The sequence below is a fragment of the Astatotilapia calliptera genome, chromosome 20 (genome assembly GCF_900246225.1).
Source record: "Astatotilapia calliptera chromosome 20, fAstCal1.2, whole genome shotgun sequence".
Classification (NCBI taxonomy): domain Eukaryota; kingdom Metazoa; phylum Chordata; class Actinopteri; order Cichliformes; family Cichlidae; genus Astatotilapia; species Astatotilapia calliptera.
Window position 1 is genome coordinate 12,965,384 of NC_039321.1, and position 121,631 is coordinate 13,087,014.

Below are 121,631 nucleotides of genomic sequence, written 5' to 3' on the forward strand. Positions count from 1 at the left end.
CCCATCTGTTGACAGATTTAATCCACAGATAAACTATTCTAAGTTCTCCAAGACACTCTGATAGTATTCATCTATGATGCATCATTAAAACTTCACATGCCCATGCCTAGCAGCGTGGATCAGTTTAGAAGTGCAATGCATGTGAAGAGGAATGCAAGAGAATGGAGTTTCTCCTTAAACAACTGAATACTGCTCTCAAATCCAAAAATGAATATTAGCTGACTGCTTTTAATTTGAAACTCAACTTTATGGAAGCACATCGAAGTCCATCCATCCATGTGTCCAAAAAAAAAAAAATCAGGATCATAAGTTCGGTTCTGAAATGCCATTCAAATGTTAACTGTTTTTTTTTTTAAACAAAAGAAAAAAAATGAAATAACCATTGGGCTATAACCATGCCCTGGAGTGAGGCCTGGGGAGGGTGATGTCTTGTTCACAGGCCAAAGCCCCTGGTGCCAGTCGAACCAGTCTATATGTATCTTGTCGACTTGGAGAAGACATTGTTTAACAAAAAAAAAAAGAAAGACAACAAGAAACAAACAAACAAAAAACGACTATTATAGAAAGTCCCTATTTGGTCACTGTTCAAACCACAGTGAGGACTTGGTTACAATGCTGGCAGTAAGTCTATTTCAAATTTTTATGCACAGGCTTCCATTGTGGTGGCTTCAGGATATTGTCTGTGCTTTTTTGCAGTTGATGTGGTTCTGTTGGCTTTATCATGTGGTGGCCTATAGTTCACACTGGAGCAGTTTAGACACCAAAAGGTACTAGCTTAAGTGGTTTGGGCATCTGACTAGGATACCTCCTGAGCAAGCCTTTTGGGTATGTTCTACTGGGAGGAGGCACTGAGATAAACCCAAGACACACTACAGACATTAGGTCTCTCAGCTGGGCTGTAAATGCCTTGGTTTTCCCCCAGAGGAGGTGGCTGGGGAGAGAGCAATTTGGTCTTGGCCCTAGTTGGTTGCACTGTCCTTACAGAGATATATTTTTAGACAACTGAAAAACACCCTACATTCTGATCTGAAATATATGAAATTATACCATAAGTTATGGGCTGCATTATCAAGTACTACTCAGTTTCTTAATGAGAAAACATCTGAATGACATACTAATTATGTGAATTTACTTTTGGGCAAGAATAATCATTTGTTTTCTCACAATAAGTGGATGTGAGTCTCCTAATTATGAAAGCAATAATTTGTGCATTTTATATATATCCAAGAAAGTTACACTGTAGGCGGTCAAGCTCAAGACATCATACACAGAGTTTAATGTTAAAGGCTAAACTTTGGTGTCAAATGTAATACATGCTATGCTTAATAAAGGGATATGTATCATCGGTTTTTATCAGCCAAGCCTGTTGAACACATAATTAACAAGATTTGTATTATTTTTCATATTCTGAAAATGACTTGAAAAGCACTCCTCTACACACGGCCTTTGTTAGGTTGCAAAACATAGAGACATTTGAATTGACATTTTAAAATTTCTAGATTTCAAAATCTGCAGGACATTTGAATGTTATTTTAAATCACTTTGATGATAGAATAATAATTGGTTATTGGTAGCACTTGCTGGGAAGCTATAACTCAAGTAATGTTGAGTCACTAAATACAGTGTTAGTAGTTCAGTTGCGACATCATTTAGAACTATCTTCTGGCAAGACACTAAATCCCAATTTGCTTCTGTTGGCAAGCCAGTGCCTATAGCTCTCAGTGGTATGTGAGAATAAGAAACATTGAAAAGCAATTTGTTTAACAGCTATGATTTAAAAGTGCCAAATGAAAGAGCAGTCTTTTTTTCTTAAAAGAAAAATATATACTGATATGTACAAGACAACAACTGGGTGTAAAAGGTATTTCTCTTGAACAATTTTCTATAAAACATGAAAACTTGTAAACCTTTAACCCCAAAACACATGTACAGAACCGAGAATCATATCTGCAAGTTTCGTATCACAGTTTCCGCAGTAAATGGGACAGTGAGATAAATGATATCTCTCTCTCTCTCTCTACACACACACACACACACACACACACACACATATACATACATATATATGTGTGTGTGTGTGTGTGTGTGTGTGTGTGTGTATATATATGTATGTATATGTGTGTGTGTGTGTGTGTGTGTGTGTGTGTGTGTGTGTGTAGAGAGAGAGAGAGAGAGAGATATACATGTATTTGGCACCTGTTGTTGCTGGTAGTAGAAGTGTGTTCATCTACATTGTAGCTGAATAATATAAGGGTCATAGTTAGCCAATGCTTCCTTATTCAAATTCACACCATACAATCTATGTAAATGTTCAGTTACCTGTACCAAAAACTGGGTTTGATCTGACAAAAAGTTCTGATTTGCAGCTTTACATAGTTAAGAAACTTTACATAGTTACGAAAAATGCCACAATTACTGTGGTACAGAGGTAGCAGTAAGGTGAAGGTGGCAGCTATAAATAAATATGCTCAACTTAACGTATAAGTTGTAATTTGCACCAGCCAGTTCATTGAGTCCTGCTATGCTGTTTTTAATATCATCGTTCACTGTGACAGCAGGTTCCTTGCATAAAATTCAAAATGCAAGGCCAATTTTAGGACATTAATTCTTAAGAATAACTTAAGTTGCTGGTAGTGGAGAGAGTGGAAGAGTGATGGAACATTAACAAGACACGTGACTGTACTTTAGTAATTTGACAGTTAGATGCCTGTGATTATGTCCAACAGCCCCCCAAAAAGACTGTTACCTGAATATACAGCAGCTTCAAGAAAACTACTCAACATCTGTGCTGTGCTGCATACTGATGGAAGCCTTTGGAGAGTGTTTGGAAGGAGGAAAAGTGAATCTGAGGTTCAACTGAAGTCACAGTGTGTGTGTTCCTCAATGCATGGTTACTGGCAGCTGGACTTCCTGTAGTGAACAGTCTTTGTGCTTCTGGTCTATGAGATCACACTTCCACAGAGGTGATCTGGTTCATCTGGGCCCTCATTGACTGGATGCTGTTCAGGATCTTCTTCTGGTGACCAGCCAATGTCACTCCCACTCGGAGGATATCCCTGAAGATAAATCATACGCCATCATTACACCCAGCTATACCACAGGAGTAACAGTTGACATTTCAGAAGGCATTCTGGCTTGTGGATACTGACAACCAAATCTAAATGACAACTTTTGTGTATATTATAAAATTGTACAAAGTTGGTTAAAAAAGTTCAGGCACTTAGTCCATAATCGATCATGAAATTTACCAGTCTTCCTTTAAATCTGCAACACTTTAAGCAACAGTTACTTTCACATTTCTCAGTGCAAGTCCACTTGCGCTTGTGTCTCTGTGACACACATTTGGTCTCCTCTAGCATGTAAAAAAACCTCTTCAACTTAATTTTTCATTTCGGGAACATGGATAACTAGTATGGTAACTAGTATGATAAGTAGTATGATAACTAGTATGGCAGCAGCCTCCCTACAGTAAGGGAGGCTGCTGGTGTGGCAAAAAAAACTCTGGGCTTTGAAAGCTCTTATGTGCTGTTGCACAATGGCACACACAGGTAGTTCAGGTAATCTCCTACCATAGACACCTCAGGACATTATAGTTGAACAGCAGAGCATTCTGACAATGGGTGACAAATTTAAAGCACACAAACGTGTAAATGTTCAAAGTAAATAAATAAAAAAATAAAAATACAGGCAGCTGCCCGTGCTACCCTTCAGCTTCATAGTAGAAATACCTGTTGTATAAATGAGAAAATCCTAGGTGATTTTCAGGAAAGTTGAACCCTGACTTAACCTTGAGGTCAATATCATTAAGATTCAGACTCATCTGATACACCTAAGGTATTACATCACCTCATTTTTGAGTTATTGTATTCACAAACTTGGGTATGTGGGGCAGGCAGGCAGGCAGCAGAGCAATGCTTTTACAATTGAGGGATACAAATAAAATAAAAAGATAAGTTCAGTCCTGCTCATGTTGCTGACCTGTGAGATCCAAGTCTTACCCCTGAAAGTTTGGACAGCCTAATAGACATGCTCATGTTTGATTTCTTTGGAAGTTTAAGGCCCATGGTCCATGAGGGGCGATTGTGGCTCAAGAGGGAGTTCGCCTTGTAATTGGAAGGTTGCCGGTTCGAGCCCTGGCTTGGACAGTCTCGGTCGTTGTGTCCTTGGGCAGTCCTTGGCGGTGGCGCCAGTGTCTGGCAGCCTCGCCTCTGTCAGTGCGCCCCAGGGTGGCTGTGGCTACAATGTAGCTTGCCATCACCTGTGTGTGAATGGGTGGATGACTGGATGTGTAAAGCGCTTTGGGGTCCTTAGGGACTAGTAAAACGCTATACAAAATACAGGCCATTTAACATGGTGGCAAATATTAAGTGCTTATTTTAATTTTTGTTGGCAAAGCCTCATAATTTTATTACCATATCTTTAATTATTATTATTATATATCAGTTTAGAATCCTCACTCTTACTTTTATGTCCTTATAAAGAGAGGCCTCCACTTATATCAACGAGCTTCTTCAGCCTTACTCTCCAAACCGTCATGTCATACCATTATGGGGATCCTTCGCGATCCCCATAATGGTATGACATTATAGAACAACTGCCTGAATACCTGCTTCTCCACAACATGGAAGCTCATCTCAACCAAGCTGAGTAGACACATGAGTCAATATGTAAGGACACCTGAGAAAGGTATTGGAAATAACACCACAGAGCCAAAGCGACAGCTCCTGGTTGGCAGAGCAGTACACAAGGATTCTTAGACCAGTACCAACATGAGCAGTGCCAAGTTTGACTACAAACACCATCAAGGCATGGAGACATCAGTAGGTCCCTGAATGCACGCTGTTGTATCTGGCACAAAGAGATTAGCAACAGATTCTTTAAGTCCCAACTTTTCTGAACCATTTTTCCTTTGCGGCAGGGCATATTTTCCCGCTGAAAGAGGCCATAGCCATTAGGGAATACTGTTTCCGTGAATACGTTTCTGTTTCTTTCAGATTACATTAAAGCAATTACTAACAGTTAAACACTGAAATGACAGGTGAGATACTATTTTTCAACTATTAATGAGTCCACAGTAACTTAACGAGTAACAACATTTATAATGTAGTTTCACTGGTCTGGCCCATTTAAGATCACTTAAGATCAAAGTAGGGTGTACAGTTTGTGTACATGGTCTGCAACAATGCTTAGGTAGGTAGTAGGTAGTAATATCCACATAGATGGCAAGGTCCAAGGTTTCCCTCACTCAAATCCTTACACTTCCCCATTGTTGCCGCATTCTAACTCATCAGCTAGTGTGTGCACGTGAGACCTCTGTTTTTGATATAAGAAAAGTATCTAACATACTCCATGGTCATTTGAGACACCACATCAAAGCTGGTGAAGCCTTCACTGGTGAAATTCTCCTTGTACTGGCCCATTTTTATGGCATCCAGCCACTCATCGATGGTGCTGAAAGAGGAGAAATCTGGAGTGCTGCGATCAAGCAGAGCTAAATGAACACTAAATGGTGGATAGAAAAAGACAAAAGAACTAGAAGTTAAAAAGATGATTGGGTGTCAGCAACTCTCAGTGTGAAATAATTGTTCTTCCTGTCATACCTTGATGACAATGGTGTCATGGCCTTCAGGCTGTTGGGATTGCGGATCATCTTATCCAGTGTGCTGACAATCTGGCTGAATTTGGGTCGGTTGTTGCGATCTTTCTGCCAGCAGTCAAGCATTAGCTGATGTAGTGCACTAGGACAATCCATAGGGGGTGGCAACCTGTAGTCCTGCTCTATGGCATTGATTACCTAAAACAATTTGCATGAAAACTCATGGTTAAAACAAAAGTCTTGGAATAAGGTGCAAAATGTAAATAAAAACTGAATGCATTCAGATCATAATTCTGATTGCAAAAAGCTGACAAACAGGACAGGATTTAAAAAGAAAAAAGAAATGACTTGCAAATCTGATAAACTGATATATTATTCTCATAGCAAATGTTTAAACTGAGAAAATGTACTATTTTAAGAAAAAGAGCCATTTGGAATCTCAAATAAGTTGGGACATGTTTAACACTGTGTAGTATGAGGTTGCCACGGAGGTCACCACCTTTATGGACAGAGTAAATCATTACAGACCTCCAAACTTCACGTGGCCTTCAGATTAGCTCAACAACAGTGCATAGAGAGCTTCATGGGTTTGAAAACAGCATCGGATCCAGAGGCCTACAGCACGCCACCACCAGACTCTAGAGTAGTGGAGATGTGTTTTCTGGAGTGACAAATCACGTGTCTCCATCTGGCAATCTGATGGATGCCTCTGGTTTGAGCAATTGCCATGAGAACAGTACTTATCTAACTGTATTGTGTCAAAGCTTAAAATTTGGTGGCGGAGCGATGGGGTTGTTTTTCAGGAGTAAGTAGTGTGCATCAAGGTTTATTTAGTTCGTTCACATTTCTCATTTCTCTGCGACGTGCTGATTTCAGGGTACAATTTCAGTCACAAAAGATTTTCTCTGACTGACTACAGAAGCAATAATGGGCCGTTATCACATTCTTTTGGCAGTAAATTGAAACTACTTAACTGAAACTGCTAAGCCCAAGGGAACAACTACCACTACCTGGCAGTTTATCATTGTTTATCTTAAACACAAATACCAGTAATTTTAAAGGGCTTTACTCACATCTTGATTACTCATGTCCCAGTAGGGCCTCTCTCCATATGACATCACCTCCCACATGACTATGCCATAGCTCCAGCAGTCACTTGAGGAGGTGAACTTCCTGTACTGAATGGCCTCTGGTGCTGTCCACCTGATGGGAATCTTTCCCCCCTAAGAAGAAGAAGAAGTTCATTTATGACAGAATTTATAATACAATTTGAAGTATTATAAATGAAATGTACTGAATGAAGGTCTCCATAGTCACTGATAAGGACTCACCAGAGCACTGGTGTAAGTGGGGTCTGAAGTATCCTCTTCAAGGAAACGTGACAGGCCAAAGTCAGACACTTTGCACACTAGGTTGCTGTTGACCAAGATGTTCCTCGCTGCCAGGTCTCGATGGACATAGTTCATGTCACACAAGTATTTCATTCCTGCTGCAATGCCGCGCAACATTCCCACCAGCTGTATCACTGTGAACTGGCCATCATTTTGCTTTCAAGAAAACAACATCAAATTAGTGTAAATTAATGTAAATTCACTCCACAAAAATCACATGTGCTGACTCTCCAAACATCACAGGTTGTTATAAAACTAATTGGAAAAAAACACTGGACTCTTTTGGATAAATGTCTGAGCATTATGTCTCAACCACTCTGCCTGCTTCCATGTGCAGCCTTTTTCAGATATTAAACTGTACAAATTCTCTTGAAAAAGAGAGTACCAGGGTACCAGGTTCTACAGGGAGTGCAGAATTATTAGGCAAGTTGTATTTTTGAGGAATAATTTTATTATTGAACAACAACCATGTTCTCAATGAACCCAAAAAAACTCATTAATATCAAAGCTGAATGTTTTTGGAAGTAGTTTTTAGTTTGTTTTTAGTTTTAGCTATTTTAGGGGGATATCTGTGTGTGCAGGTGACTATTACTGTGCATAATTATTAGGCAACTTAACAAAAAACAAATATATACCCATTTCAATTATTTATTTTTACCAGTGAAACCAATATAACATCTCCACATTCACAAATATACATTTCTGACATTCAAAAACAAAACAAAAACAAATCAGCGACCAATATAGCCACCTTTCTTTGCAAGGACACTCAAAAGCCTGCCATCCATGGATTCTGTCAGTGTTTTGATCTGTTCACCATCAACATTGCGTGCAGCAGCAACCACAGCCTCCCAGACACTGTTCAGAGAGGTGTACTGTTTTCCCTCCTTGTAAATCTTACATTTGATGATGGACCACAGGTTCTCAATGGGGTTCAGATCAGGTGAACAAGGTGGCCATGTCATTAGTTTTTCTTCTTTTATACCCTTTCTTGCCAGCCACGCTGTGGAGTACTTGGACGCGTGTGATGGAGCATTGTCCTGCATGAAAATCATGTTTTTCTTGAAGGATGCAGACTTCTTCCTGTACCACTGCTTGAAGAAGGTGTCTTCCAGAAACTGGCAGTAGGACTGGGAGTTGAGCTTGACTCCATCCTCAACCCGAAAAGGCCCCACAAGCTCATCTTTGATGATACCAGCCCGAACCAGTACTCCACCTCCACCTTGCTGGCGTCTGAGTCGGACTGGAGCTCTCGCCCTTTACCAATCCAGCCACGGGCCCATCCATCTGGCCCATCAAGACTCACTCTCATTTCATCAGTCCATAAAACCTTAGAAAAACCAGTCTTGAGATATTTCTTGGCCCAGTCTTGACGTTTCAGCTTGTGTGTCTTGTTCAGTGGTGGTCGTCTTTCAGCCTTTCTTTCCTTGGCCATGTCTCTGAGTATTGCACACCTTGTGCTTTTGGGCACTCCAGTGATGTTGCAGCTCTGAAATATGGCCAAACTGGTGGCAAGTGGCATCTTGGCAGCTGCACGCTTGACTTTTCTCAGTTCATGGGCAGTTATTTTGCGCCTTGGTTTTTCCACACGCTTCTTGCGACCCTGTTGACTATTTTGAATGAAACGCTTGATTGTTCGATGATCACGCTTCAGAAGCTTTGCAATTTTGAGACTGCTGCATCCCTCTGCAAGATATCTCACTATTTTTGACTTTTCTGAGCCTGTCAAGGCCTTCTTTTGACCCATTTTGCCAAAGGAAAGGAAGTTGCCTAATAATTATGCACACCTGATATAGGGTGTTGATGTCATTAGACCACACCCCTTCTCATTACAGAGATGCACATCACCTAATATGCTTAATTGGTAGTACAATCATGTTTTGACAGCCACGTAAAGTAACATGGCAAGGTCAGCTCTAGCACACACACACACACACACCACAAAACACACCTCATGGTCTCCATTATCAAATTCAAATTCAAATTTTATTTGTCACACACACACAACCATACACAGTATGACATGGGGGTGAAATGCTTGTAGCTGTACAATGCCCGACCATTAAATGACAGAAGAAAAGTTTTACAATATTTACAATTACAGTTTACTACAAAAATTTACAAATGAACTTAGGAATTTACAGTAAAGAATGTGCAAATTTCAGAAGAGATTATAAAGTTTATAAAGATTATAAATTATAGGAATTATAGGATTATAGGAAATGTGTGGTGGTGCGTGTGGTGATGTGTGTGAGAGTCCAGTCTTATAGTGACGTGTGTGGGAGAGTCCAGTCCTACACCTGGTTCAGGCCCCGAATAGCCTGGGGGAAGAAGCTCCTCCTCATTCTCTCTGTTTTGGCCTTAAGGGAGCGGAAGCGCTTCCCAGACCTCAACAGTGAGAAGAGTCCATTGTTGGGATGGGAGAGGTCCATCATAATCTTCCTAGCTTTGGACTTGCACCGCTTGGTGTAGATGGACAGCAGGTCAGGGAGCTCTGATTGAATGATGCGTTCGGCTGAACGCACCACTCTTTGCAGATCTCGTCTGTCCTGCTTGGTGCTGTTCCCAAACCAGGTGCAGATGTTTGCCGTCAGGACGCTCTCGATGGTGCAGGAGTAGAAGTTCTTGAGCACCTTCAGTGGCAGATGGAAGTCTCTAAGTCTTCTTTTTTTTTCTTTTTTCTAAGTCTTCTGAGGAAGAAGAGACACTGACGGGCTTTCTTAACCAGGGAGTTGATGTGGCAGGACCATGACAGGTCCTGAGTGATGTGGACACCCAGGTATCGGAAACTGTCCACTCTCTCCACTGGCGTGCCACTGATGATGAGGGGTTTGTAATTCCTCGTCTGCTTTGTAGTGAAGTCCACGATCAGCTCCTTAGTCTTGCTGATGTTTAGGAGGAGGTTATTCTCCTGGCACCAGGTCTCCAGGTTCCTAATCTCCTCCAGGTAGCCCGTCTCGATGTTGTCGGAGATCAGGCCCACAACAGCAGTGTCGTCAGCAAACTTGACAATGGAGGTGGTGTCTGATGTGGCTACACAGTCATAAGTGTACAGTGAGTACAGCAGGGGGCTTAAAACACAGCCCTGAGGCACTCTAGTGCTGAGTGAGATGGAGGGGGAGACTTGTTTTCCCACCCTCACTGATTGGGGTCTATCTGTGAGGAAGTTGAGGATCCACTGACACAGTGACGAGCTGAGTCCTAGATCCGTCAACTTGGTGAAAAGCTTAGAGGGAATTATTGTGTTGAATGCTGAACTGTAATCCACGAACAGCATCCTAACATAATTCCCTCTGCCAGTGTCCAGGTGACTCAGGGATGTGTGGAGCAGGTGAGATATGGCATCGTCTGTGGAACGATTAGTCCGGTAAGCAAACTGAAGTGAGTTGATGGTGGCAGGAAGTGAAGAAGTGATGTGATCTCTCACCAGTCTTTCAAAACACTTCATCACAATTGAAGTCAGTGCTACTGGACGGTAGTCATTGTGGCAAGCGGGCTGTTGTTTCTTTGGAACAGGAACAATAATGGACTGTTTGAAGCACGTGGGAACCACAGCTTGGGCCAGGGAGAGGTTGAAGATCTCCGTGAACACCGGTGCTAGCTGGTCAGCGCAGGCTCTAAGGACCCGGCCAGGGATTGCATCTGGTCCTGCTGCCTTCCTGGTGTTCACCCTCCTGAAGGTGTTCCTCACGGCATGCTCTGTGATGACAAATGCATTTTCTTCACTGGTGCACTCCGAGCGCGCACAGCCGTTTGTTGTTTTAATTGCTGCAGTGTCGAAGCGAGCATAAAACGTGTTCAGCTCATCAGCCAGTGAAGCATCGGCATTCATCATTGAAGAAGCTGGTCGTTTATAGTCCGTTATAGTCCGCAGTCCTTTCCACAGGCTCCTAGAGTCGCACTGTCGTAGTTGTGACTTTAGTTTTTCCCCGTAGCTCCGCTTTGCCTTTCTGACCGCGCTGCGTACGTTGTAGGACGCAGCCTTGTATAGGTCCATATTACCGGAGACGAGCCCTTCATTGTAGGCAGCGGTGCGTGATCTCAGAGCGTCACGGATGTTTTTATCCACCCACGGCTTCTGGTTGGGAAACGTTCGGATGATAGTTCTTTCTGCTGTGTCGTCTGCTAGCTTCCCGATAAATCCCACAACCGCTTGCTGATGTAAATATGTTGATGTCATCAGAGCTGCGCTGAAGCATGTCCCAGTCTGTGTCATCCAGTGTGTCCTGCAGCGCCACTGATTGGTCCGTCCAGCGAGCGACCTCCCTCCTGATTGGTGGTTGCTGCTTTAGCCTTTGTTTGTAAGCAGGCATGAGGAAGATGGCAGCATGGTCGGATTTTCCAAATGCCGGCAGGGGCTGAGCCTTGTAACAGTTCTTGAACGGGGTGTAGCAGTGGTCTAATGTCCTAGTGCCCCGGGTGGGGCAGTTGATGTGCTGGTGAAGGTTGAGAAATGTCCGTTTGAGATTCACTCTGTTAAAATCTCCCATAACAATGAGTGCGGCATCTTGGTGGAGTGTTTGTTGATGTGTGAGAGCCTCATGTAGCTCACATAAGGCAGTGTCCGAGTCCGCGTGAGGTGGAATGTAAACAGTGCAGGCAATGACCGTAGTGAATTCCCGAGGGAGATAGAAAGGGCGAAATTTAACGATCAAAAGCTCCAGATTGGGCGAGCAAGAGCGTGTGAGTGGGGAGATGTTTGTGCTGTCGCACCATCTGTTGTTCACCATCAAACACACTCCACCACCTCTTTTCTTCCCCGACTCCATTGTCCTGTCCATGTGGTAAACCGGAAAGAACCTCGTCGGCTGCACGGCGTGGTCTGGTATCGCTGGGTTCAGCCAAGTCTCGGTGAAGCAGAGGAGGTTGCAGTCCCGAATGTCTCTCTGGAACTTGATTCTGGCTCTGAGGTCATCAAGCTTGTTCTCGATGGATTGAACATTGGCTAGCAGGATACTGGGCATGGGTGCGCGGTGTGCGCGAGCCCGTAGCCTGTTCCTGATGCTGGCTCTTTTACCTCGAGGCCGTCGCTTAGGGTCGCGTCCTTTGTTCTCTCTCAGGATCTCCTTTGGCCAGGTTGGGTCCGGAGTTAAACATGGTGAAATGTTTGTGTATTGTAGACCAATAGAAACCAAAGTGTCTCTGCTGTAGCAAATTTGTGTGTTTTGCATGATGCCCATGCAAGATTATGGCAGATATAGCAAAAAGTGACGAAAAACTGCAAAAAGTGGAGAAGTTGGGGCAGAGCATCCAGCACGGCAGCCGACCTCACCGGCACCATTTTGTTCAAGCAGATAAGACAATTAGCAGATAAGAAGAAACAACATGCACCAGGAGATGCAGTGTAAATGGTATATGGACTGATTCTTATATAGACTTAGACTTAGAGACTTAGAGCTTTTTTTTGTCATTGTGCAATTTCTTGCACAGCAAAATTGGGTAGCAGGACCACAAAGGTGCAAAAGTAAGAAGAAGAGAAACCAATATACAACGAGGGGGAAAAATATACCGCTTTTCTACTCTCCCAGAGCACTCGGACTTGCCCAAGGTTATTTGGCATGACAGACTGGGGGAGCCAGAGATCAAACCACGAATCTTCTGATGAGCAGATGACCTGGTCGACCTCCTGAGCTACAGCCACCCAAAAGTGGATGGCAGTCTGATTCCTGCCTATCAAGGCTAGCTATTAAGACGTGAAACATCAAACCCTTCCTGGTGGGAAAGGAGGTTCAAGGTTCAAGAGGTTCAAGAGGTTGAGAGATACAGGTTGGGCTCACATTAAGGCAAGCATTGAGCTCTGGAACCAGCCTCCTGGGGATTGGACTCTGTTCCAGTCTAGAGTTGCTCTTGGTATTCTTTTCACTTTTGAGACACTTTGGTTCAGGGGATAGGTCCTGACTGTCATTTGCACTTATGTGCCAAACAACAGATATTATTATTCTTATAAATAGTATTGTTATTATTATAACCCAACCTTCTTACAGTCACTGACTGGGATGATTGAGGGTGCTCCATTTGGTGACTCTGTTGTCCTACTGAACTAGAGAACTGGAGGGAGCTGATCAAGAACAACGACCTGTCTGATTTGGACTTAAGTGGTGTTTCGTGTTTGGACTTCTGTGCAAATCACAGTTTGTCCATAACGTAGACCATGTTTAAACATAAGGATGTGTCTAGGTGCACGTGGCACCAAGACACCCTAGGCCAGAGATATATGTTCTGGATAATTGGCTAATAGACGGGAGCTGAGCTGCCATCTCATCACGACCTGGTAGTGAGCTGGATCAGGTAGTGGGGGAGAGGATTCTGGACCTAGTACACCCAAACATGTTGTGGTGGGAATGGGAATGCTGGGAATGCCTGGCAGAGACCCTGGTACAGCAGATCTTCAACTCCCACCTCCAGCAGAACTTGACATTGAGTCCAAATGAACCATATTCTGCACGTGTGTTGCTAAGGTTGCTGCAAGGAGCTGTGTGAAACAAGGTGGTTGGTGCCTGTCAGGGTTGTAATCCTCAAACCAGATAGTGGGCATTGGAGATGAAGGGAGCCATCAAGTTGTAGAAGGTTAGCCTGTGGGACTTCAGAGGCAACTGATGAGCACTGGTAGGAAAAAATGAAGCAAATACTCAGGTGTGGGAAGAGTTTGTGAGGCCATGGAACAACACTTTCTGTCTACCTTGAAGCTGAAGTGACCGTCAGATGACTCAGGCGGGTACTGTATTCACATTGTGTAGAGTGCGAGTGGGGTGCTTCTGACCTTAGGCATTGTTGGGGAGTAACGGAATACATGTACCGGCGTTACGTATTTAAATATACATGTACCGTCGTTATGTATTTAAAATACAAAATATGTATTCCATTACAGTTACCGTTTAAAAAGGAGGTATTTAGAATACAGTCACTTTGTTGAAATAAATGGATTACACGGCGGTACTTTCCTGTTTCATATTTTGGCGGGTCAGGACTGTTTGGGTTTTGTTTGACAGCTATGTTCTGTTGCTCCAGGCAGCAGCGTTACGGTTGCCATGGTTACAGGGTGATGCTCTCTCTCTGCGCCTTTTTGTTGTTGTTGTTGTGCTAAGCTAATAGGCAGAATGCTACAGGCATAGCTCTAAAGAATGTAGCATCATAGACAGTGTAGTTTGTGCTGCAGGGAGAATGGACTGCCATACACGTTATGTGTCTGTGAGCAAGAGGAGGGAGTTGTTATCGAGAGCTGGAGCTGGAAGCATGTAAATATAATAATAACCACTGCAGCCAAGAAGAGTGCCTGACGAGCCCAGTTGTAAGTACACTATTAAGACTCGACTGTACACCGTGTTCATGTTTTCCTCCGAAACAATAAGTTCAGTTGGAGCAGCCTTTCAATGCCTCTCTCTGTCTCTCGCCTCTCTCTGTCTCTCGCAAGCAAAGTTGACCCAGACAACAAAGTAAAGCTATTTTTCGACTACGAGCCCGACACGGAACCCGCCGTATTAGCCAGAAGTCTCTTTACTACGCTTCGGAGCAGCGGACCTTCAGTAATAGTAATAAATCACACAGCAATAGTACACATGTAGTTGTAGATGATCCAAGATGGCGCCGCGTATGGATGCCCTGGTGCTTCAGTGCGTTACTTCTGTTTTGTTTTTGTGCATAACTTCTGTGTCTGGGCACTCCTCTGGATATTCTTATACCAGAGAAGAGCTTCTTAACTACAGGACTACAACACCTGTGGATTTACTTCCAATATTTGTCGCATCTGCGGCAGATTTACTGCAGACTCTGATCAGGAAAGTGAGACGCCGAAAGAGAGGCAAGCGAGCCGGCGCACTCGTGCGTCTGAGGAGACGTGGACTGCGAACTGCTCTTCCTGGGATCTTCCTTTCCAATGTACGCTCACTCAGGAATAAAATAGACGAGCTGGCCCTGATGAGAAGCATGAACAGAGACTTTGCCTCCTCCTGTGTCTTATGTTTTACGGAGTCGTGGCTCTGTGAGGACATCCCGGACAGCGCGCTCAAGCTTGAGGGCTTTCATCTGCTGCGCGCGGACCGGCAGGCCTCTCTCTCTGGTAAGACCAAAGGTGGAGGTGTCTGCTTCTACATTAATAGTGGCTGGTGCACAGATGTAACAGTGATTGCTCAGCACTGCTCTTCCTCTCTGGAATACCTTTTTATTCACTGCAAACCGTTTTATTCTCCGCGGGAGTTTGCTTCATTCATCCTGGCCGCTGTTTACATCCCGCCAGATGCCGATGCGCAGGCAGCTCAGTGCGCACTCGCGGAGCAGATACTGCACATGGAGCGGACATTCCCGGACTCTCTCATCATTGCTCTTGGGGACTTTAACAAAGCCAATCTGAGCCATGAGCTTCCCAAATACAAGCAGTATATTAAATGCCCGACCAGAGAGGAGAGGACATTAGACCGCTGTTACAGCACGATCAGCGGGGCCTATCGTGCGGTGCCCCGCGCTTCACTCGGACTTTCTGACCACGTCATTGTAATGATAACAGCAAATCCTTATTTGCCTAGTATCATGTTTTATGTTGTTAATACTCCTAGACTGTAGGGGGAGCTAGAGAGCAACGGGAGTTACCTCGGAGTAGACTGTGATGGCGAAGCTTTGTTTACATGTGAACCACAGTTCGATAAAATACCTTCTCTTCAAGTAATGGTGTCATTCTTAAGAACCCATAACAACATAAAGAAGACATGGTGTCAGAAGATGGACTTGAAGAAAGGTAACGGACTACAATATAGCAGTACCGACGGATCAGCTTAGCAGTGAACGCAGTGAAAGCATGGACGGCTTACACCCACCACCGATTCTTCAGTTGACTGGAAATGTGGCTGAAAATTGGAGAAGATTTAAGCAACGTTTCACGTTGTACCTATCAGCAATTGGACTTGACGAGGCAAGTGATAAAAAGCAAGCGTCAGTGTTTTTGCATATAGTGGGTGATAAGGCACTGGAAGTCTATAATAACTTCACGTTTACTGATGGTGACGGAATGAAGCTGAATAAAATAATGGAGAAGTTTGAGGCTTACTGCATACCTAAGAGAAATGTGACATTTGAGAGGCACAGATTCTTCACATGTGTACAGAAGACAGGGGAGACAATAGATCAGTATGTCACAGAGCTGCAGAACAGGAGTAAAACATGTGAATTTGGAGGACTGACAGACTCTTTGATAAAAGACAGACTTGTGTGCGGGATTCCAGACAACGGTCTGAGAGAGAGGCTACTGAGAGAGGAAAATCTTGACCTGGAAAAAGCATTAACACTGTGCAGAGCAGCTGAAACAGTGAGGGCACAAGCTAAAGAACTGCTTAGTGACAGCTGCAGAGTGGATGCTGTGAATAAGAACACACACAGAGTCAAAAAGGAGAGTGCTGCCGCTGAAATGAAACTGCAATTGAAATCGCCAGCAAACAGGGACAGAAAAGAAAAGACTTGTGGTCGCTGCGGAATGCAACATCCTCCTAAAAAATGTCCAGCATATGGGAAAAGATGCAATACATGTAACAAAAATAACCATTATGCTAGGTGCTGCAAAGCTCAAACCCTGAAACAAAGTGCAGTCCATACTGTGGATGAAGAAGACACAGAGGAACTCTATGTAGCTGCAGTGACAGACAATAAGACAGGTGAAAAGGACTGGATAATGACACTGTGAATGACACACTCATGACAGTCAAGCTGGATACTGGAGCTCAAGTGAATGTCATATCAGAAGCAGAGTTCAAGAAAATCAGACCTAGACCTAAAATGCATGCAACGAAGGTGAAAGTGAGTGGATACTCAGGTGCAGAAATACCTGTGAAAGGAAAATGCATGGTTAAAGTGACACACAAAGACAAGGAGCACACGCTAACATTCATTGTGGTACCGAAGACTGTGCAGCCTATACTAGGGTTACATGCCTGTGAGAGTCTGAACCTAGTGAAAAGAGTGCTCGTTGTGGAAACTGATGATGACATGGACTATAATGAGTTGATGAAGGAATATGGTGACCTATTTCAGGGACTTGGTTGCCTTGCTGGAGAACACACAATCAGAGTCAATGATATCGCTGTGCCATTGAGAGCATCCTCACTGGATGCATCACCACCTGGTATGGCAACAGCACCGCCTACAACTGCAAAGCTCTCCAGCGAGTAGTGCGGTGCTCTGAACGGATAATTGGAGGTGAGCTTCCCTCCCTCCAAGACATCTACAGGAAGCGGTGCCTGAGGAAAGCGGGGAGGATCATCAAGGACTCCAGTCACCCCAGCCATAAACTGTTCAGACTGCTTCCATCAGGAAGGAGGTTCTGCAGCATCCGGTCCCGTACCAGCAGACTGAGAGACAGCTTTTTCCATCAGGCCATCAGACTGCTGAACACGTCATAGACACCTCAGCTTCACTACTGGAACTTCAACATTATGCACTCCACACTGTATATAAATGCCACTTGTTTTGCACATATTCAACTCTGTATATTTTATATATTTTATTATTATTATTATTATTTTATTTTATTTTTTTACTATTTAATTTGTAAAAATGTGTATACACACACACACACACACACACACACACACACACACACACACACACACACGTAGGAAAATATTTAGTATACACATCCAGAAATGCATACACTATTATATATTGTACATATATTTATTAGTTTCAGGTTGGCCATTCTTGTATTTTGCTCGTTTGTGTTGTTGTGTTTGCACATCTCTGTTGCTTGTGGGGCTCGCACACAAGAATTTCACTCGCATGTGCTGTGCCAGTGTGCCTGCACATGTGATGTGACAATAAAAAGTGATTTGATTTGATTTGAAAGTGTAACACCAGTCATTCATCCATGCCGCAAAGTACCTACAAAAGCCACTGAAAGCTGAGTTGGACAGGATGGAAAACCTGGAAGTGATTGAAAAGATCGATGAACCAACGGAGTGGGTGAGTTCTCTTGTTATTGTGGAGAAAAAGACTGGAAAGCTCAGAGTTTGCATGGATCCTAGAGATCTGAATAGAGCAATAAAGAGAGAACATTTCAAACTACCTACAAGAGAAGAGATAATGTCACAGTTTGCAAAAGCGAAGTACTTTAGCAAGCTAGATGCTTCATCAGGATTTTGGCAACTGAAGCTGGACGAAGCAAGTTCAAAACTGTGCACGTTCAACAGCCCATTTGGCAGGTACAGATTCCGGCGACTGCCGTTTGGCATTGCTTCAGCACCTGAGGTGTATCACAAAACAATACACATGATCTATGAACACCTGGAGGGAGTCGACACGTCAATGGATGACATCATTGTGTGGGGTAGCACAAAAGCTGAACATGACATGAGACTGAGAAATGTTCTTGAAGCAACCAGAAAAGCCAATCTGAAGCTGAACAAAGAGAAATGTCAGCTTGGGGCGAAGGAACTGACATTCGTTGGAGATATCCTGAGCAGTGAAGGCATCAGACCAGATCCTCAAAAGGTGTCTGCAATTGAAAACATGCCGAGGCCGCAATGCAAGAAAGATGTGCAGAGTGAAAAGAGAATCGAATGGGAGTGGAATCATGAACATGAGAAAGCATGGCGTGACTTGAAAGATCTGCTTACAAAGGAACCAGTTCTGAAGTTTTATGATCCAATGAGACCTATTAAGATCTCATCAGATGCATCACAGAGTGGGCTTGGAGCTGTTCTTCTGCAGAAGTATGATGAGTGGCAGCCTGTTGCATATGCATCGCGATCCATGACAGACGCAGAGACAAGATATGCACAGATTGAAAAAGAACTGCTCAGCATAACGTACGCCTGTGAGAGATTTCACCAGTTTGTGTCTGGGCAGGCCATCAGTGTTGAAACTGACCACAAGCCACTGATAGCATTGTTCCAAAAACCACTAAATGACTGTCCACTGAGAATCCAAAAAATGATGATCCGGCTGCAACGTTACATGCTTAACGTGATGTACACACCTGGCAAGTTGATGTACACAGCTGACACATTATCCCGAGCTGTTGATCCGAATGAGCCAGCGAACGCCAAGATGGATGATGATGTAAGAGCATATGTGAGCATGGTCACAAGTGCACTTCCTGTTGCAGAAGGGAAGATGGAGCTCATCAGAACGGAGACAAGCAAAGATGGAACGTTACAAGCACTGCGCAAAACCATCATAGATGGATGGCCCAGCTGTAAGCAAAACTGCTCACCTGTTATTCAAGAGTACTGGAACTGCAGAGCAGAACTGTCTGTAGTGCATGATGTGGTGTTCAAGGGAAGTAAAATTGTCATCCCAAAGAGGAGAGATGCTCAAAAAGATACACGCAGGGCATCTAGGCATGGAAAAATGTAAAAGGAGAGCACGTGAGGTGATGTACTGGCCACGGATTAATCAGGATGTGACAAATGAAGTGTCGAACTGTTCAACATGTCTGACATATCAAGCAAGCAATCCTGCCGAGCCACTAAAGCCGCACCCAGTGCCAGACCGACCATATCAGAAAGTGGGGGCTGACCTCTTTGTGTCTGGAGGAAAGGACTATATTGTGGTCACAGACTACTACTCTTTGTATCCGGAAGTATGTAGACTGCAAACAACAACAGCAGAGGCTGTAATCACCTCTATGAAAGCTGTATTTGCACGACATGGTGTGCCAAGTGAAGTGTTCACAGACAATGGACCACAATTCTCCAATATTAGGTTTGGACAGTTTGCCAAAGAATGGGACTTTGTTCACACAACATCAAGCCCGCACTACCCACAATCTAATGGACTAGTGGAAAAGTCCGTCCAAACAGTGAAGAGGCTGATGAGTAAGGCGAGAGACAGTGGTGCTGACTTCTACCAAAGCCTGCTAGTATACCGCACAACGCCACTTGAGTGTGGTATGTCACCAGCACAGCTTCTTATGGGACGACGCCTGAGATCAAACCTGCCCATTCAGGATAATCTGCTTAAAACAAAAGAGGGAAACAGCGTGAAGAAGTTTAAGGAGCAACAAAAAGCAAAGCAGAAGTTCTATTATGACAGAGGAACAAAACACCTACCTGAACTGCATGCTGGGGATCAAGTGAGATTCAAAGACAAATCCAACGCATGGGCACAGAAAGCGACTGTTCTAAGGAAAGATCAGCCACGATCATACATCATTCAGACAGAAGATGGAGCTATGCTGCGAAGAAATCGCCGAGATCTTATTAAGGGACCAGTAGTAGTGGAGCAGAGGTTGGAGGCTGCTGAACAACCCCAACACACACATGAGACACTATCACCTGAAACACCTAGACATACACAAGAACAAACACTGAGAAGATCTGTAAGACAAGTAAAGCCACCTATGAGACTGATCGAACAGATGTAATGTGTTGACATGTTGTTTGGAAGATGATGTCATAGTATCTATGCAAGTTTCACTATGTTTGGTTACTAGTGTTGAATGGACCATAATTGTTGAAAACTAGTTGTGTTGTTAACGTTACTTTGATAAAGCCTGGTTTAACAAGTAAAAAACAAATAGAGACTGTTTATGTTTGTGAAAGTAGGTATGTTATTTTATTGTTGAAAAAAAAGGAAGACGTAATGATAACAACAAATCCTTATTTGCCTAGTATCATGTTTTATGTTGTTAATACTCCTAGACTGTAGGGGGAGCTAGAGAGCAACGGGAGTTACCTCGGAGTAGACTGTGATTCTTAAAAACCCATAACAACATAAAGAAACAAGACAGTCATGATCCACCTAATCCCCGCGTACAGACAGAGGCTGAAGCTCTCCAAACCTGTCGTGAGGACCAAAAAACTGTGGAGCAACGAGGCTGTGGAGGAGCTTCACACGTGTTTGGAGTCTGCAGACTGGGACACAATGAAGGCTGCTTCTAACAGCTTGGATGAGTTTACGGACACTGTCCATCCATCCATCCATTCGCTTCCGCTTATCCTTTTTCAGGGTCGCGGGGGGCGCTGGAGCCTATCCCAGCTGTCATAGGGCGAGAGGCGGGGTACACCCTGGACAGGTCGCCAGTCTGTCGCAGGGCCAACACACAGGGACAGACAACCATTCGCACTCACTTTCATTCACACATTCACACCTAGTGACAATTTGGATTATTCAATTAACCTATCCCCACAAGCTGCATGTCTTTGGACGGTGGGAGGAAGCCAGAGTACCCAGAGAGAACCCATGCAAACACGGGGAGAACATGCAAACTCCACACAGAAAGGCCCCAGCCTGATGTTGGAATTGAACTCAGGACCTTCTTGCTGTGCGGCAACAGTGCTAACCACCGTGCCACCGTGCTGCCTGGTTTACGGACACTGTCACCTCCTATATCCACTTCTGTGAGGACAGCATTGTGCCATCACACACCATAGTGAGTTATAACAATGACAAACCCTGGTTTACTCTTAAACTCAAAAAGCTGTGGCTGGAAAAGAGAAAGGCGTTCAGAAGCGGAGACAGGGACTGCTACAGAGAGGCCAAGTACAGGTTCACTAAAGAAGTGGACGTTGCTAAACACCAGCACCAGAAGATGCAGCAGCAGATCTCAGAGAATGACTCGGGCTCTGTGTGGAAAGGTTTTAGGAATATCACCAACTACAAGCCTAAAACCCCCCACTCCACTGATGACTTGCTCTTGGCCAACACCCTCAACGACTTTTACTGCCGTTTTGACGAGCCATCAGGCAGCCTTCACACCTCCAACGGCCCCAACAATAGAGACACTTTGGACACTCATTCCCCCACCTCTCCCCCCTCCATAGAGCCATCACCACCTTCAAACACTTCACCTACAACACCCCCCTCCTCACCCCACACAAAAGAGGATTTCACACCACCTCCTCCCACCACAACTCTTTATATTCCTGAAGAAGGTGTGAGGAAGCAGTTTAAGAGTCTGAATGCTCGAAAAGCTCCCGGCCCAGACGGTGTGTCTCCTGCCACCCTCAGACACTGTGCAAACGAGCTGGCCCCAGTGTTTTCTGGCATTTTCAACTCCTCACTGCAGGCATGTCATGTGCCTGCCTGCTTCAAGTCCTCTACCATAATCCCTGTCCCCAAGAAACCTAGGATCACTGGACTAAATGACTACAGACCCGTGGCTCTGACATCTGTGGTCATGAAGTCTTTTGAGCGCCTGGTTCTCTCCTATCTCAAGACCCTCACGGCCCCCCTCCTGGACCCCCTGCAGTTTGCATACAGAGCCAACAGGTCTGTAGATGACGCCATCAACATGGCCCTACACTTCATCCTGCAGCATCTGGACTCCCCAGGAACCTACGCCAGGATCCTGTTTGTGGACTTCAGCTCTGCCTTCAATACCATCCTTCCAGACCATCTCCGAGGCAAGCTTTCCCAGATGAATGTGCCTGATTCCATCTGCCGGTGGATCACTGACTTCCTGACGGACAGGAAACAGCATGTGAGGCTGGGAAAGAATGTCTTGGACTCCCGGACCATCAGCACCGGCTCCCCTCAGGGCTGTGTTCTTTCTCCCCTGCTCTTCTCCCTGTATACTAACTGCTGCACCTCCACCCACCAGTCTGTCAAGCTAATCAAGTTTGCAGATGACACCACCGTTATTGGACTCATCTCGGACGGGGATGAGTCTGCCTACAGGAGGGAGGTTGAACGTCTGGTGTCTTGGTGCAGCCACAACAACCTGGTGCTGAATGCCCAGAAGACAGTGGAGATTATTGTGGACTTCAGGAAGCACACAGCCCCACTCCCCCCCATCATCCTGACTGACACCCCCATCACCTCTGTGGACTCATGCCGCTTCCTGGGTACCACCATCACCCAGGACCTGAAGTGGGTGCCCACCATCACCTTCGTCATTAAGAAAGCCCAGCAGAGGATGTACTTCCTGAGGCAGCTGAAGAAATTCAACCTGCCAACACGGACGATGATGCAATTCTACACTGCAATCATCGAGTCCATCCTCACCTCCTCCATCACCGTGTGGTACGCTGGAGCCACTATCAGGGACAAACAGAGACTGCAGCGTGTTGTGCGCTCTGCTGAGAAGGTGATTGGCTGCAGACTCCCATCTCTGCAGGACCTGTACACCTCCAGGACACTGGGGCGTGCAGCTCGGATCTCAGCTGACCCTTCTCACCCTGGACACAGTCTGTTTGACCTGCTCCCCTCAGGCAGGAGGCTCCGGTCCATTCGCACCAGAACCTCTTGCCATAAGAACAGTTTCTTCCCCTCTGCTGTTGAACACATGAACAATAACCGTATGACTGTTCCCACCACTAACACATGACCCTACGCTGTGTTCACTGCATCATTCCATGTTTGGCATTGATCACCACCTGCACTCATGTATATATCATGTATATATCTATCTATCTATCTACTTAGCACTTTTAATTCTTATTCTCATTTTTATTTTCATGTCTATTTAAGCTTAATTTATAACAGTATGTTTGCACTGAAGCACCGCAGCAATTTCCTAATGTTGTAAACCCGCTCAACATTTGGCAATAAAACCCTTTCTGATTCTGATTCTGATTCTGTAAAAAGCATGATGGTGTATTAAGTATTCCAAAGTATTCAGAATACGTTACTCTCATTGAGTAACGTAACGGAATACATTACAAAATACATTTTGGGACATGTATTCTGTAATCTGTAGTGGAATACATTTTAAAAGTAACCTTCCCAACACTGACCTTAGGTTGCACATACTAGTTTTAGAAATTACATTTCTCAGAAGGGTGGCTGTTCCTTAGAGATAGGATGAAGAGTTCAGTCATTGGAGAGGGGCTCAGAATAAAGCTGCTACTCCTCCACATTGAAAGGAGCCAGTTGAGGTGGTTTGAGCACCTGACGAGGATGCCTCCTGGGCGCTTCTGGTGTGAGTTCTTTCGAACCACCAGAAGGAGGCCGGCCCTGGGGCAGACCAAGGAGACTCTGGAGAGATTTATCTTTACTTGTGTTGCTTGGAAATGTGATGCCCCATACAAACAAAAGAAAATGGATGGACTTTAAAACCTCTTGACCAAAATTTAAAAGCTGAAATGTGTGAGAAGTGGACACCAAGCTGAAAATGGCAATCCACAGATATAATAAAAAATACATGGAAGAATTTAAGCTCGGTGACATCTGATGAGTAACCACCCTCATTTGCATATTATTGTTACTTTTTTTCCCTGTTTCCTTCTTTTTTTAGTACAGTAATGACACACACACACACACACACCTACACACACACACACACGTGCGTACTACTATACTTGTATTGAATTGTACAGTGTCTCTTTTACCCTGAGAAATGAGTCAAGGGATCCATTCTCCATGAATTCAGTGATGATCATTACAGGGCTGCTCTTGGTAACCACTCCCTCCAGATGGATGATGTTGGGATGATCAAACTGACCCATGATAGATGCTTCACTCAAAAAGTCCCTCCTCTGGCGTTCAGTGTACCCTGCCTTTAAAGTCTTGATGGCCACCAATATCTCCCTTTTCCCAGGCTGTCGGAGGTTTCCACTGCACACTTCTCCAAACTCTCCTATCAGGTTTACAGTAGGTAAATGACATGTAATGTATTATAATATATTCATTTTGTATCATCTTCTGTAACTATCAAAGTTTTTGTAAACTGCTGTAATCTAGGCAGACATGATAGAGAACAATTAGGCAGAAAAGCTATGTTTAAGTTGATTTTAGTTCCAAGCACTGTCACAACAGTACAGTGACTTCTTAATCTAACCTTTGATAAAGAAACCTTTAATATTACCTTCTTTGAATAGACAATTAATATACTAATAAAGGTCAAGACAGTCACATTCTGACGTACTAAGTATCATAAACCTCACCAATCACTGCCTGTCTTTACTTACACCTAATATCGTTTCCTTTCTAAGGCATCTCTTTGTTTTACCTGCTCCAATCACTTGTTCAATCTTTACACAGGAAATGTCAATTTCCTTAGCAAACTCTCTAACCGCTTCATTGGGATCTTCATATGTGAAGGGGTCAATGTAGATCTTCATTCCCGGTGACACTTCAACAGAAAAATAGAAGAAACAGCAACAGATATATATGCAAAAACTGAATCGTGAAGACACAGGGAAACTTGATTTCTTTCTGTCATTTTTTGCCACATCCAATCTTGAAAAAACATTAATTTCATAAAATACAGCACTAATGGCTATCAGTCTTAATGTCAACAACTTTCAGAAAAAGGTACATACTGTGACCACTGGTGTAATGTTGGAGTTTGTCTGTATATTCAGATTCTGGTCTGTCAGAATTTCTTTTGCTGGAAACAAATACAAAAAAGTCTGCATGTAGATCCATCAACTCGAAAACAAAAACTAAATCTACTAATAACATAAACTATTAAACAAAACAGAGCACAAGCTATACTATACTATATGGTGTACAATAAAGACTGATGCATGACAAAGACAACACAAAATATATGTTTACTAAGTATATAATCATGACCTGACATAGTCAAGTCTTGACTTTGAACTACTCCAGAAAAACAAACAAACCGTGTGTTTCTACCCTATTTAAAACTGTCCACTACAAAGAAGCCCATAATTGGCTTTCAATTAAATATGTCTGTGAAGGTTCTTAGTCAACCAGGTCATTGTAGTCTAAGGAGCTGGAAAGAAAATCCTGGGCCTTCTGAACCCAGGAAATCCTCAGAAAATCACATGATAGGGTGGGACTAGGTTTCACAATGAGTTCACCCGAAACCTTGGCTGATTGTGACCTACACCTGTTTTCACACCTCGGCTCGTGTGATCAGGTAGAGGATCATTAGGGGGTCCATGGTCCCTCTTGGGGGCACACTCCCATAGGGCTTAAATCTGGGACTCTCCACCATTTGACCCTAGAACTGAAGAAGCTTCTCAGATGAGAGGCGAAACGTCTTCAAGCAACTTAAAGAAGAACAGACGCTTCTTAATTAAATACATAATTTTACACTAAATTGCATGTTGCCACTAGGGATGGGTACCGGTATCCGGTGCCATTATAGCACCGGTTCTGACATAAACGGTAGTAACCAGACCGGAAAGCAGCGCACATTTCCGTGATTTATTTCAGTGCTTTTTTCCCCCTGAAATGTCATACACTTTGGATTCTAGCCAATCATTTTACCTTTCCAAGGATAGTAGGCGGGCCCAGGTATGTACGTTCTTTTAGAGCAGAGCTGCAGATTAAAAATGCCCAAGACGAAGCGGTCAACAGTCTGGCTGTACTTCACAGCAAAAGATGCAAACTCAGCAGCCTGCAAAAAGTGCTTTAAGGTGATACTGTGCAAAGGAGGTAACACCTCGAATCTGATGAAACACCTGGTGACGCATAGCGTTTTTTTAAAAGCCGAGAAATGCACCGTATTTGATAGCTTGCTGCAAGACCTCACACTGAGTGGTGCCTGTTATCGGACCCGGAGTTAGCAACATCCCCCAAGAACCCGAAGAGGAGAGTCCTGGCCCCTAGTCCTGCCAGGTGTAGCAGAAATGATGACGGATGATGATGGTAGCAGCAGCCGTTCTTCTCTGCGTGAGTAGCTTAACCTTCCTGCCTTCTTGGGACCTTTTTGTGCCACTGCTATGTGTTAAATGGCTGCCATTTCCACTGTGTTCAGTGGAATATAACCAAACTTGCCACAGGATAGTTTTTACCTGTCAATGTTAATATTCCAGTGTGAATTCCTTAAATCAGCCTAAAATGGCTGAGCAGCAGAAATCCCCACACCCATCACCCTGGGGACCATTTTCTCCCCAATGACTTCCATTATAAACGCTATTTTTCAACCCCAAATTATCATCATATGATTTTATTTTTTCTTCTTTTCTTGTATGTCAATGAAGACTCAGGGCCTTGAAGTTTTAATTTTTAAATTGCAAAAAAAATGCAAAAAAAATAATGGCAGGTCAAAATGTATGTTGGTGCCAATCTTTGGTCCATCTAAAGGCCTACTTATAATGACAATCACATATTACTTCAACTGGTTTTTTGTGGAAATATTTAGTTTCGTTTTTTGGTTTTTGGGGCTTATAACACAGGGCGCTCATGTAATAACACTGGGATTTGAAGGGTTAAAACAACGAAAATATAATTAAAACTTTACATGAATATTTCAGGGAGAAGTAGTTTTACAAGGTTGGCTAATTTAAAGTGGAATAAAATATGGATATATGGTCTTTTTATGGCGTGGCTGAGAATGGTCCCTAGGGTGATGGGTGTGAGTTTTTTAAAGGATGGCAGGAGGGTTAATGTTGTTCGTGTGTAATTTACATTGAGTAGGCTAACCACGTTATTACATTAATGCATGTAAGGTGAACTAGCAAACACCGTCATAGTTACAGTGGCTGTCTTCTTGTTTGATGGCAGATACTCCCTTCACCCTGGCCAAAAAGGCTAAAATGACCAAAGAAAAAGTGGAAAACAGCTAAACATGAGAGGTTTTTGGACAAAGTTTGTGTTTTTTCCATTGTTTAAGCACTGCTTCCAGCCAAGAGTGATACCATATATGCCCTATAGCTGCAGAAAAGGCTAACATTGTTATCTTTTTACAAAAAAACAGCTAAACGTAAGAGGTTTTTGGACCAATTTTGTGTTCTCCATTCTTTAAGCACCGGTTCGAGCACCGGTTCGAGCACCGTTTAAGCACCGGTACCGTTTCAAAAGTACCGGTTTGGCACCGGTATCGGATAAAACCTAAACGATACCCATCCCTAGTTGCCACCACATAATGCAGTTTTTGTAGGTCAAAGTCATTGAGTGTATTTCTGTAGGATCAAGTTGCAGTTTTATTCATAATCAGCACTTTTGATAAAGTGCTTTCTGTATCATTTCTGTGGCTTTGTAAAAAATTGGTCCAGATTTTTAGACCATAATGTGGTGAAGAGTGGAACATTTTCTGGGGGACAGAGTGGACACAGAGTGGCTCACCTGCGACAAACAATTATGACGACAGTGATGGCAATAATAAAGACAACCCCTGCAGCAGATGAACCAATGATGAGGGGGAGCTTCTCTTGAATAATGGAGTTATATTCTTCTACAGGTGAAAAGACAACAAACCACAAAAATGTCAGTAATTTTTATATTTAGACTTATATATTAGGCAGCACACAGGGTATGAAATAAGTCTGAATTTAGTTTGTCAGCAAATCTGATTCCTACCTTCAGTCATGGTTTGGAAGTACATTTTACCACTGAAGCGTCCAAATCCAGCGACAGTCCGAGCCCGGACCTGAAACACGTATATGGTTCCAGGCCTTAAACCTCGTATGACAGCAGTGTTGGTCTGACTCCTCGTTAGAGATGAGTTCCATTCTGCTTGGTTCTGAATAACACACACCAAAGACTTTAAATCAGGCAGATCTGTCTATAATTAAAACTGTAAGATTTTTGAGTACAATTTAAGAGTCAAAATGTTTCAGGTTCAGATGCCTTGAGGTGACTGCTTTTGCAAATTGGTGCTATATAAATAAAACTGAATTGAAATTAATTCAATCAGTTGGCACTGATGTACCTTCTCATAATACTGCAGTTCATAGTCCAGAATAACACCATTGGGCTGATCTGGCTGGGACCAGGACAGAGTGATGCTGTTAGGAGTTCTGCTAACCTGGTGGATGATGGACACTATTGATGGTGCTGAGAAAAAAACAAAGAGATCTGAAGGGTGTAGAAAACATGCTAACAGACATTCGAGCTACTAAAACAGAAGTTAATACTGAAATCACTGAAATATCACTAGAGTAACATCATCCCTCACCAGCCTGGTTGGTGGTGATGTTGACAGACGTGTACTGTGGTGAATAAGGACTCTGATCAGACACTCCATTGACAGCTTGTATTTCAAATGTGTACTGCGTGTGAGCCATGAGGTCGCTGATATGTACTCGGGTGTTGGTGAGTCCCAGCTGACGTGGGATAAACTGCACGTTGTCACCACAGCGGGTGCAGCCGCTGCGACCGCTGCCACAACTCTTACATATGATGTTGTAAACTACATCTTCTCGGCCACCACTCTCCTTTGGTGGACTCCACTCCAGTATCAGAGAAGTCTCATTTACTATGGAGATGACATTTTGTGGTGCAGATGGAACAGCTAGAAGACAAAGGGAAAACAGAAAATTATGCTAATAGTAATTACTGCCTGTTATAAGTTTTTTTTTTTTTTTTATTCTCAAGCTTGCACCTCACTAGCTAAGGATTGCAAGCTCTAGAGGTTTAGTACAGAGACTACATGTAAGAACATCAAGCAATAGAACATCTGTTTGTTCCGATAACCAGATTCCCACTTAGTGTATTTGCATTATCTGGAAAAAACAACAACCCAATTATCTACATGATGATAATGGAAACAAAGTATATTTTTTAAACGTATTACATGTCTTGTGACTGCAAAATAAATAAAAACTAAATACAATTAAAAATCTTCATTTTTGAATCTTCAATTCAAGGGGATCAATGTAGACTCTGGCAGAACATTCAATCAGTTATGCTCCTGCAGGTTGTTACAAAATTGATTGCAGTATCATTGGGTGGGGGGAGGGTCTACCCTTCCTATCTTGCCCAAATTCTGTTTGTGTTTGCCCTGGTCTATTGGATGGTGGCGTCAGTACTGCATCTTTTTCCGGAGGGTTTTTTGGGGGTGGGGTGTATTTATAGGTTATATAATTATAATATAATATTCATAACTTGTAATGACACAAAATTACACACAGGTGAACTCAATTATCAAATTAGGTGATTTCTGAAGCCAACTGATTGCATTGGATTTTATTTAGGGGCATCAGAGTACAGGGGGCTGAATACAAATGCATGCCATACTTTTCAATTTGCTTGAAATTTTGAAAACCACGTATCGTTTTAATACCACTTCACAATTATGTACTACTTTGTGTTGTCACAGAGAACCCCCATTTCAATTCAATTTTATTTTATTTATATAGCACCAAATCACAACACCAGTTGCCTCAAGGCGCTTTATATTGTAAGGTATAGAACTGCTTTGAAATTCATATGAGCTGTTCGCACTAAAGTAAAAAGCACCATCACTTCATGCGGATACCCTCTCGGCGCCAGCTGCGGTCGCAAGGCTGGAGCCGAACAAAAACACCCTGATAACGACTGTGTTTAGTCTGTTCCTTCCCATTCCATGGAAGGCCACCTGGGTTGGCTGGAAGACTGTTTACTTAGCCTAGCAGAGCGAAGGACACTGTCTCAGCTGAACTCTGGACACGCACACACATACATATACACTGATATCCACACACTCATCCCCCCCTTCCTTTCCAAACGCCTTCGATGCTTATTCTCTTCCGATGCTGACGGTGGATCAAGGAGACCAGCGCACAGGCTGCAGGCCCGGATGTACTGTCTAAATCGGCTGTCTCTCACCCTTTACCCACCCCTGTTGCTTGTCATGTGTTTCTTTGGTGTATTAAGAGTTTTTTCATGTGCTATGTGCAGAGGTGTTTTTTTCTGTTCACAAACTGATCTCCCTGTTGGAGCTCAGTTTGGGGGGAGTTATTTTTTTCTCCTTATCTTTCATGTGGTGCATTTTTCCATTGTTATACCTCTCTGACCTGTCTTCCCCATGTGATGTTTTGTGTAATGTATGTATGGTCGGAGGGTAAGATGGCGCCGCCATTGCGTGCAATAGGTCGGCAGCCTTATGAAATTTCCCCTTGTGGGACTAATAAAGGTATATCAAATCAAATCAAATCAAAGGTAGACCCTACAATAATACATACAGAGACAAACAGAAAAACAATCATATGAACCCCTTTGAGCAAGCACTTGGGCAACAGTGAGAAGAAAAAACTCCCTTTTAATAGGCAGAAACCTCCTTCAGAACCAGGCTCAGGGAGGGGCAGCCATCTGCCATGACCGTTTGGGATGAGAGAACATTGAACTGATGAAGTGATGGAACATTGACAATGCTCCATCAGATCAGATTATTGTAGAAAAAAAACTGCTCTTTGCACCTTTCATACTACCAGTATCACTGAAACGACTGACACAGAAATCCTAGAAGCACTTGGGTATAAGATTAAGGATCCAGGTAGAGAAAGCTTCTCCACAGAGAGGGCAGCTGGAAGCCAAAATCAGAGAAGCCCAGAAGGATATCAATCGATGCAAAAGGGTTTCATGAGATAGAGGTCCTGGATGAAAATAAGGTAAAATTGTGTTTTCAAAACCTAGGATTTAGAAACTGCCAAACAAAGGCTCACAGCTCTGGAAACTAAGCTGAAGAGATAAATCAGAGAAGAGAATGACCTGTTCTGCTAAGATGCATCCAGGGTGTACTCTCTACTACAAGGAAAAAATAGCACACGGGCAGACCCACCCACAACTGAAATTCACAAATAGCACAAATAACAGGGCTCCTCCTAGGTACTAATCCAAACCGGCTAACACAGGGCAGAACAATCCTGATCATAAAAAGAGCCCTACAAACTACTGGCCAAATACCTGTTTCTCCACAACATAGAAGCTCATCTCAGGCATCATAGCAACAGAGCTGAGTAGACACATCAGTCATTACATAAGGACAGCTCATAAAGGTATTGGAAATCACACTAGAGGACCAGAGTGTGGCCAAAAGGGCCGCACTCACCAGTAATGGTAGGGGTACTGGTGGGTGAAACTCATAAGCCAGGGGTGTCCAACTCCAGGCCTCAAGGGCCAGTCTCCTGCAGGTTTTAGATGTGGCCTTCATCCAACACAGCTGATTTAAATGACTAAATTAAACTCCTCGACATGTCCTGAAATTCTCCAGAGGCCTGGTAATGAACATTTGATTCAGGTGTGCTGACCCAGGGTGATATCTAAAACCTGCAGGACACCAGCCCTTGAACCCTGGAGTTGAACACCTCTGTCATAAGCATTCCACTCTTCAAGTCTTATGATCAATGGAAAAATTACAGTAATAACTCATACTTATTCTCTCCAAGTCATTATTTTGACAAAAAAATTAGATATGACGGTGATTAGACATGCCGTGAGAGTGAAAAATGTGAGTTCCATGTTGACACAGTTCCTTCTTCTGATATATGGTTGAAAAAGACAGCCTCTAACCAGACCCCACTAAAGTGCAGGCGGTGCTAGACTGGCCAGTGCCACCAAACTGCAAGCACTTCTATCATTGTTTCATTTGTGCTTTCAGTAAAATTGCCCTAACTTTAATCGAATTCCCTTCTCCAAAAGTCCAGTTATCATTTGATCTCTCTGAAGGACATTTCGCCACCACTTCTATCCTGTTGATGCCTGACCGCACCTGCCAGGTCATTGTCGAAGTCAATGGCTCTGACTCCAGTGTGTGAGCAGTCCTTTCTCACATGTGAGACGGTACACTGTATCTTTGCATATGCTCTTTCTAGGTGTCACTATGGATGATAAGGCAGCAGCATATACAGCTGCAGTATATGCCTTTGCCTACTGGTGGTGGTCAGAGGGCCCGGTGGCGCCAGTGTCTGGCAGCGTCGCCTCTGTCAGTGCGCCCCAGGGTGGCTGTGGCTACAATGTAGCTTGCCATCACCAGTGTGTGAATGGGTGGATGACTGGATGTGTAATGCGCTTTGGGGTCCTTAGGGACTAGTAAAGCGCTATACAAATACAGGCCATTTACCATGGAAGTGTGACAAATTGGTACAAACCATCCTGAGTAGAGAAGGCCATTTTCTATTTGGAATCTGGAGTCAAGGGAATCTGCCAGTAGCCCTTGGTCAAATCCAAGCAGTGCCTAATCGGTCTAGGAGCTCATCAACCCTGCATCATCACAAGTGAGGGAGGCCAAAATGGTGGAATTTGGCACCTCCAGGCCCAACTCATCTCTTTGGCAAGAATACCAGAGGTGCAAAACATCAGCTACTGGTAGACTGAGCAGTCAGCTGAGACTGCAAGACTAGGCTGACCAACCTGTGCACTGCTTGGATTGATTACAAGAAGACCTATGACTCGATGCCCCACACCTGGATTCTGGAATGCCTAGAACTATACAAGATCAACAGGACCCTAAGAGCCTTCATCAGAAACTCAATCAAGTGCGGGATCTACCAAGGGGATGCACTGCTCCCACTGCTATTTTGCATAGGCCTGAACCTCCTCAGTGAGATCACTCACAAGACTGGATATGGATAATGACTACAGAACGGAGCAATCATCAGGCACATCCTCTACATAGATGACATCAAACTATTTACCAAGAGTGCATGAGACATTGATTCACTGACCTGCACCACCAGGATATACAGCAAATACATTGGAATGTCGTATAGTCTGAAGAGGTGTAGTTGGATGATAACAAAATGAGGGAAGATAGTCAGAACTGAGGGGAACAACTACCAGAAGGCAACATTGTAGACAGTGAGGACAGCTGCAAGTATCTGGGGATCCCACAGTTAAATGGGAACCATGAAGGGGTCGCTAGAAAAGCTGCAACCACCAAATACCTGCAGAGGGTCAGGCAAGTCCTGAGGAGTCAGCTGAAGGGTAAGAACAAAATCCGGGCTATCAACACCTACGCCCTGCCTCTGATCAGGTAACCTGCTGGCCAAAGGAGGAGATAGAAGCCACTGACATCAAGACCAGGAAGCTCCTGACCATGCATGCTCAGTGAATACCTCAGGCAGCAGAAACCCAAGAAAGAGGAGGAACCATTATGGAAGGACAGGTCCCTGAATGGTATGTATCACCGGCAGATAGAGGAAGTGGCTGACATCCAGAAATCCCACCAGTGGCTGGACAAAGCTGGACTGAAAGACAGCATAGAGGCACTAATCATGGCAGCACAGGAACAGGCTCTGAGCACAAGATCCATTGAGGCTGGGGTCTATCACAACAGGCAAGACTCTAGGTGCAGGCTGTGTAAAGATGCCCCTGAGACAATCCAGCACATACACAGCAAATCCAGCATGTCCAAATTAACACTGTCAGATTTGATTTCAACACTATTAAAGTGTCTATATGGGTCCACACCAGAGAGTGTTAATTTAACTCTTTTTGGAGAGTTGGTATGTTAACTCTGATTTAGTGTTAAACACCAAATCTGTCTGGAGTTGATAATTTAACACTTACTAATGCTAACTAGGTGTTAAGAGTTTATATATATTAACTCTCAAAGAGTATTTTAGTTTAACTACGTAAGAGTTATCTTCTAATTAATTCTAAAAAGCGGGAATTTTACTGTTCTGAACTTCTAGAAATTTCTTTTGGAAATAAACATTTACTAAAAAGATGCAATTGTTTTTGAAAAACATTTATTCTGAACTGTGCACCACAATTTCAAAACATTTTCTGAAAAATGTAACAGTGTACATGTTCTCACTTTCATTAGAATTTTGTTTATCAAAAGGTCTGACATAGGTGAGCTGGTAAATGCAAATAACAGCATTATCATCACTTATATCTTCAACACAATATGCATGTCCTTCATTCATCACTTTGTGGAACTTCAGCACACTTCTGCTCTCCCCCATATTCCATCTTCACAAGCATATCCTATGTGGAGAATGAATAAAAATTAGTTGACACTAATTAATGGCACAAATAATCCAGTAATCAATTGCAGCACAGTAAAAAAAAGAAAGAATCCTTTTTGAGCCATTACTTGTGTAAAGTATTTTCCCAAAAGACAAGGACACCGGCAACAGGTAATACTGAACTAAATGTAAAACCTCAACCTTTTTCATTTTTACCTAAACCGTGTGCACAAAACTCTGGAGGGATCTAAATGATAACGTAGAACCCAGTCAGGATATCTGCTACTACTGTTTGCTAGTTTGTTTGTTTTTTTATGAGAGATCGTTTTCAGGCTTCAAGTAGCACCATTATACCAACATTTCACATTCTAGACATTGTTTTAGGTGTATTTGACCAAAAGTTTGACTGAAAATTCACATGCAAGCTTTTTTCAAGGCTGTAGTATTTGCCCGCAAACAATACCTTTCACACAGCTTTGTCTCAACTCCAAAGAGCCACAGAAGTAAAAGCTAATAATAATAATTGAAACAATCTTTGAAAAAATGACTTACCAAGCATGGCAAACAACTCAAATATGTAGAGCAAAATGTTCTGAAACGGCTTCACTTCAGCTTTGATTGGAGCCTATGGTGCTGGGGGCGGAGTCTGTGAATTTACTCTATTGGTGTCATAGCCCCTGTAGGAGTTCAGAGTTAAGAGGTCAAGAGTTAATGTTTCCATTGTAACACCTCCAGATTTGACATAGAAACCCTCATTTTTAACACTCGATTTTAACTACTATCATTTTACACCTCAGAGTTACATTAAAAGAATGCGACTCTACTTAGAGTAAAATTAACTCTACTTTTGCAAGAAGACTACTAACACCAAAACATTTAACACTTTTGAATTTGCTGTGTAACAGCAGGGTTCAAGATGCTAGCAGGGCATACATGGAATGCCATAACCAAGTGGCCAGCATAGTATACAGAAACATCTGTGCCAAGTATGGCCTGGAAGTCCCGAGGTCAAAATGGGAGACGCCCCCTATGGTGGTGGAGAATGACTGAGCTGAGATCCTGTGGGACTTACAGATACAGAACGACAAAATGGTGGTGGCTAACCAACCGGACATAGTAGTGGCAGTCAAGCAGAAGATGGACGTAGTGATAGATATAGCAATACTGAATGACAGCAACATCAGGAAGAAGGAACTGGAAGAAGTTGGAGTAGTACCAAGGGCTCAGAGAACAGCTTGAGAGGGTGGAGGGTGAAGGTAACAGTGGTCCCAGTGGTAATTGGAGAACTCAGTTCAGTGGCCGCCAAGCTAGCAGTAGCACTGCCAGGCTGTGCCAGGCACCTTTCTACCTTTAAAACCCGGAGAGCAGCCAAATGGCTGGTAGGCTTTTAGCTAAGCTTTAGCTTCAGCCAAGTGGAAGCTAAATTGGCTAGTCATTCATATGTAAATTAGGTTGTTACCTGGGAATTCTAGAGGGAGGGGAGTGGGGGTGTGTGATTGAGGGGGTGGGGGAGCTGCTAAAAACTGTGAACTTCCTTTTGTGTTTCATCTTGATGCATTCTCAATCATCCAGGGAAATAAATCTCCAAAAGTCACCAACTTGGAGTGTTTCAGTTTGCCATCTTAGGGAGAAATCAACACACTGCTGAGATTTATTGATAAAAACAGTACAAAAAACCAACCATTTGTACACATATTTACAAATAATAATAAAAAGTGAGTGAGTACATTTCAGCATTTTCAACATTATACCAGTGGTCTGATTGATGCCACAATGGAGCAAATCGAGCAAAGACTGATAAGTTCGCTGCAATTTCCAGTGTGTGGGGATCATTTGTCACCAACTGCATCACGTGCTACAACCCTGGTCTACATATCACCGTTGATGAACAGCTTTTCCCATCAAAGACTCGGTGCTGTTTCCTGCAGAATATTGCAAGTAAACCTGACAAGTTTGGGATCAAGTTTTGGGTGGCTTGCGACCTAAAATCCAAGTACCATCCAGTACTATCCATTTATCTTATTTCTTAGGTGTTTTCAACCTCTGCTGCCACGCTGACGGCGTATGTGGCCAAACGGAAGAAGACAGTCTATATTCTTAGCAGCATGCACAGCGTGGTTCAGACTGATAACACTATCAAAAGGAAGCCAAACACTGTCACCCTTTACACCCGGGAGTACACTGTCCGCAGAGGAACACGGCGCTGGCCAGTTGCCGTGTTCCTGAAAACACCTAAGAAATAAGATAAATTGTTATTTCCATAGCCCTTTTACACACAATGAAACACATAAACATAGAACCACAAAAGACCTGCAACATACCTGAGTGGTGAATTCATTGCGATCTGTCTGTCTAGTGGATTGAGGAATTTTCCTGCGAATCTTGTTGACTGTGCCAAGGATGGAAATTGCAGCGAACTTATCAGTCTTTGCTCGATTTGCTCCATTGTGGCATCAATCAGACCACTGGTATAATGTTGAAATGTACTCACTCACTTTTTATTATTATTTGTAAATATGTGTACAAATGGTTGGTTTTTTGTACTGTTTTTATCAATAAATCTCAGCAACAAAGGACATACACCCATGTGTGTTGATTTCTCCCTAAGATGGCAAACTGAAACACTCCAAGTTGGTGACTTTTGGAGATTTATTTCCCTGGATGATTGAGAATGCATCAAGACGAACACAAAAGGAAGTTTTTAGCAGCTCCCCCACCCCCTCATCCACACACCCCCACTCCCCTCCCTCCAGAATTCCCAGGTAACAACCTAATTTACATATGAATGACTAGCCAATTTAGCTTCCACTTCGCTGAAGCTAAAGCCTAGCTAAAAGCCATTTGGCTGCTCTCCGGGGGTTTAAGTCTAGGCGAGTGGCTCTAGCAGATCCCACGAACAACATCAGACATCTCTGTCCAGAAGAGCGCAGTCCTAGGAACAGCAAAGATACTGTGCAGTACCCTCAAGTTTCCAGGCTTATATGATAAAGACCCCCCACAGAGGAAATAGGGGAATTTTGGTTTTCACCCTTAATATAACCGGTATAGTATTTATTTCTCCAGTATGGATAAATGGGCCTGATATTTGTTTGATTTTATAAGTCTATTTGTTATTATAATTATTGTAATATTATATAATTATAATTAATAAATGGTAGATGAAATAAAAAATAACAAGTTCATTCCATACCATGTGAATACAGAACTATTATAAATACTTCTCAAGACAAACAAACACCCTATTCAGGATTCATTAAAGGCAGACATTCTTCAAATAATACACATTTCGACCTATTACATCTATCCCACCAAAGTAGCCATAATTCCGATTCAGTAAAAGGACTAGATGTTACAATCCCTGATAACGCATTGCTTTAAATGGAGAAAATCTTGAGGGATGGCTGTTATGAAGAAAGCACTTATAACAAACAACTTAATCTCAACAAATTTTACACTTCACAGAGGTACAAGACAAGGGTGCCCACTCTCACCCTCATTATTTGCACTTTTCTTTGAACCATTAGCAGCAGCAATCCGTCAGAACGTTAACATCATAGGCATTCACACCAATAATACACCAATAAACACATAAATATAAAAAAGTTTATATGCAGATGATGTACTCCGGTTCCTACAAAATCCCAATAAATCAGTTAAAGAACTAATCCAAATCACTAATACATACTCCCAAATCTCTGATTATACAATAAATTGGAATAAATCTACCACTTTAATAATAAATGGAGATACCCATTCTTATACATGACAGATCCCTCACCTACCACCTACTACTGGCATGATCACATACCTAGACATACAATTCTCCCCCAAACTGTCAGAGCTGTTCCACTGTTTCACTCCTCTATTGAAAACAATAAAAGATGACTTAAACCGATGGATGACAAAACCACTTTTAATTTTAGGATGTACTAACACCATAAAGATCAATTACGTATTCACAATGATCCCTATTCAACCCACAGCAACTTTTTTCACCACTTTGGACGCAATAATAATAACATCATTCTAATGGAAAAATTAAAAATTCCAGATACTGCCCACTGCAAACCTTGGCTTGGGACCCTCCAAAAATGGCCTGTATTTATATAGCGCCTTTACTAGTCCCTTAGGCCCCCAAAGCGCTTTACATATCCAGTCATCCACCCATTCACGCACACATTCACACAAAAGGTGTCTATACCTTTGGATTAAAAAAAAGAATACTCTGCATCTCGCTACAGTATTTTTAAGGTCAAAACAAAAGAAAAGAAAAAACAAACAAAATAAAAATGGTTTGCAGACAGATAAGAGACCCTAGACTATCATGCTTTTTGTCACATGTCAGAGGACCATTCAAACAGTTCTCCTATCCTCCAACACAATAACAACTTTCAAACCCCCAGCCCAAATATCACCAGTGTGATATGGGCCATACTTCATGCTGGTACTGGGACCTGGGCCAGCCTAGGCTCCACAGTGTGGGGCCCACATCTGTCCCATGGTACATTACATAATTGGTGTGGAGTAGTGTTGTTCAAAAATAAAATTAGGTTCCCAATGAAGGTTTTCAGTGGGAAAGAACACTGTGGCTTGCCCACAAAAAGCCCACAAAGAGACTCAAAAGGCAAAATTGCTCTAGGCCTGACATGAGCTATCTCACATGAGGTCTACATTTTCTGTGGTAATGTTTGCTGGAAGATAGCTGCTGCACGGTTGTAGCTAATGGGAATCCTCCTATGCACTTCTTGACTTACTATCCATTACAAATATGTAATTAATTAATTTCTATTAATCTACTACTTGTACATTACATTCCTAATTCTAATGACATATTTTAAAGGTATAGTGTGTAAAATCTCACCACTGGATGTGAGTAGATTGCAGATTGTAGTCAATTGAATTCAGTTTTCTTACTCCTCCCAATTCAAGTGCAAAATCCTAGCTATTGTGGCTGGTGCAGGAAAAACACATTTATGATCACATTTAGTGGCCAGCTGCTTTGCATTTCCCCATAATAGTCACAGCCAGTTGGCATGTCTCTACTACTCTTTGTGTATAAAAACATTTCTGTACACACTATATATTAACATGATTGAAGAATATTTGGCCAAAGATCTGAAATAAGAAATTATTTGATTTTTTTTTCATTTTGTCTTCGTACCCTCATCCCTAACTGTTCATAGTAGATGGCTGCCCACACACACAAATATCAAATGGTCATATATAGTTTCAGAGAGTTATTTGTGATCTTCATATTAAAAACAACGTATGTGGCTGATCTCTAGCTACATACATATGGACTATTTCCATCTTAACCACTATATTCAAGATAGCAGGGCAACATGTCAGCTTCTAAAATCAGGCATCCCTTCCTCTTTTTTAATAATTAATTACTTCTAAATTAATGAGAAGATGTAATTACACACAACTCAATGTATACATAGAGCAGCTTTAATTTGTCAAATAATCTAGTGTAGGTTATGAATAATCATTTTTTCGCAACTTTGTTCACATGGAACAGCTTCATTTCATTTTTCCTCTTCTGTTTCCTCTCATCCCCAGCTGGAGTCAGTCTCAGTTGTCACACGGCTCGAGGCCGGGTACACCCTGGCCAAAACTGATATCAAAGTCGGGGCTGTATCAAGACACGAGGACTAAACCCCAATTCAACCAGACCCAGAACTGATCCTGAATTAAAACAGGACTACAACAGTTCAAAATCAGGACTACTGAGGAATTAACCAAGACAGAACCAGAATCAGAACTAGATGATAGTAGCACTAAAAATCATCATATACCTGCACTACACTTGTTTTTTTAATTCTACCAAAGTCCACTATTTAGATTGAGAAAAGTGTATATAATTATTTAGCAAACAAGCCTGCATAAATGTAGAATTTGAAAAATAGCAAACCAAAAAGAAACACAAGGTACAAGCAGTGTTGGGGAGTAACGGAATACATGTACCGCCGTTACGTATTTAAAATACAAAATATGAGTAACTGTATTCCGTTACAGGTACCGTTTAAAAAGGTGGTATTTAGAATACAGTTACTTTGTTGAAATAAATGGATTACACGGCGGTACTTTCCTGTTTCATATTGTGACGGGTCAGGACTGTTTCGGTTTTGTTTGACAGTAGTTCCAGGCGGCAGCGTTGCAGTTGCCATGGTTACAGGGTGACGCTCTCGCTCTGCGTGTTTCCTGGGTGAGAGAGCGCCTTTTTGTTGTTGTTGTTGTTGTGCTAAGCTAATAAGCATAATGCAGAATGTAGCATCATGGGCAGTGTAGCCCGTGCTGCAGGGAGAATGGACTGCCATACTCGTTATGTGTCTGTGAGTGCGAGGTGGGAGAAAACGGGAACTGGAAGCATGTAAATATAATAATAACCACTGCAGCCAAGAAGAGTGCCTGACGAGCCTAGTTGTAAGTACGCTATTAAAACTCTGTACGCTTTGTTTGTGTTTTCCGAAACAATAAGTTCCGTTGGAGCAGCCTGTCAACGCCTCTCTCTGTCTCTCGCAAGCAGAGTTGACCCACACAACAAAGTAAAGCTATTTTTCGCCTAGGAGCCCGACACGAACCCGTATTATTCAGAGGTCCCTTTACTACGGTTCGGAGCCGCGGACCTTCAGTAACAGTAATAAATCACACAGCAATAGTACATTCACGTAGTTGTGAAATGCATGATAATATGTTAAGTAATCCAAAGTATTCAGAATACGTTACTCTCATTGAGTAATGTAACGGAATACGTTACAGAATACATTTTAGGGCATGTATTCTATATTCTGTAATGGAATACATTTTAAAAGTAACCTTCCCAACACTGGGTACAAGATACATGAGCACCTATGATACGGTGATACTTTTGGTAAACAAGAGTAAAGAGAGAAACTATCTGTATTTCTTAATTGCAAATGGCACCAAATTGTATTCAAACTGAGCCACACTTATGGAGCTCCACGATTCTCTTCCTGGTGTTTTGGTTGACATCTTGATGTTCCCATGTCACAGAAACAGGCTCTGTGTTTTGCCTTATATGCATCCACAGGTGTGCCACCAATTTACTCACATGGGCTCTACTAACCTATCAGAAGCTTCTTCAGTTCAGAATGGAATCGTCTGGAGTTTTCTTATTAATTAACAATAAACTTAGTGTACATGTACTCCTAATTTTGATCAAAGTGATAAAAAATAGACAGCTCTGTCTCTCTTTATTCTGACATTTAACTAATTCAAAAGATGTTTCAATATTTATCTAAAACAAAGTTTACTTTAAATTGATGTTGTACAGTAAAAATGTTTTCTCCTTAAAGTGTATGTAAATATCTGGTTACAAATGTGAATATCCTGCTGTGTACTGAAATCCCTCTTGGTTTGCATAGAAATATACTGAACAACATACAAAGCACAATATATAAAATAACATTTACCTGAGTTTTTTCTTTGAAAGAAGCCTCTAATGTCCATTCTTATATTTCAGTACATAACTGAAACCGATTTAGTCGGGGAGGGTAAGAACTGAAAATATGAAATAAACACACGTAAGCTAAGACTCTCTAAAAAAATAGCATTTGTTCGGCTTTTCATTTCACCATTTGTTGATTCACTTGAACAGCAAGTAACGTAATATTGGTCAAGTGATCAGTTTGATATCAATCTTTCGTGATACACCGTCATATTTACATTATTTGTACGGTACGAATGATTTGCTTTGGTACCTGGTCAAACTTAAGCTCTCCTTAGTATGGCTGGCTCCGTTTCTCCAACAGCACACTCACAGGTAGCAGCTGCCCCGCCCTCTCGCTCAGTCTTAGTGCCTGAGCTCGGATCATACCAATATCAGGGGGGATTCACGCACAGTCGTAAATTCCCACAGTGTGCACTATGCGCTTCGAATATTGCTTGCACTTTTTGTTTTATACAAATTATACTCCAAAAGACCCCGGGCTTCTGACAAAAAGACCCGGGCTTAAGCCCCAGTAAGCCACCCCCACGCTCCGCCCCTGGTATACATACTGGTACAAGGCATCTGTGGAGGGTCAGATTCAGTGCGATAGTAGCCATTGCGACAGACACAGTTAGTTGCTCCCTCGCTGGTGGTCCGGCTGTTAATGGGACACTGTAAACATTTGTGGTCTCCCTGAGCAGCCTTGAAGAAGCCTGTAACACATGCTGTGAGGGGAAACACATAGTGGTTAAATACATTTAAAAATGTGCAGAGAAAGGAAAGAAGAAACAATTAGGAACAAAATGAATACCATACAAGTACAGTATAATTTCTTATGAGCCACAACTACAGATTAAGATAGTTTGTCTGAGCTATTTCCAACGACTTTGCTCAGAAAGTAAATGTTTTATCATTATAGCCCGCATGGTGGCATCTAATAAATGGACTGAAATGACTATAGACTCCACCACTGTAATAAAAAGGAAAACATTTTAAGCCTGAAAAGCAAATTCTCTTTCATTTGAGAAAAAAAAGTAAGCTAAGAATTTCTTACCCATAAAAAAGTTATCCAAAAATGAACGACTATTTATATGTGCGAAACTGTTAATCACATTCCGATTTTATCTAGCACACAATCTCAGTCTCGGTTTTCCTCCACAAAGGAGGAAAACATACCAGCATGCTTAGTTGTATGCATCAACTGTTACAACATGTTACAATCAATAAAAAAAGAAGAGAAAAATACAAAGACTGGAAGTAAAACAAAATATGAAAACAAGAGAAAGGCTCTTAGAAAATAAACTAAAAGGAGAGTAATGGAAAACTACTAAAGACAAAGAGAAGGGGGGCTTGTGTCATGGTAGGTATTTTTGGTTGATTTCTCCAGACATTTAAGATTGTATTTTTTAGCCTCTGTGTTTCCTCCAGCCCCTTAAACTTATGGACAAAGGATGTAAGCAAAATGAATATACAGTGAACCCTTGAACACTGAATAAAACAAAAATGCTGCATAAAAGCAATAAACACAAGCTTCAACAAGAATCACAAAAATATATTCAAAGAATATGTCAAATAACCCAAACCCCTGACTTACAAGAAACCTTTCCAACTCAGGAAATCTAAACTCCACTTTAAGTTTTCAGTGTTCAATTTTACATCTCATTCTTCACAGATATAAACAAATCAGTTTGTTTTACTGTCACGGGCAAGCCATATGTGAATTATTAAGGACCCAAGATGCGGCAGCTCTGGTGCAAGTGAGTTTATTAATCAAATGTAGATACAAACAGAGATGGCAAGGGTGAGCATGAAACTAAGAAAACCTAAACTGGGAAAAACTAACAGAAAACTAACCAGAAACAGAGATGCAGGTAGTCACAGGGAAATACACAGAATGATGGAGCGGAATAACGCAGACGAACCAGCAACCTAACAGAGGTAGGACATGAGGTTTAAATACACAGAAGGATAACAAGGGAATGAGACACAAAAGGAGTGCACAGCTGGGAGTAATCAGACATGATGAGACAGGGGGAAAGTAAACTGAACACACTGAGATCAGACACGGACCTTCAAAGTAAGACAGGAAACACATACACACGCAAGGACACAGACTCAGAGACGCGGGCGAACACAGAGACTAGGGATGGCTATCGTTTAGGCTTTATCTGATACCCAGTACCAAACCGGTACTTTTGAAACGGTGCCGGTACTTAAACGGTGCTCGAACCGGTGCTTAAAGAATCAAGAACACAAACTTTGTCCAAAAACCTCTCATGTTCAGCTGTTTTTTGTAAAAAGGGTTATCCCCTGCAGCCTATAGGGCATATATGGTATCACTCTTGGCTGGAAGCAGTGCTTAAACAATGGAAAAAAACACCAACTTTGTCCAAAAACCTCTCATGTTTAACTGTTTTCCACTTTTTTCTTTGGTCATTTTAGCCTTTTTGGCCAGGGAGAAGGGAGTATCTGCCCATTAAACAAGAAGACAGCCGCATGTAGCTATGATGATATTTGCTTAGTTCACTTTACATGCATTAATGTAATAACGTGGTTAGCCTACTCAACGTAAATTACACACGAACAACATTAAGCTACTCACACAGGAGAAGAACGGCTGCTGCTGCCATCATCATCCGTCATCATTTCTGCTACACTGGCAGGGCTAGGGGCCAGGACTCTCCTCTTCGGGTTCTTGGGGATGATGCTAACTCTGGGTCCGATAACAGGCAACCCACCCGCAGTCAGATGTGCTCGGTGTGAGGTCTCGCAGCAAGCTATCAAATACGGTGCATTTCTCGGCTTTTAAAAAAACCGCTAGGCGTCGCCAGGTGTTTCATCAGATTCGAGGTGTTACCTCCTTTGCACAGTATCACCTTAAAGCACTTGTTGCAGGCTGCTGAGTTTGCATCTTTTGCTGTGAAGTACAGCCAGACTTTGACCGCTTCGCTTTGGGCATTTTTAATCTGTAGCTCTGCTCTAAAAGAACGTACGTACCTGGGCCCGCCTATACTCGCAAAGGTAAAATGATTGGCTAGAATCCAAAGTGTATGGCATCTCAGGAAAAAAAAGCACCGAAATGAAGCACCGAAATGTTTGCTGCTTTTCGATCTGGTTACTACCGTTTATGTCATACCGGTACCCATCCCTAACAGAGACCTTACTACACAAAAGGGGATACACAGGCAAGGATGACATCAAACAGAGGGAACACAACTAAACCCAGGGAAACCAAAACACAACAGTCATAATACATAAAACTATCAAAAGTAAAAGTACAAAAACCAAAAACACTGGGTCACCGACTCAGGACCATGACAGTTATAGCAGTCCTATTTCCTGGCAATCGAGTCAACAAAATAGGTTTACCTCAAACTCAAAGATCAAGAGGGGTCTTGGGTGTGTTCCTGCTTTTTAGTCTGGCTTTTTATTGCGTCTTTAGCTTCACCATAACCGTTCAGTAGCCTTCTGACAGGGAGTGCAGAATGTATTGGTCAAGGTTGTGATTTGTTGAGGAACAATTTTATGTAGTTGAACAACCAACCGATGTTCTGCAATTGAAACCCAAAAAACTCGAGTTAATATTCGAAAGCTGACCTGTTTGTCCAAGAACCCGAAGAGGAGAGTCCTGGCCCCTAGTCCTGCCAGGTGTAGCAGAAATGATGACGGATGATGATGGTAGCAGCAGCCGTTCTTCTCTGCGTGAGTAGCTTAACCTTCCTGCCTTCTTGGGACCTTTTTGTGCCACTGCTATGTGTTAAATGGCTGCCATTTCCACTGTGTTCAGTGGAATATAACCAAACTTGCCACAGGATAGTTTTTACCTGTCAATGTTAATATTCCAGTGTGAATTCCTTAAATCAGCCTAAAATGGCTGAGCAGCAGAAATCCCCACACCCATCACCCTGGGGACCATTTTCTCCCCAATGACTTCCATTATAACGCTATTTTTCAACCCCAAATTATCATCATATGATTTATTTTTTCTTTTTCTTGTATGTCAATGAAGACTCAGGGCCTTGAAGTTTTAATTTTTAAATTGCAAAAAAAATGCAAAAAAAAATAATGGCAGGTCAAAATGTATGTTGGTGCCAATCTTTGTCCATCTAAAGGCCTACTTATAATGACAATCACATATTACTTCAACTGGTTTTTTGTGGAAATATTTAGTTCGTTTTTGGTTTTTGGGCTTATAACACAGGGCGCTCATGTAATAACACTGGATTTGAAGGGTTAAAACAACGAAAATATAATTAAAACTTTACATGAATATTTCAGGGAGAAGTAGTTTTACAAGTTGGCTAATTTAAAGTGGAATAAATATGGATATATGGTCTTTTATGGCGTGGCTGAGAATGTCCCTAGGGTGATGGGTGTGAGTTTTTAAAGGATGGCAGGAGGGTTAATGTTGTTCGTGTTAATTTACATTGAGTAGGCTAACACGTTATTACATTAATGCATGTAAGGTGAACTAGCAAACACCGTCATAGTTACAGTGGCTGTCTTCTTGTTTGATGGCAGATACTCCCTTCACCCTGGCCAAAAGGCTAAAATGACCAAAGAAAAAGTGGAAAACAGCTAAACATGAGAGGTTTTTGGACAAGTTGTGTTTTTTCCATTGTTTAAGCATGCTTCCAGCCAAGAGTGATACCATATAGCCCTATAGCTGCAGAAAAGGCTAACATTGTTATCTTTTTACAAAAACAGCTAAACGTAAGAGGTTTTTGGACCAATTTTGTGTTCTCCATTCTTTAAGCACCGGTTCGAGCACCGGTTCGAGCACCGTTTAAGCACCGTACCGTTTCAAAAGTACCGGTTTGGCACCGGTATCGGATAAAACCTAAACGATACCATCCCTAGTTGCCACCACATAATGCAGTTTTTGTAGGTCAAAGTCATTGAGTGTATTTCTGTAGGATCAAGTTGCAGTTTTATTCATAATCAGCACTTTTGATAAAGTGCTTTCTGTATCATTTCTGTGGCTTTGTAAAAAATTGGTCCAGATTTTTAGACCATAATGTGGTGAAGAGTGGAACATTTTCTGGGGGACAGAGTGGACACAGAGTGGCTCACCTGCGACAAACAATTATGACGACAGTGATGGCAATAATAAAGCAACCCCTGCAGCAGATGAACCAATGATGAGGGGGAGCTTCTCTTGAATAATGGAGTTATATTCTTCTACAGGTGAAAAGACAACAAACCACAAAAATGTCAGTAATTTTTATATTTAGACTTATATATTAGGCAGCACACAGGGTATGAAATAAGTCTGAATTTAGTTTGTCAGCAAATCTGATTCCTACCTTCAGTCATGGTTTGGAAGTACATTTTACCACTGAAGCGTCCAAATCCAGCGACAGTCCGAGCCCGGACCTGAAACACGTATATGGTTCCAGGCCTTAAACCTCGTATGACAGCAGTGTTGGTCTGACTCCTCGTTAGAGATGAGTTCCATTCTGCTTGGTCTGAATAACACACACCAAAGACTTTAAATCAGGCAGATCTGTCTATAATTAAAACTGTAAGATTTTTGAGTACAATTTAAGAGTCAAAATGTTTCAGGTTCAGATGCCTTGAGGTGACTGCTTTTGCAAATTGGTGCTATATAAATAAAACTGAATTGAAATTAATTCAATCAGTTGGCACTGATGTACCTTCTCATAATACTGCAGTTCATAGTCCAGAATAACACCATTGGGCTGATCTGGCTGGGACCAGGACAGAGTGATGCTGTTAGGAGTTCTGCTAACCTGGTGGATGATGGACACTATTGATGGTGCTGAGAAAAAAAACAAAGAGATCTGAAGGGTGTAGAAAACATGCTAACAGACATTCGAGCTACTAAAACAGAAGTTAATACTGAAATCACTGAAATATCACTAGAGTAACATCATCCCTCACCAGCCTGGTTGGTGGTGATGTTGACAGACGTGTACTGTGGTGAATAAGGACTCTGATCAGACACTCCATTGACAGCTTGTATTTCAAATGTGTACTGGTGTGAGCCATGAGGTCGGCTGATAATGGTACTCGGGTGTTGGTGAGTCCCCCCCCACCCCCAGCTGAACGTGGGATAAACTGCACGTTGTCACCACATTGCGGGTGCAGCCCTGCCGACCGCTGCCACAACTCTTACATATGGATGTTGTAAACTACAATCTTTCGGCCACCACTCTCCTTGGTGGACTCCACTCCAGTATCAGAGAAGTCTCATTTACTATGGAGATGACATTTTGTGGTGGGCAGATGGAACAGCTAGAAGACAAAGGGAAAACAGAAAATATGCTAAATAGTAATTACTGGCCTGTTATAAGTTTTTTTTTTTTTTTATTCTCAGCTTGCACCTCACGGAGCTAAGGACTTGGCAGCTCTAGAGGTTTAGTACAGAGACTACATGTAAGTAACATCAAGCTAATAGAACATCTGTTTGTTTCCGATAACCAGATTCCCACTTAGTGTATTTTGCATTTCTGGAAAAAACAACAACCCAAATATCTACATGATGATAATGGAAACAAAGTATATTTTTAAACGTATTACATGTCTTGTGACTGCAAAATAAATAAAAACTAAATACAATTAAAATCTTCATTTTTGAATCTTCAATTCAAGGGGATCATGTAGACTCTGCAGAACATTCAATCAGTTATGCTCCTGCAGGTTGTTAACAAAATTGATTGCAGTATCATTGGGTGGGGGGAGGGTCTACCCTTCCTATCTTGCCCAAATTCTGTTTGTGTTTGCCCTGGTCTATTGGATGGTGGCGTCAGTAACTGCATCTTTTTCCGGAGGGTTTTTTGGGGGTGGGGTGTATTTATAGGTTATATAATTAATATATAATATTCATAACTTGTAATGACACAAAATTACACACAGGTGAACTCAATTATCAAATTAGGTGATTTCTGAAGCCAACTGATGCATTGGATTTTATTTAGGGCATCAGAGTACAGGGGCTGAATACAAATGCATGCCATACTTTCAATTGCTTGAAATTTTGAAAACCACGTATCGTTTTAATACCACTTCACAATTATGTACTACTTTGTGTTGTCACAGAGAACCCCCATTTCAATTCAATTTTATTTTATTTATATAGCACCAAATCACAACACCAGTTGCCTCAAGGCGCTTTATATTGTAAGTATAGAACTGCTTTGAAATTCATATGAGCTGTTCGCACTAAAGTAAAAGCACCATCACTTCATGCGGATACCCTCTCGGCGCCAGCTGCGGTCGCAAGGCTGGAGCCGAACAAAAACACCCTGATAACGACTGTGTTTAGTCTGTTCCTTCCCATTCCATGGGAAGGCCACCTGGGTTGGCTGGAAGACTGTTTACTTAGCCTAGCAGAGCGAAGGACACTGTCTCAGCTGAACTCTGGACACGCACACACATACATATACACTGATATCCACACACTCATCCCCCCCTTCCTTTCCAAACGCCTTCGATGCTTATTCTCTTCCGATGCTGACGGTGGATCAAGGAGACCAGCGCACAGGCTGCAGGCCCGGATGTACTGTCTAAATCGGCTGTCTCTCACCCTTTACCCACCCCTGTTGCTTGTCATGTGTTTCTTTGGTGTATTAAGAGTTTTTTCATGTGCTATGTGCAGAGGTGTTTTTTTCTGTTCACAAACTGATCTCCCTGTTGGAGCTCAGTTTGGGGGAGTTATTTTTTTCTCCTTATCTTTCATGTGGTGCATTTTTCCATTGTTATACCTCTCTGACCTGTCTTCCCCATGTGATGTTTTTGTGTAATGTATGTATGGTCGGAGGGTAAGATGGCGCCGCCATTGCGTGCAATAGGTCGGCAGCCTTATGAAATTTCCCCTTGTGGGACTAATAAAGGTATATCAAATCAAATCAAATCAAAGGTAGACCCTACAATAATACATACAGAGACAAACAGAAAAACAATCATATGAACCCCTTTGAGCAAGCACTTGGGCAACAGTGAGAAGAAAAAACTCCCTTTAATAGGCAGAAACCTCCTTCAGAACCAGGCTCAGGGAGGGGCAGCCATCTGCCATGACCGTTTGGGATGAGAGAACATTGAACTGATGAAGTGATGGAACATTGACAATGCTCCATCAGATCAGATTATTGTAGAAAAAAAACTGCTCTTTGCACCTTTCATACTACCAGTATCACTGAAAACGACTGACACAGAAATCCTAGAAGCACTTGGGTATAAGATTAAGGATCCAGGTAGAGAAAGCTTCTCCACAGAGAGGGCAGCTGGAAGCCAAAATCAGAGAAGCCCAGAAGGATATCAATCGATGCAAAAGGGTTTCATGAGATAGAGGTCCTGGATGAAAATAAGGTAAAATTGTGTTTTCAAAACCTAGGATTTAGAAACTGCCAAACAAAGGCTCACAGCTCTGGAAACTAAGCTGAAGAGATAAATCAGAGAAGAGAATGACCTGTTCTGCTAAGATGCATCCAGGGTGTACTCTCTACTACAAGGAAAAAATAGCACACGGGCAGACCCACCCACAACTGAAATTCACAAATAGCACAAATAACAGGGCTCCTCCTAGGTACTAATCCAAACCGGCTAACACAGGGCAGAACAATCCTGATCATAAAAAGAGCCCTACAAACTACTGGCCAAATACCTGTTTCTCCACAACATAGAAGCTCATCTCAGGCATCATAGCAACAGAGCTGAGTAGACACATCAGTCATTACATAAGGACAGCTCATAAAGGTATTGGAAATCACACTAGAGGACCAGAGTGTGGCCAAAAGGGCCGCACTCACCAGTAATGGTAGGGGTACTGGTGGGTGAAACTCATAAGCCAGGGGTGTCCAACTCCAGGCCTCAAGGGCCAGTCTCCTGCAGGTTTTAGATGTGGCCTTCATCCAACACAGCTGATTTAAATGACTAAATTAAACTCCTCGACATGTCCTGAAATTCTCCAGAGGCCTGGTAATGAACATTTGATTCAGGTGTGCTGACCCAGGGTGATATCTAAAACCTGCAGGACACCAGCCCTTGAACCCTGGAGTTGAACACCTCTGTCATAAGCATTCCACTCTTCAAGTCTTATGATCAATGGAAAATTACAGTAATAACTCATACTTATTCTCTCCAAGTCATTATTTTGACAAAAAAATTAGATATGACGGTGATTAGACATGCCGTGAGAGTGAAAAATGTGAGTTCCATGTTGACACAGTTCCTTCTTCTGATATATGGTTGAAAAAGACAGCCTCTAACCAGACCCCACTAAAGTGCAGGCGGTGCTAGACTGGCCAGTGCCACCAAACTGCAAGCACTTCTATCATTGTTTCATTTGTGCTTTCAGTAAAATTGCCCTAACTTTAATCGAATTCCCTTCTCCAAAAGTCCAGTTATCATTTGATCTCTCTGAAGGACATTTCGCCACCACTTCTATCCTGTTGATGCCTGACCGCACCTGCCAGGTCATTGTCGAAGTCAATGGCTCTGACTCCAGTGTGTGAGCAGTCCTTTCTCACATGTGAGACGGTACACTGTATCTTTGCATATGCTCTTTCTAGGTGTCACTATGGATGATAAGGCAGCAGCATATACAGCTGCAGTATATGCCTTTGCCTACTGGTGGTGGTCAGAGGGCCCGGTGGCGCCAGTGTCTGGCAGCGTCGCCTCTGTCAGTGCGCCCCAGGGTGGCTGTGGCTACAATGTAGCTTGCCATCACCAGTGTGTGAATGGGTGGATGACTGGATGTGTAATGCGCTTTGGGGTCCTTAGGGACTAGTAAAGCGCTATACAAATACAGGCCATTTACCATGGAAGTGTGACAAATTGGTACAAACCATCCTGAGTAGAGAAGGCCATTTTCTATTTGGAATCTGGAGTCAAGGGAATCTGCCAGTAGCCCTTGGTCAAATCCAAGCAGTGCCTAATCGGTCTAGGAGCTCATCAACCCTGCATCATCACAAGTGAGGGAGGCCAAAATGGTGGAATTTGGCACCTCCAGGCCCAACTCATCTCTTTGGCAAGAATACCAGAGGTGCAAAACATCAGCTACTGGTAGACTGAGCAGTCAGCTGAGACTGCAAGACTAGGCTGACCAACCTGTGCACTGCTTGGATTGATTACAAGAAGACCTATGACTCGATGCCCCACACCTGGATTCTGGAATGCCTAGAACTATACAAGATCAACAGGACCCTAAGAGCCTTCATCAGAAACTCAATCAAGTGCGGGATCTACCAAGGGGATGCACTGCTCCCACTGCTATTTTGCATAGGCCTGAACCTCCTCAGTGAGATCACTCACAAGACTGGATATGGATAATGACTACAGAACGGAGCAATCATCAGGCACATCCTCTACATAGATGACATCAAACTATTTACCAAGAGTGCATGAGACATTGATTCACTGACCTGCACCACCAGGATATACAGCAAATACATTGGAATGTCGTATAGTCTGAAGAGGTGTAGTTGGATGATAACAAAATGAGGGAAGATAGTCAGAACTGAGGGGAACAACTACCAGAAGGCAACATTGTAGACAGTGAGGACAGCTGCAAGTATCTGGGGATCCCACAGTTAAATGGGAACCATGAAGGGGTCGCTAGAAAAGCTGCAACCACCAAATACCTGCAGAGGGTCAGGCAAGTCCTGAGGAGTCAGCTGAAGGGTAAGAACAAAATCCGGGCTATCAACACCTACGCCCTGCCTCTGATCAGGTAACCTGCTGGCCAAAGGAGGAGATAGAAGCCACTGACATCAAGACCAGGAAGCTCCTGACCATGCATGCTCAGTGAATACCTCAGGCAGCAGAAACCCAAGAAAGAGGAGGAACCATTATGGAAGGACAGGTCCCTGAATGGTATGTATCACCGGCAGATAGAGGAAGTGGCTGACATCCAGAAATCCCACCAGTGGCTGGACAAAGCTGGACTGAAAGACAGCATAGAGGCACTAATCATGGCAGCACAGGAACAGGCTCTGAGCACAAGATCCATTGAGGCTGGGGTCTATCACAACAGGCAAGACTCTAGGTGCAGGCTGTGTAAAGATGCCCCTGAGACAATCCAGCACATACACAGCAAATCCAGCATGTCCAAATTAACACTGTCAGATTTGATTTCAACACTATTAAAGTGTCTATATGGGTCCACACCAGAGAGTGTTAATTTAACTCTTTTTGGAGAGTTGGTATGTTAACTCTGATTTAGTGTTAAACACCAAATCTGTCTGGAGTTGATAATTTAACACTTACTAATGCTAACTAGGTGTTAAGAGTTTATATATATTAACTCTCAAAGAGTATTTTAGTTTAACTACGTAAGAGTTATCTTCTAATTAATTCTAAAAAGCGGGAATTTTACTGTTCTGAACTTCTAGAAATTTCTTTTGGAAATAAACATTTACTAAAAAGATGCAATTGTTTTTGAAAAACATTTATTCTGAACTGTGCACCACAATTTCAAAACATTTTCTGAAAAATGTAACAGTGTACATGTTCTCACTTTCATTAGAATTTTGTTTATCAAAAGGTCTGACATAGGTGAGCTGGTAAATGCAAATAACAGCATTATCATCACTTATATCTTCAACACAATATGCATGTCCTTCATTCATCACTTTGTGGAACTTCAGCACACTTCTGCTCTCCCCCATATTCCATCTTCACAAGCATATCCTATGTGGAGAATGAATAAAAATTAGTTGACACTAATTAATGGCACAAATAATCCAGTAATCAATTGCAGCACAGTAAAAAAAAGAAAGAATCCTTTTTGAGCCATTACTTGTGTAAAGTATTTTCCCAAAAGACAAGGACACCGGCAACAGGTAATACTGAACTAAATGTAAAACCTCAACCTTTTTCATTTTTACCTAAACCGTGTGCACAAAACTCTGGAGGGATCTAAATGATAACGTAGAACCCAGTCAGGATATCTGCTACTACTGTTTGCTAGTTTGTTTGTTTTTTTATGAGAGATCGTTTTCAGGCTTCAAGTAGCACCATTATACCAACATTTCACATTCTAGACATTGTTTTAGGTGTATTTGACCAAAAGTTTGACTGAAAATTCACATGCAAGCTTTTTTCAAGGCTGTAGTATTTGCCCGCAAACAATACCTTTCACACAGCTTTGTCTCAACTCCAAAGAGCCACAGAAGTAAAAGCTAATAATAATAATTGAAACAATCTTTGAAAAAATGACTTACCAAGCATGGCAAACAACTCAAATATGTAGAGCAAAATGTTCTGAAACGGCTTCACTTCAGCTTTGATTGGAGCCTATGGTGCTGGGGGCGGAGTCTGTGAATTTACTCTATTGGTGTCATAGCCCCTGTAGGAGTTCAGAGTTAAGAGGTCAAGAGTTAATGTTTCCATTGTAACACCTCCAGATTTGACATAGAAACCCTCATTTTTAACACTCGATTTTAACTACTATCATTTTACACCTCAGAGTTACATTAAAAGAATGCGACTCTACTTAGAGTAAAATTAACTCTACTTTTGCAAGAAGACTACTAACACCAAAACATTTAACACTTTTGAATTTGCTGTGTAACAGCAGGGTTCAAGATGCTAGCAGGGCATACATGGAATGCCATAACCAAGTGGCCAGCATAGTATACAGAAACATCTGTGCCAAGTATGGCCTGGAAGTCCCGAGGTCAAAATGGGAGACGCCCCCTATGGTGGTGGAGAATGACTGAGCTGAGATCCTGTGGGACTTACAGATACAGAACGACAAAATGGTGGTGGCTAACCAACCGGACATAGTAGTGGCAGTCAAGCAGAAGATGGACGTAGTGATAGATATAGCAATACTGAATGACAGCAACATCAGGAAGAAGGAACTGGAAGAAGTTGGAGTAGTACCAAGGGCTCAGAGAACAGCTTGAGAGGGTGGAGGGTGAAGGTAACAGTGGTCCCAGTGGTAATTGGAGAACTCAGTTCAGTGGCCGCCAAGCTAGCAGTAGCACTGCCAGGCTGTGCCAGGCACCTTTCTACCTTTAAAACCCGGAGAGCAGCCAAATGGCTGGTAGGCTTTTAGCTAAGCTTTAGCTTCAGCCAAGTGGAAGCTAAATTGGCTAGTCATTCATATGTAAATTAGGTTGTTACCTGGGAATTCTAGAGGGAGGGGAGTGGGGGTGTGTGATTGAGGGGGTGGGGGAGCTGCTAAAAACTGTGAACTTCCTTTTGTGTTTCATCTTGATGCATTCTCAATCATCCAGGGAAATAAATCTCCAAAAGTCACCAACTTGGAGTGTTTCAGTTTGCCATCTTAGGGAGAAATCAACACACTGCTGAGATTTATTGATAAAAACAGTACAAAAAACCAACCATTTGTACACATATTTACAAATAATAATAAAAAGTGAGTGAGTACATTTCAGCATTTTCAACATTATACCAGTGGTCTGATTGATGCCACAATGGAGCAAATCGAGCAAAGACTGATAAGTTCGCTGCAATTTCCAGTGTGTGGGGATCATTTGTCACCAACTGCATCACGTGCTACAACCCTGGTCTACATATCACCGTTGATGAACAGCTTTTCCCATCAAAGACTCGGTGCTGTTTCCTGCAGAATATTGCAAGTAAACCTGACAAGTTTGGGATCAAGTTTTGGGTGGCTTGCGACCTAAAATCCAAGTACCATCCAGTACTATCCATTTATCTTATTTCTTAGGTGTTTTCAACCTCTGCTGCCACGCTGACGGCGTATGTGGCCAAACGGAAGAAGACAGTCTATATTCTTAGCAGCATGCACAGCGTGGTTCAGACTGATAACACTATCAAAAGGAAGCCAAACACTGTCACCCTTTACACCCGGGAGTACACTGTCCGCAGAGGAACACGGCGCTGGCCAGTTGCCGTGTTCCTGAAAACACCTAAGAAATAAGATAAATTGTTATTTCCATAGCCCTTTTACACACAATGAAACACATAAACATAGAACCACAAAAGACCTGCAACATACCTGAGTGGTGAATTCATTGCGATCTGTCTGTCTAGTGGATTGAGGAATTTTCCTGCGAATCTTGTTGACTGTGCCAAGGATGGAAATTGCAGCGAACTTATCAGTCTTTGCTCGATTTGCTCCATTGTGGCATCAATCAGACCACTGGTATAATGTTGAAATGTACTCACTCACTTTTTATTATTATTTGTAAATATGTGTACAAATGGTTGGTTTTTTGTACTGTTTTTATCAATAAATCTCAGCAACAAAGGACATACACCCATGTGTGTTGATTTCTCCCTAAGATGGCAAACTGAAACACTCCAAGTTGGTGACTTTTGGAGATTTATTTCCCTGGATGATTGAGAATGCATCAAGACGAACACAAAAGGAAGTTTTTAGCAGCTCCCCCACCCCCTCATCCACACACCCCCACTCCCCTCCCTCCAGAATTCCCAGGTAACAACCTAATTTACATATGAATGACTAGCCAATTTAGCTTCCACTTCGCTGAAGCTAAAGCCTAGCTAAAAGCCATTTGGCTGCTCTCCGGGGGTTTAAGTCTAGGCGAGTGGCTCTAGCAGATCCCACGAACAACATCAGACATCTCTGTCCAGAAGAGCGCAGTCCTAGGAACAGCAAAGATACTGTGCAGTACCCTCAAGTTTCCAGGCTTATATGATAAAGACCCCCCACAGAGGAAATAGGGGAATTTTGGTTTTCACCCTTAATATAACCGGTATAGTATTTATTTCTCCAGTATGGATAAATGGGCCTGATATTTGTTTGATTTTATAAGTCTATTTGTTATTATAATTATTGTAATATTATATAATTATAATTAATAAATGGTAGATGAAATAAAAAATAACAAGTTCATTCCATACCATGTGAATACAGAACTATTATAAATACTTCTCAAGACAAACAAACACCCTATTCAGGATTCATTAAAGGCAGACATTCTTCAAATAATACACATTTCGACCTATTACATCTATCCCACCAAAGTAGCCATAATTCCGATTCAGTAAAAGGACTAGATGTTACAATCCCTGATAACGCATTGCTTTAAATGGAGAAAATCTTGAGGGATGGCTGTTATGAAGAAAGCACTTATAACAAACAACTTAATCTCAACAAATTTTACACTTCACAGAGGTACAAGACAAGGGTGCCCACTCTCACCCTCATTATTTGCACTTTTCTTTGAACCATTAGCAGCAGCAATCCGTCAGAACGTTAACATCATAGGCATTCACACCAATAATACACCAATAAACACATAAATATAAAAAAGTTTATATGCAGATGATGTACTCCGGTTCCTACAAAATCCCAATAAATCAGTTAAAGAACTAATCCAAATCACTAATACATACTCCCAAATCTCTGATTATACAATAAATTGGAATAAATCTACCACTTTAATAATAAATGGAGATACCCATTCTTATACATGACAGATCCCTCACCTACCACCTACTACTGGCATGATCACATACCTAGACATACAATTCTCCCCCAAACTGTCAGAGCTGTTCCACTGTTTCACTCCTCTATTGAAAACAATAAAAGATGACTTAAACCGATGGATGACAAAACCACTTTTAATTTTAGGATGTACTAACACCATAAAGATCAATTACGTATTCACAATGATCCCTATTCAACCCACAGCAACTTTTTTCACCACTTTGGACGCAATAATAATAACATCATTCTAATGGAAAAATTAAAAATTCCAGATACTGCCCACTGCAAACCTTGGCTTGGGACCCTCCAAAAATGGCCTGTATTTATATAGCGCCTTTACTAGTCCCTTAGGACCCCAAAGCGCTTTACATATCCAGTCATCCACCCATTCACGCACACATTCACACAAAAAGGTGTCTATACCTTTGGATTAAAAAAAAGAATACTCTGCATCTCGCTACAGTATTTTTAAGGTCAAAACAAAAGAAAAGAAAAAACAAACAAAATAAAAATGGTTTGCAGACAGATAAGAGACCCTAGACTATCATGCTTTTTGTCACATGTCAGAGGACCATTCAAACAGTTCTCCTATCCTCCAACACAATAACAACTTTCAAACCCCCAGCCCAAATATCACCAGTGTGATATGGGCCATACTTCATGCTGGTACTGGGACCTGGGCCAGCCTAGGCTCCACAGTGTGGGGCCCACATCTGTCCCATGGTACATTACATAATTGGTGTGGAGTAGTGTTGTTCAAAAATAAAATTAGGTTCCCAATGAAGGTTTTCAGTGGGAAAGAACACTGTGGCTTGCCCACAAAAAGCCCACAAAGAGACTCAAAAGGCAAAATTGCTCTAGGCCTGACATGAGCTATCTCACATGAGGTCTACATTTTCTGTGGTAATGTTTGCTGGAAGATAGCTGCTGCACGGTTGTAGCTAATGGGAATCCTCCTATGCACTTCTTGACTTACTATCCATTACAAATATGTAATTAATTAATTTCTATTAATCTACTACTTGTACATTACATTCCTAATTCTAATGACATATTTTAAAGGTATAGTGTGTAAAATCTCACCACTGGATGTGAGTAGATTGCAGATTGTAGTCAATTGAATTCAGTTTTCTTACTCCTCCCAATTCAAGTGCAAAATCCTAGCTATTGTGGCTGGTGCAGGAAAAACACATTTATGATCACATTTAGTGGCCAGCTGCTTTGCATTTCCCCATAATAGTCACAGCCAGTTGGCATGTCTCTACTACTCTTTGTGTATAAAAACATTTCTGTACACACTATATATTAACATGATTGAAGAATATTTGGCCAAAGATCTGAAATAAGAAATTATTTGATTTTTTTTTTCATTTTGTCTTCGTACCCTCATCCCTAACTGTTCATAGTAGATGGCTGCCCACACACACAAATATCAAATGGTCATATATAGTTTCAGAGAGTTATTTGTGATCTTCATATTAAAAACAACGTATGTGGCTGATCTCTAGCTACATACATATGGACTATTTCCATCTTAACCACTATATTCAAGATAGCAGGGCAACATGTCAGCTTCTAAAATCAGGCATCCCTTCCTCTTTTTTAATAATTAATTACTTCTAAATTAATGAGAAGATGTAATTACACACAACTCAATGTATACATAGAGCAGCTTTAATTTGTCAAATAATCTAGTGTAGGTTATGAATAATCATTTTTTCGCAACTTTGTTCACATGGAACAGCTTCATTTCATTTTTCCTCTTCTGTTTCCTCTCATCCCAGCTGGAGTCAGTCTCAGTTGTCACACGGCTCGAGGCCGGGTACACCCTGGCCAAAACTGATATCAAAGTCGGGGCTGTATCAAGACACGAGGACTAAACCCCAATTCAACCAGACCCAGAACTGATCCTGAATTAAAACAGGACTACAACAGTTCAAAATCAGGACTACTGAGGAATTAACCAAGACAGAACCAGAATCAGAACTAGATGATAGTAGCACTAAAAATCATCATATACCTGCACTACACTTGTTTTTTTAATTCTACCAAAGTCCACTATTTAGATTGAGAAAAGTGTATATAATTATTTAGCAAACAAGCCTGCATAAATGTAGAATTTGAAAAATAGCAAACCAAAAAAGAAACACAAGGTACAAGCAGTGTTGGGGAGTAACGGAATACATGTACCGCCGTTACGTATTTAAAATACAAAATATGAGTAACTGTATTCCGTTACAGGTACCGTTTAAAAAGGTGGTATTTAGAATACAGTTACTTTGTTGAAATAAATGGATTACACGGCGGTACTTTCCTGTTTCATATTGTGACGGGTCAGGACTGTTTCGGTTTTGTTTGACAGTAGTTCCAGGCGGCAGCGTTGCAGTTGCCATGGTTACAGGGTGACGCTCTCGCTCTGCGTGTTTCCTGGGTGAGAGAGCGCCTTTTTGTTGTTGTTGTTGTTGTGCTAAGCTAATAAGCATAATGCAGAATGTAGCATCATGGGCAGTGTAGCCCGTGCTGCAGGGAGAATGGACTGCCATACTCGTTATGTGTCTGTGAGTGCGAGGTGGGAGAAAACGGGAACTGGAAGCATGTAAATATAATAATAACCACTGCAGCCAAGAAGAGTGCCTGACGAGCCTAGTTGTAAGTACGCTATTAAAACTCTGTACGCTTTGTTTGTGTTTTCCGAAACAATAAGTTCCGTTGGAGCAGCCTGTCAACGCCTCTCTCTGTCTCTCGCAAGCAGAGTTGACCCACACAACAAAGTAAAGCTATTTTTCGCCTAGGAGCCCGACACGAACCCGTATTATTCAGAGGTCCCTTTACTACGGTTCGGAGCCGCGGACCTTCAGTAACAGTAATAAATCACACAGCAATAGTACATTCACGTAGTTGTGAAATGCATGATAATATGTTAAGTAATCCAAAGTATTCAGAATACGTTACTCTCATTGAGTAATGTAACGGAATACGTTACAGAATACATTTTAGGGCATGTATTCTATATTCTGTAATGGAATACATTTTAAAAGTAACCTTCCCAACACTGGGTACAAGATACATGAGCACCTATGATACGGTGATACTTTTGGTAAACAAGAGTAAAGAGAGAAACTATCTGTATTTCTTAATTGCAAATGGCACCAAATTGTATTCAAACTGAGCCACACTTATGGAGCTCCACGATTCTCTTCCTGGTGTTTTGGTTGACATCTTGATGTTCCCATGTCACAGAAACAGGCTCTGTGTTTTGCCTTATATGCATCCACAGGTGTGCCACCAATTTACTCACATGGGCTCTACTAACCTATCAGAAGCTTCTTCAGTTCAGAATGGAATCGTCTGGAGTTTTCTTATTAATTAACAATAAACTTAGTGTACATGTACTCCTAATTTTGATCAAAGTGATAAAAAATAGACAGCTCTGTCTCTCTTTATTCTGACATTTAACTAATTCAAAAGATGTTTCAATATTTATCTAAAACAAAAGTTTACTTTAAATTGATGTTGTACAGTAAAAATGTTTTCTCCTTAAAGTGTATGTAAATATCTGGTTACAAATGTGAATATCCTGCTGTGTACTGAAATCCCTCTTGGTTTGCATAGAAATATACTGAACAACATACAAAGCACAATATATAAAATAACATTTACCTGAGTTTTTTCTTTGAAAGAAGCCTCTAATGTCCATTCTTATATTTCAGTACATAACTGAAACCGATTTAGTCGGGGAGGGTAAGAACTGAAAATATGAAATAAACACACGTAAGCTAAGACTCTCTAAAAAAATAGCATTTGTTCGGCTTTTCATTTCACCATTTGTTGATTCACTTGAACAGCAAGTAACGTAATATTGGTCAAGTGATCAGTTTGATATCAATCTTTCGTGATACACCGTCATATTTACATTATTTGTACGGTACGAATGATTTGCTTTGGTACCTGGTCAAACTTAAGCTCTCCTTAGTATGGCTGGCTCCGTTTCTCCAACAGCACACTCACAGGTAGCAGCTGCCCCGCCCTCTCGCTCAGTCTTAGTGCCTGAGCTCGGATCATACCAATATCAGGGGGGATTCACGCACAGTCGTAAATTCCCACAGTGTGCACTATGCGCTTCGAATATTGCTTGCACTTTTTGTTTTATACAAATTATACTCCAAAAGACCCCGGGCTTCTGACAAAAAGACCCGGGCTTAAGCCCAGTAAGCCACCCCCACGCTCCGCCCCTGGTATACATACTGGTACAAGGCATCTGTGGAGGGTCAGATTCAGTGCGATAGTAGCCATTGCGACAGACACAGTTAGTTGCTCCCTCGCTGGTGGTCCGGCTGTTAATGGGACACTGTAAACATTTGTGGTCTCCCTGAGCAGCCTTGAAGAAGCCTGTAACACATGCTGTGAGGGGAAACACATAGTGGTTAAATACATTTAAAAATGTGCAGAGAAAGGAAAGAAGAAACAATTAGGAACAAAATGAATACCATACAAGTACAGTATAATTTCTTATGAGCCACAACTACAGATTAAGATAGTTTGTCTGAGCTATTTCCAACGACTTTGCTCAGAAAGTAAATGTTTTATCATTATAGCCCGCATGGTGGCATCTAATAAATGGACTGAAATGACTATAGACTCCACCACTGTAATAAAAAGGAAAACATTTTAAGCCTGAAAAGCAAATTCTCTTTCATTTGAGAAAAAAAAGTAAGCTAAGAATTTCTTACCCATAAAAAAGTTATCCAAAAATGAACGACTATTTATATGTGCGAAACTGTTAATCACATTCGATTTTATCTAGCACACAATCTCAGTCTCGGTTTTCCTCCACAAAGGAGGAAAACATACCAGCATGCTTAGTTGTATGCATCAACTGTTACAACATGTTACAATCAATAAAAAAAGAAGAGAAAAATACAAAGACTGGAAGTAAAACAAAATATGAAAACAAGAGAAAGGCTCTTAGAAAATAAACTAAAAGGAGAGTAATGGAAAACTACTAAAGACAAAGAGAAGGGGGGCTTGTGTCATGGTAGGTATTTTTGGTTGATTTTCTCCAGACATTTAAGATTGTATTTTTTAGCCTCTGTGTTTCCTCCAGCCCCTTAAACTTATGGACAAAGGATGTAAGCAAAATGAATATACAGTGAACCCTTGAACACTGAATAAAACAAAAATGCTGCATAAAAGCAATAAACACAAGCTTCAACAAGAATCACAAAAATATATTCAAAGAATATGTCAAATAACCCAAACCCCTGACTTACAAGAACCTTTCCAACTCAGGAAATCTAAACTCCACTTTAAGTTTTCAGTGTTCAATTTTACATCTCATTCTTCACAGATATAAACAAATCAGTTTGTTTTACTGTCACGGGCAAGCCATATGTGAATTATTAAGGACCCAAGATGCGGCAGCTCTGGTGCAAGTGAGTTTATTAATCAAATGTAGATACAAACAGAGATGGCAAGGGTGAGCATGAAACTAAGAAAACCTAAACTGGGAAAAACTAACAGAAACTAACCAGAAACAGAGATGCAGGTAGTCACAGGGAAATACACAGAATGATGGAGCGGAATAACGCAGACGAACCAGCAACTAACAGAGGTAGACATGAGGTTTAAATACACAGAAGGATAACAAGGGAATGAGACACAAAAGGAGTGCACAGCTGGGAGTAATCAGACATGATGAGACAGGGGGAAAGTAAACTGAACACACTGAGATCAGACACGGACCTTCAAAGTAAGACAGGAAACACATACACACGCAAGGACACAGACTCAGAGACGCGGGCGAACACAGAGACTAGGGATGGCTATCGTTTAGGCTTTATCTGATACCAGTACCAAACCGGTACTTTTGAAACGGTGCCGGTACTTAAACGGTGCTCGAACCGGTGCTTAAAGAATCAAGAACACAAACTTTGTCCAAAAACCTCTCATGTTCAGCTGTTTTTTGTAAAAAGGGTTATCCCCTGCAGCTATAGGGCATATATGGTATCACTCTTGGCTGGAAGCAGTGCTTAAACAATGGAAAAAAACACCAACTTTGTCCAAAAACCTCTCATGTTTAACTGTTTTCCACTTTTTCTTTGGTCATTTTAGCCTTTTTGGCCAGGGAGAAGGGAGTATCTGCCATTAAACAAGAAGACAGCCGCATGTAGCTATGATGATATTTGCTAGTTCACTTTACATGCATTAATGTAATAACGTGGTTAGCCTACTCAACGTAAATTACACACGAACAACATTAAGCTACTCACACAGAGAAGAACGGCTGCTGCTGCCATCATCATCCGTCATCATTTCTGCTACACTGGCAGGGCTAGGGGCCAGGACTCTCCTCTTCGGGTTCTTGGGGGATGATGCTAACTCTGGGTCCGATAACAGGCAACCCACCCGCAGTAGATGTGCTCGGTGTGAGGTCTCGCAGCAAGCTATCAAATACGGTGCATTTCTCGGCTTTTAAAAAAACGCTATGCGTCGCCAGGTGTTTCATCAGATTCGAGGTGTTACCTCCTTTGCACAGTATCACCTTAAAGCACTTGTTGCAGGCTGCTGAGTTTGCATCTTTTGCTGTGAAGTACAGCCAGACTTTGACCGCTTCGCTTTGGGCATTTTTAATCTGTAGCTCTGCTCTAAAAGAACGTACGTACCTGGGCCCGCCTATACTCGCAAAGGTAAAATGATTGGCTAGAATCCAAAGTGTATGGCATCTCAGGAAAAAAAAGCACCGAAATGAAGCACCGAAATGTTTGCTGCTTTTCGATCTGGTTACTACCGTTTATGTCATACCGGTACCCATCCCTAACAGAGACCTTACTACACAAAAGGGGATACACAGGCAAGGATGACATCAAACAGAGGGAACACAACTAAACCCAGGGAAACCAAAACACAACAGTCATAATACATAAAACTATCAAAAGTAAAAGTACAAAAACCAAAAACACTGGGTCACCGACTCAGGACCATGACAGTTATAGCAGTCCTTTTCCTGCAATCGAGTCAACAAAATAGGTTTACCTCAAACTCAAAAGATCAAGAGGGTCTTTGTTTTCCTCTTTTAGTTGGCTTTTTTATTGGTCTTTACTCACAAGACCGTCAGTCCTTCTACAGGGAGTGCAGAATTATTGGGCAAGTTGTATTTTTGAGGAACAATTTTATTATTGAACAACAACCATGTTCTCAATGAACCCAAAAAACTCATTAATATCAAAGCTGAATGTTTTTGGAATAGACTAGAATAGAATAGAATGCCTTTATTGTCACTATACAGTTGTACAATGAGATACAGAGCATCTCCTACTCAGTGTAAACATGCTGGGGGGGGGGTACAGTTCTGCAGCGCTATGTACATATGGACAGTATTAACATATATATATATATAATGTACAATATACAAGACGTAAGTAATATGTAATAAATAGTGTTATGTATATACAGTTGAGTTATTGCACATAGAATTGGTATTGCACAGTGGTGGTCCATAGAGGAAGTGGGAAGTGGGGGGGGCTGTGTTATCTGTGCATGTGTCAATTCAGGGTGGTTATCGCTTTGGGGAAGAAACTGTTTTTGAGTCTGTGGGTTTTTTGTGTTGATGCACCTGTAGCGCTTCCCTGAGGGAAGCAGGCTGAACATGTTGAAGCCAGGGTGGGAGCTGTCCTTGATAATGTTTGCTGCTCTGGTGAGGCAGCGGGAGGAATAAATGTCCATCAGGGAGGGGAGAGGGCAGCCGATGATCTTTTGTGCTGTCTTGACCACACTCTGAAGCCTCACTCTATCTGCTTTGGTGCAGCTGCCGTACCATACAGTGATGCAGTAGGTTAGCAGGCTCTCAATGGACGAGCGGTAGAAGGTCAGCAGCAGGTTGGAGTTCAGCTTGTACTTCCTGAGGACTCTCAGGAAGTGCAGCCGCTGTTGGGCCTTCTTGATGACCGCTGAGATGTTTCCTGTCCAGGAGATGTCAGCAGAGATGAGGACACCAAGGAACCGGAAAGTGTGGACCCTCTCCACACACTCCCCGTTGATGTAGAGGGGGGCCAAGTCGGTGCTGTGTCTCCTGAAGTCAACAATGAGCTCTTTGGTTTTCTTAGTGTTCAGTGCCAGGTTGTTTTCTGAACACCAGGCTGCCAGCTTCAGGACTTCCTCTCTGTACTCTGCCTCGTCTCCCTTCGAGATGAGTCCGACTACCGTGGTGTCATCAGCAAACTTGATGATGAGAGTGTTGTTGTGGGTCGAACTGCAGTCGTGGGTGTAGAGAGAATACAAGAGGGGGCTCAGCACACAGCCCTGTGGGGAGCCAGTGCTCAGTGTGCGAGTGGAAGAGAGATGACGGCCGAGTCTTACAGTCTGGGGCCGGTTTGTGAGGAAATCCTTTTTCCGGGCACATGTGAGAGGAGGGAGGCCAAGAGTGACCAGTTTGGTGATGAGGATGTCCGGGATTATTGTATTAAAGGCTGAGCTGTAGTCCACAAAGAGCATTCGGACGTAGCTTTGCCGCTGCTCTAGGTGACTCAGCACAGCGTGGAGGGCTGTGGCGATGACGTCTTCTGTGGATCTGTTTGCACGGTATGCAAACTGGTGGGGGTCGAATTCTGGGGAGAGGTAATCCTTGATGTGCTGAAGGACTAGTCTCTCAAAGCATTTCATGATTACCGGTGTGAGGGCCACAGGGCGGTAATCATTCAGGCTGGAGATGTGAGACTTCTTCGGCACTGGGATGATTGTGGCTGATTTTAGACAGGATGGGATGGCTGCCTGATCCAGTGAGAGGTTGAAGAGTCTGGTGAAGATGAGGGTGAGCTGGTGTGCGCATGCTCTTAGTACCTTGCCAGGTACTCCATCTGGACCGGCCGCCTTCCTGGGGTTCACTGCTAGGAGGACACGTCTGACCTCGTGCTCTGTTACAGTGAGTGGAGCGGTGCAGGAACCAGGTGAGGATGAGGATGGGAGCAGGGCTGAAGCAGATGAGTGTTGCTGTTGTGGTGTTTCAAAGCGGGCGAAGAAGCTGTTTATTTCCTCTGCCAGTTGCCCACTCGGGTTTTCTGTTTTTGCAGTGCTGCCTCTGTGGTTGATGATGTCTTACATTCCCTGCCACACCTCTTGTGTGTTGTTGCTGGACAGGTGGGACTCGATGTTCCTTTTGTGGTCTGACTTGGCTTTTTTAATCCCCCTTTTCAGGTCAGCTCGAGCAGCCCTGTACAGAGCTCTGTCACCTGACCTGAAGGCGGCATCACGGGCTTTGAGGAGTGAGCGGACCTCGCTGGTCATCCAGGGTTTTTGATTTGGGAAAACCCGAATGCTTTTGTCCACTGTCACATTTGCAGTACAGAACTTGATGTAGTCCAGTACTGATCCTGTGAATGTTTCTAGGTCCTGGTGTTCAAATATGTCCCAGTCTGTCTCTGTGAAGCAGTCCTGTAGTTTGGAGAGAGCATTTTCCGGCCAGGTTGTAACAGTCTTTGTGGTGGGTTGTAATTCCAGGTCATCCGTTTTTTGCACGAGGGATCTGGCGTTGGAGAGATAGAGGCTCGGCAGGGGTGGCTTGTGTGGTTTGTTTTTTAGCCTTAGCATAATGCCGGACCTACGGCCCCGCTTTTGCTTCCTCTCCCTCCGTCTGCGCCTCCGCCTAGTCCCGATAACAATCCACGGGGAGCCTGGTGGTCTCGCTATGTGATCTGGGATGTTGTGCGTGTGAAGAAAGTCCAGTGAAACGGATGTTTGATGCTGGTCACCGATGTCTATGAGGCTCTGGCGGATGTAGCAAACTTTGAAAGTAGAGCCGATAATGCAGAAAAAAATAAGAAAGACATACAAACTAAGCAAACTAAACAAAAAAAAGGAGTACTGAGACGGAGAGCCGTAAGCCGCTGCAACAGTGTGTGCCGCCATATTGCCAAAGTAGTTTTTAGTTTGTTTTTAGTTTTAGCTATTTTAGGGGGATATCTGTGTGTTCAGGTGACTATTACTGTGCATAATTATTAGGCAACTTAACAAAAAACAAATATATACCCATTTCAATTATTTATTTTTACCAGTGAAACCAATATAACATCTCCACATTCACAAATATACATTTCTGACATTCAAAAACAAAACAAAAACAAATCAGCGACCAATATAGCCACCTTTCTTTGCAAGGACACTCAAAAGCCTGCCATCCATGGATTCTGTCAGTGTTTTGATCTGTTCACCATCAACATTGCGTGCAGCAGCAACCACAGCCTCCCAGACACTGTTCAGAGAGGTGTACTGTTTTCCCTCCTTGTAAATCTCACATTTGATGATGGACCGCAGGTTCTCAATGGGGTTCAGATCAGGTGAACAAGGTGGCCATGTCATTAGTTTTTCTTCTTTTATACCCTTTCTTGCCAGCCACGCTGTGGAGTACTTGGACGCGTGTGATGGAGCATTGTCCTGCATGAAAATCATGTTTTTCTTGAAGGATGCAGACTTCTTCCTGTATCACTGCTTGAAGAAGGTGTCTTCCAGAAACTGGCAGTAGGACTGGGAGTTGAGCTTGACTCCATCCTCAACCCAAAAAGGCCCCACAAGCTCATCTTTGATGATACCAGCCCAAACCAGTACTCCATCTCCACCTTGCTGGCGTCTGAGTCGGACTGGAGCTCTCTGCCCTTTACCAATCCAGCCACGGGCCCATCCATCTGGCCCATCAAGACTCACTCTCATTTCATCAGTCCATAAAACCTTAGAAAAACCAGTCTTGAGATATTTCTTGGCCCAGTCTTGACGTTTCAGCTTGTGTGTCTTGTTCAGTGGTGGTCGTCTTTCAGCCTTTCTTACCTTGGCCATGTCTCTGAGTATTGCACACCTTGTGCTTTTGGGCACTCCAGTGATGTTGCAGCTCTGAAATATGGCCAAACTGGTGGCAAGTGGCATCTTGGCAGCTGCACGCTTGACTTTTCTCAGTTCATGGGCAGTTATTTTGCGCCTTGGTTTTTCCACACGCTTCTTGCGACCCTGTTGACTATTTTGAATGAAACGCTTGATTGTTCGATGATCACGCTTCAGAAGCATTGCAATTTTGAGACTGCTGCATCCCTCTGCAAGATATCTCACTATTTTTGACTTTTCTGAGCCTGTCAAGTCCTTCTTTTGACCCATTTTGCCAAAGGAAAGGACGTTGCCTAATAATTATGCACACCTGATATAGGGTGTTGATGTCATTAGACCACACCCCTTCTCATTACAGAGATGCACATCACCTAATATGCTTAATTGGTGGTAGGCTTTCGAGCCTATACAGCTTGGAGTAAGACAACATGCATGAAGAGGATGATGTGGACAAAATACTCATTTGCCTAATAATTCTGAACTCTCACTCCCGTCACTCCAGTGAATTTCCAGAATCTCCAGCTGGTACTGCCGGTTCCATAAACAAGTAAAGGAAGATGACAGTAGGAGTACTGAGATTCCAGAGTGTTGGACGAAGTCAGTTGCAAGAGCAATAGTAATGCCACCATCTGTTTCCTGCAAAGGGTTTGAACAACCTCTTTGCCATTTCTGATACACAACTCGCACATCTTCTAGGTTGCTGGCTTTAAAAAAAGGTTTTATGAGTGTTTCTTGATGTGTGTGTGTGTGTGTGTGTGTGTGTGTGTGTGTGTGTGTGTGTGTGTGTGTGTGTGTGTGTGTGTGTGTGTGTGTGTCTGTCTGTCTTTTCAGGGCATGCCTAAATGTGGAACACTCCAGCTGTCACATGTGGGAAAGCCAGACCCTATCAGACCCAAGAAAAACTGAAACCTAAGGACGACATGACATCAACGAACTGAGTAAATTAATATTTATGGTCGTGGTCCACATTACCATACAGTATGCCTCAAAGCCAAACTAATGGATTCTGAAATAGTAATTCCTTCATCCAGGTCTGAATATTTTCAGACTAATTATTTATTTGAAAAATATTTCTGCATTTGAAATAAAGTTACTGCTGCATAAATATTTTACTCGAGGACAAGATTTATTTATCTCAAAAAGGAATTAAATAATTCTCCAAACCATTTCTCATGATGCTGGATTTTACTGGAGGTATTTTTGTAGAACACAGACACTGTAAAGGAAAACTCATAAGATGAAAAATATATGTACAGTATACAAATCGAATCATTTACAGTGATACATTTCAAGCCTGTGAAGTCAACTTTAGTCAGCTCTGAATTCACTAAACTCCAACGTACTCCTCCTTAAACTAACTAAATTCAAAAGATTTTTCTTGCATTTCTGTTTGTGTACTACAAATGTAACCTTTTCCTCAAATTGTCAAACGAATGTCTAAACTAGAGACAGCCCAACAGATTGAGCTAAGTGGAAAGTACAAAACGTGCTGAAATGTGTGTGTGTATGGTTGGGAGAACCAGTAAAAAAGGATAGTTGTCACTTTAATTCTGAATGAAAAAAGCTGGATTATGTATTGTATTGTTTCCCATACTTGTGCTCAGGTGTTTATTCCATAGTAGGAGGGAAGGTTTGTTTACCAGTTTCCATCGTCCTTTTATTGCAGAAATAGGGAGAGACGACAATAGATTTGCCATTTAGAGACATTTCTAACAGTCTGCTAAATGGTAAGTTGAGAGGTACTTTTCTACTCAATTTTGAGCACTCAAAATGCTTTCTCACCACAAGTCTCACTCATCCAATCACACTGTGATGATTCGCTCAGGTGTTTGCTCTCTGTCAGCTACGTCTCTCTTCTGATATGAAAGGGTTTTTTGTCAGTCCCTTCCCCTGAAAGACATTCATACAGATCTTTGATCTATATGCAAGCACGTCTATCTAACATTCACATCGAGAGCAACTGAGGATACTTTGACACAAGGACAACGGATCGATTCACCAGCCTTCCAGTTGGTAGACATCCATCCCTTTTTTATGACTGTAACATCTGTAACATTTCTATAATAATTAAAACTGAAGGCTACGACCAAGCAAATAGTAAGCAAATCTAAAGGTTTTTCAATCACAGAGTGTTCTTAGTTTTTAACACATTGCTTCTGCATTTTGGCTTAGGTTTTGTTAAATAAATAATGATACTCTGAAATCACACTTTTGACCTAAACAGACCCCCCCCCCCCCCCACACACACACACACACACACTTATACACAGCATAATACAGCTGTACTTACACCTAACCTGTAAAATAGCAATTCTGTACATTAATATTAGCCTGTAAATTTGCAATTTTTATACATATATCAACATATACACCTTTATATTGCATACTCTGCATATATTATCACTGTGATAGTGTTGCAAGTTTACACCCACATATAAGCTACAAGATCTACAAAGCACTGTTTTACTATTTTATTTATTATTACTTTCTTTTAGTCGTGTGAAGGGAACCTGCAAAGTAAGAATTTAATTGTGCTGTGTAACCACTTGTGTTTTGCGGTGTACATGACAATAAACTTCTTGAATCTTCAATCAATACATTGTGGCTGCAGCTCTGAGGCAACATGTTTACTTTTGTTGGATCCCAACCGGGCCTTCCCAATATATAAAGGTTCTTTTCTGTTTAAAAAGTACTAATCTCTGATTAGGCTATGCAGAGCTTGGATGGAGCCATGGAGGAGACTTGCCTAGCTCCAACTGCTACTCCACCTTGCAGATGTTGATCCTGCTTCCTCTGAAGGCGTGCTTGTCAGAATGGCATTCTGCTCAAATCTCCTCTCAGTCACACCCATTATTACCAGCTCTCCTCTAAATCTTTATTAACTGGGTAAAATTTAGTGGTCTGAAAAAGTGGGCCCAAGGATCCGTTCATTTTAAGGTTAGAGTAACCTGTAAGGATTCTTTGAGTGATATGCATGTCTTTACCATTACTGTTTCATAAACAGTAATGGTAAAAGCAAAAGCAAAGCAAATAATATTGATCACAAAATCAAATCGATTGAATTCTACTTATCTCTTTGACCTGCGTTGAGTTAATGCTGATTTTAATAATGATCTTGAGAGGAGAGAGACTAATGAAAGAAAAGGCACACCCTGGCCTGAAGATGCACTTATCTCTGTGTTCTGTGTTGATATACTCCAACAAGCATCCCCTGGAAATTCAAATCCTCTTGAATCTAATGAGCAGAGAAAAAGTCCACAGTTTGGCAGTGGTTGATCCTTCTGGTATCTCTGCTTAAACTTCCAACTGTAAAATCTTAGATCCAATTATCTGTAGTGCTCGTCTCGCAGGAGACAAAGCAATGAACAACTTATCTCTTCTGCACAAAACTTTTATACTTGGTATACCTGGTCCTCATCTTTCCCCTCCCTCATCACATCTTCTTGTCTTTGTTGTACATAATTTCACTACATATGAACATTAAATCAAATATGAATATACTTTCTGTCATGTCTTTAGTTTAGTTTATGCTATTTTACTTCAACAGGATTTATCGTTGTCTCAATCACATGAATATCCACTCTAATATGATTTCTTTTCAACTCGGTTACACACAAATATTTTTTCTCGCTTTTTCTCTTTACAGAAATAAAAGACTGACAAACACAACTCTGTGTTTGTCAGTCCTGGTATTCTCAATTTTCCTTCTTACACACTCTCACAGCCTCCAAGGCCATCTTTGCACAAATAAGTCACTCCATATGGAATCTCAGTGAGAGACGTGTTAGTAGAATCATTTCATAGTTTTTATTTTCTTATTTGTTATATTGGTTAAACTTATACCTGATTACATTCTGATTGTTATTAAGAATTAAAAAAGATTAACTATTAGCAAAATCACTTATAAATTATGATTCTGTGTTTAACAATTACAACATACTTAATACCACTTCTCTCATATAGGTAAACTCTATTTTTAGCACTCTGTATCACTTTTAACATATAAGACTCGATATTAAACCCTTTTACGCTTTTACTTTCTCTCTGATGTAATGAGAGGTAAACCAGGGGAACTTTAATCTCTTTTAGTCCCACCTCTCTTGACACCCCCTCCTCTGTCCTATTCAGCTCGGCAGGGCACTGTCTGCATTGCACACAATGAACGTTGTAGAAAAGAGCAGAACACAAGACGTACACCCTAGATGTCTTCTTCGGCGTCAATGATGTTGTTAACCCATTAACGCTTATAACCAGTTCCCACCAACAGGTTTTTGCTTATTTTTAAACTGCCATAACTCTTGAACAGTTTGCACAATCTGAAGAATTCTAAATTTCCGAAAACAGCAACTCTGCTCTCTTCAGTGATATTAAAGTTATTATTGGAGTCAGTCATCTCAAGCACCGTGTCACAGCAGTGAAGGCAACGGTTGAGAGCAAGTGAGTAAGTACGACAGAGTTATGCTAAAATGGCAATGTTTTCATGTGTTTTGCCATGCTTTTTCTATATTTTTATTGTCATGGTCACGTCAGTCAGACCAGTGACTAACTCAACAAGTCAAGACACTGGCTCGGATTGTGGCCTAACTGGTGGCAATCATGTGTCAGGAGCAGGCAATGGTGCATCACTGACAGTTGGACTAGCTGCAGGACCAGTCCAAGCACCAGACAAGGATGTTGAAGAGTCTGGTTGCTAGGGCTGGTTTCTCACTGGCATTACTGCCAGGATCGGAGGGAGCAGTGGAAGATGTCGGTCTGATGAGGAGGTGTGTGCATGGGGACATACACAAATATCCCACAGTACTGCTAAAGATTAAATACAGGTGCACACAGAGTCAAGATGGTGGTTAGGTCACATCTGACGCATCCCTTCATTCTGGGAACAGATTGGCTGGAATGTGCAGATGTGTTCACAACCCACAGGAAGGTGGAGTGTTTGTACTACAGTCAGGTAACGTGAGGTTGTCTGAAGCTGACTCTGGGGAGGAGGAGACAGCATCTTCTCGGGAGGCCCCGCCTACTCCAATAATTTACTCCACATAGCGCTGACCAACCTGCATTTTGTGTTGATTAGAGGCAGACTGTATCGAGTGAGTTGTGAAACTTGCATGGAAGAGAAATGCAGCCAGCTGTTGGTCACAAAGAGCTGCAGAGAAATTATTTTCAAGATAGCTTATCATAACCTCATGGCAGGGAAATATGACAAAACTCTGGAACAGCTCATGGCCCATTTTTATTGGCCAGGCATCAGGGAGAATGTGGGAACCAGGCGGCTATCCCAGAAGTGCCTTTGGAAAATACCTTGCATGGAGGTCTCATCTGAGCATATTGGCATTGGATTTCATTGAGCCACTTCACCGGAATGCACGAGAATATCAATTCAATTCAATTCAATTTTATTTATATCACTTTGTATTAGTGGTGAATTATGCAGTGTAATATCCTGAAGCAGTGCCACTGTGCACCATTTCCACAAAGACTGACCAGGGCACTTTGTCCTAGTCTGAGGCAACATAGGCAGCTTCTAATGATTTAATGGACTTGTAATTTTTTCTTCCAATTCTAATAAAGGTATTCTTTCTTTATTTTTCTTATGTGAACAGCAATATATTATTTTCTGCCACATTACTACATTTCCTGCTTCCTAAAGAGGCCACTATTTTTTAAGTAAATTGCCTACTCCCTTTAGAAAATAATAATGAAATCTTATTCTTTACATAAGGATTTATTTAACTTCCCATTCCTAATTAGTGGTGTCACTTTCTTTGTCAGAGAGAAAGACACTGGTGCATGACCACTGATACTAATAGAATGAATCTGTGATGAATGTCTGACGGTCTGGGATATCGATCATAATGGGGCTACAAACTAAAAGTCTACGCAAGAATAGTAGTGTACAGGTGAAAAAAAGTTTTAATCCTTACGAGTGGGGTGATGTGAACACTAAGCATTGGATAAACGAAAATCCTTCATGTACTGTTTAAGAATTTCTGTAGAAGTAGTGTAGTGTAAATATTCTAATCTCAGATTATTGGGCAGTTCAAGCACATTCAGAGTTCAGGTGGGGAACTGTGTAGTTTACATTATCTTACACAGTGTTGCCCTGGTGACAATCTGTTGTACAGCTAAAATAAAGTACCTTTTGTCTGTATATATACATTTGATTACAGAATGAATGAAAAACGTTGCACTTAAGTTACTTTAAGCCGGTTCATTTCAAGATGCACTAACATCATCACTATGCATATAAAACTATTTGTTTATTCTTGCTGCTCTTCATCTGTGAACAGAGCCAGGGTGGGCATGATGGGCTCAACATTATATCACAATATTTCAAGAAAAATTGTGATAGTGACTTCAGTTTGTTTCGTTATTTTCTTCTTCTTTTTTGTTATATTTGTTGCTCCTCCTGACATTATGGAGCACAACTAGCAAGTTCGACCAAGTTGAGCCATTGGTTTACGTTTGGGTTGCAGATCAGCATCTCGTCCTTCGTAGCTGGAGGAGATGCAACTGCATTTTTTATCTCATGTGTGTGAAACACTCATCTTTCCACCTTTAGCAAGAACAGTTTTCATATTTTGCAAAGTATTGTGATTTGCTGGAGCTGTTTGAAGTAGCTAAATTTTAGATGCTAAAAACACAACGATGTAGTAATTTGACATTTGATGTAAAATTTACATTGGTGTTACTGCAAGCGATATGATAGGGCACAGCCATAGAACAGTCTAGTGAGGCACATCTCATAAGAACTCATTCACACATTCCTTCTTACCTTTGCAGACTGTACCATTCGCCACAGCCTCGTATCCAGCTTTACACATACAGCGACCAATAGGTACCATCCACTCCCCATCCCCATTACAGTACAGCTTGATGGGTACATCCACCTCCTCCCCATTAGGAACACACACTCCTCTGGCTGCCACAAGAGAGGTGCTCTCTGCTCCTGACAGTGTCTCAGGGAAAACCGCTCCATTCTGGATTATATGGGGACATTTCCTGTAGAAGACTCGGACAGCAATGAGTGACATGCAGGCACCGTAATCCTGGAAAGCAAGATAGAAGCCATTGTGGGAAACAGGTCCAAAGCTTCGAACTTCACTGTTGATCTTCATGATGCGGCCACCGAGATCGACCTGAGAGAAGCTCTCGTCAGCTGCAATAGTGTCCACTTTCACCCATGGGTTTTCCATCCAGGGTGGGTATAATTTAGTGGCCTTATCCAAGTCAGATTCAAAAAAATAGAGGTTGAAGGTCTCCTTGCAGGAGCCAGGGACATTGGGTATGGAACTACAGTCCCGTACTGAAAATTTCATCTGGACATGGATACGCTGAGCACCACGGCGACGGATGTATTTGGTCCGGACCCAGTTGTTTTGGCTGCTATTAAAGATATTGCACACCTGGTATGTTCGGATGGTGTTCATATTTTCATCGTATCCACTAACTTCTTCCCACTAGAAGAGAGCCAAGAAACAGAGCTACTGATAAAGTGACAAACATGGAAACACTAAAACATTGAAGGCAACTTGGAACAATCCAAAAGCAGAAGAAGCTAGTGGAGTCAGCCAGTACTGCTGATACCAACACAGATACTTTTAACCCACAAAGGCAGCTTATAGAGGGGAGAGCAGTCACTTACAAGTCACTCATCAGAAGTTTGCAACCCATGTTAATCACCACTAAATCCCTGTGATTTTTATTTTCCATAATAAGTAGTTAATAGAGTAAAACACACTTTTGTGCTTTTCGTATATTTTGAAACTGGGATTTTTGGAGATCTGGAAATCAAATGCCCCATCTCTATGGCACATTGGGTCAACTTCTATTGTTTAAGTTTGGTTAAATAACATAGATGTGACAGTCAGCAGATAAAGGTTCAGATATTTTTCACAGGGCATGTTTGAGATATATTTTTTCATTTGCAGAAAAAAATTAATTATTAAACGCAATTGAGTATCAGCTACATACTGAGTTTGGAGGACAGAAACAAAGTATTGATCCAGCCATGTTAGCATTGATCCGATACCAATACCAGCATGCTATCAATATTTGGATGTAGCAAGCAAGGTGACGTAAATTAACTTAAATTATTGACTTAAAAAACTGACTTAAATTCTACAACTTTTAAAGCTTGGTTTGGAATTTTTTGGACAGTGAAACAGTATTCCCCCCCTTCCTGATCTCATACTTTTCATATTCTTCACACTTAAAACTTTCATGTCATCAAACATCAAATATATTTAATAAAGATGCAGTTTTAAAGATTGTGCAGTAATGATGGTATCACTGGATACCAGCACAAGAATATTAATCTACTTTACTGATAAACATGAAGTATTACTTCTACACAGTGTGCTGAACTTGATTCTTCAGAAAGCTGATTCTGGACCAATGGCATATGTTTGACCTCCAGTTTAAAGTATAAAATTAAAAAAAGGTTAGACCCACGTAAGTGGGCTACCATGTGCATATTTTCCAGGTGCTGTCATTTAATGGTGTTTTTTGTTTATTTTCATGACTGTTTACATTGTAGATTCTCACAGAAGGCATCAAAACTATGAATGAACACAAAACTATGAATAAACATATGAAATTATTTAGTAAACAAAAAAGTGTGAAACAACTCAAAACATGTGTTATATTTTAGATTCTTCCAAACAGCCCCTTTGGCTTTGATTCCTGCTTTGCACACTCTTGGCATTTTCTCCATGAGCTTCATGAGGTTGTCACCTGAAGTGGTTTTCCAACAGTCTTGAAGGAGTTCCCAGAGATGCTGAGCACTTGTTGGTCCTTTTGTCTTGACCATAAAGGCCTGATTCACACAATCTGCTCTGAACAGCTGATGTAGAGATGTGTCTGCTACTGGAATCTGAGGTGCTGTGAACTTGTGATTTCTGAGGCTGGTGACTCGGATGAATGTATCCTCAGCAGCAGAGGTGACTCTTGGTCTTCCTTTCCTGGGGTGGTCCTCATGTAAGACAGTTTCGGTGTAGCACTTCTAGTGAGAAGAAATGCAGTTTTTGCGACAGCACTTGGGGACACAATCAAAGTTTTAGCAGTTTTCTGGACTGACTGACCTTCAGTTCTTGAAGTAATGATGGACTGGTGTTTCTCTTTAGCAGTGTTGGGGAGTAATGGAATACATGTACCGCCGTTACGTATTTAAAATACAAAATATGAGTAACTGTATTCCGTTACAGTTACCGTTTAAAAAGGTGGTATTTAGAATACAGTTACTTTGTTGAAATAAATGGATTACACTGCGGTACTTTCCTGTTTCATATTGTGGCGGGTCAGGACTGTTTGGGTTTTGTTTGACAGCTACGTTCTGTTGTTCCAGGCGGCAGCGTTACGGTTGCCATGGTTACAGGGCGACGCTCTCTCTCTCTCTCTCTGCGACTGTGTGCTTCCTGGGTGAGAGAGCGCCTTTTCGTTGTTGTTGTTGTTGTGCTAAGCTAACAGGCAGAATGCTACAAGCATAGCTCTAAAGAATGTAGCATCATGGGCAGTGTAGTCCGTGCTGCAGGGAGAATGGACTGCCATACACGTTATGGGTCTGTGAGCGCGAGGAGGGAGAAAAAGGGCAGTGGAAAGGTACGAGTTGTCATCGAGGAAAAACGGGAGCTGGAAGCATGTAAATATAATAATAACCACTTCAGCCAAGAAGAGTGCCTGACGAGCCCAGTTGTAAGTAAGCTATTAAAACTTGACTGTACACCGTGTTCGTGTTTTCCTCCGAAACAATAAGTTCCGTTGGAGCAGCCTTTCAACGCCTCTCTCTGTCTCTCGCAATAAAAGTTGACCCACACAACAAAGTAAAGCTATTTTTCGGCTAGGAGCCGACAGGGACCCCGCCGTATTAGTCAGAGGTCCCTTTACTACAGTTCGGAGTCGCGGACCTTCAGTAATAGTAATAAATCACAGCAATAGTACATTCACGTTGTTGTAAAAAGCATGATAATATAGTGAGTAATCCAAAGTATTCAGAATACGTTACTGTCATTGAGTAACGTAACGGAATACGTTACAGAATAAATTTTGGGGCATGTATTCTGTATTCTGTAATGGAATACATTTTAAAAGTAACCTTCCCAACACTGCTCTTTAGTTAGCTGATTGGTTCTTGCCATAATATGAATTCTAACAGTTGTCAAATAGGGCTGTCAGCTGTGTACCAATCTGACTGCTGCACAACACAACTGATGGTCCCAACCCCATTAAGAAGGCAATAAATGAACCCTGACAGGCACACCTGTGAAGTGAAACCATTCAGGTGACTACAGCATGAAGCTCACTGAGAGAAGGCCGAGGGTATGCAGTGCTGTCAACAAAGCAAAGGGCGGCTACTTTGAGGAATCTGTGATATAAAACACATTTAGAGTTATTTACCAGTTTTTCTTTGCTACATAATTTTATATATCTTGCTTCATATATTTGATGTCTTCAGTTTGCCTCCACATTGTAGAAAGTAGTAAAAATAAAGAAAAACCATTAAATGACAAGGTGTGTCCAAACTTTTGACTGCTTATCTACACTGTGTACATTGTTCCTAGTGTGTTGATTTTTCTACTCACCCCTTGAGATGGGTAGGTGGTCCAGCCCAGTTCTGCTGTTGCTGTTGTTGAATCCATTAGTACCTCTGGAGATAATCAAAAACCAAAAAGCCTGGCGTTAGAATTAGAATTAAGTTACACTGCAATAAAATACTGTGTGTGTTGAGCTCTGTTCACACTGGAAATGATTTGCAGTGATGTAGTGAGCAACATTCAGTGACTTCAAATGACAAACAGTAAAATAACTGAAGTGGATGGCCTACGAGATAAAGAACCACCAGTGAGACACAGAGCACTAATGACTGATATATATTCTGGTAGTTAATACATCAGAGGTTTAAACCAGAGCCTGGAATGTCACCTAGTGATCAGACGTTAGCTTTAGACCAGTGTGAAACAACCAAAGTACTTCCAAAGTACTTTCCCTGTGTTCCACATTACTCATTTTGTTCCTCTTGTCTCCGTGTTCCATGTATCCGCTCTGTCTCCCAAGTCAGTCATGCCCCCATGTCAGTTTCTCCCACAATCTCAGTATTAAGCTCGTGTGTCTTCGTCCTCCGTATTTGTCTTGCTTACTGTTTCATTTTTATCATCCCGTGTCCTGTGTTAGTGTTACAGTTTTGCTTCCTCCCTGTCTTGTTATGTCAGATTAGGTCCAGTTGTGTTTCTCTCCTGTCCTCCCTCGTTACTGTTTGTGTATATATTGTATTAGTTTCCCTTTGTTTGTTGTTGGATCATCTGTTTGTCATACGTCAAGCTCAGTTATCCCACATTTAACTGTCTTTGTCCATATTTATGTTTTATGTCTCAGCTCATCACGTTTTCAGGTTTTAGTTGTTTTACCATTTTTTTAGGTTAGTCTTTATTTCCCTTTTGTTTTCTTTTCTTTGCACTGTGTTTAGCCGTCAATAATGTAATAAGGAGCATTATAATAAAATGCCAGAGGATCGAAAGAATAACACAAAAGGTACATGGACTATTATAAACAAACAAACCAAAGCTAATTACCCAGACTTTTTCAGAGAAAAAATATGGTTATTACAAATAGGAATGAAGTGGTTAACAGATAATGATAACAGGTAATGATTTCGTTGTCAGTGTGGGTCCAAAACTGGCAAAGGAAATTAAAAAAATACCCTGCTTGAGGAGAACAGTGTGGGTGAGGACTGTGACCAGAAAATCCTAATTCAATCCAACTGGAAGTTGTAGAAGAAAGTTAATAATTATTTATTATTAACTAGAAATAGTTAATAAATGTAAAAACAAATTTCAACAGATAGCGATGACCAGTGTTGGGCAAGTTACTTTGAAAAAGTAATTAATTATAGTTACTAGTTACTTCTTCAAAAAAGTAACTGAGTAAGTAACTGAGTTACACGATTCCAAAAGTAATTAATTACTTGAAAAGTAACTGTTGCATTACTTTAAAAAAATATTTAACCCTCTGGGGGTCCAGGGTATAATTGTCTATAGACAGATGTATGTGTATGTGTTTGTATGCATGACCATTTTGGTTACAAAATTGTAGTTAAATTTAGGGACAGGACCCGATAAGCCACTGCTTCTTCCTTTGATACACCTTCTGTTTTTGCTTCATGGATCCATTTGCTGGAAATTTCTTATGCTTTCCATTTCCTGTGTTTGTTTTGTTGAAATTTTAATTGTTCGAAAGAAAAGAAAAAGAAAGAAAAGAAGAATAAGTCTTGTATTTGTCCAGCGTCAGATTAAAATGTAAGCACCCAGTGTTGCATTCAAATGTCCCATTTTCTGGCTGCTCGCTTTCTATTAGTATCAATAGTGATTAATGAGGAGTTGGGAAGAAGCGGCAAGCCAGGTGTCACAGCCGCCGCTAAATAGGAAGAATAGACGCCATGAGCGCTGACCTGCAACCAATTCCCACAGACTCAGCCAAGAAGGGTGGAGAAGAGTAAAAGCCCCTTTTCCGTTAGTAGAGCATCGGATCGACTCGCCACAACTCAACTCAGATCAACAGGTTTTCCATTATAATGGAGTACGACCTAATATGTGTGGTCGTCTTTATAGCAAAGTGACGAGCATCCTGTTACGTAATTAGTATGTGACTAGGGATGGGTACCGGTACCCGGTGCCATTATGGCATAAACGGTAGTAACCAGACCGAAAAGCAGCACACATTTCAGTGCTTTATTTCTGTGCTTTTTTTCCTGAGATGTCATACACTTTGGATTCCAGCCAATCATTTTACCTTTGCGAGCATAGTAGGCGGGTCCAGGTACGTACGTTCTTTTAGAGCAGAGCTACAGATTAAAAATGCCCAAAGCGAAGGGGTCAAAGTCTGGCTGTACTTCACAGCAAAAGATGCAAACTCAGCAGCCTGCAACAAGTGCTTTAAGGTGATACTGTGCTATACACCTGGTGACGTATAGCATTTTGTCAAAAGCTGAGAAATGCGCTGTATTTGATAGCTTGATGTGAGACCTCACACCGGGCAAATCTACTGCGGGTGGGTTGCCTGTTATCTGAGGCGTTAGCATCATTCCCCAAAAACCCAAAGAGTAGAGTCCTGGCCCCTAGCCCTGCCAGTGTAGCAGAAATGATGACGGATGATGATGGCAGCAGCAGCCGTTCTTCTCTGTGTGAGTAGCTTAATGTTGTTCGTGTGTAATTTACGTTGAGTAGGCTAACCACGTTATTACATTAATGCATGTAAAGTGAACTAGCAAATATCATCATAGCTACATGCGGCTGTCTTCTTGTTTAATGGCAGATACTCCCTTCTCCCTGGCCAAAAAGGCTAAAATGACCAAAGAAAAAGTGGAAAACAGTTAAACATGAGAGGTTTTTGGACAAAGTTGGTGTTTTTTTCCATTGTTTAAGCACTGCTTCCAGCCAAGAGTGATACCATATATGCCCTATAGCTGCAGGGGATAACCCTTTTTACAAAAAACAGCTGAACATGAGAGGTTTTTGGACAAAGTTTGTGTTCTTGATTCTTTAAGCACCGGTTCGAGCACCGTTTAAGTACCGGCACCGTTTCAAAAGTACCGGTTTGGTACTGGTATCAGATAAAGCCTAAACGATAGCCATCCCTAGTCTCTGTGTTCGCCCGCGTCTCTGAGTCTGTGTCCTTGCGTGTGTATGTGTTTCCTGTCTTACTTTGAAGGTCCGTGTCTGATCTCAGTGTGTTCAGTTTACTTTCCCCCTGTCTCATCATGTCTGATTACTCCCAGCTGTGCACTCCTTTTGTGTCTCATTCCCTTGTTATCCTTCTGTGTATTTAAACCTCATGTCTACCTCTGTTAGTTGCTGGTTCGTCTGCGTTATTCCGCTCCATCATTCTGTGTATTTCCCTGTGACTACCTGCATCTCTGTTTCTGGTTAGTTTCTGTTAGTTTTTCCCAGTTTAGGTTTTCTTAGTTTCATGCTCACCCTTGCCATCTCTGTTTGTATCTACATTTGATTAATAAACTCACTTGCACCAGAGCTGCCGCATCTTGGGTCCTTAATAATTCACATATGGCTTGCCCGTGACAGTAAAACAAACTGATTTGTTTATATCTGTGAAGAATGAGATGTAAAATTGAACACTGAAAACTTAAAGTGGAGTTTAGATTTCCTGAGTTGGAAAGGTTCTTGTAAGTCAGGGGTTTGGGTTATTTGACATATTCTTTGAATATATTTTTGTGATTCTTGTTGAAGCTTGTGTTTATTGCTTTTATGCAGCATTTTTGTTTTATTCAGTGTTCAAGGGTTCACTGTATATTCATTTTGCTTACATCCTTTGTCCATAAGTTTAAGGGGCTGGAGGAAACACAGAGGCTAAAAAATACAATCTTAAATGTCTGGAGAAAATCAACCAAAAATACCTACCATGACACAAGCCCCCCTTCTCTTTGTCTTTAGTAGTTTTCCATTACTCTCCTTTTAGTTTATTTTCTAAGAGCCTTTCTCTTGTTTTCATATTTTGTTTTACTTCCAGTCTTTGTATTTTTCTCTTCTTTTTTTATTGATTGTAACATGTTGTAACAGTTGATGCATACAACTAAGCATGCTGGTATGTTTTCCTCCTTTGTGGAGGAAAACCGAGACTGAGATTGTGTGCTAGATAAAATCGAATGTGATTAACAGTTTCGCACATATAAATAGTCGTTCATTTTTGGATAACTTTTTTATGGGTAAGAAATTCTTAGCTTACTTTTTTTTCTCAAATGAAAGAGAATTTGCTTTTCAGGCTTAAAATGTTTTCCTTTTTATTACAGTGGTGGAGTCTATAGTCATTTCAGTCCATTTATTAGATGCCACCATGCGGGCTATAATGATAAAACATTTACTTTCTGAGCAAAGTCGTTGGAAATAGCTCAGACAAACTATCTTAATCTGTAGTTGTGGCTCATAAGAAATTATACTGTACTTGTATGGTATTCATTTTGTTCCTAATTGTTTCTTCTTTCCTTTCTCTGCACATTTTTAAATGTATTTAACCACTATGTGTTTCCCCTCACAGCATGTGTTACAGGCTTCTTCAAGGCTGCTCAGGGAGACCACAAATGTTTACAGTGTCCCATTAACAGCCGGACCACCAGCGAGGGAGCAACTAACTGTGTCTGTCGCAATGGCTACTATCGCACTGAATCTGACCCTCCACAGATGCCTTGTACCAGTATGTATACCAGGGGCGGAGCGTGGGGGTGGCTTACTGGGCTTAAGCCCGGGTCTTTTTGTCAGAAGCCCGGGGTCTTTTGGAGTATAATTTGTATAAAACAAAAAGTGCAAGCAATATTCGAAGCGCATAGTGCACACTGTGGGAATTTACGACTGTGCGTGAATCCCCCCTGATATTGGTATGATCCGAGCTCAGGCACTAAGACTGAGCGAGAGGGCGGGGCAGCTGCTACCTGTGAGTGTGCTGTTGGAGAAACGGAGCCAGCCATACTAAGGAGAGCTTAAGTTTGACCAGGTACCAAAGCAAATCATTCGTACCGTACAAATAATGTAAATATGACGGTGTATCACGAAAGATTGATATCAAACTGATCACTTGACCAATATTACGTTACTTGCTGTTCAAGTGAATCAACAAATGGTGAAATGAAAAGCCGAACAAATGCTATTTTTTTAGAGAGTCTTAGCTTACGTGTGTTTATTTCATATTTTCAGTTCTTACCCTCCCCGACTAAATCGGTTTCAGTTATGTACTGAAATATAAGAATGGACATTAGAGGCTTCTTTCAAAGAAAAAACTCAGGTAAATGTTATTTTATATATTGTGCTTTGTATGTTGTTCAGTATATTTCTATGCAAACCAAGAGGGATTTCAGTACACAGCAGGATATTCACATTTGTAACCAGATATTTACATACACTTTAAGGAGAAAACATTTTTACTGTACAACATCAATTTAAAGTAAACTTTTGTTTTAGATAAATATTGAAACATCTTTTGAATTAGTTAAATGTCAGAATAAAGAGAGACAGAGCTGTCTATTTTTTATCACTTTGATCAAAATTAGGAGTACATGTACACTAAGTTTATTGTTAATTAATAAGAAAACTCCAGACGATTCCATTCTGAACTGAAGAAGCTTCTGATAGGTTAGTAGAGCCCATGTGAGTAAATTGGTGGCACACCTGTGGATGCATATAAGGCAAAACACAGAGCCTGTTTCTGTGACATGGGAACATCAAGATGTCAACCAAAACACCAGGAAGAGAATCGTGGAGCTCCATAAGTGTGGCTCAGTTTGAATACAATTTGGTGCCATTTGCAATTAAGAAATACAGATAGTTTCTCTCTTTACTCTTGTTTACCAAAAGTATCACCGTATCATAGGTGCTCATGTATCTTGTACCCAGTGTTGGGAAGGTTACTTTTAAAATGTATTCCATTACAGAATATAGAATACATGCCCTAAAATGTATTCTGTAACGTATTCCGTTACATTACTCAATGAGAGTAACGTATTCTGAATACTTTGGATTACTTAACATATTATCATGCATTTCACAACTACGTGAATGTACTATTGCTGTGTGATTTATTACTGTTACTGAAGGTCCGCGGCTCCGAACCGTAGTAAAGGGACCTCTGAATAATACGGGTTCGTGTCGGGCTCCTAGGCGAAAAATAGCTTTACTTTGTTGTGTGGGTCAACTCTGCTTGCGAGAGACAGAGAGAGGCGTTGACAGGCTGCTCCAACGGAACTTATTGTTTCGGAAAACACAAACAAAGCGTACAGAGTTTTAATAGCGTACTTACAACTAGGCTCGTCAGGCACTCTTCTTGGCTGCAGTGGTTATTATTATATTTACATGCTTCCAGTTCCCGTTTTCTCCCACCTCGCACTCACAGACACATAACGAGTATGGCAGTCCATTCTCCCTGCAGCACGGGCTACACTGCCCATGATGCTACATTCTGCATTATGCTTATTAGCTTAGCACAACAACAACAACAACAAAAAGGCGCTCTCTCACCCAGGAAACACGCAGAGCGAGAGCGTCACCCTGTAACCATGGCAACTGCAACGCTGCCGCCTGGAACTACTGTCAAACAAAACCGACTACATCCATAGTGGCTCTTTGAATTTGCCATTGTATCTCCTGCTTGAATCAAATTGTCTCAGTCTGACAGCCTCTTTTATAACTTGCAAACCTTCTTTCAAAATTAGAGAGAAAGAAGTCACAATTTAACATGTCTGTTAATTGTGAAGAGCAGTGCTGCAATAGAGCATTTAAATACAGGCTAGCATGGGCTGGAGCTACTGATGGGAGATGGAGATAGACAGGGGAAATGGGGACATCATGGGCTTGTGAGGGTGGGGGTGCATTAGTATATGTTGCCCTCATTTCGTGACTAGACACTCACTATGGCAGCTCAGTCTCAGCAGCTTGAATGCAACTAAGTGACTACAATATGCTGGAACTACTGCATATTCAATCTAGTTACATCCTGTTTAAATTAGAACGAATTGTTTTCTCTGAGATGTATAATCTCTGTGAATTACTCTTATTAATGGCAAATTTTTGTTTTACTAAACCCTTGTTTTGATGCACCTTCTTAACATTTATTGTAGAAGGCACTGTCTTTCTGTACAATAATGGCTCTCTGCCTTTCCACTGTCTCCATCTGTCATTGCAATCCTGCAATACATATATAGAGAGATCTCTTGTTCTGCCTCTGCTTCATGAATCAGTGAAAAGTAGGGCAAAGAGGAGGAGAGAGTGGGCCAACTAAGGCCAGCAAAAATAATCCTTGTAGGCTTCACAACGCTCTACATGTCATGCTGGATTAAACCCACAGGGATACCTCAATAAAATTCACTAAAATTCACTTTGCTCCCAGCACTGCCTGCCATGCTGCTTACCAGCTTTCATACTCATCTGTCCTCATATCCAAATTCCTAATTTCTGGGAAATATATATATATATATATATATATATATATATATATATATATATATATATATATATTAGGGGTGCAACGATATTCGTATCGATATTGAACCGTTCGATACAGTGCTTTCGGTTCGGTACGCATATGTATCCAACAATACAAAATTTGTAATTTATTTAATCAACTTTCCTTCTGACGATGCTGTCTGTGTTGAGCGCTCAGTGAATCTGCGTTCGACTACTCCGCCTAGGTTACACTGTCGAGCGCTAGTGATGTGCGGATCGATCCTGAAATATTGATTCCTCCGATACCAGTCATTTATGTTCTAGAATCGATTCTCACATTAAAATATCGATATTTTTAGTAATTTAGGGTAGTTTATCATTAACAGCAACACAGTGGAAAGAAACTATAACATTCGGATTGTCTACATTCAAAGGAACTACTTCCTCTTCCGCCTTTCATAGTCATGTGCGAAATACGGCTGTATAAATGTCTCACAGCCCCTTGGCGCGCACACTCACAACAATGGCTGAGCGTAATTGTGCGGACGTATTTTACCTCCACTAACAGCTGAGACGTGGTTTGCGATACATGTGGCAAAAAAGTGCTCCAACAGTGAGGTGTTGTGGCCGTACTTTCCCAACCTTGAGACCTCAGAATTAGGGAGACATTCAAAAGGGCTGTTTGGGGGGGGGGGGGGGGGGGGGTGATAAATACATTTTACAGTGTTTATTTATCGGATAAAATACGTTAAATGTCACCGTTATTATTAGCCGGCCCGGAAACAGCGGGGGTGTCCAAATTCAGAGGCTGCTTCCACCTGAGGACCCGGTCTAAAGAAAGCCGGGTATACGTCACAGGCTCCCTCGGTGGAGTGAAACTCAGCCGTCTGCTCCTTGCTATCTAAAATATAACCGGGCGCTGGCGTAAACTCTCGACCGTCTCACACTTTCTTTAATTAGTTTTCTGTTTGACGTTTACTCAGCTGTGTGAAAACCCCGGAGGAACCCACCCGAGGGATTAATAAAGTTAAATTTAATTTGATCTAATCTAATAACTTTAATCTCAGCCAAACCGATTTCCTCACGAACAAATAAAACACTGAAAAAGACAAACAATAACATTTTTAAGTTATCAAAGTGACTTATATATCATGTTTAACCCGAGTAGTGAAAGCCTGCGGGGGTTTGAAAACGATGTGTCGATTGGCTCAGATATTTGAAGTTTACACAGCTACTTTCTCACCTGAAAACATGTTAAAAGTTGTTTTTTTTTTTGCGACCCAGAAAGAGAAATAAGAGTAATATTAAAACTAAGCAGCTGCCGCCATTGTTGGAAACTGGAATTGGCTGGGCCGCGCTATGAATTCTGCGATATGGTTTTTCAATTTTGTTGTCCAGGTGGAAATTCGGGAGAATGGTGGCTCCGGGATTCTCCCGGAAAAATCGCGAGGGTTGGCATGTTTGGTTGTGGCAACATCACTAACCTTGTCAAACACCTCAGAGTAAATCATATCACAGAATATGACGAGCATATGTTGAGGCAAACTGAAGAGGAGGACAGGGACAGATGCTGCTAGGGCGAGACAGACGTCTCTCACGGAGTCCTTTAGTGCTGCAGGCAGGCAAGGTGTTCAAATAGCGCACAACTTCAGTTTTTTTATTTCTATATGATGAACTCTGCATTATTAAGTGATAAGAACAAGTAATCTGATGTTCTGTAATCATTATGACGCTATAATTTGAGATACAATAAATAAAATACGTTTTTTTTGTATAAAGTATCGTATCGGATCAGTATCGTTGATACCACCCTGAAAATTACTTGGTATCGGATCGGAAAGGAAATCAGTGGTATCGCACATCACTATCGAGCGCAGATCCACTGAGCGCTCAACAAAGACAGCATCGTCAGAAGGAAGAGCGCAGGGCAAGCTAGCGAGACAGAAGTTAAGCTCTCCTTGCAACATGGCAAATTGAACCTCCCCCACCCTCATTCAGATCTGGCGTTTGGAATTATTTTGGTTTTCATGTGATGTATGACCCTGAAGGTAAGCGCGTCATGGACTAAAGTAAAACAGTATGTTGGATGTGCCACGCAATGCTCAATTACATGGGTGGGAGCTAGTGTGTTAGCGCAGTTAGCTCGTTAACGTGTTGGCCGTCTAGCCCCATGCACGGGACGATCAGGGGTAGCTCGTTAACGGAGATTTGCCGTGTTGTGGCGTTAAGGTCATTTCAACGAGATTAACCTGAAAGCACTAGTGGGAACACAACGAATATGACTGCACATTTATATCATCCTAGTGCAAAAACAACAAGCATGCATGCTACAAACTTTAGCCGAGTCATTTAGACAGCCATTAGCACATGATTCTCCTTATGGGGACCTGATATGTTTAATATGCTGCTGAGAATATAGGCCAGAAGAAGCGTATAGTATAGCTTTTATTTTGGAAAGAGCCATTTCTCTGTAATAAACTCTCTTTTCCAAAGATGCATGATTCCTCAATCAGATACAGGGCTCGCAATATCGCTAGCCCGACGTCCAGGGGCTAGCGATTTTCCAGTCGGGCTACCAAAATCTATCTCTGCCCTGCCCGTCGGGCTATTGTAAGAAGGAAAAATATATGTCAATGCTTTTGCATTCTTTCAGAAATGTAGCTGGGTAATTATGTCATTGGCATCGGTGAGCCACTGTCAATATGTGACATATTGAAATCTCATTTGAATTTGCGCTTGTTTTTTTGCTTTCACTTTGCAATCGCTCGGACAGCACTGATTGGTGAGTGATGATAATTTGCGCACCAATTCCTCTGACATCGTCTTATTAATCGTTAGCTTACTACACAAACATGACAAGTTAAATCTCCCGCAGCAAGCTTAAATATGTGAGAGAATCGCTGAGCGTTATGTGAGTGCGTGTGTAAAAGCAGCAGGATATATATTTTAGTTCTGCTGAGCCAAATAAGACAGGTCAGGGTGAAGAAGTGACACCCAAAGAAAAGCTTACCACAAAACGGAGAAGTTATGACAAATCAGACTATAAGGCAAAAAGAAAGTGCAGCTTTATGGTCTGATTTGTCATAACTTCTCCGTTTTGTGGTAAGCTTTTCTTTGGCTGTCACTTCTTCACCCTGACCTGTCTTATTTGGCTCAGCAGAACTGAAATGCTTTTACACACGCACTCACATAAGCTCAGCGATTCTCTGCGCGATCAACCTCTCACATGTTTAAGCTTGCTGCGTCATGTTTGCATAGTAAGCTAACGATTAATAAGACGATGTCAGAGGAATTGGTGCACAAATTATCATCACTCACAGATCAGTGCTGTCGCTCTCTATACACAGTTCGCACGATTGCAAAGTGAAAGCAAAAAACAAGCGCAAATTCAAACGCGACTTCAATATGTCACATATTGACAGTGGCTCACCGATGCCAATGACATAATTACCCAGCTACATTTCCGAAAGAATGCAAAAGCATTGACATATATTTTTCCTACAATAGCCCGACGGGCAGGGCAGAGATAGATTTTGGTAGCCCGACTGAAAAAATCGCTAGCTCCGGGACATCGGGCTAGCGATATTGCAAGCCCTGTATCTGATTGAGGAATCACTCATCTTTGGAAAAGAGAGTTTATTACAGAGAAATGTCTCTTTCCAAAATAAAAGCTATACTATCCGCTTCTTCTGGGCTATATTCTCAGCAGCATAAGGAGAATCATGTGCTAACAGCTGTCTAAATGACTCGGCTAAAGTTAGTAGCATGCTTGCTTGTTGTTTTTGCACTAGGATGATATAAATGTGCAGTCATATTCGTTGTGTTCCCGCTAGTGCTTTCAGGTTAATCTCGTTGAAATGACCTTAACGCCACAACACGGCAAATCTCCATTAACGAGCTACCGCCGATCACTCCGTGCATGGGGCTAGACGGCCAACACGTTAACGAGCTAACTGCGCTAATACACTAGTTCACACCAATGTAATTGAGCATTGCATGGCACATTCAACATACTGTTTTACTTTAGTCCATGACTCGCTTACCTTCAGGGTCATACGTCACATGAAAACCAAAATAATTCCAAACGCCAGATCTGAATGACGTTCAATTTGCCTGTTGCAAGGAGAGCTTAACTTCTGTCTCGCTAGCTTGCCCTGCGCTCTTCCTTCTGACTATGCTGTCTGTGTTGAGCGCTCAGTGGATCTGCGCTCGACAGTGCAGCCTAGGCGGAGTAGTCGAACACAGATTCACTGAGCGCTCAACACAGACAGCATCGTCAGAAGGAAAATTGATGAAATAAATTACAAATGTTGTATCGTTCGATACATATGCGCACCGAACCGAAAGCACTGTATCGAACGGTTCAATATCGATACGAATATCGTTGCACCCCTAATATGTATATATATATATATATATATATATATATATATATATATATATATATACACATGAGGGTGGTATCACAGTGGCAGATATCCAAAAAAAGGGTCTCCAGTATGAAGAGTTGGGCAGCACCAGGCCCTGACATGATTCACGCTTACTGGCTGAAAAAGCTGACTGCACTCCACAAACATCTGGCAGTACAAATCAACCAGCTGCTAGGTGATGAGACACACCCAGAATAGCTACCAAGGAGATGCTCTGTCCTCACTGCTGTTCTGCATAGGCCTGAACCTCCTCAGTGAGACCATTGACTGACAAGACTGGCTACGGATACCAATTATGGAATGGAGCAATGTAGAGGACATGGATCCCGATGACATCAAGCTGTATACCAAGAGTGAACGAGACATTGATTCACTGATCCACACCACCAGGATATACAGCAATGACATCGGAATGTCGTTCAGACTGGAGAAGTGTAGTTGGATGATAACAAAGAGAGAGAAAGTAGTCAGAACTAATAATAATAATAATGGATTGGATTTATATAGCGCTTTTCAAGGCACCCAAAGCGCTTTACAATGCCATTATTCATTCACTCTCACACACTGGTGGAGGCAAGCTATGGTTGTAGCTACAGCTGCCCTGGAGCTGACTGACAGAAGCGAGGCTGCCATTTCGCGCCATCGGCCCCTCTGGCCAACACCAGTAGGCGGTAGGGTAAAGTGCCTTGCCCAAGGACACAACGACCAGGACAGAGAGCCCAGGGATCAAACTGGCGACCTTCCGGTTACAGATACGCTTCCCAACTCCCTGAGCCACGGTCACCCCAGAAGGCAAAACTGCGGACATAGAGGACAGCTACAAGTACCTGGGGATCCCACAGGCAAATGGGAACCATGAAGAGGCCGCTAGAAAAGCTGCAACCACCAAGTACCTGCAGAGGGTCAGGTAAGTCCTGAGGAGTCAGCTGAAGGGTAAGAACAAGATCCGCGCTATCAACACCTACGCCCTGCCCGTGATCAGGTACCCTGCTGGGATAATAAGCTGGCCGAAGAGGAGATAGAAGCAACCGACATCAACACAAGGAAACCCTAAGGCTGTATGCTAAGTGGAAGGAAGGAGGCCAGGGACTAGTGAGCATCAGTAGCACAGTCCAGGATGAGACAACAAACATCCACGAATACATCATGAAGATGAATATATGAATGAATACCTCAGGCAGCAGAAACCCAAGAAAGTGGAGGAACCAACATGAACGGCCAGACCACTCCATGGTATGTACCAGCGACAAGGCACAATATAAAGTGCCTTGAGGCAACTGGTGTTGTGATTTGGCGCTATATAAATAAAATTGAATTGAACTGAAAAATTGAATTGCAAGATGCTAGCAGGCATGACATACATGGAACGCCATGACCAAGTGGCTGGCATAGTATACAGAAACATCTGTGCCGAGTATGGCCTGGAAATCCCAAGGTCAAAATGAGGTGGTGGAGAATGACAGAGCTAAGATTCTGTGGGACTTACAGGTACAGACTGAGAAAATGGTGGTGGCTAACCAACCAGACATAGTGGTGGTAGACAAGCAGAAGAAGACAGCCATAGTAATAGAAGTAGCAATACTGAATGACAGCAACATTAAGGAAAAAAAGAAGCATCATGGGCTCAGAGAAGAACTCGAGAGGATGTGGAGGGTGAACGTAATAGTGGTCCCAGTGGTAATCAGAGAACTAGGTGTGTGGCTCCAGCAGATCCCAGCAACAACATTTAAGATCTCTGTCCAGAAGAGCACAGTCCTTTTTTTTTTTTTTTTTTGCCTGTCCCATTTGGTTCTTTAGCCATCAGAATTGTTGTCTGAAGACCAACAAGGATACCCAATGGATTTACTTTGCCAAATGGATCATCGTGGCACACAATCACACTCCCCAAACATACTCTATACCCCGGGTCCAGGTATCCTCGCCCCCAGAGGGGGAAACAGAACCCAGACCCAAGAGATGTTACCCTTCCCCCCGGGGTGGAGGCAAGCAGACCGTCCCAGGCTCCGCAGCAGCAGGGAGGCCAATCAGACAGCCAACATCTCCTCCCAGCCCCCCCGCAAGGCCCTATATATATGTGTGTGTTATGAGAGTGTAAGTAATGTGGATGTCTAAGTTGTGAGATAAAATTGAGGCACAGGTGGCCAGAAGGGGACAGGGGGGGGGGGGGGGGGGAATGTCTCCCCTGCACCCTTGTGACACACCCGCACCCCAAGGCCCTACCTGTGTGGGTGAGTGTGGTGGAGCGGGAAGAGGGAGGTAGCCGGGGATGGGGAGGAAAAGGAGGGAGGGGAGGATGCCCCTCCCTAGGACCAGCTCCCCTGCTGACCCCAGTAGGCACCCCCGTCCTCTGGTACCCACCAAGGCAAGGGAGCCCAGGTCCATCCAGACCGGGGCCTACGGTAGCACTGCCAAGCCCCACAGGACCCGGGGTAGCCCACCCTACCCCACCGCAGAGGAAACTGTACCCACCCCAACATTCAATCGTCTCCCAGACTACACAAGACAACAACCTCCAGGTTAAGTTTATTCTCCACCTCTCCTATGTCTCTCCCCCACCTGCAGAGTGGACTCCTGCAAGGATGGAACAACCTCCCCGCCAGTTGCAGAGCCCCCCAGTTAGGCCGATGCACAAGAGGCCCCCTGCGCCAGGGCTGAGCACCCGTGCACCCACCCGCTCACAACCTCGGTGACACACCGACGAGGACCGAAGCCCAGTGGAAATCAGAGAACTAGGTGTGTGGCTCCAGCAGATCACAGCAACAACATTTTAGATCTCTGTCCAGAAGAGCACAGTCCTAAAATATTGCACAGGACCCTCAAGCTCCCAGGTCTCTGGTAGAGGACCCAAGCTTGAAAGAAAGACCGCCCGCAGGGGCGAGAGATTTTTTATTTGTTTTAGTAGAAGACTTTGGTATTGGTATAAGAGAGAGGCAAAAATTGTGTCCATAGGACAGTTCTAAAACTGCTGACCAAAAACAACACTCATCTCATCCCGACTCATCCCAACAACAAGACTCATCTCACATTAGCCCAAAAAAAAAAAAAAAATCTTGATGATCCCCAAGAATACTCTATGGATGGCTGTGACAAAAGCATAAATTTTTGAAGGTTTGAGTCCTGTTACATCTGGTGTAAAACTAACACAGCATTTCATAAAAAGAATGTCATACCAACAGTCAAACATGGCAGTGTTAGTGTGATCATCTGGGCTGCTTTGCTGCTTCAGGAACTGAATGACTTTCCATAATTGATGGAACCATGACATCTGCTCTCTACCCGAACATTCTCAAGCAGAATTTCCAGCCATCAGTTCATGCCCTGAAGCTCAGGTGTGCTTGAATTGTGCAGCAGGATAGTGATCTTAAAAATACCAGCAGGTTCACCTCTTAATGTCTTAGAAAATCAAATAAAATCCCCAAACTTTTTGGAGTCCAGTTGAAATGCTTTGGCACGAAGTTAAAGAGAGTGTTCATGTTTGAAAACCCTCCAGTGCGGCTGAATTAAAAATAATTCTGCAGTGTGCAACCATTGGCGTTCAAGATGGTATTGCATTGTGGATCACAATCTGATGGTACTTTTCTATGTTAATAATTAGTTCATTAGTTATTAGTTTTGAAAAGATCCCCCAAACCACTGGCTGAAATACCGCCTCCACTGTGTTTTCCTGATGGCTGTAGACATTCACTGTTGTGCTTCTTGCCTGACCTCCTCCTCCAATGATTTGAACAACAAATTTGAAATCTGGATTTATCACTCCATTAGACGAGATGCCACTGACTTTCAGTCTTGTGCAAATTGTCAAAACTCATACTTTTTTCCTTGTTCCCGTTCTTTGTTAATGGCTTCTTCACAGCCACTCTTTCACTGAGACCATTTTTTATAAGGCAAACAGTAGATGGAGGTGCCAGATGCATCTCTCAGGTCCAGTGTCAGGTCTTTGACAGAGCATGTGACTTTCAGATACCATTCATCTATTGCAGATAGTTTTTAAGCCTTTCACTTCTTCTTCTTTTCTCCACTTGGCCAGTTTCCACAATTCTTTTTAAGAACACAGCGTACACATGACAAGATATGACCAATTTTGGCAATGGCTTTGTTGGCCAACAGAGTTCTGACTCTTTGTCAGCCCAGACAAGAAATCTGGGCTTATTGCTGTTTTCATAGATCAGTGACAGAATTGTCGGAACTTGGAGGGCTTTTTCTAAAAAATATAAACTAGCTACTTTGCCAGAGTCCGGAGGTCTTCTACATGAGTGAAATGCAATTTTCTCTCCAGCTTACATGCTTTTTATACTTAATTTGTTTTTTGTCTTTTTTTTTTGGGGGGGGGGGGGGGGTTGTTCTGGTTTGTTTATTTCAGGTCTGAGAGCAGAACCAATCTCTATGGCAAAGGGGTTTTTGGGGATGACAGGAGGAGACAGCAACAGTAAGAGACTGGCATACACGATTCCTGGTTTCAACTCAAGATAGTCACAAATTCTTCCAGATTTCTAGAAATGAGAGGTTCCATCTAAAGTGGGATGGATATCAACGCTCCTAACAAAGACAGGTTTTCCGCAGAAAGTTTTCTAATTATCTATCACGCCCACAATTTTGGACAACAATCAGACAGCCAGTGGTTTAACCCATTAAAACCAGTTTAAGTTTAAACTTTTAGGTAAAACAACCTTGACCCATTGGTGCAATCAACATGTCCACTGGCTTCTAAAAGCATCAAGTCTACGCTTTTTCGGTGATATTAGGATCATTACGGTAATCCCAGGTAGGGCACCACATCCAATTCTCTGCAAATAACACAGAAAACATGAAAAAAAAACCCACACAGTAAAAAGAACCCCAATGCCTGATCAAATTTTTGTTTACTGCTCCCTCACACCTACTCACTTTCTCTACTCCCAGCCAACTATTGTCCTTGCATTGCTGCAGTGATACCATTTCTGGGATTACCATAATGACCACAATATCACTGAAACACACAAAGTTGCATCTTTCAGGAACAAGCTCTCTCTGTCTGTCTTTGGAGGGTTAGGATAACGTCCATCTTCAGTGGCGGTCCTAGCCTGTTTGGTGCCCTGGGCGAAACACTCCCTCTGCCCCCCCCCCCCCCCCCCCCCCCCGACACACACCCACACACACACACACGCACACACACACACACACACACACACACACACACAAAACCTATTAAGGATTGTACATTAAAATAAAACTGTTGTCAGAACCATACTGAATTTCACCAGAGAAACACACACACACACACACACACACACACACACACACACACACATATGAAGAGAGTATGCATAGTATGCAAACGGCTACCTGCCATTGACGTCTATAGCCGTCAATGGCAGTGAATGAGTCAATGGGTTTAACTCATTCACTGCCAATGGCTGGCAGTGAATGAGTTAATATTACAATCTGTAGCATAATGTATTGTTTGGAGTTTAGTCTGTTACTGTTACTATTTTTACCATTTCTTCTTGGAGCAACTGTAACCCACATAATTTCCTTGGGGATTAGTAAAGTATTCTGATTCTGATTGTTTCAGGATGACCTGCCATGATCCAATGACACATCTGCTTACCTGTATCTTTTGCTCGTTTCTCCTCCTCCTCTTTTCTCTTTTTTCTAAACTGAGGACCTGATGGCGTTGAACTTTTCTTGTCCATCTTGGTTTTAATTTTGCACTCCAGTATGAACACCCATCCCCCAATCCGAGAATCATAACCTAATAGACCTACACCTTATTTCACAGATTCGCTTTGTCTAGGGTTTATGTCTGGGATTTTGCACAACCCAGGATTCAAATCATGAATACATAATGGGCTTGGATTTACAACATTATGAATGAAATGTGCTCTATTTGGAAGCAGCAGGTCTCCCTCCCCTTTCGACAGGCTGTGTGTGAGACTTTAAATCAACAAACTGTAAATTTTGTCGGCATGATGTTGGGGCAGCATGAGTACCACCAATTTTTATTTAATTTTTTTGCCGATGCCCGTGATGCCGCCCCCCACCACGATGCCGCCCCGAGCAACTGCCCGTGTCGCCCGTATCAAAAACCGCTACTGTCCAGCTTGATAAGTCACTACTGGTCCAACTTGAGATGTGATAAGAGAAACATAAGTCCAACATTTTTTAGCAGAATTACGTACCAACTCAATATTAATTTTAGTGACTTCCAATTGATGCAACCAGGTGCCATTATTTCTGACGTGACCTATGATCTTACCAAATCTACCCATACTCTTAGCCAGCAGTTTCCAATTCTGTGTGCCTGCCCCTGGAATACAATCAACTATCGTTGCTAGAGTCTGTAGGTTCCTGTTTTTAAGAACAGTCCCTAATAACCATTTTTTTCCTTGGATGGTGGTGTATTGGGGGGGGGGGGGGGGGGGGGGGTCTGTTTAGGCCAACACCTCCTAACAGTCAGTCACCCAGATGAGCTGATGTCCCAGCGGCTTGGCAGAACCTGCTGGGGCCATCTAACCAGAGCTAAGCTACTTTGGCCCACACCAAGGGGTGTGGTCCTGGGTTTTTTTGAACCAGTGTCTGGTATTTTGTATTATGTGTTTTGGCATTGTTGAGACTTATTGATTCTTTAGGAATTATGTGATTCTAATATTCAGTTTTGATAGCGTATGAGTTTGGTGACTTGTGATTCTAGTTCTTAGTCCTTTCCCTTTCCCTTATTTCACTCTGTTTTAGTCTCACCTCTGTGTGTTCTCCCCAGCATCCCCTGTGTTGTCATGTCTGGTTACGAATGTCAAGTTTCTGTCTCGTCTCCATCTCGCTCCCGCTCTCTTTATCCCTTGCTCTCGCTCAAGTGTGTGTGTCTTAAGGCCGGGTTTTGTTTCTGTGTTTCCTGTCTTATTTTGATAGTCCTTGTCTCATGCAAGGTTATTATCGTTAACAAAAACTAACGAAATAACGAAAACTAGAAGTGAAAAAACATTTTCGTTAATGGAAATAAAAATAAAAACAAAAAAAGGAAAACTAACTAAAACTGTAATGAGTGTTCACAAAACTAACTAAAATTAACTGAATTATAGCACAAATGTGTTTAGTTTTCATTGACTTGTATGTGTCATACAATAGTCAAGGGTGAAAATGAAGTTTAGTTTCCAGATTTTTTTCTTGCTGTCTCATTATGCCAGCAGGTGGCAAATACGTTAGTCGAGTCGTCTGTGTTGCTGCTCCGTCCACGCGCAGAATCATGTCAAGAAAAGTCGGGAGAAAGCGCCAGAGTCCAATTTGGGATTACTTTGAATATGACTGTGTTTTGGATAAAGCAAGTGTCTTGTAGTGGAAAGAGACAAATTATGAGGGACATTTCTAAAGGGAAAAAATCCCACAAACCTTAAAGTTCACTTGAAAAGCTCACACAAGAAGGCTAACCTAGCTTACCTTGAGAAGGTAAGGGAGCACACTCAACCCTCATCCCCAGAAAACAGAAGCTAACCCCAGGCAAGGCAGCGTGATGCATCCCGAGACAACAGGACGGGGATAGCTACATAACTGTGTGAGTCAATTGCCCTCAAAAAGTTTATCAATTCACTTGAACCAAAAATTACGAACACCCGGTGCTGCAAGAGTTAATAGTCTCAGTGGGGCCAAGATATACATTTTATAGTTGCCTGGTATCAATGGTTGTTCATCTGCCTTAATTTATTTATTTATTTATTTATTTATTTATTTATTTAAAGAACCCATAGGTGGGAATGTGAGTTGTCTGTCTCTGCGTGTTAGCCCTGCGACAGACAGGCGACCTGTCCAGGGTGCAGGGTATGGTAGCTGGAATAGCAACATACCCAAGGATAAGCAGAAGAGAATGACTGATATGATGAAACTGGGATTTTGTTACATTTAATTATTGCAAACACATTAAAACTGATATAAAATTGAAAATCTGAAGTCAAAATTAAATAAAAATAAAAACTAATGAAAATTGCAAAACTATTAAAACCCTGGTCTCATGCGCATTGTTTTCCGTTTCATTTCCACTGTCTCATTATGTCTTTGTTCTCATGTGTCTCCTCTTCTCCTAATCACTTTTCTATATATATACATAGTCTCAGTCTCGCCTTGTCTTTTGCCGAAATGTCAGTTCTTCCCCTTGCTCATGTTCTATGTGCTAGTGGTTTCCCAGTTTAGTTTTCTGTTAGTGAAAGTTGCCTTTTGTTTTGTATTTTTGTATGCTAAATGGCTTGCTTTTGTTAAGATTTGTCACGGCCAGGCGGATCAGCTGCACGCTGATCAGCCCTCTCTGTTTCTCTTCCTCTTCTCTCTCGCCGGGGCGGAACTCACTGTGGGTTCACGCCCTCGGCTCACACCCTCGGGAGATGAGACCCAGGTGTCTCATTAAGGGGAGCAGCATTTAAGCCAGGAGGTGACTGCTGTTCATCGCTGGATCGTTGTCTACCACGCGTTAGTGAAGTCAAGCTACAGCAAGTTTAGTTAAGAGTGTTTTCCTCTGTGCGTCGTTCTTAACCCTGTCTCCCTGTCTACAGAGCTTCCTGGATTTTTTCCCCGTGTGATTCCCGTGTGGCAGTGTCGGAGTGTGAGCCTGTGATCGTGTGAGTGGATATTCTGAAGAACGCGTGCTTTCCCTTGGACTTCCCTGGAGACCCCTTCTCCCCCCACTCAGCTGTATATAACCCCCCCAGGGTTTTAATAGTTTTGCAATTTTCATTAGTTTTTATTTTTATTTAATTTTGACTTCAGATTTTCAATTTTATATCAGTTTTAATTCGTTTTTACCAAGTTTAGTTTAGTTTTTATTTTTTTGAAAATCCTTAGTTTCAGTTTAGTTTTGATTAGTTTCAGTTATAGTTTTAGTTGTGTTTGCAATAATTAAATGTAACAAAATCCCAGTTTCATCATATCAGTCATTCTCTTCTGCTTATCCTTGGGTATGTTGCTATTCCAGCTACCATACCCTGCACCCTGGACAGGTCGCCTGTCTGTCGCAGGGCTAACACGCAGAGACAGACAACTCACATTCCCACCTATGGGTTCTTTAATTAAATAAATAAATAAATAAATGAAGGCAGATGAACAACCATTGATACCAGGCAACTATAAAATGTATATCTTGGCCCCACTGAGACTATTAACTCTTGCAGCACCGGGTGTTCGTAATTTTGGTTCAAGTGAATTGATAAACTTTTTGAAGGCAATTGACTCACACAGTTATGTAGATATCCCAGTCCTGTTGTCTCGGGATGCATCACGCTGCCTTGCCTGGGGTTAGCTTCTGTTTTCTGGGGATGAGGGTTGAGTGTGCTCCCTTCTCAAGGTAAGCTAGGTTAGCCTTCTTGTGTGAGCTTTTCAAGTGCACTTTAAGGTTTGTGGGATTTTTTCCCTTTAGAAATGTCCCTCATAATTTGTCTCTTTCCACTACAAGACACTTGCTTTATCCAAAACACAGTCATATTCAAAGTAATCCCAAATTGGACTCTGGCGCTTTCTCCCGACTTTTCTTGACATGATTCTGCGCGTGGACGGAGCAGCAACACAGACGACTCGACTAACGTATTTGCCACCTGCTGGCATAATGAGACAGCAAGAAAAAAATCTGGAAACTAAACTTCATTTTCACCCTTGACTATTGTATGACACACACAAATCAATGAAAACTAAACACATTTTTGCTATAATTCAGTTAATTTTAGTTAGTTTTGTGAACACTCATTACAGTTTTAGTTAGTTTTCCTTTTTTTGTTTTTATTTTTATTTCCATTAACGAAAATGTTTTTTCACTTCTAGTTTTCGTTATTTCGTTAATTTTTGTTAACGATAATAACCTTGCCTCTGAAGAATTGGTTTTCCCTTCATCGGGAGCAGCGCTGGGCTCTTCAAATCACGAACAAACAGTAGCCCACATTCTTGATTTTTAGTCACAAACACTTGTTGTAATGACTAACTACTCCTGACATTTTGGAGATGTTAGCTCTTTATACAGTAAAGTTACAGTGGGATACAAATAATATCAGGCTGATCCTGCCACGATTTGTTCCCCCTGTACAAATCACGGACAACCCATTTTGCAGAGGAATTGAAAAATGTATTGATAGCAATATTGAATATTATTACACAGGGAAAAAAACAACTACACCAAAAATAATCACATCGTTACACCTCTGCTTTTGTAAATGGAGGGACAGTAACTGCGTGTGTATATGTAAGTGTGTAAAACCTGAAGATAGTCAGATTAACAGTATTTTGTCTCTATCTGCTATTCTGCAATTCATCTCATGTAAACAATAACGTGGCGCACAGCGTGACGTGAAAAATGGCGCATACCTTTGACGGTGCGTGACAAACTCTGTATTCCTCTCCCCACTTAAACGCAGAAAAGGAGTTTTAAAAAATCTCAGTTTTCAGTGATTCCAAACACCGTTTCCGTGTGGACGAAACAGCTGCGTTTTCAAAAATACCCATGTAGGTGCGGACGTAGCATAAAATAGTTAGTAGTTTATTTTCTTACTACCTGTAATTTATTGCAGATTACTTGTATTTCCTTAATTGTTTACTAAATGTTTGAGGTGTGAAATAAACCGCAATGGAGCAAAATATGGGTGTGTGTGGTTGGAGGATGTGTTCGTGTGTGTTCGTGCACGCGCGGGGGGGGGGGGGGGGGGGGGGGCGCAAACATTTTTCTTGTAAAACAAAGGGGGGCCCAGCAAAAAAAGTTTGGGAACCACTGGTATAAACCAATCAGAGATAGTCAGGGGCGGGACCTCTCTGATTGGCCGTGGTCCAGATATTCCTGTAGTCCTATGCGTGTGTACGTTTGAAAGTGCAGAGAGAGGTGAGTAGCTTGAATAAAGCGATATCGATTAATTAAATCCTGAGTAGACATTTAAATATAAATGTATTTTGCCAGAAATGCCAGAATCTCAGGTTACAGCTCACAAAACTATTTCAACAACCACCAAACAGCTAAAACAGTAAATGAGAGCAGGTAAACGGATTCTGCACAAAGACGTAAACACAGACCCGACGCATCAGAATCAGTGAGCTGTCGGCTTTCTCACCCAGCCGTCGGGGCTGAAAGCTCACACAGATTCTGATGCGTCGGGTCCGCACTTTGTGTTTACTTCTTTTTTGTGCTAGATTCCGATGCTGCAGATTTTGTGTCTCTCCAACCAAAATTCACTGAACCAGCAGCAAAAGAAGAACATCGTCATGAATTCCCTCTTACTTTTGCTGTTTTGCTTCCACCAAGATAAAAATCACAGAGAGGGAGAGCGCTACATGAAGTAGAGCTCTCCCTCTCTCTCTCTCTCAGTGTACTTCAAGAGCAGTTTCCTCAAATCTCTGTTTTCTGCATTATTCGTTCGCTTATTACGCACAAGTCATGTACGGTGCTTTCTATATATTTTTGTTGTTGTGGTTTTTTTCCCCCAAAAATGACCTCGACGAGAAGGCCTCATTTCTGCTGTTTAATAGCGCAGAAATGTAAACTTTTTAAAATTATGCCAAATTGTAAAATGCTTGGCTGTGTCTTTAATCAAACCCCTGTAACTTTGCTCTGCTTCAGTTCAGCATCGAGCTTCATGGTTTTCTTCCATTTTTTTTCTACTGCAGAATGTTTTTAAGGCTGCTATAAAAAGCCAGGCCAGGAAAATCTCCCTCATGTTTTTCTGTATTTTATCCTCAGTTACTTTGACACAAAGGCATCTGCTGAGACGATCACACCTCTGATGAAGTCTCACAGTGTCAGTACTGATAAATGATCAGAATTATAATATTTCTGACTGTCTGAGTCAAAATTGAAGCGAAATTAATCGAAATGGGAGTTTGTTAATCGGAATCAAATGGATTATAGAAATCAGTGATGATACCCAGCCCTAGTGAGAAGCCTAGGCCTGACAGAAGTGGATGTAGCTGTGGGTAATGAGAAAAGATGTCCCCTATCCCCACTGCCTTTCAGCAGCAGGCAGCAGCAAACAGGTCATCAGAGGAGGCCAAGATGAAGGTTATGTTTAACATTGTCTACAATATCACCAAAGAGTGCCAACGCATTTTAAGCACAAGCACTTTTTCAGTAACTTATCTTTATTGTAGAAATGTGCTTCAAATAAAGAACTTTGTGTTGACAAGATTGTTAATTAATCATTTACAAATCAAATTGCCTGTATGGACAGCGGTTAAAAAAATGTGAACATGTAAAACAGTGGGGTTAAGCGATGTGGTTGAATTGAAAATTTGGGCGCACCTAACTTTTGTGCTGGTGCACCTAAGAAAAAAAGTAAGGCGCACCATTGCAACCGTGGCAAAAAGTTAGTCTAGTCCCTGAAGTTCATCTCAGTTTTGCCAGAAAACATGATCCCCAAGACTTTGACACTTTGGCAACAGTAGAAAGGAAAAATTCCCTGTCTTATTGAATACTGAGCAAAATGAGCCAACTCCAGGTAGCCACCCAACCAAGAGCATGACTCCCACAGCTCACTAACACAGTTCCATCAGAGGAGATACTTGCAGATGTGAGCACTGCTCTGTGCACCATCTCTACTACTGTATGATTAAAACTGATCAACTCATATATGCTATTGTTAGAGCACAGTAACAGGCACACACCCTGTGAGTATAAAATGCTAAAAGGACTCCATAATCACTTTTGAGACATAATCAGATATATGTTAAATGAGGTTAAAAACAAAGACTTTGCTGATTATTACAAAAAGTGATCACACAAGATAGGACCCATATAGTGTCTCATTTAGGTTTGTCGTCAGCTTCAAATCTCATAGAGGGCATAGTACATAAACTGCACTGATTCCATTGGCTGCTTCGCTCTGTCAATCACATGACTGTTCGTGAGAGGGGCAGATGCAGCAGGCATTCCTGTTTGGTTTAAACCAATGGACTGAGGTTATATGCAAGTGAAAAAGTAGGTCATGAGCTGTTTTAATGCTCAGTGTTTTTCTGTCACTTCTCCCAGAGGCGAAAGAGCACTGTGCTGCTGAATATTGATTGACTTAGATAAGTCTCTCTAAAATGTCAGCAAAGAGCACTGTGGCCAAGCTAGCTTATTACAAGAAAAAAAGAAAAAGGGAAGCCCCTGAACAAATGACGACAAATTAAGTTGTATAAATTCAAATAAAATATGCATTGCCATTTGTTGGAATTTAGAAACAAAAAGCATTTCAAATAAAAATAATTGGAAGGGGGTCCCTACTCTTTCTCCTCCACTACCCACCCTTCAGGCCAGCACACCTATGATTAACTCACCTAGTGATAATCCTGTGATCAGACTGGCTACTACTTAAAGCAGGATGGGGGAACTCCAGGCCTCAAGGGCTGGTGTCCGGCAGGTTTTAGATGTGTCCTTGATCCAACACAGCTGATTTAAATGGCTAAATGACCTCCTCAACATGTCTTGAAGTTCTCCAGAGGCCTGGTAATGAATTAATCATTTGATTCAGGGGTGTTGACCCAAGGTGAAAGCTAAAACGTGCAGCAGAGCGGCCCTTGAGGCCTGGAGTTCCCTACCCATGACTTAAGGAGAAGGAAGACCTTCACTTGATGCTGGATTGTTATGCAGGAAACAATGTTGTTGGCCTGCCTGACTCCTCATGGTGTTTGTTTATGCTTCTGCCTCACCTCTTTGTTTTCATGTGTGCAGGATTCCTGGATCTCTTTCTGATGTGACTTACTGAGAGAGATAGAGAGACTATTTTCTAGTGGAGAGATACTTTGTAGAATTTCCTTGAGCCTTGAGAACAACTGACTGCTATTCCATCACTTACATTTAGCATTGAACTTTCACTGTAAATGAATGCATGAACTTTACATTTTGAGTCTACCAGATCTCTTTAACTATAATAATAGACTGTATAGACCTAAGGTGAGTTTATAAAGACAACACAAAGATTCATATGCAGAGGTTGTGAATTAAGAGTTAATATTTACTGAGTGTCAGTTTAGGGAGCCAGCATATGATTGAGGGCTGCACATGAAAGACTGCACACATCAAAGAAAATCCCAAACCAATCACACTCTCTCCTGGGTTGTGTTAATTTTATAACCTTGATGAGGTGACTGATATATTTTAACATCTAATGTAGCTATTAGGGCTGTCAACGTTAACGCGCATTAATCCGTCGATTAATGTGATGAAAACTTTTAATGTAATTAACCCATCTAGGGCGCAGAATGACTCAAAATGCCGGAAATGTCACTGTCATCGCATTTCAGCCAGTTTGTACAAAGTTTGTCCATTCTGCGCTCTAGATGGGTTAATTGCGTTAAAGGTTCTCATTGCATTAATCGTGATGACGCATTAACGCGCGTTCAGCCTGTGAAGTAGTCTGACTCGAACGTCAAGGAAGGTGGTAGGAAGCAGACTCAGCAGACATTTAGGCTTCCGAGAGATGAGACATTTATTTACAGTGAACTTCATATGTGAAACTTAAACACCCCCCCCAATGTAACTCAGTTAATGAATTCAAAAGTACATGAATTCAGTAACAAAGGTCACCCTCATCTTAATCAAGCAGAGACTGACTATATATAGGGCTATAAATTTCCCTTGAATGAGTCCAGCCAGTACCACTAACTTGCGCTGAGGAATCTAAAACTCTACATAGATGACTGAAAATTACAAAAAGCTCCTCACACTTCTGATTAGCACATGTAACAACTAAACGGCTCTATATACGAAAAAAAAAAAAGATTCAACAAATCCCTTTATATCTTGAAACATACAAAAGGAAGCATTCCTATAGTAGAAGAAACCCCTCATCTTGGTTACCCTGCTGATGTCACATCTGACATTATCAGTACTTTAAAATCAGGAAATGTCAGGCAGGCCTTTCCCCACACCTGACCTACATGAAAATTGAAAACAAAGAACCAAGTAAGTATGCACAAATGACTTAATCTGCAACATAACAAAATATAAAGCAACATGTAACTAAATATTTGCTTTAATTTGCTGAATGTTTGTTTTGCTGGCAACAGAACCCTGAGTTTGTTTGTAAATTAGTAACAAATTCAGGTGTGAAAATTAGTACACACCTGTGAAGTACCTGTGTACTCACTCATTGCCAACGAGTCACATGACAGCAGGACAACTACACACAGGAAAGTAGGGAGCTGAGCAAAGTGTGCCTTTATGAGAAAAGGGGTGTTTGCACAGACATGTCTGCTATATTGATGAGTGGAACAACACACTTACCTTAAGAGAAGACAAACTAAAGCACTGATTCTATTATGGATCCGATACTGCTGCCAGAATTATTGATACTATGGATATTTAGATAAATCTACAGATCCCTATGAAAAATATTGACAAATCACTGATTTGCATGTGAAACATCTGTCAGTGTTTTTTACACACATATTCGTGCATACGAACTGTAAAGCAGGCATGAACTAAAGCAACATAATGAAGAATAGGCTAAAGTTCCTCGACAATGTGAGAGACTGATGAAGTCATAGAGCAGGGGTGTCAAACTCCAGACCTCAAGGTGGTCTGCGGTGCCGTGCGGACGCACCTGCACGGCATCCGCAATCACGCCCGCCGTGTTAAAACACGGGACTCAGGGGTTGGTGTGGGGTTGTGGTGGTGTGATGCAAATGTTAAATAAAGATGGCTCAAAACATGGATCTGTGGTCCCATCGTGCCTTAATTCTACCACAAGGCCCAACAATAATACCGTGGAAACAGAGAAAACCCCAACAATTATATAACCTCCTATGTAAGTCATCACATACAAACTAATTTCTTAACACCAACAAACCGGAGAATCTTTTTCATGAATGCTTGTCATTACAGTGAGTTTCTCATCTTGACCTGACTTCAATCTCCCAAGAATACCATGACCTGGATTGCAGAGTACCTACACAGACATAGTTAAGATTAAAGGAATACTTGGCTCAACAGAGCTCCAACTCTTTGTCAGATTGGCTGCTGAGGTGAAAAGCAATCTGTGTTATCCTTGAGCAGTGACAAATAGCAAGATGTCCTAGTTTTACGGATGGCTTTTTTTAAGAGTCACAGACTATTTTTTCAGACCAAATGAAGATCTTCTAAAGAAGTGCAAGGCCATTTCCTCTCCACTCCTGTTATTAGGGCTGCCACGATTAGTCGACTACTCAGGTTAAATATATATAAGTCACTTAGATAACTTCAAAATGTTATTGTTTGGCTTTTTTAATATTTTATTTGTTCCTGAGTAAATCGGTTTGGCTGAGATTAAAGTTATAGTTTTTACACAGCTGAATAAACAACTGATTATCAGAAGTGTGAGATGCTCGAGAATATACTCCGGTGTCCCGTTATATTTTAGATAGCAAGGAGTTTATTAAACTTCACCGAAAGAATCTGCAAATTTCATTAAAATTTAATAAACTATCATCTTGTCTTTATTTTTAGTTAGCACATACCATAAACACTTAAAGCTGTAAGCTAATGATAGTTATATATGAGCAGATGCTGCTGGTGCAATAAGCTGTACGTTTTACGTCCAATGGATGATGATCTGATTAGTCGACTAATCGCAAAAATAATCGGTGACTAGTCGACTATCAAAATAATCGTTTGTGGCAGCCCTACCTGTTATCTGCTTTAAGGTACGTGTTTTTGCGTTATGCCAGGGGGTCAAACATTTTTCATTTTTTTGCTTTCATTTTCAAAGAAAGTATCCAGTATTCAGGGTTGTACAGAATGTGACACTGTTAGCAAGACACCGAATAAGTAAAGTTTAGGTAGCTGCTCTTTGTGTTTTGTTTTGTATTTTGTATTGTCTGTGCCTGTTCCCAGTCATCCTGGCCATGGTAGTCTTAAGAGCTTGAAAAAAAGAAGGGGACTGGATTTCTTTAGCCCTTTCATTCAATAGGCTTCTTCAGTTTTAATAACAAAAGGTGGAGCATCTCAAGGGTTACTAAACTAACACAACCTAAAGCGGAGCAACCTGCCCTGCCCAGTGCAAAAGTTCCTCCATCCAACCTCAACATTCAGGTAAGGTGTTCACATCCTGAGTGAAAACCACAGCATCAACCTACTAGCAGCTGACAAGGGAAGGTGTACTGTTGTTCTTAACTCAGCTGGTTATCACAACAAAATTGCCACAGTCCTCAGTGACAGTAATACTTAAAGTCTTAACGAAAGCCTATCTGCAAACACTCGAAAGGGAAAAAGCCACTGACCACCCTAAAAACTAACTTTACTTTGGGGAGCCTATACCCTGCACATATTAACTTCTGAAGAGCCACAAAGAAGGAGTCCCTGGAAGACCTATTGTTAGCAGTATAAACTCAGCCACTTACAACATTTCCAAACACCTCATCACCATCTTCGCTCATCTGAATGAGACACTTCATTAACAAGCTCAACCAACTGTGCCGAATGAGGACGATGGCAGCTCCAACACTGACATTATCCCAAAAAAGTTTATACACTTTGTACTGTGAAATGCTTTAAAACCTGACTGAAATATTGAATGTTTATGTTTGAGAGTTAGACATTGTCTCTAATTTTAATATTACACTTAGCGTTATCCTTTTTGATAAAGCTCATAGTTAGAGCTGGATCAGAGTAATAGTAATAGTGTTATAGGATCAGGCAGCTGGAAGTCCCATGATGTTCTTCGCGTGGGGAATAAAATTATCACAATAATTATAATTATTATATTATTTAAATCCTTCCGTATTATTTAGGTTTGCTCACTTACAAAGAAATTAACTTTTTCATACTAGTTTAATTTTAATGGAGAGAGATAGAATATCAACCAAAAATGTAGAAAACACATTACACAGATGTTATAAGTGGATTTGCGCGTTACTGTGTTACTGTTATTTGATCAACAAGCAAAATATGACTTTATAATGTCTCGATTCAGTTTCATCTCATCACAACACAACACTCTCTCAAGGCTTCATTGAATCCTTTAAACACTCACTGGCAAACTTGCTGGGTGCTGGGCAGCTCTCGGCTACCTAACTCGGCTTATGCTGAGTTGGCCAGCCTCTGTCAGAGTGGTCTGCCCACCATTGCTTCTGGTTCCCTTGCTCTTTGGCCATGAGGGCCCCATGTGGGTTGTCCCTTCTTCTCCTGCTGGGATGTGCACGCAGTTGTCATCGAGATGTGTGGCCTCGGGTCTTCAGTACTATGGGGGCTGCACCCTGGTCACCTGGGTCTCTGTCTGCCTCTGTATTCTGGGAGGTGTGGATGCAGCTTCTCACCCTCATTACCAAGTATATTTGTTGACAGACACACACATTCAGAACACAACAAGATTGTTTGTTTGTGCATCTATGTTTTTTTTTCTTTTATTTCCTTTCAGACGCTGTTTGTTTTCTGTATGTGTTTTTTCTTACAGGTGCAGCAGTTGGAGACATACTGAGTTTTTCAACTTGTGCTCTGTCCTTTTATTGTCAGTGTTTCACAGAGATTTCCTTCCCACTGTCGCTCAAAGGGAGTTATAATTGTTGGGTTTTCTCTCTGTATTATTGTAGGGTCTTTATCGTACAATATACGATATTGACATTGATGCGACTGTTGCTGTGGTTTGGGACTACCTCAATAAATTTGAATTGAATGTAATCTGGGTGCCACATGGGCACAGTGTCAATCCCATGGGAGCATGAGTTCTTGCTGAGTTGTAGGGGACTAAATACGTTTTTGGTTTTTTTAATGTATAGTTTATATTCTGTCTCTCTGCAAGAAAATGAAAATACCATAACAATTACAGACTGTTCATTTTATTGGCAAGTGAGCAAACTTATAAAGTCCCCCTGCAGTGGAATAGGCCAACCCTGTCTTATCTCAGGCTAGACTATTTTCTCTTATAAAAGTGGTTTCTCTCCTACATTGACTTTAACTGTTTTTCCTCTTTAAAATAAAATTTTGATGAGAAATACTGGGTATTTATGTAATTGATCTTGTCAACCTTTAGATGAATAAAATATTTCTTATCCTTACTGTACTTACAAATAGGGAAACAAGAAATTGAAGTTGTGGGACTGGAAAGTATTTGCCTGACCAAACATATTGTACTTAATGATTGCAGCAAAAGGAATGTCAGTTAAATTAAAGATAAATAATAAGAACAGTAATAATAACAACAACAAGGATAGAGAAAATGAGACTGTGTATATGGCCTTTGATGCCAGATAAGAATAAAGGCCAGAGAAGCTGATTAAATTCTGTCTCGACTACCAACATATTTGCAGCTTAAATCTTTCTCGGTATAGTGAAAGCTGTAGACCTCCATCCAAACAACACCTCGGAGATTTCCTCTAGACTGCTCCCTTAAATGAGGTTAAAATACGCATTGTCGGCTTTTTGGTAAATTAATGATGGCGCTTTGTCGTCCCTTCGCTCACAGCTCGGCTCCGTTCAAGCGTTTAGATTCAGTTAAGAGTCGCATTCCAGCTTACCTTCGACAGCCCACACCGACGGCAGCATCCATAGAAAGTACAAGATATCCATAATCACAGATATTCCAGACCTGTTAAAAGCCAGTTTATTCATCGCGCAGCCGTACAGCTGTGGTCGGTTTCCTGTGAAATCATTTAGAGATGGAGAGAAGCATCCTTATCATCATCAGTGGCACCAAGATAAAGGCTGAAGCGCTGCTGTTCAGGTCAGGTTGGGCGAAACCAAAAAAGAGGGGGCAGAAAAGCAGCGGAAAAACACAGAACATCGGCTGCGCCTGACTGGACACAAGGGTTTGGGTTTTTTGTTTCTTTTTTAAAACAAGGCCACCAGGGTTAATTATGAATAGGCATTAATATGCATTTCCGTCGGAGGAAAGTGCTTTTACTCAAATTTATTATTACACTTGCCTGTTTTAATTTTTAACCTAAATTATTAGATGTTATATTTGCCAGTGAAGACGCTTTGAAAGACCTTTCTTTACCATTCAGTGTCAGCACAATCTTTGTACCTAAGCAAATTTTTTATTACGTCACTTAACACTAACCTACACATAACTCAAGGAATGAAGCCAGTGTTTTTAGCATAGTAGCAATTACCAACCCCATCCCAAAAAGTAGCAACACTGCACTCCTTCGCTAATTTGCAGATCTGATATTTTATTCACTACAGAACACCAAAAAAGTTTTAAACTGAGGAAATGAATATAGCATCCAATCTGATTTTCAGCCTTGTTTCATTGTAGATATTTAGAATTCTTTTTTAATGATATTGTGTATTGCAGATTGATTGATTGATTGATAATATTTTATTCATCCCGAGATGATGAGAAACTCAGTCTTTGTACAATTGTACACTGAGGAATGTTATTCAGAAATGATTTCACAGCAACTTTAACCAGCAAATAAAATTGGCGATCATGTTATTGTAGGTTATTGTTGTGGGCCCACTTATTAATTGTCGTTGTCAGACCTAGCTCTACTCCAGTACTGTTTTTTTCTTTCTAGTTTGCGGTTTGTCATTTCTCTTCAACCTTCTTTTCTTTCCTTTCTTGGCCCTAACCCCCAAGATGGCTGTTTGTCCCTGAGCCTGTGTCTACCTGGAGGTTTCTTAATGTTAAAATGAGTTCCTCCTTCCTAGGACTGTTAAGTCATTGTTAGCTTGTTGCATCCTAAAATAACTGTCACCAGTTCACAACTGTGATGTGAACTGGTGATATAAAACCTGAACTGAAATGAATTGGATTCAAAGACAAGAGGCTGTTGTGCCAACTTTTTAACCCTCTCAAGGCAGGCGTTGCAGATTTGCAACAGTTAAAAGCTAACAACCTGATTACCCCACATACATATTTTATGAGTTTTTTTTACTCGGAAGTACCACTGCAGGTATTCTTTTGTGCATTAGCAACAAAAACTTAATTTGAGCCTGAGAGAGTTAATGCTTTTGATGCTAATGCTTTATTAGATTTATAAATCCATTAAATGTTATGGATGCAAACTTTGGCCTTTCTACATAGCACTGGAAAATAACGTTTAAAAATTTAGTCTTTTCACCCTACATGTGATATATTTCAGATGTGTTATTTGGACTGGATGAGTATAAATAAAACGAATTAAAGTAAAAAACACAACTAACCTGTGATATGAGGACATGTTTTATTTGGTCCTTTTGTCATTGAGAACTCAATAATACCTTTGTTGCAAGCTGCACTGCTATCATGTCCATAGAGATTCCACAGCCGACCTGTCTGAGACATTCCCTAAGATAAGACTGCAGTGGATGAAAGAGACTAAGGGAGAGGGAAAAACAGAGAGTGAGAAAGGGATAGCGCTGCCAGTAAAGCAAGAGAGAAAAAGAGATAGAGCTCAGTGAGGAAATAGAGCAGAAGAATATGGGCATGACAAAAAGGAATCCAGCCTGCCTCCAGATGAGTGAGAGCTGCAAAACAACAGATTAGAGGAGCCTACGGCTTGTTCCTATGGAAACCTATGCCCAGGGAGACAGCAATGGGAATGCAGCAGATTGTAGGTCAGACACACCATCAGCGAGCCAATCAGAAATAATCTATCTTGACTTATGGGTCAGTAAAGCTGGTGCCTTTCTTTGGCTGCTCTCACTGTTGGGGTCCCAGCGAGCAGAGCAGAGCAGTGCAGAAAGTGGTGGATCATTTTTAAAAACAACGCGACAAAAACTAAAACCTCTATGGCTCATGAGGTAGGGTGGCATTATAGGAAGCCCATTCCTGAAAGACTTTCAAATAATAAGAAATAACAGAGTGGAATAATTTGCAAACAATTTAATTTCAATTTAGTTGAATTACCAAAAGCCAATTCACAACAGCAGCTGTTTCAAGGTGTTTTTACTGTAAGGTACACTCCAAAAGTCACAAGATCCCCTGCAAGCAAGTACAGGGTGCTGGCTGGAAGGAAGATCTCCCTTGATCCAGAACCAGGCTAGGGGAGGGGTCACCATCTAGTAGATGGTGACCCCTCCCCTAGCCTGGTTCTGGATCTACTATTACCAGTTACAACCAGAAAATATCAGTTTTATCTTAAGGGTGGCTTATTGGATACCCTTAAAGATAAGGCGAGGCATCTCGGATGACTGAAGGGACTGTGCACCTCCTTTGTGAGAAGGAAGGAGGAAGGAGGCCTTAGGACAGACACAGAACAAGTTGGAGAGATTATAAAATCAAGTCTGCATTGTAGGTCACAAAAGGATCATTTCTAGCGTTCACTGATGCTGTCTCTGTGCGATGATGAACTTTAAAATGAATACAAACATTTTTTGGAACTTGATGGCAGCAACACCTCTCAAGAAAGTTTGGACAGAAGAAACAAAAGGCTGGAAAAGTACATGGTACTAAAAAGAAACAGCTGGAGAATCTTAGGGACAAATTAGATTCATTGACAACAGTAAAAGAAGAGCATCTCGGAAAGGTGTAGCTTCTATGTATATTTACATTTTACACAGTGTTCCCACTTTGCACAGGTTAGGCCTGCCTATCTAGCCATATATCTATTAAAGACATATGTCTGTCTGTAAATAGCATTTATTTAAAGTCCACAGCGCCTTCTAGTGGCTTGGAGAGGCACCATTCTGATTCATTTCGTTCACATTTGAATTATTTGTTGCTGTAGTCACTGATTTGTGTTTTATTTAAAATGCAAAAATGATACAAATTCTTCAACATTGTTCTGACTACTTAATTTACTCAAATTGTTGCTGCTGAAAATAGCTCTCTTGCAGAATCAACAGGAAGTGTTCAGAGGGTGAGGGTTCAAGAGGTTTCGATTCCACAGCCTTCCTTACGTTTAGTGGTGTAGCCCTGTAGATTATGACGTCATGGTAAAGTAGGAATAGATTCCACTCTCTTACTGGAGCTCGGGATAACAGTCAGGATTAAGTGCATGTAGTAGATGGCCAGTAACTGCTCATGAGCAACAGAGGATCAAGCGGCCTTGCTGACTTTTCTTCTGTGTACCTTAAGGAAAATAATTGGTGGATTTTTCTAGTCTGATGATGAAGAATATCATAGAGATAATGAGGGGCTTCTGAGGAAGGCGTCTTTTCACTTCATTGGTAAGCTAATCAATTTCTAATGCAACTCATGTTCAGGGACATTTTTATATGACAACACAAAAAAGACATGAGACTAAATTTTCAAATGGCATGAAACATACTAGCATGCATTTGAGCTATGAGTTTTATGTTGGATTCAATATCTGATAAAAAAGAAAATCACTAAAACATTTGTACAACTTTTTTATAGGCTTTGCCTGCTGTCTGTAAGAACCATTAAAGAAGATGAAGGTGAAATGGACCATGTTTGGCATGATTGTCTTCTTTCTGCTCTCTGTAGTCATGACCTGCTGCTTCATATGGCAATATAGAAAGCCAAAACTGAAAACAGGTAAAGAGCTGCTAGCCATCATTGGCTTACACTCACATGAGATGTACAGTGTTTTTTAACCTGTGAGCTGGGCCTTCTTATCCTCTTGGTGTAAGTACTTATATGTAGGAGCTGCAGCAGGATTACACAAAGCTGGAAATAGCAGTAGGATCAGCAAGGAGCTAAAGCAGACTTTAACTCAGGCGGAGAGATAGCAGTGTAGTGTCTGATGGTGTAAAACACACTGGGACTGAAGTAATATAAGAAACAATCCAGGTTTATAACTTTGTGGCCCTAGGAGAATTAAAGCATTACATAATAATGAACAATGGGATTGTTTTGGGGCTCATGTGTACACGCTGAATATAATAACCGTTTTTTATTACATACGTGTTAGAGTGTGTCCCTTCAGTACATTAGAAACTGCATAACACTCCTGTTATTAAAACAACATTTATTATTAATGTATTTCCATTACTGTATTATTACATGTTCATATTTCATAACAGAATCAGAATCAATCAGAATCAGAATACTTTATTGATCCCTGGGGGAAATTATTTTTTGTTACAGTGCTCCATTATAAACCAACATAAACCAACATTAAGACAAGACAGACAATACGCTAACTAAGAATAGTACAATATATACATATATATATATACATAAGTCACTCATAAATAAATAGCTGGAAAAGAAACGTGTAGTTGCAGCAGTAACCAGTGTGTTAAGTGGATGCGTTGTACAGGGAGATGACCACAGGCAGGAATGATTTCCTGTGTCGTTCAGTGGTGCTTTTCGGTAATCTCAGTCTCTCACTGAATGTGCTCCTGTGACTGACCAGCATGTCATGGAGTGGGTGGGAGGTGTTATCCAACATTGTCTTTATCTTGGACAGCATCCGCCTCTCCGACACCACCTTGAGGGAGTCCAGCTCCATCCCCACAACATTACTGGCCTTACGGATTAGTTTATTAAGTCTGTTGGCATCTGCGACCCTCAGCCTGCTCCCCCAGCATGCAACAGCATAGAGGATCGCACTGGCCACAACAGACTCATAGAAAATCCTGAGCATTTTCTGGCAGATGTTGAAGGACCTCAGTCGCCTCAAAAAATAGAGACGACTCTGGCCCTTCCTGTAAAGTGCTGTGGTGTTTTTAGCCCAGTCCAGTTTATTGTCAATGTGTACTCCAAGGTATTTATAGTCCTCCACAATGTCAACACTGACCCCCTGGATTGAAACAGGGGTCAAGTGTTTCCTGGTCTTCCTGAAGTCCACGATCAGTTCCTTGGTCTAGTCAATTAAAAGTGTGTCAACTACCAACCATCCAAACAGACAGACCATGATATTCATTTACTGTTACCTAAAGGGTCATCAAAGCTTTTTTTGTTTTTAAAGAAACAGTCATTGAAAAATGCTACTTTTCACATAACTTGTAAAATAAATATGGCTTGATTTCATATACTCAAATCTAACACCAGCAGACGCTGTTGATAATTTACACTGGTCAGGCCTAACATTCTGACCGCTGACAGGTGAATTCAAAAACATTGATTAAGTCTTCATCATGAATCCTGTTAGTGGGTGGGATATATTAGAGAGAGAGTGAACATTTTGTCCTCAAAGTTGATGTGTTAGAAGCAGGAAAAACGATTAAGTGTAAGGATTCAAGTGGGTCTGACAAGGACCGTATTGTGATGGCTAAAAAATGGATTTCCAAAACTGCAGCTTGTGTGGGGTGTTCCCGCTCCGACAGGGTAGCTTAAATTGCAAATAATGTTAATGCTGGTTCTGATAGATAGCTATCAGAATACCCAGAACATCACAGTTTATGGAGCATGGGGCTGGAAAGTTGTAGACCAGTCAGTGTGCTTACGCTGACTGGTCTACAACAATGGACACAGCAGTATCAGAACTGGACCTTGGAGCAATGGAAGAAGGTGGCCTTGAGGTCCTGCCATACATGCTAATACAGGATAATGCACCCTGTCACAAAGCAAAAGTGGTTCAAGAATGGTTTGAGGAGCACAACAAGCAGTCTGAGGTGTTGACTTGGGTTTTGGATTCCCCAGATCTCAATCCAGTTGAGTATCTTTGGGATGTTCTAGCGAACAAATCAGATCCATGGAGCCACCTCGCAGCTTACAAGACTTAACGGATCGGTTGCCAATATCTTGGTTCAGAGACCACAGCGAGGCTGAAGGAACCAAGTTGCTGAAACTTCTCTTCAGATTGTCCAGTGTGTTATAGAGGAGGTGGGAGTATACAACAAGCAGTTCTTCTGAACTGACAAATTCCCCTAGAGGTCAGAATCTTTAGATATGTTGATGTTTGATAAATGTTTTTGTTTTTTGTTTTTTTTTGTTTTTTTGAAGGGCCCTTCTACATAAATATGATAAAAGGATACATATGTAAACCTACAACTGTAAGATCTGCTATCACAGATGGACAGGGCTTCAGGTTTCAGACATGATGAGTCTGCCTTTGCACCTCTTTTTACAGAGGGATTCACCAAAAAAGTGACAGCAGAAGAGATGTGTCCTCGCTTTCCGGAGCCTGTGCCACTCAAACATCCCATCACATCACTGAGGATTGCATTAGAAAAAGTAAATCTGTTCTGGAAATAATGAGTATATATTGAAATGTTGTTGAAATGTTACCTTTGGTCTTAATAAAGCTTCTCTTAACAGATAGATATACTCTTGAGGTCAAGAATTCACACCACCAAGCTACCTTCTATATCAGCAATCATGGTTTTAAATGACTCAATTCTATGGAATGGAAACTTTGGCAAGAGGAACACGAGCCACCCCTCCTCACCTGCACCCAACGAGTACACAGCGTACAGGTGAGATGTATTATTTTGCACAAGGTATAGTACTGAGGTATAAGAACATAACATATGAAGAAAAAGACATATGAAGAAAAAAAGAAGTGGTAATTTGTTTAAATGAGTCCTAAAAGGTTCTCATAATACTAATAGTTTAATTTAAATAATTACTACCATGCATGCTGTAACCAGCAGTGTGATTCTTCTATTTGATGTGAGGCGCTGGGATTAGACCATAATTGCATAAGGCAAGCTTTCTTTCTGTGATGTGTGCAACTAACCCATTAAGTATGATAAATGCTCAAATCTGTCCAGTGGAAATATTATACATTAAACCAGGATGCATTTATTTATGGCACCATTTTATTGTGGTGTGCTTCCTTGCATTATTGTGACAACAGAATTGCAAGCCTCTCTAAGATCTTCCCCACGTTGATGCTATACAAACTATGGGAGGATGGTCTGGTGGACTCTTTGGATGACCCTCTGGAGAAGTACTTAGACAACTTCACTATCAAGAACCCACTGGGTAAAAGCAGGCAACCAGCATCCTCATCAGTCAGGACCCTGGGCATCAACACCCCTGCACTCACCCTGCGCAGGATGTCCAGCCATCTCTCTGGTAACCCCACAACCATTTTTTATATACGGCAGTCATCCTTGATCCATTAAAGCAACACAAATCAAATAACTGTTGAGCCTGTGTAGCCAGTCCAGACCTCTGAAGCATCAGTGTCACAAAGACTGACTAGTCGCATTGGGAGGGACACAGATAATCCACTTACAGAAACTTCACTGTAAGTCCTAAAATAATAACATCTTTGTTTGATAATTATGAAAAACTATTATTTTCATTGTTCAGCTTCCAATTCAAAATGACCATTAGAGATCAGAAAGTGAATGCCACCATTATATAGCAGAATGTTGCCGTGGTTACCACTGTCACCTAACCCAACAGCTTCCTCCCAGAGACATACATGTTAGGTTAATTGGTTATTCTACATTTCCCATAAAAGTGAGATCAACATAGTGCTTGAAATGTATAAAATAACGCGCTGCATGGATGCACAGTTGAAATAGGACTTGCAGCCAACAGTGCTGTGAGTGGTCAGCAACAAAGTCTGCAATAAGCAGCACGCAGGGTAGTGGTGACATAATTGTGTCTCAGTTTCAACCAGATGACATCGTGTTCCAGGTTTTGTTTTCGGTAACTGGTTATTAGGTTTAGGAAAAGACCTTGGTCTGGGTTTAAAAAAATCTCAGAAAAGCTTAAGAAATGTTTCTTAAATGTAAGAAATTATGAATTTTCTAGTTTACCAGACTGATGATACCAATACGCTACTCACATGATAGCTAAAGTGCAATTAATTTTAAAGAATTAACAGCGATAGGGTGGCAATATGTTGCAGTGGTTCGCAGTATCACTTCCCAATAAAAATGCTTGAAACTGACTCGAGGCTGGTTGGAGTCTGTCTTATATATTGTCTCTGACTTCCTCTTACTTTCTAAAGAGGTTAACTGGTGATTCTAATTTGTCAGTTCATGGTTGTCTGTCTCTGTGTGTTGGCCCTGCATTAAACTGGCAAAATATCCAAGGTGCACCTTGCCTCATGCATTACAGGAGCTGGGATCTGTGACTACTCTGAATTGGATAAGCTGTCCAAAAACTGATGGATGGGAAGGAATAATAAGCTACTTGAACAAATAATGGGATCATTTTTGACAGAGAGATAAACTTTTCCCAATATAGGTGAGGATGATGCCCTTCTGATGGGTACTCCTATTACGTCATAGATAAACAGTAACGATCAATATAGGTCTGACACAATATAATTCATAAAGTAAGCACATGCCTGCAACCCACTGCAGCACGCCACAACAAAAGCTGCTAGACAAATGATGAAGGAAAGGCAATGTCATGGTTTTACAGGGACATAAGTGCAAGTCACAGGAGGCAGAGTAAAAGACCGATCTTTAATAGTGAGCTAAAGGTCTTACAGAGGTGACTGATCAATAGCGCTCTCAATCGTTATGAGTGCCTCAGTAAATGTGTAGAGCTAAAGAAATTTAAAACTAATATCCAGTATGTGAGCGATCACTTAATCATGTGATTACTGACAAAAACCCTACCACAAGAAATAAATGTGCATAGTCAGTGAGCTTTTAATTTAAATTCTCCTGGAATTATATGGCATTTCTTTACATCAATAGTTGCCTTAAGGTGATATATATTATAGGGTAGAAGGCCTACAGAGCCCACCTGAGAAAAAGTATTTTTTATAAAATGTTTAGGTCAAGTGAAGGTTTCATATACAAAGTTTGGTGAAATAGTTTCATGAATCACTTTACTAAAGCATAAAGTCATGAACAAAATACCTTATTCAATAAGGTTTGACATTTGTACAGGTTTACCAAGAAGATTAAGGTCAACTAATCTCCTTTGGAGTGGAGACACACAGGAAGCCCTTAATTTGTTACAGGATGACGTCCTTGTAGCAGATCCAGGAACTAGGTAAGTTACCTTATTTCTTTGTCAGTATATATAAAGCTTCATTTCTTTGATATGTTTGAAAATTGGGGACATATACCCCAGTGTTTCCCAACCACTGTGCAGCGGCACATAGGTGCGCAGTGGAAGATGATCTGGTCCCACCTGAGTAGTACTCTAAGTGATTGGCATGAGAAATGGGCAGAACAATTACATTCTCTTCAACTAGAGGGCAGTATAACCAAATGCTCCGATTAAATAGGTTGCAAACTGCCAGTAAAACAGAAGAAGAAATTACATAATAGTCATGCTGTGAGATGATGTAGCACATAATTGCAGTAGATAAATATTTGAAAAGAAATCTGAAGGCCTTAGCATGAGTAGGTGGTCAAAAGAAAGAAAAAAAGGCATACTGGGGACAAACTGAGCCAATTTCGCTCTACCTGGTGTGTGGGGGAAAAAGATCAATATGCTTTTTGTGATATTTTTGTTTGGTTGTGTGCCGTGTGATTTTTTAATTTTTTAATGTGAAATATGTGCCGTGGTTCCAAAAGGTTGGGAAACACTGCTATACCTAGTATACAGACTATAATAGTCTAGTATTTTTTTTAAGTACTCTGTACCCAAAGAGGATTTGCCAACATCTGTAAGATGATTTTTTCTTTTCCCCCAGATGCCACTACAGCAATGTTGCTTTTCCTTTATTAGCCAACATCTTGGCCCAGAATGTGACTGGCACTGACTTTGAGAGCTGGGTTTCAGACAACATTTTGAAGCGGCTCAGAATGGAGGACACTGGTTTTAATTTTACACCAGCAATTCAGAGGAAAATGGCTGTGGGCGTGTACAGCAATGGAAAGCAAGCTCCCCTTTACGACCTTGGCTGGTACCGGCCTGCAGGTCAGATGTATTCCACAGCAGCAGACATGGCCAAACTTATGATGACTCTTCTTGGTACATATGATGTCATTCTGCTCCGCCAAGACACCCTGAACACAATGATGACCCCGATCATCCAATGCCACAGAGGTTACTTTGCCAACTTCACTGGCACACCATGGGAAATAAGTGAACAGTTTGGCTACAGCGTGGTGAGAAAGGATGGTGACCTGGATGGATTTGCTGCTACCCTCTCCCTTGTACCTCGGCTCAAGCTGGGATTGGTGATCTTGATGGCAGGAGTTCGGCCAACAGACAAAGACCTTGTGAGCCAGGCATATAGCTACCTAATCCCAGCACTTGAGAATGTTTTCAGGGAAGCTCAACAACCTGTCAGAGCACCACCTGACCCAGCTCCATATGTGGGATTTTACACTTACAGGAATATGACATTCTATGAGATCAAGGCAGATTCAGATGGTGTGCTGCTCATGCAGCAGTGTGGACCACAGGTTGACACAACTGTCCCATCTAAGTATCAAATTATTAGGCTGGATTATCTGCAGGACAGGGTTTTTAGGGTGGTGTTTGAGAGGCCATACCCTTGCAAATTGAAAGTAAATAATATCTCAGTCTCCCTGGAGGCACAGGACAGACAGCTTTTCAATTTTTACCTTTTCAACAAGAAAGGTGTGGCACCAGGGTTTGACTGCCCTGGACTCAATACATATAGGATGATGAGGATAGCTGGCAGACCATACTTTACCTCATAAAGACTGCACCTTTAAACAAGTCCATTACTAAAACTGTGAACTGTATCAAGGAAATATGCTGTGAAAAACTGTTTTTGGCTGTGTAGGCAGTGTCAAGACTCTCTTGTGCAAATCTAAAATCATCAATCCAGGCTGTGTTTTAATATTATTCACTGGTAATCCTCTGTTAGTAATATTGATTTAGTTTTGTATATTTACATTTATTTCTGAAAATCATCCTTTTACCAAATTGTTGGCACAAGAAAAGCAAAGTTTCATTATTGTGCATAGTTTTTGGTCCTGCAGTGTTGCAGCATCACTTTTTATCCAGATCCTAGGGGAAAAAAGTAAATATGTGTCTATGATAAAGTGGCAATAGAATAAATAAATCTGATTTTGTAGTCTGATTTTTTTCCCTGTAAGCATGATGTTTTATGAAGTGAAAACATAAATATACGTACATGCAAGTTTTCCACATTTACTAACCCCCTGAAGATTTGGGAAAAAGATTTCAAAATTTATCAGCCACAACATGACAACACGTGAACACAAACAAGGTTAAAAAAAAAACAACCCAAGGGTGTTTTTTAATTTAATAAGAAAAACTAAGACACAGCTAAGTCATCAGAGGCCTGTATTACGAAGTAGGATTTTAGCTTAACCCAGACAACTTCAGGTCTAACCCTGAGCTTTCTGTAGTACAAAGCTGGATCACTTCTTTCCAGGGTAAGTCGTCCTACAAGTCGTAACTTGTGCTGTGAACCAAACCTGCTCCAGATTAGTGATCAGCAGGTATGAAATGACCACCTAATGACCAATCAGTTCTCCAGAAAATAGCATCAGCATCCTCAGAAAATTCCTCGGAC

The 121,631-nt window shown here is 41.6% G+C and overlaps 3 protein-coding genes across 5 annotated transcripts; 1 reads left to right on the forward strand and 2 right to left on the reverse strand.

Annotated features, from left to right (window-relative positions):
- Positions 1-2,131: 2,131 nt before the first annotated feature.
- LOC113012853 (ephrin type-B receptor 2-like) lies at positions 2,132-47,353 on the reverse strand. 2 transcript variants are annotated; one of them, XM_026153243.1, is made up of 14 exons: positions 47,199-47,353; positions 42,462-42,617; positions 28,724-29,059; positions 28,478-28,602; positions 28,126-28,288; positions 27,892-28,000; positions 25,173-25,240; positions 24,860-24,982; positions 24,240-24,487; positions 6,928-7,143; positions 6,670-6,819; positions 5,601-5,794; positions 5,347-5,502; positions 2,132-3,056 (listed from the first exon to the last, which is right to left on the reverse strand). In XM_026153243.1, the coding sequence occupies exons 1-14, from the start codon at positions 47,221-47,223 to the stop codon at positions 2,948-2,950; spliced, it is 2,178 nt and encodes a 725-aa protein (XP_026009028.1). In that variant the 5' UTR covers positions 47,224-47,353; the 3' UTR covers positions 2,132-2,947. The 2 variants fall into 2 exon arrangements, with proteins under 2 accessions (XP_026009028.1, XP_026009027.1); XM_026153242.1 differs by having other exon boundaries at positions 24,860-24,985.
- LOC113013756 (ephrin type-B receptor 2-like) lies at positions 47,334-110,608 on the reverse strand. The gene is made up of 8 exons (XM_026154900.1): positions 109,926-110,608; positions 78,745-78,809; positions 74,940-75,624; positions 61,550-61,705; positions 48,114-48,150; positions 47,797-47,957; positions 47,550-47,674; positions 47,334-47,360 (listed from the first exon to the last, which is right to left on the reverse strand). The coding sequence occupies exons 1-8, from the start codon at positions 110,017-110,019 to the stop codon at positions 47,334-47,336; spliced, it is 1,350 nt and encodes a 449-aa protein (XP_026010685.1). The 5' UTR covers positions 110,020-110,608.
- Positions 110,609-113,067: 2,459 nt separating this feature from the next.
- LOC113013975 (putative beta-lactamase-like 1) lies at positions 113,068-121,172 on the forward strand. Of its 2 annotated transcripts, XM_026155245.1 has the most exons (7): positions 113,068-113,505; positions 113,696-113,836; positions 116,319-116,422; positions 116,507-116,664; positions 117,048-117,268; positions 119,053-119,158; positions 119,808-121,172. In XM_026155245.1, the coding sequence occupies exons 2-7, from the start codon at positions 113,731-113,733 to the stop codon at positions 120,784-120,786; spliced, it is 1,674 nt and encodes a 557-aa protein (XP_026011030.1). In that variant the 5' UTR covers positions 113,068-113,505; positions 113,696-113,730; the 3' UTR covers positions 120,787-121,172. The 2 variants fall into 2 exon arrangements, with proteins under 2 accessions (XP_026011030.1, XP_026011031.1); XM_026155246.1 differs by lacking the exons at positions 113,068-113,505; positions 113,696-113,836 and adding an exon at positions 115,064-116,121.
- The last annotated feature ends 459 nt before the right edge of the window (positions 121,173-121,631 follow it).

Bases quoted from the DNA above. Each gene is read 5' to 3' on its own strand.
- LOC113013975 (XM_026155245.1), top strand. From the start codon at position 113,731: ATGAAGGTGAAATGGACCATGTTTGGCATGATTGTCTTCTTTCTGCTC. The intron at 116,423-116,506 runs GTAAATCTGTTC...TTCTCTTAACAG, and splicing joins TGAGGATTGCATTAGAAAAA to ATAGATATACTCTTGAGGTC. The intron at 117,269-119,052 runs GTAACCCCACAA...ACATTTGTACAG, and splicing joins GATGTCCAGCCATCTCTCTG to GTTTACCAAGAAGATTAAGG.
- LOC113012853 (XM_026153242.1), bottom strand. From the start codon at position 47,223: ATGTACTTCCAAACCATGACTGAAG. The intron at 42,618-47,198 runs GTAGGAATCAGA...TTCCCCTCACAG, and splicing joins CTTCCAAACCATGACTGAAG to CATGTGTTACAGGCTTCTTC. The intron at 5,795-6,669 runs GTGAGTAAAGCC...AAATTGTTTTAG, and splicing joins GGGACATGAGTAATCAAGAT to GTAATCAATGCCATAGAGCA.
- LOC113013756 (XM_026154900.1), bottom strand. From the start codon at position 110,019: ATGAATAAACTGGCTTTTAACAGGTCTGGAATATCTGTGATTATGGAT. The intron at 47,958-48,113 runs GTAAATGAGACT...TCCCACGTTCAG, and splicing joins CACAAAATGTCATCTCCATA to CTGGGGGTGGGGGGGGACTC. The intron at 47,675-47,796 runs GTGAGGGATGAT...TTTTTTTCTCAG, and splicing joins CATCACCACCAACCAGGCTG to CACCATCAATAGTGTCCATC.